We start from the raw sequence: 131,313 nt of genomic DNA on the forward strand, positions 1-131,313 counted from the left end.
TCTTGTATCAATGGCAATGTCGTGTATGGTTCTACGAGTCAAACGAATAACTGATAGAGTGATGAAGCCAAGAGACGAAGGTATTGAAGCATGCACTTTAGACATGGACTTGTGTTGCAGCTCACATTGGTTCGGTGTCTTCTCTTCTCCTTACACGGCTCGAGCAGGAATGCTGTATTGTATTATCTGTTCTCCACATGCACCATTTTCAGCAAGTTTCTTTTTTTTGTGGCTCTGCTAAGTGCCCTGAATGCACCGGGTTGTTATCCATCATCGGGTCCCAGGGTGATTTCAGAGTGTATGTGTGTGTCTGAATGCACTGCCACTGGGGTGCATGTGTATTTGTGTGTCCTTATTTGTAGAGGTGTGAAAGAGAGACAGGGAAAAGAGCAGGATGAGAAGGAGGATGAGCAGGAGGATGAGCAGGAGGATGAGCAGGAGGAGGAGGAGGAGGCGGAGGCTTGTTCTAATGCCCTGGAGATGATTCAGAGTTTAGACCCCCGAACAGCACGGAAAGCCCTCCTCGTTTTCCCCCACAAGACCCGTCGGTGTCTTGTGGTGAGTTAAAGACAAAATAGGATCTGCGTGAGATCACTTCAGGGGAAATGAAACAATCAAATGGTTTGGTATTAAATCAAGTTACGGCTGTCGATCTGTGCTCTGGTACTTAAAAGGCATGATGCAAATGGTTGTGTGGACATAAATCAGATCTTTGTGGCATATGCATATTTTCTAATTTATCGCTCATGAATATTTACAGTTCTAAAGTACATTTATAGTTCTTAATTGTTTCACTGTGCAATGACATAATTGCATTAGTTGATGCTAATACAAAGATGGGAGAGATGTATTTAGTCCAAATGTAGAAAGGGAGGCAAAATCAACAAGAGTGTACATACAATTTGGAGTATGATATTAAATATGCAACAAAAAACAAGTGTATTACTGGACATCCTTTGGATTTTTCATTGGATTATTTCATAATTGTGCCATATATATGGGTTTTTGTTAAGTCTTGCCAGCTGGTATTTGCTGTGGAACAATTTAGTGATGATTGGCTTCCCACACATATCAAACTACTCCTTAAATGCACAAAGAGGTGGAGCAATTCGCCAACAAAGGTGAAAAGCAAAAAAACCAGCACGATGTAAAATATTCAAAGATTTGCTTTGCAAGTGTTTTGTACGGAGATACATGCATTAATATGTATCTTTTTGACCTCAAGGTGCTCTGGTGGTGCTTTTTTCTTTCTTCTTTTTTTTACTTTAAATCTCAGAGCACCTTTAAATCAGTAAAACCAAGAGAAAGCATGGGATAAAGAGACTGATAATAACACAAAAGGGTTAGCTAAATACTTGTTCTTGGCAATGTTCTTTGACGTTACAAATCTTGCATATATGAGATGGTGGAACTTAGTTTTCTGAACATGCTTGTGTCCTTGTGGTGTGGACATGACGGGAGGTTCTGTGTGCACGAGGCAAAGAGGACAACAAAGAGCACAAAGAGTCAGCCACCCCTCTGCTGGACGTCTGCATGTGTTTGTGTGATGGAGACAGACACATATGGACAATACATTTACCATAGCCCTTTATAAAAATGCTAGCACACACACGGCTGTAAAAACATCAATAATCCTATTTCCTACATCAAGTCCCCCTCTGAACATAGAGGACCAGGTATATATTTCCCCAGTCAATGCCAACATATGGGTTTAGAAGACTGACTTTAAACGAGTAATGTCTCAGCCACAGACTACCTTGGGGAAATGACTTGCTCGTTTTCAGTTGCAACAGGTAAAATATGCTTTTTGGAGTCAGACTGTCAAGGAAACTAGCAGAGAAAGAAAGGCCACATTTAACACGACAGGTTGACTAAAGCAAAGCTGCAATAGAGCACAGAAGCTGACGCGTGTACCTTCAAGACGAAAGGGGAAAAGAACAGAAAGAGGCTACTGGCACTGGCTGTCACTGACTTTCTCCGCCCCGGATGACAGGTGTTTCGCATTACTGTGTGGGTGAAGGCAAACCACATCTCCCAGCTGGCTGTGCATTTATACACTGGACTTTGAATGAATTCCATATTGGCCCCAAGGTCGTGGATCCTATTCATGCACACTGAAGGCAGAGGTAACTTTCCATTCAAGGGGAAAATGAAATAAAACCACCACACTCACAGCATGAGGAGTAGACAGGTGCCTCGCTCGTATGTTTCACCCAATAGACACTCAAAATGTTGCAGCACTAAGGGCGCTTCATACTTCAGAGAGAGAGAGGTGGAGAGAGTTTTGTTTGAGGAAAGCGAGTGTTCACCACACTTGTCTTTTCTTGGCTCGGTTCTATTTGGTGTTTTTTGTGTTATCTTCTTATCTATTCAGTTTCAATTCAATTCAGTTTATTTGTATAGCCCAATTTCACAAATTACAAATTTGTCTCGGAGTGCTTTACAATCTGTACACATAGACATCCCTGCCCCAAAACCTCACATCGGACCAGGAAAAACTCCCAAATAACCCTTCAGGGGGAAAAAAAGGGAAGAAACCTGGAGGAGAGCAACAGAGGAGGATCCCTCTCCTAGGATGGACAGATGCAATAGATGTAATGTGTACAGAAGGACAGATTTAGAGTTAAATACATTCAATGAATATGACAGAGTGTATGAATAGTTCATAGTAGGCATATTCCACGATGGAGACCTCCACGATCCATCAGGCAGATGGCGGTGGGGAGGAGGAGTGGCGGAGTCTCAACAGGACAGTGGCGTAGTCATGAGCAGGAATTCCACGACCCAGACGATCCATCAGGCAGATCTATGCCGTCTCATAGGGTCCGATGACCCCATGAGACGTAAAGTCAAAAGGACTTCCGGGAGAAAGCAGAGTTAGTAACGTGTGATTGAGAGATGAAAATTCATCCTTAAGGAGAGAAAAAAGAGGAGATAGGTACTCAGTGCATCCTAAACGTCCCCGGCAGCTATAAGCCTATAGCAGCATATCAAGGGGCTGGACCAGGGCAAACCTGATTCAGCCCTAACTATAAGCTCTGTCAAAGAGGAAGGTCTTAAGTCTACTCTTAAACGAGGTGACTGTGTCTGCCTCCCGGACTGAAATTGGAAGCTGGTTCCATAAAAGAGGAGCTTGATAACTAAAGGCTCTGGCTCCCATTCTACTTTTTAAGACTCTAGGAACTACAAGTAGTCCCGCATTTAGTGAGCGTAGCTCTCTAGTGGGGCAATATGGTACGACAAGCTCCTTAAGATATGATGGAGCATCACCAATCAAGGCTTTGTAGTGTAAGGTATTCTCAAAACTGGGGCACTGCGCAGATGGTGGCATGGATTAAGTTATCAATAATATTGTCTATTATAATATCTTTCTATATGTATTAATTTAAACCATAAGACCTCTGCAGATGTTTTGTAGGTTAAGAGAAGAATTTTAAAGTGATTCTTGATTTTACTGGGAGCCAGTGCAGAGCAGCTAGTGCAGGAGTGATGTGATCTCTTTTCTTAGTTTTAGTGAGAACACGAGCTGCAGCATTCTGGATCAACTGGAGGGACCTAAGAGATTTATTAGAGCAGCCTGCTAATAAGGAGTTGCAGTAATCCAGTCTCAAGTAACGAACGCTGAACCAATTTTTCTGCATCTTTTGAGACAAGATGTGCCTGATTTTTGAAATATTACGTAGATGAAAGAATGCAGTCCTTGAGATTTGCTTTACGTGGGAGTTAAAGGACAAGTCCCGATCAAAGATAACGCCAAGATTCTTTACAGTGGTGTTGGATGCCAGGGCAATGCCGTCTACAGAATCCACATCACCAGATAATTGATCTCTGAGGTGCTCAGGGCCGATTAAAATTACTTCGGTTTTGTCTGAGTTTAACATCAAGAAGTTGCAGGTCATCCATGTTTTATGTCTTTAAGACATGCTTGAATTTTACAGAGTTGGTTGCTCTCCTCTGGTTTTATCGATAAATATAGTTGAGTGTCATCTGCATAACAATGAAAGTTTATGGAGTGTTTCCTGATAATATTGCCCAAAGGAAGCATGTATAAGGTAAATAAAATTGGTCCAAGCACAGAACCTTGTGGAACTCCGTGATTAACGTTGGTGGTTATCGAGGCGTCATCGTTTACAAATACAAACTGAGATCGATCTGATAAATAGGATTTAAACCAAATTAGTGCCGTGCCTGAAATGCCAATCGACTGCTCCAGTCTCTGTAACAGGATGTCATGGTCAATGGTGTCGAATGCAACACTAAGGTCTAACAAGACCAGGACAGAGAGGAGTCCTTTATCTGCTGCCATTAAGAGGTCATTTGTAATTTTCACCAGTGCCGTCTCGGTGCTGTGGTGTTTTCTAAATCCTGATTGAAATTTCTCAAATAAACTATTATGATGTAGAAAGTCGCACAACTGATTTGCACCACTTTCTCAAGGATCTTGGAGAGGAAGGGAGGTTAGAGATCGGTCTGTAGTTAGCCAATACCTCTGGATCCAGAGTGGGCTTCTTCAGGAGAGGTTTAATAACAGCCACCTTGAAGGAGTGTGGTACGTGGCCTGTTAGCAGAGACACATTGATAATATCTAATAGAGAGCCGCCAATTAAAGGCAAAACGTCTTTAAGCAGCCTCGTCGGGATGGGGTCCAAGAGACAGGTAGACGTGTTCAAGTAGAAACCGTTGAAAATAATTGGTCACGGTTGATAGGAGAAAATCCTCCAAATATACACCAGGGCATACAGCGGTTTCCAAGGCCATTCCACTTGAGAACAGATTGGCACTGGTTATGGGCAAGAGATTATTAATCTTGTCCCTAATAGTTAAAATCTTTTCATTAAAGAAGTTCATAAAGTCATTACCACTAAGGTTTATAGGAATGCTCGGCCCACAGAGCTGTGACTCTCTGTCAGCCTGGCTACAGTGCTGAAGAGAAACCTGGGGTTGTTTTATTTTTTCTATTATTGATGAGTAATAGGCTGCTCTGGCATTACGGAGGGCCTTCTTATATGTTTTAAGACTATCTCGCCAAACTAAGCGGGATTCTTCGAGATTAGTTGAACGCCATATGCGTTCAAGCTCGTGACGCTTGCTTCAGTTTGCGGGTCTGAGGGTTATACCATGGAGCAAACCTCCTCTTCCTCACTGTCTTCTTCTTCAGAGGGGCTATCGAGTCCAGTGTCATTCTCAGAGAGCCTATGGCACTGTCAACAAGATGATCAATCTGGGACGGACTAAAGTTAGACCAGGAGTCCTCTGTTATATTGAGACGTGGTATCGAATCAAATACAGAAGGAATCGCTTTAAATTTAGCTACAGCACTATCAGTTAGACATCTAGTGTAAAAACTTTTGACTAACGGAGTACACTCCGGTAGTATAAATTCAAAAGTTATGAGGTTGTGGTCTGACAGAAGAGGATTCTGTGGGAAGACGTTCAAATGCTCAATGTCAACGCCATAAGTAAGAACAAGATCAAGCGTGTGGCCAAAGCTGTGAGTGGGTTTCTGTACTCTCTGACAGAAGCCAATCGAGTCCAACAAGGAGATGAATGCAGCACTAAGGCAATCATTATCAACATCCACATGGATATTAAAATCTCCAACAATAATAACTTTATCGGTTTTAAGAACCAAACTTGATATAAATTCTGAGAATTCAGATATAAACTCTGAATATGGACCTGGTGGCGGTACAGAATCACAAATCGAATTGGCTGTAGTGTTTTCCAGGTTGGATGTGAAAGACTAAGAACAAGGCTTTCAAATGAGGTGTAGTGTAATTTTGGTTGAGGATTAATTAATAGGCTCGATTCAAAGATGGCTGCTACTCCACCTCCTCGACCGGTGCCTCGAGGAATGTGAGTATTAATATGACTTGGAGGAGTCGATTCATTCAGGCAGACATATTCTTCATGGCTCAGCCAGGTTTCAGTTAGGCAACATAAATCAATGTGATTATCTGATATTAAATCATTCAGTAACACAGCTTTAGATGACAGAGATCGAATATTTAGGAGACCACATTTAATAGACCTATTTTGTTGCACTGCTGAAATAATTGTGTTAACTTGTATAAGGTTATTGTGTACGACTCCTCTTCTGCTTACTTTTGATTTATTTAATTGAAGTGGCCGTGGGACAGACACAGTCTCTACTCTAAAGTCAAGGGTGGGTAACTGCTTGAATGGAAGAGCAGAGAAGGGTGTTAAACTACAACTCTGCTCCCGGTTCCTGATCTGAACCCTGGGTTGTCATAGATTAAGTCCGGTGATCAACTTGGTCATATTCGCAGAAATGAGACGCTCCGTCCAACGTGGGATGAATGCCGCTCTCCTCATCAGATCAGGTTTTCCCAGAAAGTCTTCCAGTTGTCTACGAGCCCACATTATTCGCTGGGCACCACCTCGACAGCCAGCGGTTGAAAGACGACATTCGGCTATACAATTCGTCTGTCTGCAAATTTGGGAGAGGGCCAGAGAAAATTACGGTGTCCGACAACGTCTTGGCATAAGCACACACCGATTCCACATTAATTTTAGTGAGTTCCGAGCGGCGGGCTCGGCGTCATTACCACCGGCGTGTATTACAATCTGACTGTATCTCCGCTTATCCTTAGCCAGCAGCTTCAAACAAGACTCCACGCCGCCCGCTCTGGTCCCCGGGAGGCACACGACTCTGGTCCGTGGCTTCGCTATTTTCACGTTCCTGACTATAGAGCTCCCGATAACCAGGGTGTGTTCCTCAGCGGGTGTGTCGCTGAGCAGGAAAACTGGTTCAAACGTGAAGTGGTTGGTGCACAGCGGGCTTCTGTGTAGACTTACGACTCCTGCGAACAGTTACCCAACCATCCGGCTGCACGGTTACCGCTGGGGCACAGCTAACAGCTGACTGTAGCTCCGCGCCGACTACGGGAGAGGGCGGGCTAACTAGCATAGCTGTCTGAGCTTCGATAGCGCGGAGCCGTGCATCTAACCCACTTAGACCTGCCTCCAACCTAGCAAATAAACTACACTTGTTGCATGTATCGTTATCATTAAGGGAGGCAGGGGGATAACAGGTTGCCTTCTCAAAACAAACAGGGTGTTATTGTTTTTTGTGCTTATTTCCAACACACCATTTATACCCAATCCACTCTGTCATGGAGGGAGGATTGTTCTGTTCTTGCTCTACAAAGCACCATTTATTCCCCTCACATGCAATAAAATAGTAAATGCTCCACAGGTTCGACTATAGAAAATAAATTGTTCCGTTATGAAATCTAAACTAAGGCAAAGCAAAGGCTTGCTTTTACAACCGAGCGCCTCAGTTACTCACGCTGCTCAAACCGCGGTATACAGTCAGGTCGGTTTTTGGTAATAGCATCACATAAATGATTAACAAGTAATGACATCGATGGTCTAGACCGCTCATCAATTCACCCCCACATCGAAAAGAAATCATGAACAATTGAGTTGTGGAAACTGCTTTGTTGTTCTGGCAGGGAATGACTTTTCTGGGAAACACAAATCTGCAGTAAGCATTATATAATATTCACATACAACAATTTGAGTGCTTGGCTGTGAATACAAACATACCAGATTTACAGCAGCTATAGGAGTTAATTGACCCACAAGGAGTGCTGTGCACTGCAGCTACACACATATATCCTTCACATATTCACATAAACAGACTCTTAATAATGAAAAACTGATGCATGCACACACACACACACACACAGTGCACATTGAACTATTGCTGCCCTTCACTATTAAAGACAAACACAGCTCCTCTGCAGTGGAAACAAAGACATGGAAAGAAGGGCACTTTATTTCAGATATTAGAGCACACACACACACACACACACACACATTAGGTGTTGAGGTAATGCAGATCCATGTCTGATTAATCCATTGTGTGTCAGAGGTGTGAAGCACACAGGCTGGTCTTACTCAGCAAAACTCCCAAGACTTCTCCCCCCATCAGTCACACTTATCCTCTGGGAACCTCCCTCCCCCATTCACCTTTTGGCAGGATTTATTATCGATGCTTTTCCTCTCCCGGAGAGAATCCACTGTGACGTAGCGAAGTGCTACATTGTATCAAGTTGGTCACCGCTTTGACTAAAACTAATGTGAATAAGTCTTTGTTTGAACCCAAATCTGTTTCTTTCCTTTCAGGTGTGTCTCTCCAATGCTCTTGGCCCCTGAGGCCTGAGGAGAAGTGAGCCAAGCCCAGGTCCCCATGGGACGCCCTGTTACCCAGCATGCACTACTGCTGCAGTGCATGCTGGTCCTGTGGCCTGCAGGCGTGGCCAGTAGGAGAGGGCCAGTGCTGCTGCCTGAATCTCCCTGTCACAAGACAGATCACCCGCTCATCCCACACTCAGGTACACATGCACACACACCAGGGTGACGCCATAGTTATGTGAACTGTATGTATTCAAACTGTTCTCATGTTTTCGTTAAGCTTTCTCCCTACTTTCATTTCTACCTGCCATTCCTTCACTGCAACCTTCATCACATTGTCTCCTCCATTGAAATGTTGTGTCTTTACCTTCACATGGTTTGGATTTGTCGACCATATCAGGAACATTTCAGTTCATCAGAATATGTTACTGTTGTTAAGAGACAAAAACAAAAACGCTGTAAGCTAATTGATAATCAAATAAAGAAAAAGTGGAGTAACTTAACACTTTTATTAGGTGTCTACTGTAGTTGGCATTTAGCTGTTTGAGAGTTTACGTCATTTCTCCAATGGCTGCTAACAAGATACAGTATGTACTGAAATGTTGGGGATGCATGTAACTGATGACTTTCAGCCAAATGTGTAAGTGTAAATTACTCACTTACTCAAAGTAAGTCTGTATTTAACATCTATCGAAAGCAAGGACACCTCTATGTTCTGAACCACGCTCACATTCAGCTGACGGTCACCAGGTAACACGGCCACTTGGTAAACCGAAACATTGGCAGCTGATAAACATGTCGACGAGCACTGGACTGATTCAAACTGCTGATCAACTTTGAGTCTTTGTCATGAAATGTGACGTTCTTTACAAGACCACAGATAAAGTCGCACATAGTGACTTGTACTTGTAATTTTTTGCTGGTGCAACGTTAAACGCTAGTTTGCTCCGACAAATAAATATATATAAACTCTTTTTTTTTTTAAAGGGCTCATTTTTACAATATCTAAAATTCCCCTCTTTCCTTCCCCCGCCCCGGATGGCACATTCAACTGCCCCAAAAAATAGAAAAGTAAGATGTATTCATATAAATCGGTTTACAAACCGGAGACTGTGTTTTCAAAACACTTTAGGTCAGCTTACTAATCCAACTAACTACATCTGATGCCTCCTTTTCCTCTCTGCTCCTTCCCTTGAGACACAAAGCAGACACAACCTTCCTTGTATGCCTTTACTACAGTTTGTAGGTACAGCATATTCCACATCAGATTGCATCATCCTCTCCCTTCATCTTACATACTGAATAACTGCTCTGTAATGAAATGATGTGAGCCTTAGTCAAAAGAAAGCATCAAAAGCAATCAATGCAGTTTGTGTGCCATGTGCGAAGCTGCAGAATGTCATTGAGTTGTTTTCAGGCCAGCGATGTCCCAGTCAGATAATCACAATTCTGTCTCAATTGAAAGGGACTCGGACACCAAGGTCACTATGTGTGTGTGTGTGTGTCCAAAGACCCACATGCATGCCTTATATTCAGCACAGACACAAGGTCTCTTCCTCGTCAACTCTTCCTCTCTCTGTCTTTCTTCCCTGTCTTTGTCAGCTCTGTTGTTAGCTGCTCTCAGTTGTTAGCTGAGGTGGCACTCTTTCCTCTGCGCCAATTGAGCGCAATGATGATGAGTAACTGCCCAGCTAACATAACACGTTCCTGCTTTGTGCTTTCTGCATGAGTGGCATCACACACGGCAGCCAGTGGGTCAGCCATGGTCAACGCGTTTGTGTTCAGTAATGTACAAGAATGGCCCATTAAGCTCCGGTGGCCTGATGCTTTGGTTGAGATATCGGAGCATTAATGAAAAGGGTTGGCATTTCATTTAGTAATCAGACATGGTTCACTGAGACAAAGCCGACTGCACAGCATAAGAGAGTTAGGAGGATTATGTCTGTGTGTCAGTGTCGAGATGATCAGCTGTGGTGATGCAGTCGTTTCCTATTGCAGAAATGCGCTGAGGCTTTATTGGAGACATACAACATCCTGCAATGGTAAATATAGTACCGTAAAAGCTAGTCAGTTTACCACAAAGCTTCTTTTTCCGATAAGGCTACTGGGGAAACCGGAGGCAGTCAACTCAGTCGCCTGCATTCAAACTGTTAAAAAGTGGAATTATTATTAAAATAATTAAATTGCAGGCAGACACATGCGTAGTGTCCATGTCCATTTCATTGGCTTGTTGATGGTGTTGACCCATAAAAGTTCAGCCAAAGTTTCTGAGCTCACAACCTTGTTGCCTCGTCTACACATAAGCTTTGTTGCCCAAGTTTTAAAGCTCAAAAGCTCTGCAGTCTTTACATGTGTAGTTTTTTTTCTTCAGTTTTTATGAAGGGACAAAGAACAAGAAGTTTCCCTTTAATGCTGGTTTTATCTTTATTCTTTCTTCACTTACATTACAATCTTATTTATGTTCACCTTGAGTGAAAGATCAGCACTTTTTGCAGAGCAGCTACTTATTTCCATGGTCTCATGAAGATATCCCTTCATCTTCGCCTGTTCAGTTATATTTATGCTCAGTTTTTTTAATGACTTTCATTTCATAATCTGATAATAGTCTTTGTGCGGGTCAAACACATCTCGTTGTTTTGAGTCGTACATTATGCACACAGCCAAATTACAGCCTTTGATTCATTTCAGAATATACACATACGCAAACACATACGCACACATTTATATGACGTATACACATAAACAAACCGTGTGAGGGCAGAGAAACCTCTCGTTAAACCTATTATCTTTCTCCTTCGAGTATTATTGTGCTCCATGTAATGTAGTATAATCCCAGGTTGTTGAGAATGTGTAGAGCGAGTCTGCCATGGCTCCTCTTCAGTCAAGTTGGGCGGACTACAAACACATTAGAAATGCCCCTGTGGCTCACAACAGCACAACAGGCCTACTCTGCTCAGGCAAACCTTTTCTTTTGGACATACATTTTGAGATTTGGCTTGAGTCTCATAGCTAGGATGTACAGTTTAATAAATAAATAATAATATCCCTTTTTGGTACATACATTGCTTTATTGGTTGAAGTGAAATTACTTGCTGGTGAGAGTGGAATCAATCTTCTCATCATATTCTCGCCAGGAAATTTCTTTGAAATAAAATGTTTTTTCTGACAGTTGGTGGTACAAAAAAAGCAATTTGACAACATCATGTTGGACCCACACATTTTCACAATTTTCCTGTCTAATCAACTGCAGTCACATCAATCTATTCTGGCCTTTGTTCGAAAAAACTGTCTTTTTATATTGAAGGTTGAATTGACAGTACAGTAGGTTATGGAGATAATAAAGTAATATTCTGCTTTCATTGTGTAGCTCTTGGGTTGGGTCTGCAGCTAATTCCTTGTTGTTTTTTCACCTTGCTGCTAAACCAAAAAAAACATTAAATAATATATCTAAATGTATGTCCAATATACTTTTTGCGGTCGTGACCAGAGAAGCCAAGGTCGAGGATCGACTGAGTGTTCCAGTGACAGCATGTCTTTCTCTCTGTGTGATTATGGCCTGACTGTGGAAGGGCGTGCCTCAAATGGGTTTGACCCCACTGGGACTGGTGGTTTTCTGACTTGGAGCAACACTCGGCTGCCAGACCTGCTACTGTGGAGTGGATGCTATAGTCTAAAAAACACTTTCTGCTTTGTGTGGCGGTTTTAGAAATGGAGGCTTTCAGAAAGAAAACTCAGCAGCTCCGTTCAGAAAGTTTATACAAAATGTACATTCGCTACGCCTTAGTGAAAACAGATCTGAATATAGCTTCCACAGAGACTCAATGTAAATGTATGTCATTTATAGGATTATTTTCACAGGAGTGTTGAAAGACTATCCCTGTACTCTGGGTTAAGAATTTTTGCGACGGTCCTCTTCCCAAACATTTTCTGGTGTTGTTGTAGCTCGAGGCCCCTGAGATACATATGCTTTTTTAATAAAGTCTTGTATTTAACAAGTGCTCCTCGCTGAAGGCTTGAAGGCTTTTAAAGGTGATAAACTGTGATGTAAACAATGTGAACAGGCCAAGCTGAGGGCCACGTCTCTGAGGAGTGCAACTGGCAGACTTGTTTTACAGCCACAGACTGGGCTCAGCTTTTATCATCCCTGAACACATCGTTATAGAGAGGGGAATGAAAGCAGGAAAATAAACAAATGGCCTCATAGCATTCATAAACACAACAGGGTGACAACTAGTTTCAGAGATCTTTTAATTGGTCATTCGGTGGAGATTCTTTTAAATTGAAAGCCTTCCCAAGTCTTTGGAGTTCAAATTCCCAAAAATGAAGTCTGCTTTATTTTGATCAAAGGTCAGCTATGTTCTAGCCATGTTGTATTTCAATAGATGACAGGCTGTCAATGGCATAAAGAAGGGCCTGTCCATATTTTCTTTCATTTACCCGCTGCAATAAAAGTCCTGCATGTCATTTCCCTAAATATATTTTTTCATCCCCTTTTTTATTTTTTAAGTGGGCCTGAAGAGATTTGGTCATCTTGTTAAAAGACTGTCTCTTCTCCCACGCCCCCTAGAACCAAACGACTCTTAAATACACATTAAGATTAAAATATTTTACTGCACACTTATTTGTGGCTTCACGGTGGTTTGTTTTGCATGATTCACTCGCTGTCCCGGGGCCACAGCACCGCCACAGTAATATGCGTTTTTAGGACTTCTAGCTGTAACATGTGCTTGTTTTTCTTGCTTGAAATAACATGAAAATAGAACAACCTTCGAGGACAGAGCAGAAGGCTTACCTTGGCTTTTGCTTTGATTTGACCAAACTGAGCAGGTGTTTGTTTTTTGTTGTCAGCGCAATTCCTCAAATCAAACTGACAAAATAGTTGCCTTTCTTCTGCCGCCCATCACCACACCGCTGCATTTAGAGGGAATTGGATCTTCATGTATGTGAGCGCTCGCTGCCACACTCTATTTACACCAGACAAACCATTCATGATTCAGAATTGATTCCACATGTTGCCATTGTTGCTGGCCTGGCAGTACTGAAGAGCACTGACTTTGAGCTCCGGCAGATTGAAGACTGGCGTACTCACTGATGCTGGGCCTAAATATTTATACATCCTGTCATTGTGTCTTTGTGTCAACCGCTCCATATCAGAGCGGGAGATGACAAACGGGATGTGAGGGATGGGCTGTTCTATTTTGAGGAGGGATACAGGGGTTAAGGGCGTAAGATCGAGAAAAGGGGGAATGGGGTGTGTTTGTTGGTCTTGTGTTGGCTCACAGCCATGGCTGCTGTCTGAATTCTCATCCCAGTCTTTGTGTGTGAGTCTGCACACGTGAGTGCGATTACGCATTTGACTCATCCGAAGCCAATCCTCTGATTCTGGTTGCTGCTGCACAACAAGCGTGGCTGTGATGTGATTACATTATCACATGCATTTAGAGTGGAGCGGATATGAAGCCATGTAACATGCAAAGCAGGCCTGAAATCTAGGAAGTGAGATTGAAAGTGGGATTTGTTTGTTAGTGATAATTAATAGCTGGGGATCATCCTACTGTTTTGTGTTCTATTGGATTAACAACAAGGTTTTTTTCTATGGGATCATAAAAACCTCCTTGGGTGCACCTACAATTGCTATTATAGCCCATCCAAAAACAAATAAATATCACGAGTTAAATCAGAGTTCATTTAAGTGTGCTAAGTCTCTGTGGTGAAGCTAACCACCAGATTATTATATCCACATGTAGTAAACGCAAACAATAAACTGCCTAACCCCCACGAGCTTAACTTTGTTGCTGTGTATATTTAGTTCAACAGCTTTGGGGGGCCCAACCATGCTGGTTATGAATGTTTATATGAATGGCCCTTGGCATCATCACTAAAGGCCATAATTCCTTTGAGTGCTGTTATGTTCAATTAGAACCGTTTGCCCTTTTTCCAAAATACAAAAATATCCTCTCTTCTCTTCTGCATCTGTCTCACACACATCCAAGCACACACTCTCACACACTCCATCACCTCGTTAGCGAGCCTCCCGTGGTGAGTCAGGGAGATTTATGGGGAGAAGCTGGGTTCGTCAAGCGGCGTCTTCCCCCGGGTGGTGTCACTGCTACATTTGTATGCCAGGAAGCCTCTCGATGGCGTGAAAAACAAGCTCAGTGGAGGCCAAGCATTGGCACATCCAAAACTTTGTGTCTCCCTCCAGAATAAACAGAGCAGCAGCCATTAACCAAAATCTAATCTCCGGGGAGAAGTTGCTTGAGATCTCCAGGATATTTATTTCACCTCTGCTGATTTAAATGTATTAGCGCTATAAAACTATAGCAGTCAGACGCGGGATGTTTTTTCCGCTTGCAGGACCCTTGCCCTCGTCACTGGAGACTTGAAAGAGAACATGGGAACATGTCTTTGCATACAGTGGCGCTGTCTCGCAGCAGATGATGTTGTTTTGTTAGGAGACTTGGAGTTTGGTCCCAGTACGTGAGCTGGAGGAGGCAGATGTTCGTTTGGGAGTTCTTGTTCTGTTTGTCTTCGTTCTGAATCACCAAGAAATCCCACGTTTGTCACCGAAAACCTGAAAGTACTTGCTTTTGATGCAGTCAAGGGACAGCGTGCTTTCATTTGAAATGCTGTCTGACAGGTGTGCCTGAACAAGCACATAATGTGTTGCACGGAGGACATTCAAGTTGTCCCTCTGTACCGGCCTTGACAGAGAGCTCCCTAGTAAATTTAAAAAAGTCCCGTTGAAATGTTTTCCCTGGAAATAATTCACAAATGAATGATTTTACAGTAAATCACTGTTGCAACCACAGCTAAAACTTTTGCAGGAGTTCTGACCCCTTACTCAAAACTACGAGTTTCTAGCTATTGGGGGTAAATATTCGATACGTGGTGATTTTTAAAAGTGTAACCCACTTCCCAAATACATTATTATGACTGCAGATATATTATGTGGCGAGTAATGGGGATAACACGTCACTAAAATGATTGATTGACCCTTGACTGACTGAACCTATCAGGTAACCAGGCGGTAGACATGCCGGCTTCATCATTCGGCAACTATACAGGGCCTGCGATTCGATTGGTCAGGGGTTAATGGGCTGGGCGCCATGAGAACAGATGTGTTGTGGATAAGATGTCACTGTCTGTCTGGGATCTCTCTCTCTCTCTCTTTCTTTATGTGTACATGTATTCACCATACCAAGGTCAATTTCCATAAAACGTTCGCTCATCCACAGTATACATTTACATGAAAGCGGTCACTCAACAGTAGTGATGGTTTACAAAAATCATTGGTCTGCCCACTGAGTCACAAGAAGCTAGATTTCAGTATTTTAAACATATGCACTTATGAATGGAGGTTTCAGATGTCAGGTTTGTTTTTGTGAGCCTGAGAAGCAATAATGTAAGAGTGCTTTGATCCGTGGAAAATAGTTTTTTTAATGCATGGATTTTTTTTACCAGTGACAGCCCTAAGAATTGTTGTTATTTAGTCAATCTCCTCTACCTTTTCTTTAGTAGTAGAGCCCATATGTGCATCATGGCTGATTCTTATTCTGTTTTTAAAAAATGTTTTCTCTCTGCCGTGTTTATAACAGAAATATAATGATTATGTAATTTAAGTCTTAATTGTGCAAAAGGAAACCCAACAATTGTCCAGAGGACTTTGCAATAAGACTATTAAAAGGGATGGAGACATGTTTTATTACTTTCATGAATATGTTGGACCCCACTGGTTGGAAGCCATATTCAGATAGTTTTCCACCCCAATGGAAATTACTCTATCAAGTATTTAAATCATTAAAAAATGCATTAAAAATCATATCGAATAAATGAACATTACTGTCAGCAAAATGTATTTAAAGTATTGAAAGTAAATGTACTCGTTATGCTGGCCCTGTACGTGCATTACTATTATTTATTGGATTATTAGATTGTCACTGATACAATAATGTATAACCAGCATTTTAGAATTGTAATTGGTGGACTTGTCCTCTATAAACTTTTAGGAAGTGTAAACTATAATAATGTATTGTATTTCGGTTATTTATGTTTTGTTTTGTATGTACAATTTGAAAAACTGATAACTAAAATGATTGAATAAATGTGGAAGAATTACAGTAAGTAGCACTGTGATAAAGGTTTTGACATCATTGACATATACTGTATGCAGCAGGTACACAGATACCCAACACCATCCATCCATATATATATATATATATATATAAATAAAATCAGCCCCACCTCTTCAGACCGTAACTGCCGACTTTACACAACATTACTGCCCTATAACTAAAACTGAATGTAATGCACGATACAGGTGTTTACATGTCAAACGCTGCACGACATCACACGTTGCGAGGAAAGGTAGAACAATCAGAACAAGGGCAGTCGTGGAAAGACTCGCTGCTACTATAAACTCGGCTCAAGGATCCAACTCTTTGAGAGCAAAGTTACAGCAGCTCTTTGCACGCAGCTCATTCATCGTTACAGCTGTCATCGGCAGTCGTGAAGTCTCTGCTCTGATTGACTCACTTTTTGTGTCCTGTGGTGTGGTTGGCAGAGATGGAGCCGTGGATCTTCAGGTTCAAGGCAGAGGGCACGGTGGATTACTCACAGCTGATTTTCGACCCTGGCCAGAACGAACTGATCGTCGGTGCCAGGTAACCCATATCTTCTTCTTTTTGTCCCTCCGTCTTACATCCCCTCCCGTCTTATTCTTTTGTTCTGTGTTGTTTTATTGTCTTTTCTTCGTCAATAATCAGTTTCTCTTGACGTCTTCAAAAAACTGAGTAAAAGTCTGTTTTCTTTGTCATACCTAGTCAAGTGTGTATGTGTATGTGTGTGTGTGTGTGTGTGTGTGTGTGTGTGTGTGTGTGTGTGTGTGTGTGTGTGTGTGTGTGTGTGTGTGTGTGTGTGTGTGTGTGTGTGTGTGTGTGTGTGTGTGTGTGCGTGCGTGTGCGTGCGTGTGCGTGTGTGTGAGTCTCTGGCTGATACTAGATGAAGTGCGCTCTGCACTTTTCTTAATGGCTTAGTTGTCAATAGAAAGAAACACTCACCACAACGTGAACAAGAGACAACAAGGGAGCCAGCAGGACGGTGAGCAGCAACACAAACAGAATCAAAGCGAGCCCAGGGAATTCACTAATGCAGTCCAGCAACTAAGATGGAAAATTGTAATCAGGGAGAGTGGGTACGTGTAGACGGATGAAGAGCAAAGGTCGAGGAGGCGAGTGCACCCTCACCGAAACTGCTGACAAAATTGTGATAATATAATATGAAACACGTTTTTTTTTTTATTGCTGCCAATCTTTTCTTCTTTGGTCCAATTCACCATTTATTTCAACATGTGGTATTTGGAGCAATCAAAAAAATCTAATTGGAGATTCAGTTCTATTCTCAGTGCCAACTTAACAACCAACCGTGTAAGGCGTTGTGGCTGTATGGATGGCTGCAGGCTGTGTTAGCAGTTTGAGTGATAATGGAAGGAAAGAGGGATCGATGCAAATATCAATAGAGTAAAACAGAGGGCCGATGCCCCACTGAGACCTGGCTGATAGCCACTCTGCAGGGGATTGTTAGAGCTCGGTTAAATTGTTATATTTGTGTGCATGAAAATGCTTTAAGATATGGAATTAGTTATCTATTTTATGAAAAAACTATTCTTGCTCTTTAAAGATAATTGATGAAATAAAAACACATTATGGGTTGTTGTTGATGCTCTTCTAAAATCTCTGACTGCAAAATAGTTTTCGAAGCAATGCAAATAAAACATTGTTCATGTTGATCTCCAAAAAGGTTTTTTGCAATGAATTGCACGAAACTTACCAATTGTTAAAGACAATTTTTTTTGCCGGCTTGGATCGAGAAAACAGAAGTCTCAAAGGGGGAAGGAAATCACACTCAATAATGCTTTTAGTCCAAATTGTCAGCTTTCATGTGATCTCTTTCTGGTAATGTTGTATAATGGTTTTGGTCGACAGCCCAAGACATCATTAGTCAGTATACGGAATATGCCTCTTGATAGGGCATTCATTAAACCTAATGTGTCTTGAAAAGTTGTAAATGAAACGGTTTTGTATGTGCCCTGCGAATGCAAAAGGCTTCAGGGAGAGCCGGATAGGCATTTATTAGTGAGGTTTCACTGCCTGCTTTGATGTTGTTTCTCATACATACCAAGCTCCAGTCAAACATTCTGTCAAACTTTTTAGCACTCCTTCAGCCGGTCTTTGTTCCCCTCTTAATTATGTAGAGGTCCATTGTTTGCTGCAGTGGTTGAATCCAGCCATCCACGGCATCCGGTCCCGATGAGAAGCCTGATTAAAACTGCTGCATCTGATGCTTCTAAAGGTTCCCCTATAAGTTTGCTTTGTTTACTGGTGGCGTAAGAAGCTGTACACGTTTAAACAGGAACTGTACCAATGTTACACATGCATTGTGCTTACAGGTCTTGATTTGCGTTCCTGCATATGTGAAAGTTGTATTGTGGGTAATGTAGGCGCCAGGTTTAGACACACACAAAATAATGTGTGGAATAAAACAGACAATATATCTGGTTCTGCCGCACCAAGTTTGATACTTTTTCAAACTGTCCCTCGTGACTTTGAAAAGGTTATAGGAGTGCAATGCTAAATCAGTGGAAAAACCTCTTTTCAGTGTATCGACATCCTGTGAACCGTTTTCACCCCCGACTTGCTGTTTGAGCAGTTTTAGTCTGGGTGTAAATCCCTTCGCACTGGTGGCACCATGGGAAGGGGGTGAATGAAGGAAGATCACAGATACAAACTGTACAGAGCTTTGGCCTTACAGCAGAGATGCTGTAACATTATACACACAACCTGGTTTATCTGAAGACATATACAGGACTGTCTCAGAAAATTAGAATATTGTGATAAAGTTCTTTATTTTCTGTAATGCAATTAAAAAAACAAAAATGTCATGCATTCTGGATTCATTACAAATCAACTGAAATATTGCAAGCCTTTTATTCTTTTAATATTGCTGATTATGGCTTACAGCTTAAGAAAACTCTAAAATCCTATCTCATAAAATTTTAATATTTCCTCAGACCAAGTAAAAAAAAAGATTTATAACAGCTGAGTGTTTGTCAAGGCTCAGGAAACCCTTGCAGGTGTTTCGAGTTAATTAGACAATTCAAGTGATTTGTTTAATACCCTACTAGTATACTTTTTCATGATATTCTAATATTTAGAGATAGGATATTTGAGTTTTCTTAAGCTGTAAGCCATAATCAGCAATAAATCAGAATAAAAGGCTTGCAATATTTCAGTTGATTTGTAATGAATCCAGAATGCATGACATTTTTGTTTTTTTTATTGCATTACAGAAAATAAAGAACTTCATCACAATATTCTAATTTTCTGAGACAGTCCTGTATATGTATACTGCATTTATATTCATTTTGTTCTTTTTTTTTTACAGAAATCACCTCTTCAGGCTCAATCTGGAAGACCTTACACTGATCCAGGTGAGTGCTAATTCTCTCCCCCTCTGTCTCTCTGTTTCTCTATCTGACTCACCACATCTTCTGAGTGAGGATCACTGTCTGTTCTTGTGCAGTCACGCAGGCATCCAGAGCACTGCGTGCCGCCAACAAGCGCCGCCTCCCACAACTTTAAAGCTGTTACAGTAAAATGGTTTAGCATTTCACATGTCACAACAACTCTCCATCCAGTGGAGTGACAGCGGGTTCGGGCTACAGCGCTGTGGGTTGATACACAGACTGAAGGAAAGTGTGATGATATGAAGTGGAGACATAAGTACCATGCGTGTTTAATCCAGTTTCCAACCAAATAAGACACACACTCTGCAGCTGTACTTTCCCACATGTTCTCGGGCATTAAGATCTTGTGCAATATCTTTAGTACAATTCAACCATTTTGGTTAAACTATCCTTCTGATGAATCATAGGGTCTGAAACATTAGATATAATTGAAAGAATGCCAATTGCAGTGCCTATGTTGACGTGTTTTATAATGTGCATCAAAGAAAGGCTTAAATAGAAATATGCTTAAGGTAGCAATTATTCTTTTTTTACCCGCTTCTCTCACATTTTTTTCTGCATCCTCACATTTTTCTTCCTTTTACTTCACAAGTACGAGCCCATAGCCCCCCTGTGGCGCCAAGCATTTTGTGACCCACTGAGTTACCATACAAACTTAAGGGCTTATTGCTCAATAGTTGCAACCAGGCTTCTTTGATGCTTTGACATCTCGTGATGTTTGCCATTTACACCCTGGAAAGCCAGAGAAGAGGATGTGGAGAGGAGAGAAGGAGTATAGCTGGACGGAACAAAGGAAGGCTGGTGATATAAAGGGAAAATGAGAAAAAATGGTCAGACGAAATAAGAGGCAAGACGGAATTTTTCGTTGAGGAAGGAGTGCAGGTTCAACACAAAGGAATCAGGGAGCAGGGAGACGGCACACAGACAGAGAGGAGCAACCCCTGATCATTCATGCGGTCTTTTGTGGCCACTCAATGGGACACAAATGCTTTTTAAACATGCTCTGTGACGTCCACGCACCCAATCGTCCCTCCTTCCTTCTTTCATCCTGCGCTCGGCTGGCGCTGCAGAATCAGAGAGGAGATTCAACTGACCCAATCAACCCCTCATCTCCAAGACATCTTCTCTTAAAAGAATAGGACCTGGTAAACCCTGCCAAGCCCTGGCGACAATTTAAGATGACCTGTGCCCCCGTGCCTGCTTTGCATTTGATTGGACCAGGGCTGCAGAGTCAAGGGGAAGGCTGAAGTGCTATTCTTCTATTCACCTCCCTCTGAATCCTTTTCTCACCTTCCTTCTTTTTCACCATGGCATAAAGCAGGAGATTAATTGCACAGACATGTGTTTTTTCTCCGTGGCTGGCTTGTTGGATATGAAAGACTTGAATTAATTTCCCCTTTGGCACCCGTTGCTCCATTCGCATTATATGCATCGCTGATTGATCAAATATATTTGCCAGAGACTGTGGTGCTGAGCGTCAGAGCGAACAAAGAAACTTTGGCAGCCCAGCACTGTTCAAAAGAGTTGCATGAGGTTCTTTTTTTTCTTCCTTTCCTGCAGAAGGAAAACAAGCTAAAAGCTACACCTACGCTTTTCCTTGTGATTTCACCCCGTCCCCATGCATCAGCCATGTCAGGAAATGCCCAGTGGCGGTGATTTGTTCTTGCACGGCTGGCAGCGTAAAGAGGGAGGCTGTGTTTGGTTTGACAGAGCACAAGGCCTCGAGCCACAGTAAAACAAGCAGCCTTTAATACGCTAAAGTAGGGGATATAATTACCATATGATCGATGACGGGCTGATCTCATCTTGCATGTGCATGCATAAAACATTAATGAAAGCAACAGCCACGGCCTTCTGCTACATGAAGGCAACATGAATCCCACCCACATTTCTTGACCTTGGTTGCAGTATGATGAGTTGTTTTCACGCATTGTGCGAGAAAGACAATAAACACTGAATACTTGGCTCACCACAGTGTTATGGGGGGTTTACAGTGTCGTGACATTTAGGGTGGTTGCTAAACACTGCTGGTCAAAGCCGCTCTATTGCACATATCGAGTTGAGACTCAGAGATCGATAGAGCCTGAGCCCAGCAACCATAATCTCCTCAGTAAATGCCCTCCGGCTTGGAGGTAATACAAAATTGAACAGGAACATCAGACATAGGATAGTGGGGAGCTTTGTTAAAAGAGTTGATGTGAAGCCATCTGATAACTTTTACGCTTTCATTGATCAATTGTAAGGCTATGCCTCAAATGTCTTTCTCCAGTGAATCCTGAAAGTGGGAAGGGTTAGTCACCCATAAACGAGGTCAGACACTTTGAGAATCACAAAGAGAACATTGTCCACATCACATGAACTTGCAAGCATGTATTCAAACTGAATGGCAATCAGTTTGAAGTAGTAATAGTGCAAACTTCTAAGCATAAGCAAGCCCTCTTGGCCTTGATTGGAGTTGTATAGGTTACGGTACTTATAAGCTAGATAGCTCCAGCCTTAACCCTTTCGGTCAGCCACATGTATCGTTCATCTTTTTTTTATTTCTGGTGGTTGTATATTTTGCTGATCGAAATAAATAAACTCATTCATTCAATATCTGGCACTTAAAGTTTATTTTCTGCAGTGTCTCAACAGCGTGAATCGGCCTTCCTCTCCCTGTCAACCTCTACCTTCATCCCCACTGATCTGGAAAAAACTGTCAAAAACAAAAGCTCCCCTTTAAAAAAAAGAATACTAGACCTTCTCTCTGCAGCGTGCACAGTGCGCAACACTTTTAGAGCAAACTCAGCCAAAGGATAAGCAATAAAAACAGCAACCACAAAGCACAATATCCTTCCTTCATCTACAGGTGAATCCCACCTTAGAATTCACATCTGTTCGGTATTGTCCTTCTTCCCCTTCTGTCCGTCATTCAGCTCCCTGTCCTTTGCGGGCAGGAGAATCCTCACTGTCATTGTCATTATTAACCTCCCCTTGCCGCCTGCAGAGAAGGGTCAAACACAGATGGATTGGACCTTCTGCATTTGCATTGTGTTCAATTTTGCCATCGTGCTGCCAGAGCTGATGAATGGCCAAACTGGCTCGATGCACCACTCAGCGATGTGTTTCTATCGGCACGTTTTTCCCCAAATAATGTCCCTTTGACGTTGTTGAATACCCTAATGCTATGATCCTCTTTACCTGCTTTTAGCTCCATCTTTACCCCTTTACACCTGGTATTACAACAGGCTGCACACATTCATGCTGGTCCTGGAAGCCAAGGTATCTCATTTGCAGGCACAATGGGAGTGTGTTGACTTCACAATATCTGCAGCCAAAGTGCTAATGTAAAAAGACATTAAATGAAGAAGATGTAAGAATCCTATAATAGCGCGCTGTTTCAATGCTTAATCGAAACAGGATGCAGAAACTAAGGCCGAGTTTCAACAGAAACACTGTGGCACAGCATTAGTCAATAAGCACTAGGATGAAGAGGATCAGTGCCATTGTTCACTATTCAATACAGCACCAGAGGAGAAAAGTAGGTATTCAGACTCTCTCGGTTCTCACAACAACTCTTTCCATAATAGTTCTGCCTGGCAACAGTAACTGTGTGGTGTTTAGATTTTGCCTCCATTTTTCTTCACTTCCTCTCGTATAGTGTCGTTACGACGAGAAGGGGACGTAAGGCTCCCTCCAGTCACACGTGTTGTATTTCATGGGCCTGCCTCTTTACTTGGTGAGTTTCTGTTAGCTACTGATGAGCAGGGCTTATTGTTTGTTGTCCTCCATAGCTCTGGAAGCATTGCATATTCAATTTCTAGAGCCAGTACCATTCCCATTTACATACATAGAGTGAAATGCATTGGAGACACACAAACCAGCACATTCAGTGATACCATGCAGATGTTTAGGCATAATAAGAGGCCGAGCAGGAGGTCATTATAACTCAGACTTATCTCTTCATGGTGTTATGATGATATGTGTCGTGAAGAAGACCTTCACACTTGCTGAGACACGACATCAAGACCAATTTCATGTGTAAATCTTTCAGCAGCTTACATCAGCAGACATCAGTGTGAATCGTATAGTGAATAATATTGTGCCAGCACATCCAAAGGCAATATCAGCTATTCATAAGTCTGATTAGATTTCCCCGGCAGGATTTGTCCAGCTCTCACTCTCAACTTGCTGTCCCCTGATAATGAGGCACACAGCCAGTTGTTTCAGAGAGCTAGACAGCTGTCAGCAGCGAGTGTGTTCACCGGACCCTCTTTAAGCAAAATGTATTCAGTATCATGTCTGGAAACAGTGCCGTTTTGAAATTCAGCTCCTCACTCCCTCCTCTGTCTCACTGACTACTTAACTCTACCCACACTGTCTCCCTTGTTCTGGCTGACTCTGAAGTTGGACTCTGTTTTTTCTTTGTTATTTTTTGTTGTCTGTTTTCCGTTATTTTCCTTTTTTCTGTCCTCCCCTCTTCCTGCGTCTTTCTCCCTCCCTGCCCACTCTCTCCCTCGGTATCTGTCCTGAACGCACCTCGACCACAATCGCTTCTCAGTGTGAGCGCTGACAAGAGCACAATGGTTCATCTCTGAGGATTACAGGGGACAGAAAAGAGGGCGGACACACGCGACATAACAGAATATTTTTGCATCATCCCTTTCTGCTTTCTGCTCCCAACTGTGCCTAATTATCTCTTTGACTGTAAACCTTTTGTTAATAAACAAGTAGTCACCAAGTGATTACTGAGGTATGACAACACATTCTCACTTCCTACTTCTCGAATGCCAATGCTTGGTCAGTGGCCTAAACTTCAAACTATGACGAACCATGACTGATGATGTCAATTGTGCCCAAATCGTTCCCTTTTACAAACTGAGTGAGCAAGTACAATGTTATCATCCCCAATAAAATGAATGAAAATGGATAGTTTTAATAAACTATAATTATCCTCGAACAGCTGCATAGCTCTTGTTTTTCCTCAATATCCGATGGTTGCTCGTCTCCAGAGATGATTACAGTGCCATGATGGATATTTCATTCTCTTTTGGGCCAATTTGCCACCATGCTGAATTTACTAAATTTAATCCTGGTCCTTTCTCATTCTTTCATCTTCTTTGTTTCCCCTCTAAGTCTCCATTTCAGTTTCTTATAGGTGACAAAGGCACAGAAACCCGTCTTTGTAGTACAGCTTCCTTTGATAGAGCTTATAATTATTATTTAATGAGACTGGATTTCTGCTCAAGACATATTCATCTTAGGAGCACAGTGGCTGAACAAAGGCATGTTAATGAGATTTTAATGTGTTTTATGGCACTGGCAACTCTTGTTCTTCATTCCAGACCATTTGAAACAGTGAGATAGGGTGGCTTTAGTGGTCAATGACGCGGGCATAACCCCTACTTACAGACTTACGGACGTCACCATTTTCAGCAATCATAAAGTTGATTTAGTTGAGACGACATGAAAAATGTAAATCACATTTCCTGTCATATTGTGCACCTATTTAAAAAATATATATTTCTTTGTATTTCTGTATGAAAATAAAATCAAGCTACTGCCAATCAATTTCAACAAATGATATCATAACATCCATCCGTCAATCAATCTGCAACTTTGAGCGACAAGGGAAGTGTGTGTGGTATTAGAGTCGTCTGTAGCACTGTGTTGACCTACAGGGGCGAAGCTAGACCACTAATCAGAAGATCTGCAGTTCCATCCCCGGCTCCTCCAGTCCACATGTTGGTGTCACCTTGGACAAGATACTGAACCCCAAATTATTCCCGTTGGCGGAGCCATCAGTGTGTGATTCAGCAATGGATTAGATGAGTGGTTTGTCAGCTTGTATATAGCCTATGCCGTCAGTGTGTAAATGTGTGTGTGATTGAGTAAAGCCTTTTAAGTGGTGAAAAGACCAGAAAGGCGCTATTAAATGAAAGCACATTTACCATTTAAATGCTAACCCCGCCGCCCACTTTTTACCAGGCCAAACAGATGCGAAGGATTTGATTTGAATCTGTACACTGCTCAAATATTCTGTTTCACAGGTTTCTCGGGTTTCTCAGTACAGTAGCAGAAGAAACTCTACTCTCCATTCCACTGGGATGAGAAGATGTAATACTGTATATTACCCGCTTTAAACTATTTCAGCTGATGATAAATCACATAATCGCCCGGTAATGATAAAAGCAACCACTTTACCCCCATTAATGTAATCTCAAATTGTAATTTCGCATTGTATTATGATTGATTTTGACCCTGAACATAAGTGAGTAAGACTCCGGGCCATTAACAGGTACCCCCCCCCCCCCCCGCCCCCCACCCCTTGTGAAAGCACTTTTCAGCCCCTACATTCAATTCCACTGGGACATGCTGCTGCGTGTGCAGGCCGTGCTGCGTGTGCTGCTGTGTGTGGTTTGTGTCTGTGTTGGCTGCACGGCCCCAGAATAGCCAGCTTTGGCCTGGAATGCGAACCGACACACGCATCCACCCACAGAGAAGAGTGAGAGAGAAGCCAGCTCACATTAATACTCCATATCTTATCCTCCCTGAATAGTGCCCCTCAACCTGAGCTCTCTTCTTTCTCTGAGGTCCCTCCTGTTACTGCCTATGTGTGCATTTATTATGTGTCAGTGTGTACATGTGGGTCGGGTGGCTCTACTCCTCCCAAAGGCCAGTGAGGCGGAAAGCAAAAGCCTTGTCATAAAACACATGAAACTGAAAGCCTTCTCAAAGAGGAAATTAAAGAAGATTTCGTCAGTGCAGAGGGGGGCTCAGATTTAGTTTTTCCTCTTTTCCTGGAATAAAACAGTCCTGACACCAAAGTGAAATCTAATATTTTCTTTCAGTTTGCGATATTTACGATATTCCCACTGGGAGGGACTTCCCGAGCCTCTGGCCACCAGCCAGGTTATTACTGCAGGAAACTCTGGTAAATGTGGCCAAGAAAGAAGTTGAATATTTTTACTTTTGAAGACTTTTCGTGACTTGGTGTTAAGTGTTATTGCAGTGGACAATTTTCGGTTCAGTATTCCTCTGTCAGCCAGTCGGAGCCGGTGACAGTGACGGCTAATTCTACCTGTCACGAGCGTGAGTGTCTTAGTGGCCCGGTGCGGTCCCGGGGCCAACACTCATTTCATGAATAGAGAACCTTTGTCAATGAGAAAGCCCCCCTAGAGGTCACGCTGAAATTAAACGGTAGAAATTGGAGCACACTGCTGTCCTCACCCCGGGGGAGACGAGTCGAGGTTTTATTTTATTTTTCTCCTCACTCCTGTAGCAATATGTAAAAGGCAGCCCGCTGTTTCTTCCTCCCATGTAAATCACGTTGACATCCTACTCCAGGGAGCTCACATGTTATGCCTTAAAGATGCCTCTTTTCCCCTCACACATAAATCAAATCTATAGCATTCAGCTCTGCGCAAACTTGTCACTCGTTTCTTGAGGTCTCTTGGTATGCACTCTAATTAGATTCTGTGTCTGTAGTTAACCTGGCTTATAAACGTGCGTATACTATAGTTGTGTATGAGCATCTATATGTCGGATTGAGAGTACAGTGAAGCAGTACTGTCACATTAAAAAGTGAAAGAATAATCAGAACCCAGATATCAAATTCTGCAAGTTGAGAGACATATTTGTTTTACTTTGGTTCCCCGAGTGGTTTTTAAAGTGGTTCATGGTGACATGGCACCAAATGTTTCTGATATGTGCTTCTTCTGTCTGGTTTATTGGGAGCCTTATGCCTTTCTTTCTCCCCGCAGGAGGCTGAGTGGCACTGCGACGAGTTCACCAAGGGAGCCTGCTTCAGCCGTGGAAAGTCTGAGGTGAGTTAAAGTGAAGACTGAGCTTTTCAGACATCACACTGTTATAATACCTTATTGGACACTTGTCAGCATGTTGAGAAAAACAAGTAAAAAAGAAAGTGTCTGTAAAACTTCATGAATTTGTTTCAGGGTTACATGTTTGCAGCTAAGTGAATCTATTGGTTTGAGTGAAGACAATTAAAGGTGTATTCAAGCGATTTAGTATTTAATTACGTTTGTTGGTGCGTGAAGGACCAAAAGCCTAGATCCCACTCTTCCAATAATGCGACTCAATAACATCGCATTGGTTTTGTTGCTCACGCTATGTCTAACAATGTGGCGAACAAACTTCAAAATCCACACTGGTCGTAGTGCGAGAGTCTACAACCATGTTAGCGGCTCTGCAAGGCTGCACTTGAGCTAAGGGCTCACATCAGCAAGTTATTATCGACAAAAATAATGAATGAATGCTCTCTGGCAGTAGAACTGGATGCCCCTGATGTCAAACTGTCCCACCAGTGAATCAATGCTCCATAACAGCTACACAAAATAGATCTTAAGGATAGAAATCCCAGATCCCCCGTCTTTTATAACGGCAATGTTGATCAAATCGGCTCCAAAGAGCACATCAAATAGCTCAATACAATGTTAAAAATGTCAAGTTGTGATGAAACATATTGAAGACTGAAAGCAATGTGGAGCTCTTTATTTAGCTTTAAAAATATAGACTCTCTGGGAATCCCTGCTTTGTATGAGAGAAAGTAAAAAGCATTCCACAACACCACCACGCTCCAATGTGTGTTTTTGTATGTGGTTAGCTGGCAAACTCCTGTCTACCAAACAGCTGGTTTAGAGCTGAACTTGACTTGTAGGTGAACTGCCCAGCCCTGATCTTTGTATGTGTGTGCACCGCTGTGTATTTATCCTCCTGTGGACGCTAGTTCGGGACCCATAATAGGCATGCAGGGGCTGGCCAGCATAAGATATCTGTTGTGAATTACAGGCCGAAGTTACCTCAGTCCTTGAGAGTCCCCGCTGTTTCCGAGAGTCAAATTGTTTTGCCCACTGTTCCCCTCGTAGGAGCAGGCCCTGTGATGTACATTAAGAATAGCATTGAAAGACTTCTTTCTCCGGCAGTTGACAGGGCCGCCGATGGTTTATTACCTAGCTCAGCGGGCAGCAATATACCATCGCTTAAGCTATTATACAGATACCATGCCCGTGCTTTGGATGAATTTACAAGTGATTGTTTTTTTTTCCTTCCTAATGCACGCATCCGCTCTTCTGTGGTGTATTTGATTTATTTCAACCGGGAGAAGAAAGGAGACTTAAATTGACTTGACAGGACTTGATTGCAGACTCTGTTTTGTTTTATAATGCGAGAGTCGAGAACAACAGCCTCTGTATAACAATACAGACGTGGAACATTTGTCAAAAAGTTTTTGTAAACAAGTCAAGACTGTTAAACTGGGAAAATATTATGTATGCCGTTATGTACCGCAGAAACAAACTGCAAGAGAAGAATTTCATTATGCAGACCCCTCACAACTCACCCGTACTCCTGCATCAGTTTGTACACATTTTACACAAGCAAGCGGTGCACAATGAACTGCACAATCGGCACAGATGTATCGGCATGCCTCACAGGTTTTACTACACGCAATGTGTTGAAGAGCACACCCATGAACACGGACACACATACTTAGGCTGGGCTTAGCACCATGAAAAAGTGGTTTCATGAGCCAACCTTCGTCTTGATCGGGGGAAATAAAAGGCCTTCCCCTCGTGTCTCTCATCTCTCAAACGGGTGCCCTCTACCTTTAAAGCAAACCCTTGAGAGAAGGGGAGGAGGGGGAAGTGGTGTTGCCCTGGGCACCTTCGAGTGGCTCAGACACGAGCAGATTTACAGGGTTTTAAATTTCTATGAGGGTCCCAACCCAGACGTGGCCCCTTCCAGACGGAGCAGACCCAATGAGTCTATTACCTTGTCCGGGGACAAAAAAAACAACGCTCTCTGACACGAATACTAACTGATGTTGTTTTGCTGAAGGAAACCCACGGTAAACCTGCGTCAAAGCCCCACGGCGATGTTGCAAGTTCACGACGTTCTGCAGCGATCAATCAACCAGTTGTTTATTCACCACGTCTGCAACGCTTTATTTGTCGCGTGCTTTGATACATACACTGAGTGGTTTGCTCAAAACCGAGGAGGAGGAAGAGGAGGAGCAAGCCAAGAAAAGAGTGGTGAACTACTTCACCATAATTTAGAGAAAACTAATTTGAAATGATTAATTCAGAGAGCCTTCGCAACATGCTTTAAAGAAGAGTATAAGAGCCGACACCTTCTTTTACCTTTTTGTCCAGTCAACAAAGACGAGGCCATTTTCTAAACTAATCCTGAGTGCTCCTCTCTCACGCCTGCTACATTTATCTGTCCTCTACCTCAATCAGACCCCTCTCCAGATCTGCTGCCTGTTGATTTAAGATGTGACGTGGCTCAGCCGTGTGGGCATTAGCCTTGATTTGACTCGGTCAAGCTCGGCCACGTTTTCGAGTCGCCCTCCCGCAGTCTCAGGTGTTTGCCTCATGTTTTGGCGTAAAGTGTCATTTTGTTTCTCTGCCTAATGCTGCTGCTTGTCAATGGAGGGATAATGATGCTGCTGCCCTTTGCTGCTGTGTTTCCACAGGAGGAGTGCCAGAACTACATCAGGGTGCTGCTGGTAAACGGGAACAGGCTGTTCACCTGTGGAACCAACGCCTTCACCCCCATCTGCACCAACCGAACGGTACGAACAACAGCAGTGTTTCTCTTTCTAGCTTTTTTGTGTCTTCTTTTTTCTATTTCCACCATGCAAATGATAATTATTCCTTATCAAACGACGGCTTCTTATTGTACTTGTATTACTGTGTTGTTCTTTTATTTCTTTTTGATGTCAACGTATATAGTTAAGTTGGAATTTGGCATGTCTTGTCTTTCCTCTGCATAATTTTAGTTTTTCCAACAATCAGGCGAGTCATCAAACAGTGCTAGACTATGTCAACATATTCTTCTGCTTACAAATGAAAAAGCTAATTCATGAGCAATATTCAAAGGACTCAAATGTTTTAACAATCCTTGGTAGTTGTTCTGGTGGAGCTGTTATAGCCAATGACTTATTGTATATCTAATGTTAGCTAATGTCTGCTCGACAGATAATCCTGTAGAGTGTACTTCATTTTACTGACTTGATTACTTACGTCTTCTCGTGCTCGTGTTATACAAACATTCACCACTCTTGTCACTTTGTGTGGCCTCAATGGTTTCCATTTAGCAACATTGGAATTTGAAGGAACGTGGAGAAATTTTAAGATAATAGAATTGGAGAAATGTTTTGTCATAAATAACTATCATAACACGGGGGTAAGTGACAGTGCTGCGGTCAAACTAAATAGAAGTGAAAAAGGAACAAGCGGACTCGCTCACAAGGCTAATCAAAAACCTTTCTGACTCATACGGCTGTTCGTGAATCGTGACTCTCGTTTGCACTTAACTGTCCCTCTAGACTCTCCCACCATAATTGCAGTGCATTATGGAAGTTGACAGCTGCCATAGTTGCTCAGTTTCCTTTATTTTTCTTCTATTTTAAGCGGAGTTGTTTGTGAGTCACACCTAATACCTCAGGAACACATCTTGATAAGTCATTATCCTTCAATAACAGGGATATTTCAACCTGGTTGAGCTTGATAACTTTGCTAATATAAATTGAAGTGTGCTTGATCAAACTGACAATGTCAGATAGAAAAGGCCAAGGTTGATCAGCAAATTTAATCAAGATGTGATGGGATTACACTCTTGAGATCAGAGGATTTAATGTTGTGGGGCTGTTCCCACTTCCTCTCTTATGCTGTCAGGTAGACTAATTATGAGATTAATCCTATTTAGCTTGGTTATTTAAGAAGTCCTGTTTCCTCAAAATTGTCAAACATCATAATCAGAATATTTCCTTAAACTCATCACTCCCGATAATACATCTTGGTCTCATCGATGCTGCTTTCTCTTTTTCATGAGTCATTGGCGGTAATTAGCTTCTTTTTTTTAATCAAATCATTTTGTCTTTTCTTCTTCTGTCTAATTCTTGGAAGATGCCATGTTATTCATCCTCTCTCTATCTCATAAAGTAGTAATACAAGTGTGTTTTTTTCATCTACTATGGTTAATGACAACTGCCCAGAGAAGTTACGTGGACATAATAATCCTCATAAAATGATTACAAGATAAAATGTCAGACTATTGTTTTCCTGAGAACATCAATACCTATATCTTCTGTGGGATTAGGAGACTGTAGTTTACCGTTATGATGACATTGTTTTGGTCCAAAAGCACCGCACCCAAAGGTCATGGGCTCATAATCACTGTTTACCGCTGTGAAAATACATATAGTTGAAATGTCATGACATTATTACAGTAGTATTTCATCGGGGGCTGTCATATTTACCCACTGAGCATTGTTAATGTGAAACACAGGTCGAGCATAGCAATGTCAATGGAATCACGCTCAGACAGATTTACTATCAGCTGTGATGGATGGACAGATGAGGAGTAGAATATTTTATTAGTTTGATAAGTGCTGTGTGGTTAAAGATTGAACAGCTGTTTATTCCTCTGACTTTTAGCCAATGCTGCCACTGATGATGGGGATGATGAGAATAGCCGCCTGGAGGATGTCTTTTAATAAAAACAGCTCAAAGAGCACATTTCTGGCATTTTAGCTTCTTGTTATTTAACCCTTGTGTTGCCTTCGGGTCATTTTGACCCGATTCAATATTTAACCCTCCTGTCGCCTTCGGGTCAATTTGATCCGATTCAATGTTTAATGTCGGTGTTCTTTCGGGAGTCAACAAACAAACATAAAGTACCTCACACTTAAACTTGGAAAACTCTATTAATTCTAATAATTTTCTGGAGATTTTAATAGCTGGGGTCATATTGACCTCAAGGGTAAAATATGTTAGTAAATATAAAGGTAACAGGAGGGTTAAACATTGAATCGGGTCATATTGACCCGAAGGCGACAGGAGGGTGAAACATTGAATCGGGTCAAATTGACCCGAAGGCAACACAAGGGTTAATGAGTAGTTTGGGTCAATGGACTCTTTGGTTTCATATATAGATTCATATTATTATATTGCCAATTCAATTATCAAATGAATACAACTTTCTTCTTTTCAGAGGACACAGATGTGTGGGAAATGTTTTGAATGAGCAGAAATCTTAATCTCTAAACACCAGGGGTTTAAACATGAATTTAAATGAATTCATGGATGTGAATATCATTAAAAATGATTACTTCCCCAAACAAAGGACACAAAATAAGAGGGAAGAGTCAATCACGTCTACATATTTGTTGACTCAGCAGAGATTGAAATGGAGAGAAGTTGATCTTCAGGAGAATAAATATTTGAAAGCAATACAGAACGCCTCAATGCCATACTGCAGGTACTTGTCGTCTGCCGTCTGGATTTTATGTTTTCTTTTTTCAGAAATAGAGACATTTCCATCATAAATTGGTGCATAAAAATCCCCACAATGCAGGCAATAAAGTGTCTGGCAGTGATACTATTTTAATGTATAATTACGTCAGTATGACAAAATAGTTACATACAGCGACTGCATTAATCGTTTATTTAAAGTTCAGGGTTCATTTAACCCTTTCATTCTGTTCACAATCACTGAACAGAAAGCTGGAAGGATGTGTCCGTTGCATCAATGGTGGAATATCAACGATAATCCTGTTGCAGCAGCTCAGATGAAAAAATGTCCTGTCATCGTGGTTCGTTAAAAAGTCTCTCAGCAACCACAATGGCCTCTCAGTAGCACCTCACATCGCACCTGACTGGCTCCCACCGGAAGCTGTGAGGTGTCTCCTTCTAAAAACGTCTCTATTAGAGGGACTCAAAGTCACTTCAGTGTTCTACTCACACAGCTGCCGGGTGCAGTATAGAGACGCCGTTCACTCCACTCCCTCAAAATGCAACGGAAGCGCTGCAGTCTTTCTATTCATCGCTCCTCTAAATGATCCAATTGACCTCAAAGGAGATTTTCCGACCCACAGGATGACCCTGTCAATACCGGACTTTCATCTCAGGCTGGCAGAGCTCAGACACTGCCGTTCTGTTTCGTTGTGGTTTGGTTGGAGCAGAGGCGGCAGGAGTTAACAGAACCCGTGATCTAAATCGACCGGCTCCAGGAAATTGGCTGAAGAAGTCTCCGCCCGACACAAATGTGTCGAATGGCACCTGGCTCCCTGTGTAGAAGTGTTGTCTACCAAAGAAGAGATTGAGCTGTGAACCTTTCACTGAGTTTCTCTGCAACCATGGAGAAGTCAAAAATGCGGATCTCTGATTGATAGAAAAGTAATTGCTAATGGAATAACTTTAATTATCATTTGTGGATTTTAAAACCTGAGATGAGTGCAATCTTTTCACTCTTTTGCCCTTAGAACTTAGATGAACTTGGATAGAAGCGCAAACCATGAGCTAATTCTCATGTATATGGTGTTTACTTTTGCACCATAAAATATAATTATAGCTTGGATTAAAAAAATGTATTACTTCTTTTTGGTATTCAAGGCTGAGGCACGGAGCTATGGCCTGTTTTTGTAGGAACCAGTGCAGTGTGTCAGGGCAAAGCCAAGGTCATGCAGTAAAGTATTTTTAAAAAGCGAGGAGTTGTATTTGGCCTTATATTCAAAGGCAGAATGCCAGGCAAGGCATCTCACATCAAGCCACTTTTAGACTCCTAGAGAAGTGGTTCAATAATGTTATATACAGACACACAGCTGGTTGCCCTGTAGTGACACCTGCCACACCAAGAAAACACTGCAGCCAGCCAGCCAAGAGTCACTTGAGTGAAGAGGCCTGTTTTAATAATTGTGTTGCTTTCTTGACAGGCTGCTACTTAACATTGGACGTAAGGCAGCTGCTCCTTTTGTGTGTTTTCTGCTGCTAATGATTCTAAATGTGTTCTCTGATTATGCTGCTCCGGGAGGCTTTGCTCATATATATAAATATTGTTGTGTTTGTTTCACATAGATATAAAGTAAACAAAACATCTAATGAGGAGTGTGTTTTTAGTTAACGGCATTATTTGCATATTGCCAGGAACCAACAACATTCCCAGACCTCTCCAGTTTGTATTTTCATTTTCCACTTTGATACTCTGTCCTATAATTTTATGTCTGTTTTTTTTCTGCAATGATCCATTTTTTTTAAAAGAAGGAGAAAATAGATCATACTGTCTTTGTTTATTTACTCAAAGGATACTCCTTTTACAAACAAAATCATTTCCGAGTCATCGACTGTATCAATGACTCTTTCCTGTGGAAACACTTTCTCTCCCGAGCTCAGCCTCTTCTTCATCTGTGTTGCAGCTGACAAATTTGACAGAGATCCACGATCAGATCAGCGGGATGGCTCGGTGTCCTTACAACCCCCTCCACAATTCCACTGCCCTCATCACCTCCAACGGGGAGCTTTACGCTGCCACGGCCATGGACTTCTCTGGGCGAGATCCCGCCATCTACCGCAGCCTGGGCGGCCTGCCACCTCTGCGCACGGCCCAATACAACTCCAAGTGGCTGAACGGTATGGGGGCTGCCAACGCGTCGGGTCCAGACGTAGATAGAGATGTTACTGTTTATGTAGATGTATGTCAACATCGTTAAAAAAAGATGGGCATTTTATATCGTAAGAAACAATGAAGGAGAAAATTGCTTTCCCCCTGTCAGCTATTGAACATCGGCCCTGCAGCGTGTGGAGATTCAGTGTTTGGCTCAAGGATACTTGAGTGATGCTTATCTAACACACAGGAATCTGTCTCTCTTGGTTGAAGGATTGTATTCCTCCTCAGTCTTTTATCGGTCAAAACAAACATTTCTTAAGTTACGAAGCAACTGGAAAATCTTCATATATTTATCTTACCCTTTATTCGAAGAGCATGAAATTGTGAAATCGAGAGAAATCAATGTATTTTTCCCTGAAAGTTCAACACACTTCAAGCACAAACCTCCTCGGTGCAGTTTGGAGAACTTCAGGCAGCTTAAGGTGTCCGGCCCACAGAGGAGCGGGTCAATCAGTATCTTGTCAGCAAGAGATTTTTATCTGATTCACATTCAAGCTAAATTTTAAAAAATAATGTAAAAGCCACCACATACATTGCTTTGCAGCAACCTTCTGGGAAAAGGCGAATTGATTTTTTCTCTCCCTGTGCACTGCCCTCCAAAGGTGCATAGAAGAGGAGGCTTGAAATGAGGAGGGGGAGGGGGAGACCACACTTTCATTTAAGGGTGAATTAAATCACTGTCAGCACGAATAAAGTATGCGGTTTAGATCCAATAATGTCATACATAAAAATGAACGCCTTAGCTGTGACTGTCGTGGAGGTTGCGTGTCTCAGATAGGGTGAAAGCTATTACACCCCCTGTTTTGGTCATTTCTCATCCTAACCTTTAAGTTTAGGGAGTGAAAAATTAGTTTTCTTATTACAGCACAAAGCCATTAATAACGTGGCCTGTAGTTATTAATGCTGATCACCTGCTGTTGTGTGGGCCTCACAAACCCCGCAAGTCAATCAGTCATATCACATACGCATTCGCTCTCCCACTCACTTTCCCTCCCACCACCTTATACTGTTCTTTCGCTATTCCTCCTTCCTCTCTCTGCCCTGCATCTTTCTTTCAAAGCTCCCGTAATTTTTTTCTCCTTCCATGTCTTCTTTCTCCCACTCATTTTTCTCGTCTCTTGCCACCTTCAACAGAACCGAACTTCGTATCCTCCTACGATATCGCCAACTTCACCTACTTCTTCTTCCGGGAAAATGCAGTGGAGCATGACTGTGGCCGGACGGTGTTTTCCCGCGCAGGACGCGTATGCAAGAACGACATCGGTGGCCGCTTCCTCCTGGAGGACACGTGGACCACCTTCATGAAGGCCAGGCTGAACTGCTCCCGACCTGGCGAAATACCTTTCAACTACAACGAGTTGCAAGGAACTTTTTACCTGCCGGAGCTAGAGCTGCTCTACGGTATTTTCACGACCAACGTGTGAGTAAAATTAAATTTGACAAAAGTACAATGGCCAAAGTTACCACAAACAACTTACTCTCTTCATACTGTACTGATAAATGTATGACAACAGCATTTATGGTCACAATTGAGTTAGCTGAATCTATAGCCCCTTTGTTGCTGTTGCTACACCTTCTCGCACAACACATTAAGTTTGCAATAATAAATGTGTCAAATGAACATTTGAATTGGTTTTTTTCAGACAACGATTGACAAAAGCGTTATTTTTCTTTCTAGTCAGCAACCGTCTATTTTACTGAATGAACACAGTAGCTTGTATTAGCTGTAGATGTCTAGCATAATAAACTGAGGTTAGCTCCAGCAGATTTTTTCAATTTGATGTTTTAAAACAGTATTGTAATTTACATCCAATTTATTTGAAATAAATCCATCTTTCAGAAATAATCAGTTTTAGTCCAACTTTTTCAAAGTTATGTTCCGCAGTCGGCCCAGTTCCTCTGTTATCTTTGACACTCTGCATTATTTGCATTGTGAAGCACAAACTAAAGTGAGATCCAGCTCGCAGCATGTTGATCTCAGATGAAAATGCCAATTTATATCATCATAATTTGCCTTCATTCTTTGTTCTTTTTAATGCACCCACAGAATAGCGTCATGTATAGTTCAGTGTTTTTCGCATCACATTGTCCATTTTGTAAACAAACATAGTTAAACTAGATTGGCTTGGCATGTGACTTTTTCTGTAGCACGCACACTGGGCATATAAAATGTAGTTATATGACGGTAAAGTTTACATGGCAAAATGCATCTTAAATTTAATTTCCAGTTCAAATATCCTCCTGTAAACACTCATTCCAATACCATCTGACGTTAAAATCCCCAAAAAAAAGCATCATCACTTTTTAGAGTGTACACTGTATCATACACATGGGGGATGTAGGAGATGGGATTCATCCATGGATGGAAAGTATTATTTTCTATTTTTCGCAAACACCCTTTTTCTTTTTTTGTCTCTCCATATTTTCTTTTTTTACTTTCCCATACTCACACACAGACATACCATGATTACCGTAAACGCTGAGTAATCTATTCTTTATGGTTAATGGCTTCATATTGCTGAAAAATAAGTCTTTTGAAGGGTATTGGAAAAATGTCCCCCTGCAGGCACAGAGTCTAATGAACAGCCGCATGGGATTATAATTCACATCGCCTAAATCTCTGTTTAAATTGGGAGTTACTTCTCCCATTCTGTACTCTCTTTTCGGAGAGCAGAGACCGGTACTTGTTTAAACTGACAGCTTAAAAAGTCAAAGCTGTATTTCAGGCCCTATATCTGTACAGTTAATCAGACAGTCTGAACAACTTAATTATGTCCTGTGGCTGGATTTATAATCCAATAATGACGATCACTTACGCCGGCGTCTGAGACCGCCTGTCCGGTGTTTGATTTGTATTGTTGGTAAAGAGCAATACAAACACATAGAGGTCAGATTCACAAATACTGCACTGGCAACATCTGCTCAGGGTTGTGCTATGGTGTCCTTTTTTTAAATATCTGTAATCTAATACTTCCCTCTCTGTTTCTCCCTCACTCATCCATCATTCCCTCTTTCCTCTCACCCCCTTTCGTTGGGTCTCTGTTCCCTTTTTTTCCTTTCCTGTTCCTGACATTCAGAAACAGTATTGCAGCATCTGCGGTGTGTGCCTTCAATCTCAGTGCCGTATCACGGGTTTTCAACGGGCCCTTCAAGTACCAAGAGAACTCACGGTCAGCGTGGCTGCCCTACCCCAACCCCAACCCGGACTTTCAGGTAACAAAGCTACACAAAAGAACCCTGTTTGTTATTTATAACAGCAGAAAGACTACCACATGTTGGTATAAGAGATATTTCAGTCTGGACCCACATTTTTAACAGAGCAACAGCCCCAGATTGGCATCACAACAGGGCAAAGGCAGTTTGTGAAGCGTGAGCTAAAGTTCAGAGCTAATCCTTAACGATCGTTTGTTCATGCTTGAGGGAATTTAAACCCAACACACTGCGAAACAAGCCAAAAAGTGTGTGTGGCTTGGTCCATGCCTCAGGAAATGTATGCATGTGGTGTGAATGTGTGTACATCCTGATGAGCCTGCCTCAGAACCCCAGCAAGCTCTTCCCTCATTAATTTCCTCTCTCATTGAATCATCCCTCTCTCCACTCACGGACAAACACATTACGACCGCTCGTTAAAAATCCAGTGATTTTTACAATGGCACAATCATTCCTTTAAGGTGTTTCATAGCCTCGTTCTGTGAACTGCAGTCCCTTTCTATAAATACACTGTCCTTGTTTTGCACAAGTGGCACTTCATGTTTATACTCTGTTCTAAAACTCGGAGGAGCAACCAAGCAGTGACCGGGCACCTCATCCCCATTTCAGGCACAGCTCTATACCGATGATACCGAAGGAATGTTTTATTTGCCAAAGTGCCCCTCAGTTGCAGCGGGCCCAGGATATAGTGATGGAGCTAATCCATGGAGCTCTCCATCAGGGATTGCATTTCCTCTGAGGTCGGGCTACCAAAGTGTGACACACGCCTCACTTCCACACGCTTCCCATCGCGGACCCTCGATCATGTTTCCGTCAAGCCAGCAGCTGCATGAGCGTTCACGATGGCTGCTATCGAGAAGTCACACACGCACGTTATCTATAATGACATGCTGCTGCAGAATGAAATGTTCATCCAGAAAAAAGTGTTGGCGGTGGCAGTTCACAGAAAAGCACATACCCATCTAAATTAGAAGGCGTCTCACTGCCGTCATGCGTTCATATCATGTCTGAAATTCACTCATTGTGGAGAAAACTAATTTCTTCTATCTGGTCACATATTTATTCTGCTCAGAATACTGGCGGTACATCACCTAGAGGTTTATATACTGTATGCCGTAGGCTTATATGGAGCCGTTTTCCTCAAGGGTAAACCTGGATCAGTTCTTCCGCTCCATCCGCATCTCTCCATTTAAGCTCGGGCACAATAGCTGCTCCTCACCGCTGGACCGGTGCACACTTTATCTAGGTTTCAGTGACATCTTCATCAAGCATTTGTCAATGTTGGAGGATTAGATTTACGAGCGTAGGATTTATGGCCTGCCCATTTGTCGTCTCCCCCCCCCCCCCAGTCCTTTGTGCATACACGTCTACAATCATGCAAGATACACCTCAGGGAGACCAAGACCTATAAAAAGCCGTCGACCACGTCTACCGTACACAAATACGCCCACAAAAATATGGGGTGGTTGATTGCTGCCAAATAGGGATAATTATCACTGTGAACTCATCACTCAACACACACACACACACACACACAGACATGCACACAGACACCGGTCATTGATTGAGAGCTTAATTCCCCATCTGTCTGCGGAAAAGATCCCCCCCCCATTTATTTGTGGATTGATCCCGCCGGGTTCAGTCAGCCTCTGAGTCATGTTCGTTGCGCGTTAGGAGCTAACACTGTCTCTGTGTTCTATAGGTTTTCTGTCATATTGTAATTGCTTACTGTACAAACACATTCATTGTCGAGTCCGCGTGTACAAAGATATGGATGTCCACTCAGTGTTGATGGTGAATGTAGTCAAATGATGCGATACATTCTTCAGGGTGCTATGTTGACTGATTACTCCTGCTCGCGGTACCAGGATGCATCGCACGCAAGCGTCCGTCCAACGTCGCCTCTACGCGCGAGGAGCTGCTTAATGTGTCCACTGTAGTGCCGAGAGACGGGAGTCGGAGGCGGAGTATCCAGCACAAAGCTTTAATGAACACAATACCAAAAGACGTTCATTCGTCAAGTCAAAACCGGACTAAACTGGACGGTCGTTCCGTCCGCTAAACGGGTCCGTGCTAAACACTCCCCCCACCCATAGTTCCGTGGGTGAATTATGTTATCCACCACACAAGCCCCCCCAGAATTCACCCATAGTCAAAGTCCTCGTGACGGAAAGGGGCGACGACCCGACCCGTCTCGGCGGATGACAGGGGCCGAGGGAGAGGAAGCAGCAGGCACGTCGTCGCCGTCCGCTACCCGGAGGTCGGGGGTCAACAAGGTCGCTGGAGTCTCAACGGCAGTGCGGGGCGCGCGCAGGCGGACGTCCCCGGCGTGGGGTTGCGCCACCTCCACGGTCTGGAAATGTCCACGTTAGCCAGCTTAACCCTATCAGGAAACGGTCTCAGGCCTACCCCGACGTCCACCACCAGGCACTTGTCTCCATGGCTCAAAACCCTGAGCGGGCCGTCGTAAGGAGGCGTAGGGGACCACGGTGGGCGTCGTGGCGAATGAAAACACCCCTGTCAGCTATTGAACATCGGCCCTGCAGCGTGTGGAGATTCAGTGTTTGGCTCAAGGATACTTGGTGATGCTTATCTAACACACAGGAATCTGTCTCTCTTGGTTGAAGGATTGTATTCCTCCTCAGTCTTTTTATCGGTCAAAACAAACATTTCTTAAGTTGCAGAAGCAACTGGAAAATCTTCATATATTTATCTTACCCTTTATTCGAAGAGCATGAAATTGTGAAATCGAGAGAAATCAATGTATTTTTCCCTGAAAGTTCAACACACTTCAAGCACAAACCTCCTCGGTGCAGTTTGGAGAACTTCAGGCAGCTTAGGTGTCCGCCCACAGAGGAGCGGGTCAATCAGTATCTTGTCAGCAAGAGATTTTATCTGATTCACATTCAAGCTAAATTTTAAAAATAATGTAAAGCCACCACATACATTGCTTTGCAGCAACCTTCTGGGAAAAGGCGAATTGATTTTTCTCTCCTGTGCACTGCCCTCCAAAGGTGCATAGAAGAGAGGCTTGAAATGAGGAGGGAGGGAGACCACACTTTCATTTAAGGGTGAATTAAATCACTGTCAGCACGAATAAAGTATGCGGTTTAGATCCAATAATGTCATACATAAAAATGAACGCCTTAGCTGTGACTGTCGTGGAGGTTGCGTGTCTCAGATAGGGTGAAAGCTATTACACCCCCTGTTTTGGTCATTTCTCATCCTAACCTTTAAGTTTAGGGAGTGAAAAATTAGTTTTCTTATTACAGCACAAAGCCATTAATAACGTGGCCTGTAGTTATTAATGCTGATCACCTGCTGTTGTGTGGGCCTCACAAACCCATAAGTCAATCAGTCATATCACATACGCATTCGCTCTCCCACTCACTTTCCCTCCCACCACCTTATACTGTTCTTTTCGCTATTCCTCCTTCCTCTCTCTGCCCTGCATCTTTCTTTCAAAGCTCCCGTAATTTTTTCTCCTTCCATGTCTTCTTTCTCCCTCATTTTTCTCGTCTCTTGCCACCTTCAACAGAACCGAACTTATCCTCCTACGATATCGCCAACTTCACCTACTTCTTCTTCCGGGAAAATGCAGTGGAGCATGACTGTGGCGGACGGTGTTTTCCCGCGCAGGGCCAGCGTATGCAAGAACGACATCGGTGGCGCTTCCTCCTGGAGGACACGTGGACCACCTTCATGAAGGCCAGGCTGAACTGCTCCCGACCTGGCGAAATACCTTTCAACTACAACGAGTTGCAAGGAACTTTTTACCTGCCGGAGCTAGAGCTGCTCTACGGTATTTTCACGACCAACGTGTGAGTAAAATTAAATTTGACAAAAGTACAATGGCCAAAGTTACCACAAACAACTTACTCTCTTCATACTGTACTGATAAATGTATGACAACAGCATTTATGGTCACAATTGAGTTAGCTGAATCTATAGCCCCTTTGTTGCTGTTGCTACACCTTCTCGCACAACACATTAAGTTTGCAATAATAAATGTGTCAAATGAACATTTGAATTGTTTTTTTTCAGACAACGATTGACAAAAGCGTTATTTTTCTTTCTAGTCAGCAACCGTCTATTTTACTGAATGAACACAGTAGCTTGTATTAGCTGTAGATGTCTAGCATAATAAACTGAGGTTAGCTCCAGCGGATTTTTTCAATTTGATGTTTTAAAACAGTATTGTAATTTACATACAATTTATTTGAAATAAATCCATCCTTCAGAAATAATCAGTTTTAGTCCAACTTTTTCAAAGTTATGTTCCGCAGTCGGCCCAGTTCCTCTGTTATCTTTGACACTCTGCATTATTTGCATTGTGAAGCACAAACTAAAGTGAGATCCAGCTCGCAGCATGTTGATCTCAGATGAAAATGCCAATTTATATCATCATAATTTGCCTTCATTCTTTGTTCTTTTTAATGCACCCACAGAATAGCGTCATGTATAGTTCAGTGTTTTTCGCATCACATTGTCCATTTTGTAAACAAACATAGTTAAACTAGATTGGCTTGGCATGTGACTTTTTCTGTAGCACGCACACTGGGCATATAAAATGTAGTTATATGACGGTAAAGTTTACATGGCAAAATGCATCTTAAATTTAATTTCCAGTTCAAATATCATTCCAATACCATCTGACGTTAAAACCCCCCCCCCCCCCCCAAAAAAAAGCATCATCACTTTTTAGAGTGTACACTGTATCATACACATGGGGGATGTAAGAGATGGGATTCATCCATGGATGGAAAGTATTATTTTCTATTTTTCGCAAATACACTTTTTCTTTTTTTGTCTCTCCATATTTTCTTTTTTTACTTTCCCATACTCACACACAGACATACCATGATTACCGTAAACGCTGAGTAATCTATTCTTTATGGTTAATGGCTTCATATTGCTGAAAAATAAGTCTTTTGAAGGGTATTGGAAAAATGTCCCCCTGCAAGCACAGAGTCTAATGAACAGCCGCATGGGATTATAATTCACATCGCCTAAATCTCTGTTTAAATTGGGAGTTACTTCTCCCATTCTGTACTCTCTTTTCGGAGAGCAGAGACCGGTACTTGTTTAAACTGACAGCTTAAAAAGTCAAAGCTGTATTTCAGGCCCTATATCTGTACAGTTAATCAGACAGTCTGAACAACTTAATTATGTCCTGTGGCTGGATTTATAATCCAATAATGACGATCACTTACGCCGGCGTCTGAGACCGCCTGTCCGGTGTTTGATTTGTATTGTTGGTAAAGAGCAATACAAACACATAGAGGTCAGATTCACAAATACTGCACTGGCAACATCTGCTCAGGGTTGTGCTATGGTGTCCTTTTTTTAAATATCTGTAATCTAATACTTCCCTCTCTGTTTCTCCCTCACTCATCCATCATTCCTCTTTCCTCTCACCCCCTTTCGTTGGGTCTCTGTTCCTTTTTCCTTTCCTGTTCCTGACATTCAGAAACTGTATTGCAGCATCTGGGGTGTGTGCCTTCAATCTCAGTGCCGTATCACGGGTTTTCAACGGCCCTTCAAGTACCAAGAGAACTCACGGTCAGCGTGGCTGCCCTACCCCAACCCCAACCCGGACTTTCAGGTAACAAAGCTACACAAAAGAACCCTGTTTGTTATTTATAACAGCAGAAAGACTACCACATGTTGGTATAAGAGATATTTCAGTCTGGACCCACATTTTTAACAGAGCAACAGCCCCAGATTGGCATCACAACAGGGCAAAGGCAGTTTGTGAAGCGTGAGCTAAAGTTCAGAGCTAATCCTTAACGATCGTTTGTTCATGCTTGAGGGAATTTAAACCCAACACACTGCGAAACAAGCCAAAAAGTGTGTGTGGCTTGGTCCATGCCTCAGGAAATGTATGCATGTGGTGTGAATGTGTGTACACCCTGATGAGCCTGCCTCAGAACCCCAGCAAGCTCTTCCCTCATTAATTTCCTCTCTCATTGAATCATCCCTCTCTCCACTCACGGACAAACACATTACGACCGCTCGTTAAAATCCAGTGATTTTTACAATGGCACAATCATTCCTTTAAGGTGTTTCATAGCCTCGTTCTGTGAACTGCAGTCCCTTTCTATAAATACACTGTCCTTGTTTTGCACAAGTGGCACTTCATGTTTATACTCTGTTCTAAAACTCGGAGGAGCAACCAAGCAGTGACCGGGCACCTCATCCCCATTTCAGGCACAGCTCTATACCGATGATACGAAGGAATGTTTTATTTGCCAAAGTGCCCTCAGTTGCAGCGGGCCCAGGATATAGTGATGGAGCTAATCCATGGAGCTCTCCATCAGGGATTGCATTTCCTCTGAGGTCGGGCTACCAAAGTGTGACACACGCCTCACTTCCACACGCTTCCCATCGCGGACCCTCGATCATGTTTCCGTCAAGCCAGCAGCTGCATGAGCGTTCACGATGGCTGCTATCGAGAAGTCACACACGCACGTTATCTATAATGACATGCTGCTGCCGAATGAAATGTTCATCCAGAAAAAAGTGTTGGCGGTGGCAGTTCACAGAAAAGCACATACCCATCTAAATTAGAAGGCGTCTCACTGCCGTCATGCATTCATATATCTACATGTCTGAAATTCACTCATTGTGGAGAAAACTAATTTCTTCTATCTGGTCACATATTTATTCTGCTCAGAATACTGGAGGTACATCACCTAGAGGTTTATATACTGTATGCCGTGAAACTTATATGGAGCCGTTTTCCTCAAGGGTAAACCTGGATCAGTTCTTCCGCTCCATCCGCATCTCTCCATTTAAGCTCGGGCACAATAGCTGCTCCTCACCGCTGGACCGGTGCACACTTTATCTAGGTTTCAGTGACATCTTCATCAAGCATTTGTCAATGTTGGAGGATTAGATTCTGACGTAGGATTTATGGCCTGCCCATTTGTCGTCTCCCCAGTCCTTTGTGCATACCCGTCTACAATCATGCAAGATACACCTCAGGGAGACCAAGACCTATAAAAAGCCGTCGACCACGTCTACCGTACACAAATACGCCCACAAAAATATGGGGTGGTTGATTGCTGCCAAATAGGGATAATTATCACTGTGAACTCATCACTCAACACACACACACACACAGACATGCACACAGACACCGGTCATTGATTGAGAGCTTAATTCCCCATCTGTCTGCGGAAAAGATCCCCCCCCATTTATTTGTGGATTGATCCCGCCGGGTTCAGTCAGCCTCTGAGTCATGTTCGTTGCGCGTTAGGAGCTAACACTGTCTCTGTGTTCTATAGGTTTTCTGTCATATTGTAATTGCTTACTGTACAAACACATTCATTGTCGAGCTCCGCGTGTAAAAAGATATGGATGTCCACTCAGTGTTGATGGTGAATGTAGTCAAATGATGCGATACATTCTTCAGGGTGCTATGTTGACTGATTACTCCTGCTCGCGGTACCAGGATGCATCGCACGCAAGCGTCCGTCCAACGTCGCCTCTACGCGCGAGGAGCTGCTTAATGTGTCCACTAACTTTAAACTCTACTGGACATCAACTTCATGTCACCGCTAAACTGAAACTCTTCTCTGCTCTGATCACTCTTTCTTGTCCGCTCACAACGCATTACTTTCTCTCTCTCTCTCTCTCTCGCTCCACCACACACCTGAGTCCCTACACACACACATACACACACACACACACTACACTACTGGCTCTGCTCTTGTCCAAATGAGCTGCGTTACTCGAACGAAAACCAGTCGGTGTCCATGTCTTCCCCGCTGCCGCCTCAGCCTCTCTGCGCTGCAGTTCTTTGTCCGTGTACTCTGGCTTGAATAAAGGTGCTTGTCAAATGTATTCTCGTCCATAACCTCCTCTGCACGCATATTGAATCGAACAAGCTAGTTCTGTTTGTTTAGCGGCATAAAGCTCATAGACCTCGGCTACACTGACAAATCCAAGCTGAAACAGCAGCCGGTAATTATTTCTTGCATCAAGCTCCTGTGTCGTCATACGCCGACGCTGGATGCATGAACCGAACGGAACAACAGATTGTGCAGCTGCGAACTCAGCTTTCTGGGTCAATACAGCGTACAGCGAGGAATCTATTGATTAAATAAACACATTTTACCATTAACACTGAAATGCACATAAAAGGTGCCACATTTCCCCTGTAAAGTTCAAGTCAGAGCCAAATGCTGTTGAAAGATTTTGTTGCATTAGATATCTTAAGTGATGCAAACCAGAGGTCAGTTTTTTGTGCTTTCTTTCGGCTTAATAGGATCATTTGGAGCCGAAACTGATAGACGGTGATGGAATATTTAATGACCTAGGATGGATTTTCAACAAAAGCCTATTTGGCAAAAACATGCCGTAATACAACCACATTTTTCAGAGGCACTTATCACCCTGGCAGAGCACAGGGCGCTTATGATGAGCACGACAGCTGAGTGTTGTCTGGGCCCTCAGCCAAACGATGGTTCTGTCCCTCAACTTGACCGGACCTAGGAAATCATTACATCCATCTGTCCGTACATTCACAGATGTCATAGACCTTCACTGGTCACATGCAAGGACAAACCACAGAAGGAAACCTGATACATATGTTATTATATAGCTCTCACCACACACACACACCACACATTTTTGGACAGAGAGAAAGAGGCACACAAGCAGCACATACACTCAGTGTTGCATGTCCATGTCCTTCAGGGCTTTAATTTCCCAGCTCCTGATGTGGCGAGGGCGCTGATCCGTTGCCTATCCCGGGGAATCCCGCTATGATTCTCATCCGTCAGCCCACGAAAGGCCAGGGATTGATCTGTATAAAGTGTCCATGCTGTTTCTACCGTAGCTAGTCAGCAGGAACTAATCGCCACCCAAGGTCCAGTCTCAGCTTAGTACAACGAGGCTGCGTCTCCAGGGTAGCCTGGAGAACATATGCACAGTGAATTTTCTAATCTATGTTCAAAACCAAAACTGTACCAGTCATTTGGGTCAGCGTAATTGTCGTGTGTGGCTTATTTTAGTTCTCTCTTCTTTGTATCGTGGAGTAGGCCTATTCTTTGTGAATGGGGCCACAACCCTCCTGACCCCAGCCAGGGAACTTTCCCCGAGAAGGACATGCATGGTTAGCTTAAATATTGAATCGGGTCAAAATGACCCGAAGGCAACACAAGGGTTAAGTGATCAGGCTCAGCTGGACTGGCTTTGTGCCTCTTTAGTGCCGTTCTGCTTAAAAAATAAAAAAGGTAAACTGTATGTATCTTGCAGTTAGATTTTAGCATCCTATTTGTGCACGTAGGTCATGATAATACAGGTATATGCTGTTTAATCCTGGTTGAAGCAATATAAGAAAATGACAAAGATGCCTTCATATTTTGTTAAAAAATGAACACAATCTATTGTTAAAACACATTTATAAACCTCCCGTATCACTAAAATAAACCCTCAATGTTGGAGTCAGTCATATTTCCCTTTTCTAACTCCCATTTGGAGACAGTTCCCTTTATTGATGTCCTTTTAATAAATGCCATACATATTAGATATTTCACATTTTAACAGCGTGATGCGGTCTGACTCAGGCTTCAGAAGAACAACTCTACTGAGACACAACACTTACAGTCAACTGTACCTGAAAAGCAAATGAATTTGTTACAATGAAATCTCCCTATTTATATGAGATACTTCGGTCTTCTCCCGGTTTATGTTTGTAGTATTACGAATAACAATAATGAAGCTTCGAAGATACAACATTTTTATATTATCTTATTTTTGGGGTAAAAAACAAACAATGCTAATGGTCCCAACGAAACTCTACAGCATTATATATGCATATGAGGAAATATCTAATAAAAGAGCTAACTACCTGCTCAGACAAACAAATGTTCAGTCGTCTTCCACCAGCTGTGGTTTATTGACTACAAAGCCTTGAGGTTGTGAGGACAGCAAACCATCCCAACGAGGCTGCAATCCACTTTAAAGCCTTGTTCATTTAATCATTCAATCATTCTTTTCGCATCTCTGGTGGTACTTCTGTAGAAGAAAATGAAGCAAATTAACATGTTTTTTCATCCCAAAGAGCTCGGAGCTTGTATTCATGTCGTCAGGCCATCATTTCCTGCTCTGTCTTCCCCACCTTCACAGTGTGGCACCATTGACTCTGGCTCCTATGTGAACCTGACTGAAAGAAACCTGCAGGACGCACAGAAGTTTCTGCTGATGCACGAGGTGGTCCAACCCGTGGTTCCCGTGCCCTACTTCATGGAGGACAACGTGCGCTTCACTCATGTTGCGGTGGATGTGGTGCAGGGGAAAGACATGCTGTTTCATATCATATACTTGGCTACGGGTGAGTTATTGGCAATATGTGTATGCATTGTGTTTGACTTCCGAGACTTTGAGTCTTTATCCTGGAAACATTAATGTCTCTTTTTTTATTCATTTGCATATTTATTGGGTGCTTGCTTTTTCGTATTTCTTCATAATCTTGTGTCAATCCCCTTCTCGATATGCATGATGGTGTCCTACATAACCACATACTTTCCCTATTTGGTTATCTCACGATTCAGATTCGTGTATTCCTGTCTTTATTTCCCAGGTTTGATGTTGGGGGGACGTGGTGGGGGAGTAAGGGTGCTGATGTCATGTATTTCAGGGCACACATCAGGATCAGGGGATGTTAGTGGAGCAGTAAGAGTTTCTGCTCCTTGTTCATTCCCTCCTATCCTCTTTTGAAGGCCGTTTCAGGCCGCTCCGCTCAATAACGCTCAGCGCTCAACCCAGATTTCAACCCGCTCCACTCAAATTGCTCACCGCTTGCTTCTCAGCTTCCTTTTGAAATGACTTTGTGAACTCCATTGTCGAGCTTGCGACAGACGATTTATGTCAAAAGGTAGTGTGGGTGTGCTGCCAGCTTGTTCATTCCCATGCTCTGATCAGGTTTCAGACCTACACCGTCTGGGAGCAGCACATTAGCATGGATTAGCATTTTAGTCGTGTTGAACTCTTAATAAGTAACATTAAAACACACCTTTCTAAATTGAATCCTGATCTTTACTTATATCGTCATGAATATTGATTGCTTTGTTTAAAAAATCTAAAATACCTTTTCTGTGGTTTTAAGCCATTTGAAGTTCAGGCATTGCAAATAAGAAAAACCTGTCCGAATAATAAACCAATAGACCTGTACTTCTAAGGAGGCTTCAAAGCATTGTCTTCTGACCAAAGTTCTATCACTCTTTCCTTCCACATGTCCTGCATATGCACTGACAAAACACACAAATCATGGATTGGTTATCTCACTCCACACAATCCCTCACTAAGATACTGTGGCTACCATGTGTGTACCAGGTGTAAAAAGAAAACAGACGGGTAATTAATAACACACGTGTACAGCTCTCACCCTTTCTCGTTTTCCCTGTCTGCGTGGCACCACCTGCTTATCAGTTGAATGCTTGATCACGCCGGTTTGACAATATGTGGTGTGAGGCTTGGCAACGTGCTGAAAACAGTATCAGCTAGACACCAGATAGACATCCACGTTTGGTATCCTTGCTGTATTATGATGTAACACCCAGTATGGATTATGTTTGGATGTACTGGACAGAATTTGAACCTAGTGACCCACTTCACTGTGCTAATTTACAATAGCACCAGAGGGAAATGTCAACATGATCTTCCTGTTGTTAGTCAGTGTTATTCTAGGATATCACACACACTCTCACATGCTCACGCACGCACGCACGCACACACACACACACACATGCACACACACACACACACGCACACACACACACACACACACACGCACACACACACACACACATGTACAACCTGTTCCAGTTCACTGGCTCTATGCTTGGCATATCCCTAAAAAGCTCCCCTCTCATTGTTTGCATGGTGCTGTGATAAATGTAGCGTCGGACCAGAGCTGCCCACACTGCAGGTTCCCCAGACACTAACCAGACGCTCATGAAAACAACTGAAATCCTGCCAAGTCCATTGGTTAGCGCGCATACTGTACCTAATCACATACTATTATTAACGCGGAAAAGCACCCTGCTGATTGGAGCCATTGTGGAAAACCTAATCGCTCCAACTGTGGGACCAAAGATGTCAAGGTGTATGGTTATTTTAATCAAACATGTGGTTTTCAGCAAATTTACTTCACCTCATTATTCAGCCCTCGTTAGTAATTGCAGCCCTCCAGCAACATTTTCTCTTCCAGTTAACATGGACAGATTTAAATTACAGCCAAAGATTTCCTTGACTTTCTGGCTTCCAACCAATTGTGAAGCTCTAAGTTGTTGAAAGTAAATGCCTTGGGGGGGAGGGGGGGGGGGTATCACTCATTGAAAAAGTAATTGCATCAACCCATGAAGGATTAGAAAGGGAGAAATTATAAGATACGGAAAGCATATATGTTGTTGCAGAAGCACAAAGACAGGTGCAAATTATTTGAGAAGAATGTAGAGAATACACCTTGTATACACAGTATGATTGTAGGTATTATAATAATGTGATGCAACAACTATGTTGTTACACAGGCATCCACAGTATTGAGTGAGCATCAACGTAGTTTATACTTAGACAATGCTACTACATAACTCTCCAGAAGTCCTCACAGTGAATCTTCGGGGTTTTCACATTGTCCCTCTGTGAATAAAACCTGCTGATTTCCTGAATGTGGCTCACCAGCGACTAAGATTATCGGGCCAGCTAAGAAGCTGGCAAAGCCGCACTAGAGACCATACTGATATCCACCCTCCTTTAAATTAGCAAACAGATCACATTTCTGATTGTCAAAATAGTAACACTTAAAATGGTAATCATATTCCTTTAACATATCACTAAGTAATGTGAAACTGTCCCACACTGCTTCAGGCTTAACTTTTACATTCCTTACTTTGAAATTAAGTATATGCATTCACCGTTCTTTCCCTGGCATTACTCTGCATGTAATTACCTTTTTTTCACCCAGAGGATCGCACGTACAAGAGATTATGTTTGTTTATGCTCTGCCACAAGAAATTGCCCCCAACATGATCTCACGGGACCTACCTTACATAAAATATGGGTCAGGACGCATTCGCAAAGGCATGGGTTTCCACACTTTTCAAGGTGCTTTCACCCCTGGAATATCCCTTCAAAGAAAAGCCAGAAATTATGAATTCATGTGCAATACTGTACAAGTTTCCTGGTTGCATACAGACCAGTATTTTGACGGCATAACCCAGCTTGACAAGCCAGCCTCCACCTGTCCTGTTCCAGAACCTCTCTGTTGGGATGATTGCTGTGTGCTTTACATTGAGTTCACATTGGCTTGTGTGCAGTTTTGCTGATCCACGATATTTTTGTTGTTGTTTTTACCATATCTAACTCTCTGTTCTTCTTACCCTGCCTCTCCGTTTCTCTCCGCCACTTGACCTTTTCTTCTACAGATAAACAACCGTCTTCCTCCGTGTGACCAAATTATTTCCCCCACCCCCTCTTTCTCTTCCAGATTACGGTACTATCAGGAAAGTGCTTTCCCCTCTCAACCTGTCTACGGGGAGCTGCCTGTTGGAGGAGATCGAGTTGTTCCCGCCCAGGAAGAGACAGCCGATCCGAAGCCTGCTGATCCTGCATAGCCGCAGTGAGCTCTATGTGGGTGTAAGAGACCAGGTCATCAAGATCCCGCTTAAGAGATGCAGCTACCACAAAAGCAGAGAGTGAGTACATGCACAGCCCAGCATCATTCATCTCAATGGAAACAAATGTGCAAACGTGAACACGACAAAGTTTTCTTTTTATTATTCCTTTCATTTCTCTTTATCTGAGAGGGCCAGGCCTTTGTGTTGGGTCAGGGGCCTTTGTTGGTATTTAAAACCCTGTATATCACTTTTTGTCTGAGCCACTGGAGGTGCCCACGGCTGCTCTCCATCCGTCTGTCTCACTGTTTTCCACCCGTCATCATCAAACTGTGCGCTTTCTGTCTCCCGTGCCCAGTTCTATTGCAGCTCTGTGTGTTTAGCAGATATATTGACTTGCTGTCTGTCTGGAAGATGCTCCATCAAGGCATAAATATTTGTGAAGAAAAACCCGAGGCAGAGGCCAGAGTGTCGAGACGTAGCACAAGATTGGAATCCCATCCATCATCGCGCGCAGAAGAGGAATCACACCTGCATTCCTTATCTCTGGCACAAAGAGCTGTTATTGGAATATACAGAAGAGTTAGGCTTCATATTACAGCTACAGCTCTGTGATACATGACGTAGCCATTACGGCACTGCATGCCTTTTCCCAGACTTCCCTTTTTTCCTTTTTAAGAGAGTGTGAAAGAGTTTAGGAAAGCCAAAAAACAAGCAAAACGAATACAAGAAATCAAACCATGCAAACAGACGGGCAGGTACAATACTGCAGGGAGGTACTGGCTTCATCGCTGATATGCCTGTGAGGTATACCTGCTTGATAAAAAATAAAGCTGCTGTTTGGCCATGTGTGCTGTGTGGCTCACTGAAGGGTGGTGTACAATCTGCCAGGCCCTTAAGGCCCCCTGAAAGACAGGCATCGTCTTGTTTTCTCTCCCTTTCATTTTGTGCTGCTGTCGTCACCCCTGATATCCTTGTTGTTACAGATACAGTCCATAATGCTCTGCTTTTCGTTAGCCACCCAGACACTCTGCGTTTATCAATCGGCGTTCTTGTGTATAGCCTACTTGTGTTCTCGTGGATTCGTGAAACGTCATCAGTCGCAGCCCGAGTACATGTTCCAATTCAAAGTCCGCTTCTCGCCAAAGCACGGTCAGAATGCCCGGATGTGACTTGATCCTCCCATTTTCCGGAGGATGCGTCAGAGGAGACTTGTGCGTACTCTGGCCAGCCGATATCCCAGAATGTATTTCACAATCGCACCAGCAACCGGAAACAATAGCGGAGGGGAAAATAAACAACTGACAGTTGACTTTTCTAAATAGCCTACTACTGTTGTTGAGTCACGGAATGTAATTTTAGGATGTTTTCAGGCGAGAAGTTAGTAGTTTAAAAATCAAATCTGTGGTCGGTTTGTTCTGGTTACGCCTAATAAAGATCTGCGCCGTAGATTTGAAGTTCTGCTCGCGGGACCAGTAAACTCCGCAGCGCCGGGCGGTCAGCGCGCTGTGTGGCCGCCGAGAGCAGCCTGATCTCGGCAGGACTTTTTTAAATGCTCTACTGGCCCTGATGTCTCTATAGCGGTTAAACATAAGATATACTAATTGGATTTTGGAGGATCTAACGAGCACAAAGAGTTTATTATTTATTCACAGATAATCTTAAATCAGTTTGACTTCATAATTTAATATTTTAATTCAACTTTAACATTGAACTATAGCGGTGTCTTTTTACTTGTTTGAAATTACATATAATTACATATAACTATATATATATATATTTATATACAGGACTGTCTCAGAAAATTAGAATATTGTGATGAAGTTCTTTATTTTCTGTAATGCAATTTAAAAAACAAAAATGTCATGCATTCTGGATTCATTACAAATCAACTGAAATATTGCAAGCCTTTTATTCTTTTAATATTGCTGATTATGGCTTACAGCTTAAGAAAACTCAAATATCCTATCTCTAAATATTAGAATATCATGAAAAAGTATACTAGTAGGGTATTAAACAAATCACTTGAATTGTCTAATTAACTCGAAACACCTGCAAGGGTTTCCTGAGCCTTGACAAACACTCAGCTGTTATAAATCTTTTTTTACTTGGTCTGAGGAAATATTAAAATTTTATGAGATAGGATTTTAGAGTTTTCTTAAGCTGTAAGCCATAATCAGCAATATTAAAAGAATAAAAGGCTTGCAATATTTCAGTTGATTTGTAATGAATCCAGAATGCATGACATTTTTGTTTTTTTAATTGCATTACAGAAAATAAAGAACTTTATCACAATATTCTAATTTTCTGAGACAGTCCTGTATATAACTTATATATATGCACATATTTATACAGTATATACACTATATATTTTCAAACACAATATATATATACAGTACATATATATATGTGTGTATGTATATATATATACATATCCACACACACAATTAAAAATAAAATAATTATATTTAAAGGATAATGAAAAAGGCAGGGTTGTCATATTTTGTTTGACTGTATAAAATAATTTACAGTTAATAATTGGAGTAAACTCTTGAGCAAGAACAGCTGATGTGGTGACGTCATCCAGTCAGCCGCTGTTCCAATTGCAGAAAGACCGTCCTCTGTCCTCCCGTCCTTTGGAGTCTGGACTCCCAAGTCCAAACTCCAAAAGTACACAAGTACAGACTTGTGTACTCAGCGTACTTGGAATTGAGAAACGGCCACTATGTCAGCTTCAGTGTGTGCAAGCAAGCTGTATGCCTTTCTGCATTTTCACATGGATGGATGCATATGCTCTTGTACCCTTGCACTCGCGTTTGTGTCTTTGCTTAGTTCACTGTTATGAAGCCCACAGACAACTTGAGTTACAGATCACTAGGGGCATGTCGAAGTTTGTGGTGCAGAGATATGTCATTGTGCCATCACCTCAGACTCACATTTGCATGAAAAGAGTAACATCAGGCTTTTTATTGGACTCAGTCAACCACCTGAAGCAGATGCGGCAAAGACAGAACCCGCTATCTTTGCTACAGTATCCTCGCAGGGAATCTTTGTGGAGCTGATAAGGCATTTGAGTCAGAAATGTATGTGTGTGTATGCAGGCTCAAAACTATAATCCTCGCACTTGTCTGAAGATTACCTGATAAATTAGTCAGCATATTGTGTTTAGATATGAATTTAGGATGCTGATCCAATGTACGCATTGTAGAGCAGTGCAAGACGGTTATTAACATTTGTATCCTGCCTTTCTGATCTCTCTCCTCTCTGTCACTCCGTCACCCTCATTTTCTGCACCTCTACAGGTCTCTCTTCATTCCTGTTTCTCCTATCTTTTGCCACTCTCTTTCAGTCTATTTTTACCATCCATCATTTATTCCTCCACTTTATCTTCCAGCTTTCTCAATAATCTCCCTGCTTTGTCTCAACCTGATGTTAGATATCATATCCTGCACAATGCAGAGCTATCTGTTTTCACATGACCGGTTAACGAAAGCCCGTTAAAAGTTAAATGTGTTATCCTTCCAGAGCCTGCGTGGGAGCCAGGGACCCGTACTGTGGTTGGGACCTGTTGTTGAAGAAGTGCACCACGCTGGAGGAAAGCGTCAGGATGAGCCAATGGGAGCAGAGCATCACAAAATGCCCCGTGAGTGTCACTCAGCGGCTTTCCGACCCGTTCACACACCTCATCGCAGTTCACTTGCTTGTTACTCACTTTCTTTGCTGTCTCCACTGTGAAACTTTAAAGTTGGTAGACTACTCAATTATCCTTACTCGGCCTTCACGGTCACTCTCCCCTCCACATGGATTTAATACTCCCATTCATCGTTGCTCCTCTCTTTTGAAAGCTGTGCCTACTCTGTATTCTTACCATACTTTCACTAACAGGCAGCATTCCCTAAAACCAGCTGGTGAAACATATCTTCGCTAAAGAAAGGGCATCTTGGGACTGAACCACTTGACTTCAAGGGAGACAAAGTGTACCCCGCTAGTGATCCACAGCACAGCCTCAATCATTCACCTCTGACTGCTTGTTCATTAGAAAAACAGATTTTCCATTTATTTTAACATGCACCACATTTTGGAGCGGTATTAGGGGCCGGGCAGCTCTGCTCTTTTTCAGACATTTTCAAGCCAGTCACAGCGGAGAGTGCTGTGGGGCCATCGTGTCCTTTTATGTGGCTTCTTGTTCAGAAGAACATCTGGCAGTCAAGCCACTGAGCAGCACCCGGTGGCATCTGTCAGCAGAGCTCTGGCAGAAACACTGCATTCTCATATGCATTCAGAGATATACTGCAAATGGACAAAAAATAATTGGGTGTGCATATGCACATAGACAGACACACACACACATATTATAATTTTGCAAAGTCACGACTGGTTACAGCTATAAAAAAAATGAAGATTATGTGAGAGGCTTAGGCTCCCTCAGCCAAGTATTTCTGGAGTCATTACTCCATCAAACATAGTCATACTTTCATGTCAGCTATAAAGAGCGGAAACAGGAGGGAAAAATTAGGAAATCTTCGTACCAGCACTTTTAAAGCTCACTTATCAGCTTTCTGGCAACTGCTCTTTCCATAAAACTTGTCATTTTCACACTTACAGTTTTAAGCACACCACATATAAACAATGTGTTAATTGAGCTCGAGAGGGTTTGGTAGATGTTTCCCAGTCTGGATGCTTAGCTGACTGTTTTTAAACTATTATTTTGAATGCAGGCTTTGATTACAGCTAAAGTCCATGTTTCCAGCAGCAGTGTAGCCATCAATCCTTTAGATTTTATGTGTTTTCACATGGCCATATACCACTGCCCACACTAGTTATGGAATATGTATTTGCCCACTTAAACCTTGGTCTAAGCAGATCCAATCCAATCCATTTAGAGTGAGCATGAATTAACTTTGCCGGTAATCACTTTATATTCTGACAGAGATGAATGATTTACAATTGGGCTTGTGAAGCCAGACCAGAATGGGGAAATGATTTCTGCTTGCAACATTTCCATGCCAAGATGTGAAATCTGAAAAACGCGAAGCTGTCTTGCATCAGAGTTAGTGTTTCACTCCCTGTGAGTCAATTAACAGTTTTGAAAACGGCTCCACCGGCTGAATGTCTGCTCTGTTTTTTTCTCCTGCAAAGTGGAATTGTTGAGGTGTTGGCCAGGTTTTTCACACACGTTGTGTAGGCAGACAGGAGATATGTTTTACCAACTTATTCACAAACGCCATCTGGCATCACAGATTCACGATATGGAAACCAGAAATGAGTTTCTCCGTAGTTTTCGGGAAGGAACAAGTCTCAAGTGCTTTTCTGTATGTTTCCACTGAAGTAAAATTGAAATGTGTACCAAATATATTTTCAGAAGGAACTCACTCAAAGTCATTTCAACTAAGCCCCACTCTACAAAACATTATCACAGTATTCTTTAGAATAAGAAAAGACAGAAACTGTTACAATTTCCACCTAGGAAAAACAAAGTATTCTTTTTGACTTTTTTTTTTATTGCACCATAAAACTTTTCATCGCCCTTTAGAATTGATCTAGCACAATTTAATTTCTGTTTTGGCACTGTCGTGAAATTGTTTACACATGTTATTTTCAGTCGATATACTTTTAGGACAAAAAAATACAGACATCATCACATTTATCATCTTGGCTGTTCATGATTGGTAAAATATGTTGTCTGTCTTTTTCTAGTTGTTTGCTTTTTCATGCAGCCCATCGATGCAAATGTTGCCTGTCTTATCCAAGCATCATCCATTTATGCACACGGCAGAGTACAATTACCAAAAAGAGAGTTATTTCTGCTTCTGCCAAAACAGCTGATGATCATGCTCTCTTTTCCCACTGTATGAAATTGTTCTTTGCATTTGTAAATTACCCTGAAATGTAGCAGCGACATGGCTCATATCATCTGCAGTCTCACACCGCTGCATTTTTGTATTTAGCTCGTGGGCCTAGGACATCACTCGTAATTCATAGCTCCTGTAATATCTGAGCCTTCCTGTTTCATTCCGTTTTGCTTCATATACTGTATCTATTTCTGCTGCCACTTTTATTTCCTCATAATTTTTTCCTTTGAACGTGGCCATGCACAGCATTCATTTGCCTCTCTTGAGCTGTTTTGGAATATCATCGTATCCTGCGCCAATTTTCATATTGACTCCTCATGTTTCCAGCACATCTTCTCCATATAACTGCATACATGTGCTGCAGTTAATGTAATGCAGTTCTTTTTAAATATATTTGAGGAAAATTGATTTCTGTGCTCGCCGTGGGCTGCGTCTCCCAGAGCAATACATTCCTGAGAGCATCAGTCTAATGCAATGACCAGTTTATCAGAAAAGCCATTACTCTCAACAGTTTTATTTGTGTCCCTTTTCAATGCTAACAGATCCGTAACGTGACTGTTGATGGAGGCTTTGGTGCCTGGTCAGGCTGGTCCATATGTAGTCATAATGATGGCGGCAACGTGGACTCCTGTCTTTGTCGGACACGAGCCTGTGATAGCCCCGCCCCTCATTGTGGAGGCCAGCATTGCTATGGCATCAGTGTCGAGGTCGCAAACTGCTCCAGGTACGTTCTTTGTTGATACACATCTATAAAGCCTCCGTTTGTTTTACTTTATTGCTGCTGCCTTGCACCAAACATATCCTTGCATGAAAGATAGAATGTGTGCGGTGTTGATGACTGAAGCACCTGAGGATTATCTTCATTATTAATAATTTATCAATTGTTTTTTTTAACACTAAATTCATCTTTGAGTCGAATTAATTTTTTTTAAGTAGTAACTAGAGCTCAAATGAAATAGTCAAAAATATATAATCTGACTAGCAGTGAAAGAAAAACAAAAAGAAAAGATATTTTATATATATATATATATATATACACAGAAACAGAAAAGTACAGCTGTATGAAATCCGTAGCACAGATTTGCTCTGTATGTTGTATGTCCCTGTTGATATCTTCCTGCCGTAGTCTTGTTTTTCCAGCGGCCATCACCACTGCATCCGTAGCTAAAGTAGCTGAGACTGATGTTGCTCTGTGCGTCTCCATAGAAACGGCGCGTGGACTCCTTGGACCTCCTGGTCTCCCTGCAGCACCAGCTGTAGCATCGGCTTCCAGGTCCGTCAACGCTCCTGCAGCAACCCGTCCCCTCGCCACGGAGGACGAGTGTGTGTGGGCCAGAACCGTGAGGAGAGGTATAGCACACACACACACACACACACACACACACACACACACAGGTTTATACATTCAGTCACACGTATTAATTAAAGCAAATAAATGCTGTAAAAAAGACAGCTATTAGCCATCAGTTAGGAAGCATGATTTCCACTGCGTCTCTTTTTTTCTCAATTCTGTCCAACTTTGTGACAGCCCCTTTTGGAATGAGTGGGATAGGCCTGGGCTCGGGTAATTATCTGGCTTTCACACACAGGCAGAGTCTACGTGTTGAAGCTTTGGATGCTTTGCGGCAGATATAATCGCCTTTTTGAATGTGAAGTAGCGCAAAGAGACATCCAAATCATCCCAGGTAGATCGGGTCAAGCAATGAGTATTCTAAAAGTGGAAGTTTTGTTCTTCTCTCAATTTGTTCTGGATCTCAAACTTTATTTCAGTATTGTCCAAATCAAAGAAATGACTGAGGAAAGCTGTGACAGCTTCCATGGTCTTCAAAAATGTGATACAGTGGCTATATTACAATATTTCAATTCCATCTTCATAGAGACTATCTGTTCTTAATGAACAGAGGCATTTCACTTCTGTATCTATGAAGCCTCTGTGTGTCCAAGTTAGGCATCCTGCTGATGTTTTTCAACCAGCTCCTGCAGTTAGCCATACATGGAGGTGGAAAACGTGAAAATAGATACAGTTCAGAGGGTACGGGAAAGCAAAAAATTGAAATACAGCGTTACCGATTGTTGCCACGGCAACAGAAAGAGCATTGTGATGGACAATTAATTGGATATGGCCTTCAAGGATGAACCTTATATTACATCCTTTTTTTGCTCATTTCTTTGCACTTTGTCATTTCCTCTATTCCTCCTCTAACCTCCCTTTTCTCACTCACTGATGCTCCTGGCGGAGCAGTCCTTGAGAAGAGGACCGCTCCGCAAGAGCCTCTGAGGAAAATAAATGGAATATCTGGCACAGCCCCGTTACTCACAAGCCACAACAGAAAAACCGCTGGCTGGCACTACAGACCACAGGAAGCCAGAAGCAGGTTTTGCCCTCCCTCTTTTATTTTCGATCTTTAATCTCCTTTGTTTCATCTCCCCTTCCTGCTTTCAGTACTTGCTCTGATCAGCTCTTTAAAACACCTTCAGCCAGTTAGGGGCCAACTGTGAGGGCTGGAAAGGGATCTTTGAGGAGTCTCTGTGTGTTTTAGTGTTTGTGTGTGTGTAGGGGGAGGGGGGGGGGGGTTCAGCGAGAGACAAAGGGATGGATGTTAATGCAGAGCGATCAATAAATGGTGTTAACAGATGAATTATGCTTTGTCAGTTTAAGTCTGCCTGTGGGTGGAAAGGATAAGACAGGGACACTCTACATTGTTTGTGTATGTGTTCAATGTGAGCATATACAGGTGTATCAGACATGTACATCACCAATGCTTGCAGAGGAAATCTTCTCATTGAATGTTCAATCTGAGTAATGGTGTCCAAAAACTTCCACATCTGTTGTTTATAGTTGCCCATGTGTGAAAAAGCTCTTTTGTACTAACTTATCTAACTAATCGGTAAAGTCTTGAAAAAGGACTGACACTTATCAGCTTTAGCGTGCCGAACAAGACTTTTAATGCTGTGAAGTACTTTTATTTTATGGAGCACAGGCCCCCTTTCAGAAGTGTGAGGCGTCTGCAATAAGCCTCACTGCTCACTCTGTTCTTCCCATGTTGCCTCGAGTACCCAGTTTGGATTAATGCGCAATACTTATGTTCAAGCAAGCATGCATATGGTGTGTGCTGATAATTACACATATTTACAAAAATATTAGGGCTGTGAAACGATTAAAAATGTTAATCGGATTAATCACAGGTTTTTGTGGATTAATCATGATTAATCACATATTACCGATATTCTCGGTATATTTTGTGAGAACATAGAGATTTATGACAAAAGATGGATATATACATTTATACATTCTTCTATACAATGGTGCTGCAACTCAGCAGTTATTTAGCAGTTTTCTTCCATATGGAACATTAATACATCTTCATCCTAAACAGAATGTTTCACCCTCCTGTTACCTTTCGGGTCAATTTGACCCCATTCAATGTTTAATGTCGGTGTTCTTTGGGGTCAATTTGACCCCAGGCTATTTTCACTGTGTCAAACATATCAGAAATATCAACTTTTATTTATTTAAAGGGCTATTTAGGTAGTCAACAAACAAACATAAAGTACCTCACACTTAAACTTGGGAAGCAATATTAATTCTAATAATTTTCTGGAGGTTTTAATTGCTGGGGTCAAATTGACCCCGAGGGTAAAATATGTTAAGTAAATGTAAAGGTAACAGGAGGGTTAAACAGAGCATTTTCTCTTGTTTGTCAACCATTAACTCCACCATGATACAATCGAAAGGTGGACAGATTGACAAGTGACTTTTTTTTGCTCGGTCCCGATGCGCGCACGGAGTTCTGTGGCGCGAGACGGAGATCGATAAGTGTTAACGCAACGAAGAGACAGAAATGACATGCTGCTGTGGAATACGATCAATAACAGACGTTTAGTTTGATAAAAGAACAAAGACCTGCTATAGAGAACATGTCAGGGGCGGGCCAATTTTTTTAATGTCATGTGATCTACCATACTACGCCGCGATCGACTGGCAGGTCGCGATCGACGTGTTGAGACCCTGATCTACAGGAAGTACAAGTCGTAACAAGGTTTCCGGAGGTGAACCTGCGGAAGGATCATTACCGATGAACAGACCGTCTGCATGAGAGCGGACAGAGTTCAGATTGAAGTGGTGTATTGGAAGCTCATTTTGCAAGTGACTTTTTTTTCGTCCCGACGACCAACAACAGACGCATTGGAAGCTCATTCTGCGCATGCGTTAAATGCGTTAAAAAAAAAAAAACTAGTTAAACCTGTAATTGAATTAACTGAGTTAACGCGTTATTTTTCACAGCACTAAAAAATATATATGTAACCTCTTTTCTCACCTCTTCTTTTTTAGCCACCGGTCTTCCCATAAGTTTAACCCTGATTGTTTGCAGCAAGCAGAGCCTTTAAAGACAACGCAAATATTCTGAAACCGGCTGTGCACAACAGTGCTATGGGCTTAAACCTGGCTGCTTAATGCCTGCATTTATGAACCGTCTGTTTATATTTCCCTCAGCACACAAGGACAACGTCCACACTGCTTACTCAGCCTATAGCGAGTAATTAGGAGCGTTTTATTCTGATCAGTGTGTGTTTTAGAGTTAATAGTAAAGGGGGAGATGGAGATGGACTAAAGCTAGGACTTGTCTAAAACTGCTTGATCATAGCAGTTTTTGTCCTGTAGTGCAGCTCTGCATATAAGCCTGTTTGCATGAATGTCTGTGCGTGAGTGTGTATGTGTGTGTATGTGTGTGTGTGTGCATGCGTGTGTGTTTTTGCAAGATTGTAATCCCCCACTCCTGACTCTTCTTTCTCTATCATCCCACTACGAGCGTGCAGATTAGTAAAGTGGAGAAAGAACACACAGCTCTGAGGATCTTTACAACCAGGAGTGTACAGAATGTAGCTTTTGATTTGCCGTGAATGAAAGCAGAGTATTTGGGAATAGTAAAATATAAATTCCCAGTCTGAGCCTCTCGAGAAGAATATAAAGTTAAAGCTGCGCACAAGAAGACTCAGTTTTCCTCAAAAGGCACTCGTGCCAAAACACAACAAAATAGCAATAAAAACAATTTTATAGTACGCATAAAAGTTCTCAAATAAATGATATGGCTTTAATAAGGCTGGAAATTTACTGTCGTTATTGTATAATGAGGACGGAGTAATTAAGTATTTTAGATTTTGCTGTAATAGTGTCTTGTAAAGACAATGTCATTAGGTGTGATGCATGCATCTTTCTGGCTTTTTTATTAGGCTGTAGCAATAAATTATGCAGAATGCATATGTACATTTATTGAGATCTGAGATTGAATTTTAGATGTACTTTTCTGCAACAGTCGCCATTACACCGTGCACAGAAATCTTCCCACAGACTTGTCTCTGGTGGCATGATTCAGATATTCTGGTTCTCAGTGCACCGTGTTCTCTCGAGTCCATGGCCACATCAAAGCTTTTTGTTGGCTTGGTTTGAAGGTTTTTTTTACCAGTAAAGCCTATTATAAGCTATTTTGATTCAATTCAGTGGAAAGGTTTCAAAAGTGTGGTGACGTCTCTAGTGTCCTTCACATATCATTGTAGTGCCCTGTCAGATAAAGTAGCTTTTCCATTTTCCACAGACCACTCAAAAGCACCAGTCATACATTATATAATCCAGTCCTATGTTGCCAGTATAAGTTAAACTCTCTTGTCAAAGCTTGCTGACTACCTCATATATATTTTGGCATGTCAATCTTGTAACTACAAATGACAATCCACTAACTGAATTAAAGATGCACTGATCATTATTTAAAATTACTGTATCAATGGAGTTCCCGATGTATCTTAATGTCACAAGCTGATCCCATGTGATCTTTGCTCTTGCTGCCCAGGTACTGTAATGAACACCTGCCCTGCCCACCGCATGTCTACTGGTCGGCCTGGTCGGCATGGGAACGCTGCACCGTGCCCTGCGGCGGAGGTGTCCAGTCACGACGCAGAACCTGTGAGAACGGCAACGACTGCCCCGGGTGTGGTCAGGTATGTCAGCGCTCACACGCTCCATCTTTAAACCCGTCCTTGTCTCTGTCTGTTCATTGTTCAGGAGCTCAGCCTGAACCGTTTGATGCGAACACTCGGTGGTGATGAAATTGGAACATCTTACACGACCAAATCCCCTGGCTATATTTATACAGTGGCAGCCGCCATACGATTTATTACCAAGGCGTATTTAAGACCACACACACAGTAATCATTCCACATATGAATGGGCTTATTTTCCTGCCACAAAGATTTCTCCGAAGCACGGATGATGCAAGTGTTATTTCTGGTGCTATTACACACACACAAACACATTCCCTCATCCACAGTCCTGATAAAAACAAGCAGGAATGAACATTAGCTGTAGCCCCTCCCTGGATTGAAGAATATAGGTCATGGTCTTGAGGATACATGCCCCTTGAAGTGTGTTTTTGTTTTTGCCTTTTTGTTTGTTTGTTTGTTTGTGGGATTTCTCCTGTTTAGTTTTGGATGGTTAATGGAACCACACTGCTCCTGGTTTAGAATTAAGATTAAAGATCAGGATTACGCTCATTGACAATTAAAAGGATGACTTTTTTTTCTGCAAATTGCACCCCGAAAAAATATTAAATCACGTTCAGCCAAAAAGAAGACAGCCCAGGTGTTGTGTAATGGCCTGTTGTGAAGCTAAATAACATAATGCCAGCATTATGAAACATCCCACACAAGTGGACTCAAAACTCAAGAGCATATAGTATTTGATAATTACCCATGACACATTAGTAGCTGTAGAAAACCCAAATGAAAATACCATATATTGTAAGGCTCACACACATAAACACAGTTTGCCATTAGATGGAATCTGTCTTATCTCTGACATTGCACATTATCTTCACAGGGGTATCCTGGGAATGCAATAGGGAGCAACTCAGTTCAGAAAAGGGAAGTGATGACGAGCACAAGGAACTCTCAGTATCTCCTCATGCTGTCGCCAAAAGGGAAAGTCTTTCTTTGTCTTTCTGGAGTTGTGGGTTTGATGTGCGAAGTTGAGCTCAGGCTCACTCAACAGGAGATATTTGAGGTTGTTTTCAATGGTGTCAAGGGCAGAGGAGAGTTACATTCACTTAGTTTCCCCTCTTTGTTTTGTTTTGCTACCTCATTGACTCCCTGTCTTCAGCCTTTGCAACATGGACTTAATTGGGGCCGTCTCACCACCGGAGTTGTAATTATACAGATTGCAGAGACACTTTCTATTTTCCTGGGAGATCTTTATTTGGACAACTTGGCTAACTTGTATTATATCTGCATATTTACTCAGATCTTTATTCAGAACACTTGCTACCTTTCATTTCCAACTCTATTAAGGTGCTTAAATGGCACGGCTGTCGATTGCTTCAATGCACTTTAAAGAAGTAAAGGTCAAGTATTCAAGACAGGAAACAGTTTTTGCACCTTTCCAAAAAAGTTGTTTTGAAGATAACAAATTTCGCACTTGAAGATCAAGTAGGAGGGAATACATTCTTTTGATTTCTTCAAGGACCCACTTTTCTTCAAGTGAAAAATGTGATGGAGTTTTTTGTTCTTTTTCGCCATCTGTCTCTGTTCTCTTCCCCCGGACAGATCCATGTTTAATTAAACAGAAGGAGACCACGCGCATGCAAGCACACACACACACACACACACACACACACAACACAACACAACACACACAGGTTGCAGCTTCTGTCATCAACAGCTACTTTTTTTCAGACCGACCTCCTACTGAGACCTGAAAAGATAAACACTGTGTATTTCTTGGACGCTGTAGTGCAAAGGTACGTTTGTGCATTAATGTTTAGCTGTCAGGATTGATATCGCCGCAGCAGCCGCCACCTGTGATCAGCTCCCGGAGTTTGCCAGACATCAATAGACAGCAATGAGCGAACATCTGCTTGATGTTTTACAGGGATGGCATGCAGAGAATTAGCAAGAAACACTTTTGTAACTTATTTTTGAAAAGTATCAAAGATGAACCAAAGTTGGTGATGACAGTCTGGTCAACACTCCCACATGGTGCGAAGTGAATCGCTTAGGACAGGGGTGGCCAACCAGTCAGAGACTAAGAGCCAAATTTTTTACTGTGTCACCGCAAAGAGCCACATCATACACATATGTGTGCTTGTGCCTTACGCACACCTCTGATCAGCCAGATTTGTTGTAAATGTCACACACCAACATGATAATGACAGAAATGGACTCCTACAGTACTAAGACAACAGGTCTGTCATGTTCAACAATGAACATTGTGTACACTGTCTCACGCACACACACAACACACATTATCTCAGTTCAACCAAGTCCACAAACAAAAATAGAATAATTTACAATAGCGTTTTCTTTACTATGCATGTTGCATAGTGGGACTTATGGGATTCCTTGCCTTGAACAATCCTCTTCAAATCTGGCTTAATTCCGTTGTTGCCAAGCAATTCCTTCACATGGTGTCAATCAGAACAGGTGTCCGAAAATCGAACGGTGCACTTGCAGGGGCTGGAGTAATCAAACGCCCACCAATAAACCACTTTAGCCAAGAGAGTGTTCGACATTCGGATGCGGTTCTCCAACGCTGCTCTTACACCGTGTCCGCTGAATTGAGGCGGCTGGCGAAAGCGTCACCGTAAACTACTTTAGCCATAGTGCGGGACATCCAGCTGCCCATAATGCGGCGTTCATGGCGTAAGTGCAGTGTTTGATTTTCGGACACTTTCATTCGCGTAACCCACCGTAGAACGGCCCGCTCGACATTCGGATGTGGTCTTTCCGCGTTTGGCCCACGAGTTTGAGACCCGTGCCCTACTGGGAAACTTTGCGTTTTTTTCATCTCACGCATGCGCGTTTGAAAAATACCGTATTGAACTCAAGAAGCGAACACGCATACAAAAAACACAAACTTAGATATGAACGTAAGAGCCGCATGACACCAGGCAAAGAGCCGCATGAGGCTCGCGAGCCGCGTGTTGGCCACCCCTGGCTTAGGAGAAGAAGAAATTATTCGGTTGTTACTTTTTTCGTTTTAATATTGATCCCTGAAGCAAAATTGTCTCTGCCGCTCCACAGGGAGCTCTCAGTGCACAGTCTCACAGAGTAGCTCAAGTGAAGCTAGTCGGGATTCAGCTCAAGGACACTTTCATTTAAACAAAAATGTTTACGCGACCCTACAAAAAACAAAATGTTGCTCCACACATGATTAAAAGAGCAAACTCTCTCACTGATATATTTCCTTGAAACCTTCGGTAAGTTTGACCTGAGTGTCATTGACTTAAGCCCCAGCAGTCTTATCATCGTGGAAATATTAAATCCTGAGGGTGCCTCATTTTGCTGATGCAAAAGGCCACATGTCTGCAACTTCATCAGTCTGAGCCCTGCTCCTCGCAGCGCTGCTCCGTCTCTCTCGTTTCACTGTATCTGCATTACAGGTTTGTATCCCCAGAGGAGCAGGCGCAATCTGGGCTGCAAATAAACAAGCACAGCTTTGGTGGCCCGGCTGAGAAGCACTGCACCACGAGTGCTTCTCCTGAAATATCTGAAAAAATATTGTGTTGATCAAAACATTAAGTCATTATTGTTGAGAGGTTCTGTATTCTTAAATAGAGAACAACATTGTAGTTGATTAACTGTAGTGTTGCAAAAGGAATGTAATTCATATGAACCCTTTTGGTGATGATCACGCCACGTGAGGCCGAGAAAATGAATTATTCAAGAGCATTAATGAAAAAAAGAGAGAAAGATGTCTGTTTACTTTTATTTTTGATGGTGCTACATTCAGCTTAGTTACCAGCCAAGAGGACTCAGTTGTTCACCTCTAGGAGTAGAAATGAGCAGAGAGAAACTTCCACGGACTTCTTCAAACTACATAATGCATCACAGTAAATGTTTTTCCGCACTTTTGCCGATAAATATATTCAGCATTTCCACTAGTTTCTGTTGAAATGTAGTCCACACATAACATAAAAATATAGGTTATAGTGTATAACCTATATTTGTGAAGGTTATACCTTTAAAGACTTGTAGAACCACTAATTCCACAGCTATAACTTTTCGGTGCTGTTAACAACTCCTGCAGTAATAAACTTCAACTTTGGGGTTCACTAAAAGTCACGTGGCTCTCCTCCACTAAATCAATATTACTCTCATAAACCTCTATTAAATCCTCATGTTTTGTACTCTTATTCCAACAAAGGACCAACAGGGAATGATTTTCGAACTTCATTGAATTAAGCTAAACTCATTCTCGAAACCCGTCAGCTATCTTTCTGATGATGGATAAGCCTCTGGGGGCAAGGGGCTATAATTCTGTCGCTCCAGTGGCCAAGACTTAGTTTTTCTTGTGATTGCGTAACTTGAGATACGAGGCGAGGTGGAGTTCAGAGAAAATGCGTATGAACAGGTTATTTCACAAGTAGTTTTCAAGCTCATTTTAAGCCAAAAATAAATCTGAGTAATCATCTGACAATATTCCAAGATCAATGCATCCATCCTTTGCTCTCCATGAGGACCGTTAACCTGCAAACCACCAAAGCCAGTTTGAACATGATTGGTCAAAATCGTGTCCCGTTGTCTGCAGATATGAATGCAAAATCAGTTATAGATATCAAGTTGAACTCTGCCATCACAGTATTGGCGGTGGCGCTTGAAACTGCAACACATAAATCAGTTGCTGTGTCATTGATATGTTGCGAGATGACATTCACATCACTCACATACTTAATGTAATAATAGGAGAGGAAAGAAGACTTGCTTCAGCGGTCTTTAAGAAGATGTCATTCACCGTGGTATTTCTTACTTTATACGTCAAATATTTCTCACAACGAAGGATCAAAAAGGATATCAAAAAATATATCAAATATGGGCCATGCAGAACTGGCGATGCACAGAGCTGCTTAATGACACCACGAGCTGTTTTATTGACCTGCCAGTCGTGCAGCCAGACTGCAAAATGAAAGTAAAGTATCCCGTGTTTGTGTCGGCACTGGCAGACTGACGTGTGAACTGTGTGTGATGTTTAGTGTTCGTCATTGTGTGTGTGTGGGTGTGTGTGTGTGTGTGCATGCGTGTGTGCATTGGTGTGTAGCCAGGAGACCTGCTCCTGGCCGACAGCAGGCTTCATTATCGAGTCAGACTGGTGGGGAGAGGAGAGAGAACTCCGAGTTTGACAAAGTGTGCTTTGGTCGGCGCTGCTAATTGAAGTGATGTCTCATGGAGACTTGAGGACTATTAGGCCTCCATTTCTGTGGACTCGACCGCACTAGATAAAGATGTAGGCGCTGGAGAGGATTAGTCATTTTCATATCACACATCTGGACCATTCACTTCAATGTTAGGGCGCAAATGTGAATATGTAGGCATACACCAACACACATATTTTCCTCCCTCTCCCTCTCTCTCTCTCTCTCTCTCTCTCATATACACACTCGCAGCTCTCTCAGTCCAATAACATGTATAATGAGTTTAATGATGGTAGGAGGCTGGAGAGACACGATTCCGTATTATTCAGCGCCCACCGCTGGCTGGACACAACAGAGAGCCTTTTATACCTAAACACACACACTTTCTTCTCTCCACATGCACAGACACAGACACACACACACACACATACAGAAGTAAATATATACAGTACATTGGATTTCACCCTCCACTCCACATTCATACATGTCCCAATAAAAATAAGGAGCGGCTGAGGACTTATACTTCCACAGCACTCGAGACACTATTATGACACACACACACACACGCACCCTCTCACTCGCTCCATTTCTTTTGTGCCCTTCTTCTCAACTTGTATCCCCTGTGCCTATAACACCTATAAAATAACAGAAAAGTCTGCGCATTGGAGACAGAATAAGATAGGAGCTGTCTGAATCCATAAAGTTCAAACATGCATCCGCGTCACACACACACACACACAAACAAACACACACACACACGCACACAAATCTGTGCCAAAGTACCAGTAAAGTCAAACTTCCACTCAATAGTCTACTTCCACACAGCCTTGCAGATGAACACACAAACAGCCGACCCACCACCGCGGTACTGACCAACCAGGCAGCTTGTTTGTGTGAGGCAGTGTGTGAGTCAAAATCAGGTGACTAATTTAATCCAATTTTGTGATCCACTTGTCACATTCGACTGCACTTTTGGTTAATAGCCCTAAAATTGGAATATGAGTGTGGCTGAAGAGTACAGGAAATATTTCCAATGTTTTGTCGTATCCTTATAGTTTGAATTACTTTGTTTTAATAGCTCACAAAATCAAATGGAAAGACTGCGATGAAACATTTAAATAGATCATTTTCATCAGCTTCTTTTTGTCGAACAGTGAATCAAAGTTGAATTACAGTGTACTTCCTTTGTTTTGTTCAGAAGCACATTTACATAGCCGGTCTGTAATATATGCCTAAAATGACCTATTCACTGCTCCGGCTCAGTGAATGTCATTTTAATGGAGTTATTTTATTTGCTTGTGGGTTTGTGTGTGTGTTGGGTTTATGGGTTTTTATGGGCAGGGCAATACTGCTGTTTATTTCACATTCTCGGCTCCATTGTTAATACATTATTCAAAGCGTAGTATAAAAATTGCCACTAAAAAAGCAAGAGGACTGTTTTTGTTTTTGTTATTATGCCAGATTTTGTATTCACGTGCACACCCGCTCTATAAAAAAAAAGGCTCTTTTATTGCAGAAAAAGATAATAAGCTGTCCGGTGTCCTTCAACATTTGTTATTGGATGACATCATCCACAGCAGGGGTCTTCAATGTTTTTTTATATCATGGACGCCCAGATTGTACCGCAGCAGTTCTGGGGACCGCCATCGTCTTCATGGCATCATATCATATTCTTACCATCCTCGTTTATTAGCTGTGTTAGCAATCTACTATTACAACCGCCACTCTTACTAGTACTACTCTTACTACGACTACTAATACTACTACTACTTCTTCTACTTCTCCTTCCTCTTCTCATTATTATCATTGTTCAACTCACATTGAATTTTCTAAATCCTCAGCAAACGTCTCTTATCGAAAACAAAGCCTTCAGCAAATGCCTATTCCCTTCCACATACAGTATATAAGTTATAATACCTGATAAATTGTACGTTGTATTATATATACAAATAGCCAATGGGGACTCCACATTTGAAAACTAAGATTTGACTTAAATAATATATTTTCACAGATCTTTGTGACATAAACACTGACCCCCCCTGGCTGTAAAAGCATACATATATACTTTAGCTGTACTTGATGTGGATACCTTCTGAGACCTTGAATGAGCTCTAGTTTTAAACCCACTAATTAGCTCCTTAGTCCTCTGGATCAACACTAATCCTCACAGAGTGCAGGAAGAAACGCTTACCAGACAAGACTCATTAAATATTTACTATGTTTGGCCACCATCAACAACTCACACAACAAACACCGACAGATTGTCTGCCCTTTTCCTCACATTCCCGCCACGTGTTGCTTTTCTATTCTGTGTGTGCAGAGCAGCTGGCGAGACGCTGAGGTTGACTCTTTTGCTTCCTTTTTGTCATTGGCTGATAATCCCAGATTGTGGGCTGGTCTGTGATGCGTGAGGATGTTAAATATTAATTTTTGGAGATGATTACTGCGCTAGATGGAGAGAGGCAGGAAGCGCGTTGGAGGTGACACCCTCATTCATCACGGGGCCCAAACAGAATCTAAATCCTTCCTGTGGTTTTAACCTTGGTACCCTGGGGAAGTGAGGCACGGGGAGCGAGGGAGAGAGAGATGGGGGACAGAAATACAGGGTGGATAGGGAGGCAGGAGAGATGAAGCAGAGGCAAAGAGGGAAAAAGAAGCAAGGAGAGAGAGAGAGAAAGAGCAGTATGAACAGTGTGTTGGAAGAAAGACATATGAAGATAGATAGATGGATGGAAAGTAAGACCAAGAGAGAGCATTAAAGAGTCTGCAAGATGGTGAAAGATAGAGCTGCATACTGTATAATGTATAGAGGTCCTCTCCTCCGCCCGACCTGACAGGCTGACGGATTGCAGAAAGAAACTCTTATCTTATTTTGTCAAGGTCCGGCAGTCACTCAAGGCCTATTCAGCATAAATAAACAAGCAGTGAGGGAAATGGCAGCCACCTCACCTTCTCTTCTGTGCTGTCATTTTCTCCAGACGTATCACTACCTCCAGCCCGTTATTTATTTAGCCGGGCACAAAAGGGGCCTATTACCCACCTTTTATCATCCTGAATCCTATCATCAAATATAGCATCACAGAAGTACAGGATTATTTTAACCACTAGTCTGAATAAAAGTTGTTTGAGAAAGGCAAGATATATACTTATGGTTTTCCTGAATGAGACTCACATATCAGACTGTTGGTGCGTCAGCGCTGCGTTTTTCATTTGTATCGCCCGGCTATCAAAGCCAGATGCAGAGAATATTTGCCATTATTGCCTTCATTTTGCTTCTTCTCTATCAACTTCTCCAGCACCGCTCCTCCTCTTTCCCGTCGGTTATGAATTAACTTGATGAATTAACTTTTCTGCCTGGCTTGTTTGCCTCTTGCCATGTTCAGCAAGTGGCCTGAAGAGTGTATCCTTAGTAAGTGCATGCAGGCAGAATGACAGGTGTGTTGGTGCCAGGCAAACACTGCTTGGTTGGTTTGTGAGGGTATTTTGAGGGATGAGCCGAACTGGATCTGGCAGCATACAATAGAGTAAACCAGCCAGAACTGGAATCAAGAGGCTTTTAAGGATGACTGATGAGGAACGCTTTGAAATGGCTGTTTATTTCCTCGTAAAAAAAGCTGTTTCATTTCCCATTAGTCACTGCTGAGAATTTCAAAAGCCATTGTCCTGTCCATTATAATGCTTGGGAAATACACCACATATTTCTATCTGAGCTTGTCATGTTTAATTATTGCTTTAATGATTTGCGATCATCTCTTCATGCGGGGAACGTGTCAAATTCACCTGCCCGTATACTTGCTACTTGCGTACACTTGAATAAGTCTATGTTCAATGCAGCTGAAAGTTTCCCATCTCTGTTTGCAGGAGTACCAGTGGCAACACCCTGCCATGCCCTGACCTGAAGAAGACCACACCCTGGACTCCTGGACGCCCGTGACCATCTCGGACAACGGCGGGCACTATGAGCAACGTTTCCGCTACACTTGCAAGGCTCGCATCCCAGATCCCAGCCTGCTAGAAGTGGGCAGGCAGAGGATCGAGATGCGCTACTGCTCCAGCGACGGATCCACGGATGCTCCACCAACGGTGAGTGCAGAGTGGAGGAGACTGGTGGTCTCTTTCCAGCTGTCTCAGCCTCGGGATGCTTCTGTTATCTCACTCAACTGGCTTCCTGTGTCTCCGCAGGCTAGTCATTGGCCAACTCGCTAAAAGCCATTTTCTTCCTGCTGCCTGTGTCTGTTATTCATTAGATCTTCCTTCATCAGTCTGAGCCCTGCTCCTCGCAGCGCTGCTCCGTCTCTCTCGTTTCACTGTATCTGCATTACAGGTTTGTATCCCCAGAGGAGCAGGCGCAATCTGGGCTGCAAATAAACAAGCACAGCTTTGGTGGCCCGGCTGAGAAGCACTGCACCACGAGTGCTTCTCCTGAAATATCTGAAAAAATATTGTGTTGATCAAAACATTAAGTCATTATTGTTGAGAGGTTCTGTATTCTTAAATAGAGAACAACATTGTAGTTGATTAACTGTAGTGTTGCAAAAGGAATGTAATTCATATGAACCCTTTTGGTGATGATCACGCCACGTGAGGCCGAGAAAATGAATTATTCAAGAGCATTAATGAAAAAAAGAGAGAAAGATGTCTGTTTACTTTTATTTTTGATGGTGCTACATTCAGCTTAGTTACCAGCCAAGAGGACTCAGTTGTTCACCTCTAGGAGTAGAAATGAGCAGAGAGAAACTTCCACGGACTTCTTCAAACTACATAATGCATCACAGTAAATGTTTTTCCGCACTTTTGCCGATAAATATATTCAGCATTTCCACTAGTTTCTGTTGAAATGTAGTCCACATAACATAAAAATATAGGTTATAGTGTATAACCTATATTTGTGAAGGTTATACCTTTAAAGACTTGTAGAACCACTAATTCCACAGCTATAACTTTTCGGTGCTGTTAACAACTCCTGCAGTAATAAACTTCAACTTTGGGGTTCACTAAAAGTCACGTGGCTCTCCTCCACTAAATCAATATTACTCTCATAAACCTCTATTAAATCCTCATGTTTTGTACTCTTATTCCAACAAAGGACCAACAGGGAATGATTTTCGAACTTCATTGAATTAAGCTAAACTCATTCTCGAAACCCGTCAGCTATCTTTCTGATGATGGATAAGCCTCTGGGGGCAAGGGGCTATAATTCTGTCGCTCCAGTGGCCAAGACTTAGTTTTTCTTGTGATTGCGTAACTTGAGATACGAGGCGAGGTGGAGTTCAGAGAAAATGCGTATGAACAGGTTATTTCACAAGTAGTTTTCAAGCTCATTTTAAGCCAAAAATAAATCTGAGTAATCATCTGACAATATTCCAAGATCAATGCATCCATCCTTTGCTCTCCATGAGGACCGTTAACCTGCAAACCACCAAAGCCAGTTTGAACATGATTGGTCAAAATCGTGTCCCGTTGTCTGCAGATATGAATGCAAAATCAGTTATAGATATCAAGTTGAACTCTGCCATCACAGTATTGGCGGTGGCGCTTGAAACTGCAACACATAAATCAGTTGCTGTGTCATTGATATGTTGCGAGATGACATTCACATCACTCACATACTTAATGTAATAATAGGAGAGGAAAGAAGACTTGCTTCAGCGGTCTTTAAGAAGATGTCATTCACCGTGGTATTTCTTACGCTATGCGTCAAATATTTCTCACAACGAAGGATCAAAAAGGATATCAAAAAATATATCAAATATGGGCCATGCAGAACTGGCGATGCACAGAGCTGCTTAATGACACCACGAGCTGTTTTATTGACCTGCCAGTCGTGCAGCCAGACTGCAAAATGAAAGTAAAGTATCCCGTGTTTGTGTCGGCACTGGCAGACTGACGTGTGAACTGTGTGTGATGTTTAGTGTTCGTCATTGTGTGTGTGTGGGTGTGTGTGTGTGTGTGCATGCGTGTGTGCATTGGTGTGTAGCCAGGAGACCTGCTCCTGGCCGACAGCAGGCTTCATTATCGAGTCAGACTGGTGGGGAGAGGAGAGAGAACTCCGAGTTTGACAAAGTGTGCTTTGGTCGGCGCTGCTAATTGAAGTGATGTCTCATGGAGACTTGAGGACTATTAGGCCTCCATTTCTGTGGACTCGACCGCACTAGATAAAGATGTAGGCGCTGGAGAGGATTAGTCATTTTCATATCACACATCTGGACCATTCACTTCAATGTTAGGGCGCAAATGTGAATATGTAGGCATACACCAACACACATATTTTCCTCCCTCTCCCTCTCTCTCTCTCTCTCTCTCTCTCATATACACACTCGCAGCTCTCTCAGTCCAATAACATGTATAATGAGTTTAATGATGGTAGGAGGCTGGAGAGACACGATTCCGTATTATTCAGCGCCCACCGCTGGCTGGACACAACAGAGAGCCTTTTATACCTAAACACACACACTTTCTTCTCTCCACATGCACAGACACAGACACACACACACACACACACATACAGAAGTAAATATATACAGTACATTGGATTTCACCCTCCACTCCACATTCATACATGTCCCAATAAAAATAAGGAGCGGCTGAGGACTTATACTTCCACAGCACTCGAGACACTATTATGACACACACACACACACGCACCCTCTCACTCGCTCCATTTCTTTTGTGCCCTTCTTCTCAACTTGTATCCCCTGTGCCTATAACACCTATAAAATAACAGAAAAGTCTGCGCATTGGAGACAGAATAAGATAGGAGCTGTCTGAATCCATAAAGTTCGAAACATGCATCCGCGTCACACACACACACACACAAACAAACACACACACACACGCACACAAATCTGTGCCAAAGTACCAGTAAAGTCAAACTTCCACTCAATAGTCTACTTCCACACAGCCTTGCAGATGAACACACAAACAGCCGACCCACCACCGCGGTACTGACCAACCAGGCAGCTTGTTTGTGTGAGGCAGTGTGTGAGTCAAAATCAGGTGACTAATTTAATCCAATTTTGTGATCCACTTGTCACATTCGACTGCACTTTTGGTTAATAGCCCTAAAATTGGAATATGAGTGTGGCTGAAGAGTACAGGAAATATTTCCAATGTTTTGTCGTATCCTTATAGTTTGAATTACTTTGTTTTAATAGCTCACAAAATCAAATGGAAAGACTGCGATGAAACATTTAAATAGATCATTTTCATCAGCTTCTTTTGTCGAACAGTGAATCAAAGTTGAATTACAGTGTACTTCCTTTGTTTTGTTCAGAAGCACATTTACATAGCGGTCTGTAATATATGCCTAAAATGACCTATTCACTGCTCCGGCTCAGTGAATGTCATTTAATGGAGTTATTTTATTTGCTTGTGGGTTTGTGTGTGTGTTGGGTTTATGGGTTTTTATGGGCAGGGCAATACTGCTGTTTATTTCACATCCTCGGCTCCATTGTTAATACATTATTCAAAGCGTAGTATAAAAATTGCCACTAAAAAAGCAAGAGGACTGTTTTTGTTTTTGTTATTATGCCAGATTTTGTATTCACGTGCACACCCGCTCTATAAAAAAAAAGGCTCTTTTATTGCAGAAAAAGATAATAAGCTGTCCGGTGTCCTTCAACATTTGTTATTGGATGACATCATCCACAGCAGGGGTCTTCAATGTTTTTTTATATCATGGACGCCCAGATTGTACCGCAGCAGTTCTGGGGACCGCCATCGTCTTCATGGCATCATATCATATTCTTACCATCCTCGTTTATTAGCTGTGTTAGCAATCTACTATTACAACCGCCACTCTTACTAGTACTACTCTTACTACGACTACTAATATTACTACTACTTCTTCTACTTCTCCTTCCTCTTCTCATTATTATCATTGTTCAACTCACATTGAATTTTCTAAATCCTCAGCAAACGTCTCTTATCGAAAACAAAGCCTTCAGCAAATGCCTATTCCCTTCCACATACAGTATATAAGTTATAATACCTGATAAATTGTACGTTGTATTATATATACAAATAGCCAATGGGGACTCCACATTTGAAAACTAAGATTTGACTTAAATAATATATTTTCACAGATCTTTGTGACATAAACACTGACCCCCCCTGGCTGTAAAAGCATACATATATACTTTAGCTGTACTTGATGTGGATACCTTCTGAGACCTTGAATGAGCTCTAGTTTTAAACCCACTAATTAGCTCCTTAGTCCTCTGGATCAACACTAATCCTCACAGAGTGCAGGAAGAAACGCTTACCAGACAAGACTCATTAAATATTTACTATGTTTGGCCACCATCAACAACTCACACAACAAACACCGACAGATTGTCTGCCCTTTTCCTCACATTCCCGCCACGTGTTGCTTTTCTTTTCTGTGTGTGCCGCAGGCAGCAGCGAGACGCTGAGGTTGACTCTTTTGCTTCCTTTTTGTCATTGGCTGATAATCCCAGATTGTGGGCTGGTCTGTGATGCGTGAGGATGTTAAATATTAATTTTTGGAGATGATTACTGCGCTAGATGGAGAGAGGCAGGAAGCGCGTTGGAGGTGACACCCTCATTCATCACGGGGCCCAAACAGAATCTAAATCCTTCCTGTGGTTTTAACCTTGGTACCCTGGGGAAGTGAGGCACGGGGAGCGAGGGAGAGAGAGATGGGGGACAGAAATACAGGGTGGATAGGGAGAGACGGAGAGATGAAGCAGAGGCAAAGAGGGAAAAAGAAGCAAGGAGAAAGAGAGAGAGAGAAAGAGCAGTATGAACAGTGTGTTGGAAGAAAGACATATGAAGATAGATAGATGGATGGAAAGTAAGACCAAGAGAGAGCATTAAAGAGTCTGCAAGATGGTGAAAGATAGAGCTGCATACTGTATAATGTATAGAGGTCCTCTCCTCCGCCCGACCTGACAGGCTGACGGATTGCAGAAAGAAACTCTTATCTTATTTTGTCAAGGTCCGGCAGTCACTCAAGGCCTATTCAGCATAAATAAACAAGCAGTCAGGGAAATGGCAGCCACCTCACCTTCTCTTCTGTGCTGTCATTTTCTCCAGACGTATCACTACCTCCAGCCCGTTATTTATTTAGCCGGGCACAAAAGGGGCCTATTACCCACCTTTTATCATCCTGAATCCTATCATCAAATATAGCATCACAGAAGTACAGGATTATTTTAACCACTAGTCTGAATAAAAGTTGTTTGAGAAAGGCAAGATATATACTTATGGTTTTCCTGAATGAGACTCACATATCAGACTGTTGGTGCGTCAGCGCTGCGTTTTTCATTAGTATCGCCCGGCTATCAAAGCCAGATGCAGAGAATATTTGCCATTATTGCCTTCATTTTGCTTCTTCTCTATCAACTTCTCCAGCACCGCTCCTCCTCTTTCCCGTCGGTTATGAATTAACTTGATGAATTAACTTTTCTGCCTGGCTTGTTTGCCTCTTGCCATGTTCAGCAAGTGGCCTGAAGAGTGTATCCTTAGTAAGTGCATGCAGGCAGAATGACAGGTGTGTTGGTGCCAGGCAAACACTGCTTGGTTGGTTTGTGAGGGGTATTTTGAGGGATGAGCCGAACTGGATCTGGCAGCATACAATAGAGTAAACCAGCCAGAACTGGAATCAAGAGGCTTTTAAGGATGACTGATGAGGAACGCTTTGAAATGGCTGTTTATTTCCTCGTAAAAAAAGCTGTTTCATTTCCCATTAGTCACTGCTGAGAATTTCAAAAGCCATTGTCCTGTCCATTATAATGCTTGGGAAATACACCACATATTTCTATCTGAGCTTGTCATGTTTAATTATTGCTTTAATGATTTGCGATCATCTCTTCATGCGGGGAACGTGTCAAATTCACCTGCCCGTATACTTGCTACTTGCGTGCCACGGAATAAGTCTATGTTCAATGCAGCTGAAAGTTTCCCATCTCTGTTTGCAGGAGTACCAGTCGTGCAACACCCTGCCATGCCCTGACCTGAAGAAGACCACACCCTGGACTCCCTGGACGCCCGTGAACATCTCGGACAACGGCGGGCACTATGAGCAACGTTTCCGCTACACTTGCAAGGCTCGCATCCCAGATCCCAGCCTGCTAGAAGTGGGCAGGCAGAGGATCGAGATGCGCTACTGCTCCAGCGACGGATCCACCGGATGCTCCACCAACGGTGAGTGCAGAGTGGAGGAGACTGGTGGTCTCTTTCCAGCTGTCTCAGCCTCGGGATGCTTCTGTTATCTCACTCCAACTGGCTTCCTGTGTCTCCGCAGGCTAGTCATTGGCCAACTCGCCAAAAGCCATTTTCTTCCTGCTGCCTGTGTCTGTTATTCATTAGATCTTTCTTCCTTTCCTTTTCAAACTCTTCCCCTCTCTGTCCTGCAAAAGTTGAATGAGTGCTATCTTAATCAGCCCTCGCTTTCTTCCTCGACTTTATCAGAGGATCAAAGCATCAATGAACCAATCCACAAAGCCGATCAGCAGTTTACAAGTCATTTTAGCTCCTTTTTACACTCACACACGCTAAGACACAACACACACCGATGCATGTACAAAGTTACATTTGAGTTAACACATGCTGTTTATCCCTCAACCCATCGCTGTGCACCACAGAGTCTAAGTCAGCCACACCGCTTGTGAATTAAAACCCTGTAAACGTTTGTACAAGCGGGCTGCAAATTGACAAGTTGTTTATGTTGCTTGTTGGAAGGATCCATATGAGAGGGAAGAGAGGCAGGGTGGCATCCCACCACAGCAAAGAGGCTTCAAATGCATCTGTTGAAGTTTATTTACAGCGCTTTGCCTCAGAGGGATAAGCAGACTTTTATTTTACGGCTAAAAAATTAGTACTTAGCTGCGATGTGCCAGCCTCCCATAACTATGTCTCTGGGTGGTCTGTTGCCACACCACTCTCATGCCACATGCTGCCGTAATTACAGAGGATACTGTAGCCCTAATGTAGAATATCAATGGGATGTCCTCTCTTTTGATCTATCTATTCTTCCTCATTTCTGATTATTAATCAGTGTCTTTCCTCCAGCGGTGTCGCTGGGACAAGTTGTTCTCTTCACATTTAGAATCCAAAGCGTACATGTTCCTGAAGGGTTTTAAATGAGCGCTGGCAGGAACAGAGCAAACCTGACTGCACACGCAAAGCTGTGAGAGGACTGACAGCCACACATCCAAGAGATTATTAGTGAACAAAGACTTGAGCGTCTAATAGGTCTCTTTTGTTTGTGATTATCGGGAAGAAATAACCGACACAATGTGTTTCATTAGAGGTTGTCACCAGAAGGCTGACATCAGATTAGCTAATGTTAATTACACCAATTGAAAAACATAGGCGGAAGGTTCAGCCATCACTGTTGGCTGTGAGTCAGGCGGTGTGGAAGGATGTAAGTAACATACAGGCAGCAGCAGGCAGATGGTCATGTATGAGCCGCGCAGTACAGGCGTGAAATCCTTTCAACCACCGTTGGACAAACAAGGTTGGTTGTTTTCACGGATCTGCCATCAGGAAACATGGAGGACACCGTTAACTCATCTTATTCAGGTGCAAATGAAGTACTCAAAGTGGTATTCAGACACTTTATTTTGGTTGGGAGGTTATAATTTATCTGTTAACAGATACAACACTTCATTATACACTCAGTGCCAAAGTCACGATGTTATGGTACTTCATATTCCACCCACGTGTGTTGGCATTTTATCGACATAACATCACTGCAGGCATTAATGCAAAGCATGGCCTTGTGAATAAAAAGGTGATTGTATACGAAATCCAAAATGTATTCACTTTTTCTAAATGAAATGTTCACATTACAACTGGTTCACCCAGAGTCATGGTTCTTCTTTTCATGACATCTTCCACCGTGTAAATTCTGAGGGAAGAAGAATGTGAATCAATGTCATATTCTTCACAAACAAAACTGTCACTCTTGTTGCACAATCGTGTACAGCACAAGTACAAAGACCTATCGGGGTGGATGTGGCCTCTGTGGGCTCCTCTCTTATCCCACCTTAATTGTTCATTTAAAGACCTCAAAATGATTTACTTCTCTGAGGAGTTTTAGGCCATAACTGTTGAAAAAAGAGAGTGAACTCCTGTGATCCACTTCCTCATTTCAACCAGTATCAAAGCACTGGTGTGTGTGTGTGTGTGTGTGTGTGTGTGTGTGTGTGTGTGTGTGTGTGTGTGTGTGTGTGTGTGTGTGTGTGTGTGTGTGTGTGTGTGTGTGTGTGTGTGTGTGTGTGTGGTAACGTGCATGTGTTCCTGTTTTGTGTGTGTTTAGATATTTGGATCTGTTTGTGTGTGTGTGCATCCTCGTAGGTGTGTGACATGAGAGTTGTGTTCAATGTGTCATCCTCCCACAATCCACCTCTCATAGATGCATCGGTTGTCTGAGCCTCAGGAACAGGAATTTTACTTTATGGAAAGCGAGAGGCCATCACAGGATAATTACCGCCACAGAGGTGGTGTGTATTGATGTCCATAACCTGGGGCAGAGGACGACAATATCCCTCCGAGATGATGAAAACCCGAGAGGGATGGTCTTTCATCCGATAAAGATTTACTATTTGCATCAGGCGGCTTAGTTTCGATGAGAGCTGCACACAGAACATGGGCTTTTTCTGCGAGAGCCGTCATAAAACAATGTGAGCAGTGGAGCCTATTAAATTACTCATTACATATTACTTATGGAAAACTATAGTAATGAATTTCATTACTCATTAATTTTATTACTCAGCCCAGCTTTGTGACAGGTGCCTTTAAACTAAGTCCTCGACACCCAGATGTCACATATTCTGTATTTATGTGAAGATAAAGAAAGAAAGACATTTTGGGTTTAACAACTTTCAGACAACGTTTGAGTTACAGCTGCCATTAGCTCCTCACATGGCGCTGATTGCTCCGAGTCCTGGCTTACCGGACGCATTACTTGAAGCCTGACCAGATGGATCTTCCTGTGATATGTAATCTGGCGTGATTTTGCAAGAATCCCACAGCAGTCAATCCATTGTACACACGGCGCAGAAATTAAACTCTCATTAAGACGGCAAACAAGTTGATTTCCTACATTTTTTAAGAAATGAGGATCACAGGGATTTGCAACTGTAAAACTGTATTTCAGTACGTAATCCCTTACCAGACTCATTCCTGATAAAAATTAATCTGCTATTGTAAAAAACATGTGTATCTGCCAACACTACATGCATCTCTGCATGAATTCCAACGTCATAACAAAACATAATAAATCAGTGAAGTAAAACTTGTGAAGATTTCGTATGCAAGAAGGAGACTTTTTTAAACTGTAGCGAACGTCTGAAGCAATCAGGAATAGAGACTTCACCCTCTCCCTCCAGACAATGCTTTCCTTTTGGTTTTGAAGCAGATGCATGAACTTTAAAAGACAATTTCTCTGTCTCGCCACTCGCCAGCGCAGAGGTCTAGCTCAATAAAAAGCCCCCTCTGCCGTCTTGTCTGAAATATTCTCTATCTCTCCCTGCGTAGGCAGAATGTCACCATGTTTGTGGCTTGGAGCATCAAAGCGATCAGATGTACCTGACATTTGACGGATTGGGTTGTAGTCTCTGTTATTGACAAACACCTGGAAGTTTTATCTGTGAAGCACAGATATGGGGAAATAATCCCCCTGTCAATGGAGAGAGGAAATTGATGTTTGAGATATGTTCACAACTTTCTCGATCTCCGCCCACGATCTCTTTTTCTTTTTGTCTCAATGTTTTCCGTATTGAGATCTCTATCCATCTTAATTATGAGAGATAAATTATGAATATAGGATTTAACCAAGCATTGACAGTGAGCTTTTACATACCATACTGACTTGTTTCATATCAGTGATCATAGCTTAATGATGGCGATGAGTTAATTACTTAATATCTGTAATGATTTAAAGACCTCTCTTATCTTGTACACCCAGGGATTAGTCTTATTAGTCTTGGAGCATTTGGAGCCAATTTTCCTTTCTCTCACTTTTCACATGCCTGAATGAAAAAACAACATTTGATCACTAATATTATTGCCTTGATTGATTTTTTAAGGTCCATGAAGCAAAGTTCTGCAGGCTATTTATAAAAGATGGGTTTACTTTGTTCTGTCAATGTTGTGACTCTTCCACTTAATGATACAGTATTAATAAACACAATTGATATTACTAGCTGGCTTCGAGAAGACTTTTTTTTTCCTTCACCATATTTGTTTATATTGTTATTCTTCTCAAAGAGACCTCTGCGGAAGAAATGTTAATGGTGCAGTGCCCGTTGAGGATGTGAGGCTCATGGAGCTTTCTGGAGCGGGCCGAGTGCTTCTCCCTGCAAAGTGTTGCTGAGAGCGTTGTCAAGAACCGATCATTGCTGGTTGACGCCATCGAACAATGGAGTGAAGGAGAGTTTGGCTGTAAATGTAGTAAATCCATCATCCAGCCGCAAGACTGAACTGCAGTTAATGAGCCGCGGCCTGTAAACGCCGGCTGTGGACGACATGCTCAACTCAGTTAAGGTTTTATTTATTAGATTATTAATATTGAATGTTTCAAAATTGCGCAAACGTCGACACTGCACGTCCTTGTGTCCACAGCAATACAGGCGGCAAGTGTGAAGATTGGATAAACAGTTTATGAGATGTGTGAAGGACACACGTATATGGAGACCGGCAGAAATTGCTTTATAGTAAAGCTCTTTGTTCTTGTTTTTTTGAAAGAGACAAAAAGTTACTCCCCCAAATCTTTGAATACAGAGTATAAAAGTTCAGTCAGCTGATCTCATGATGCAGCAGCAGTAATATGAAGTTTGCATGTCACAAAGACAGAAGCAGACAGAGAAAAGAAAGCCCTGAAAAGATGAAAGAGATTTCTGCTGAAGACTGAGAGTTTTGTAATTTTGCCGGCTTGTGTTGGTGAGTGATGGCTTCATCTTTTTCCCAGGGAGAAACAGTGGAGTGTCAGCAGCTTGATGTGTTTCACTTCAGCTGATCTGGTATCAAGGCCAGAGCCTTCTCATGGTCGACAGATTAGTTTCTCCTGCCCGGATGTCATGAGCAGACACTGAGTAGACACAGCACAGTGCTGAGGGACGCCTCTGACGGATGACAGCCATTCCAGTATCCTTATTGTCTTTCCGTGTCTCTTTCCGCTCTCGGTCCCGACAGTCTGGCCTCTCTTCTCACTGAGTATCAAGGAAGGAGCAGAACTAACTGTTATAATATGTAAACCTGCAGTTGAGGTCCCTGAGGTATGTGTTTTAATACAGAGATGTTATACAGAAATGTCTTGCAATTAATTTGCATGACAATATATTATTTTAAATGGTTGTCTTGTCATGAATACTTTCACATAAAATGCTAATATTACACTGGCGAAAAAAGTGACTTTTTTTTCAGGCCCCAAGTTGATTGTTCTGTGCCTTCACAACACGAATAAATGCATCAACCAGTTAGGCTGCGTTGTGCGGGACAGTTTAGTTGCGCCTCTATTTGAAGTTATTTATGAAAACCTTATTACTCCTTTCAACCTTGACAAAGGCAGTGTTTACGAGATTCCACTTCTTTTATTCTTTCCCAATAAAAGCTCAGAGCATATCATATTCACAGGGGAGATTTACGTACTTTCGTGTTATTTAGTTGTCACGGCCTCAGTGTGTTTAGGCCTCTATAAAAATACATATATATAATCCTTGCTGAACTGGCCATTCTATGGAATGTGTAATGGTGTGGCTTAATTAGGATAATATCAAATAAGATGATCCTTTATTAGTCCGCCAGTAAAACAGTAAACAGTCTATGGTAGCTGAATAATATATACAATGATATATATATATATATATATATATATATACGCAGGCAGAATAAATATTGTGCATGTATGTGCAGTTACACTTAGATTATAAGGCAATAAATGAAATGCAGTTAGGTCATTCAATGTTGCTCTTTTCTCCTTTTGTCTTTCCCTGTCAACTAATTGATCGTCCCCACCTGGTGAATCAGTCTTTATGATATTGAAAGGCTTAGTTGTAATACTATTGCATCTTTTATAATATTATAGTTGTTGGTGCGAGGATCTCTTCCTATATGATTATGATCTCTCTTTATCGGTTATGCTTCAGTTAAGATCGTAACTGGACATCTTCAGATAGAGTTCACAACCGTATCGCAATTATCCTTAACACCAAGTTTGCAGAGTGCCATTGGAGTGCCGATGAAATTAGTCCTCAATGGGGCTCTCAAAGAGTAGCACAGTTTTTAGTGACAGTGATATCGAGTCAACAAATTAGCAAACCAGCATAGGAGATGTGAAATCATAACTGCCAGACAGAATCTTCTTTGTTGGCTTGAAGCTACTCCTTGCTGAACATGCCTGCATGAGATCACACTCTGAGCTCTTCAAAGCATCATAACGGCAGGTTTTGAGAGATTAGAAACACCAAATGATGTCTTTGCCTGTCTTCCCTTTCACTTTTCACTATTGCTTTTGTTGACCAATCATACTCCTTGCTGCCTCAGAGAGGAGAGGAGTGCTGTGATACTCAAAATTGCCAGGGAGAAGGAAAGGGCTGTTTCTTTGATGGAAATAACACAAGTGTGTGATGTTTGTAGGCAGGTTGTTGAAATTGTCTCATTCTTTTGAAAGAACATACAATTAAGACAAACATGCACTTGAAGTCTACCGCCACAACCAGCAGTACCAGCTGGACCTTTGTATTACGTGTGATTGTTGTGGCAAGAGGGATACATGAATACAAAACGGTCTTACATTTTCCCATAATCTTACTTACTTTTTCTGCTTTGTTTACTTGAATGAACAACAGCCAATGTATACAGAATACTTTTGTACAAATTGGTATAAATTAGTTTTATCAAACCACAATTTTGAGAGACATACCATAAAGTGTTCGGCTTATTCCCCTCTTTCAACCAGTTTATGGGTCACAAAACTGACTTGAAACCTGCATGTAGAAGGGAATCCATCACAGTCAGCATGTAGTTGCCTTATGCTCTGGTCAAAGTTGTGTTATTGGAGCAGTGGGGACCATTTTAAACACTATCCTTGTTGACGCATTTAAGAGTAAATTGTCAGAAGCTGAAAATTCGATCATGCAATGTTGAATTCCGTTGTCAGAAAATCCGACTCACCCAATAAACAGCATCCATAGATGATGTGAAAACAATAACATGGGATTAGTTTGTTGCGTTGAAAGGTTGCTGTTTGGCAGCTGACTCGATACAACTTTAGATGTCAGTCGGCAGTGATGGAGAACGTCTGTGAGTTGAAGTTATTACCCTAGAATTGCAACCCTGGACTGAAGTGTAATCTACTGCAAATCCTCTTCATAACAGTAAACCCTGCCAACACGACAACGTAAATAAATTTCGTTCATGCGAACAGTGGGTCAAATATTGTATGTTCTTCTGACCCCAAACATTACAGACAGACAGTGAATTAAACCCCTTCGGTCCAATATATCTCTGCAATTAAACCTGTAAGTAGGGAAAGATGCTTCTGCAGAGGGCACTAAAGGTGCAAGCTGGGCCCATAACTCTCTGGGCTCCTATCAGGTTAGCATTTGTTTCCTTGTTCCTGGTTATTTCTGCGTTCATTTTTCTGTGCATGTGCACTGATCCCTCTATTTACAGGGTGGGGTTTTAATTGCACCCTTACAACGTTTAAATGAGCTCTTCCATGAGAATATCCCATATAGAGTGTCATGGTCGACCATCACTTGGCAGACCTGAGGACAGCTCAGAGAGCACTGTCACATGGTGCCAATGTGAGAGAGCAGAGAGCAGGCCGTAGTTTGTTTTAGAAGATATGTAAAAACACAAATATTTGCATGGAGACATCTCTGATCTGATAAGGAAGGTAGAGGAGGAGGAGGAAGGAAGGAAGAGTAATAGGGAGTAAATGTGCAGTTTCTTCTCCCTGTTACTCTGATGTCGATAAAACTGTGTCCACACATGACAGCATCTCTTCACTGTTGAAGGTTAGCGAGTTCCGTCTCGAAGTGGAGTTGTGTCTTCGACTTGCAGATGTCATCTCGTCTCCACATCTGCCTCTATCTATCTTTTTGACACTTCCTTTCTTCTCACACCTTTTGCTGTTTGAGTGCTTTTCCAGTTGTCTTTTGTGTACATTAGATTGCACATAATTGCATTTACAATGTGTGTGGCCTCACAGCGTCCCCATTCCTCTATTTTCCTTACATGCATACGTTGATTACCTTCGCATTGAAAATGCGGAAGGTTATGTTTTGATCGCCGTGTATTTATTTATTTATTTATTTGTATGCATGTTATTCGCTTAAGTAAAAAAGTATTAAACCGAATCGCATGAAATTTGGTGGGATGATTGGTTATTATCCGGGGACCATTTGATTAGATTTTGGGATCGATCGGGTCAAAGGTCAAGGTCAAGGTCATGGATAGGTCAACATCTTCATTTTACCATAGCACGTTCAATTTGTATCCAATTGGCATGCAACTAATGCCAAAATGTTCATAATTCAATGCCCAATCTTGTGATATGCGAAGGTATGCGCTCTACCGAGTGCCCATTCTAGTTGTCTATCTTTCACACACACACACACACACACAGCATTTTATATGTTTGTTGACAGTGTATTGTTCCTTTGAGCAAGGTGTGAGGTTAAGCGAAGAAAGGGAGGAGGGAACGATTTTGAATGGCGTGGTGTCTTTGCGGCAGAGACGACTGGATGCTGCGCTGTGTCCTCCTTAGCTTTGGCTCGGCCAAGCCCGTCAGGAAATAGGGGATTAGCTCTCGCCGGCTGTGTGTGGTTCTCCTGCCGATCGATAGATCCAGTCGCTGTCTATTTGAAAGGGAGGGCACCATGCTGTTTGTTTTTGACGACGGGAGAGCAGTCCCTGTGAAGAAGCATTAACACCAGAGCAGTTTCAGGCCAAAGCTTGAGCAAGCAATGTGGCCAAATTACTGCGTGTACTGTCGGCACTAGTGGAAGTAAGTGTGTTTATGTGTGCATGTATTGGAATATGCATGGAAGTGTGTATATTGAATGTGTTAGTTTTCATGCGAGGTAGGCACTCCATTGCCGTGAAAGCAGTCCTGTCTCTCGGGCTACAGAGGGCTGGATAAAGACATCGGGTCAGAGTAGCAGGGGGAGCTTTCCGTGCCATTGTCTGCTCAGAATCGATAAAGAGCGGGAGCCTCGACGGGCCTGTCAACGCTCACGCCAGCTTGATGCCAGGGAGCGTCCGCCAGTGACCCAGCAAGGTCGCCCGTAGTTATGAAGAGGTCGAGGATTTGGGCTGGGTAAACACACGGTCCTCTCCGTGAGAATACAAAGCAGCCATGCCACGCTAACTGTCAGTGAAAAGAACAGGCTGACAAAACAACGAGGCCAGGTTGGAGCACAGAAAGGGGGGCGAGAGACAAAAAGCGAGAGAAGGTTAATAGGAAAGATAGATTGAGGGGCAGAGAGACTGTGTGCATAATAGATGTGCCAGGGATGTGACAAAAAAATATATCAGAGATTATAAGAATGAGACAAAATGGAAGGTTGCTGTGGCATGGTCAAGTGGTTCTCTCAGGATCCAGATGTGATTCTCTTGTCTGCCTCAACAACACAAAACTGTTCTTCCCTCTTTTCTTTGAAGGCAAATATATATATATACAGGACTGTCTCAGAAAATTAGAATATTGTGATGAAGTTCTTTATTTTCTGTAATGCAATTCAAAAAACAAAAATGTCATGCATTCTGGATTCATTACAAATCAACTGAAATATTGCAAGCCTTTTATTCTTTTAATATTGCTGATTATGGCTTACAGCTTAAGAAAACTCAAATATCCTATCTCTAAATATTAGAATATCATGAAAAAGTATACTAGTAGGGTATTAAACAAATCACTTGAATTGTCTAATTAACTCGAAACACCTGCAAGGGTTTCCTGAGCCTTGACAAACACTCAGCTGTTATAAATCTTTTTTTACTTGGTCTGAGGAAATATTAAAATTTTATGAGATAGGATTTTAGAGTTTTCTTAAGCTGTAAGCCATAATCAGCAATATTAAAAGAATAAAAGGCTTGCAATATTTCAGTTGATTTGTAATGAATCCAGAATGCATGACATTTTTGTTTTTTTAATTGCATTACAGAAAATAAAGAACTTTATCACAATATTCTAATTTTCTGAGACAGTCCTGTATATTCATAGAAATAGCAGAATGAGACGGAGTGTATATTGGCAGGAAGCAGAAGCAGCACATACAAAAGAAAAGACCTCCACTGCCATCAAAGACGCGTGGATCAAAGTCCAGTGTGTTGAATGAGTGACTCATCAGAGGAGTGCTTGGACAATGACTGTAATTTCCTTGAAGGTGATTGTCATTCACTCAAACAGATTAGTTCACTCTCTGCATTTAAAATGGCCAAAAGCGTTCTCTCCGTCTGCTCATTCTGTTGATTAATGCATGCAGTAATTATAGTGTAATAGTAATGACGGTTTCATATTTCATTAGGAATCCTCTATTCAACTCATTCCAGATGAGTGTACACAGATTAGTCGACTGATTTTGTTTGATGAGGGGGAGCGTTGGTGTGTTCACGGGACACACCAACGCTCCCACTGTATCCATCTTTAGAGACTGACAAGAATTGAATGATGGATAAACGCCTGCACAGCTGATTTCTGACACCATCGATGTGGTATCTGTCTATTTGTCGATGTACTAGTGTTAGCGATCGTCTCCATTCTGATTCAATGCTACTACCAGTGCAATATTTAATATAAAATATAGCTACGTCCAACAGTTACTTCTTTTTTATAAGTTCTTGTGCTTACGTCAATGAGTTGAAAGCTTACCTTTTCACCATCAACACTAAGATGTGGTCTACAAACATGCTCGCAGCTCTGTGAGGCTGTACTTAGTCACAGTATGCTCAATGCTAACATCAACATGATAACATGCTCACAGTGCCTATGCCAATATGTTGATCTTTGGCATGTTTGATCTTTTCTATGCTTAACATCATGCCAACAGTTGCTATTCAGTATAGCTTAGGTTTAATGCAGAATGTCATTTTACAGGTAAAGAACTTAATAATAAACCAAAGCTTTGGACAAATTGGTGGCGCTTGATGAAAAGTTAAGGTTAAAGTTATGACAGTTTTGGCTACAGGTTGAGGAGGCCTCATGTGGTTCATCATCTCTGATGTCCCTCCTGTGCTTCCCCACAACTATTCCATCATATGTGCATTCAGACAGTGTTGTTGTGAAAAACTGTCTTAAAATCTGGACACAATTTAAACAACAATTTACTTTGCAATCTATACCTGGTCTGGCTCCTGTTTACTCTAACCCCCTGTTCACTCCACCCATTATGGATAATGCTTTCTTAATCTGGAGAGACACAGGAATCTTATCCTTTAACCATCTTTACATTGATGGTAAATGTGCTTCTTTTGGCCAGTTAGCACAGCCTTATAACTTGCCTTCAACACACTTTTTCAGGTATTTGCAGATAAGAGATTTTGTCCGCAACCGCTTTCCCAAATTTCCCACCATACCGTCTCCCACGCTTATTGACACCTTCCTCAAAATGAACCCTTACCGGAAAGGTACCATATCAAGGATTTACTATACTCTTCTTACGCACCAATCCTCAACCTCTGATGCCTTGTGTGCCGCATGGTCGGCTGATCTTAATATAGAGATAGACCCTGAGGGGTGGGAGAAAGCTTTGAAATGGGTCCACTCATCCTCTGTCTGTGCCCGGCATGGAATCTTACAATGCAAAGTAGTGCACAGGGTTCATTGGGCCAAGAGTAAACTGGCTCGTATATTCCCAGGTACTGACTCACGCTGTGACCGGTGCCATTTAGGACCGGCCAGTCTTGGCCACATGTTCTGGGATTGTCCTGTACTTGCGCCGTTCTGGAAGGGTGTCGTTGACACTCTCTCAGACGTCACTTCTACCAATATCTGTCCCTCACCATTAGTTGCCCTGTCTGGTGTCCTACCTTCTGGGAACTCACTCCCATCTTACTTCTGTGAACTTGTGGCCTTTCTGTCACTCTTAGCGAGGCGTCTTATCCTGCTACATTGGAAGAACTCCCGCCCCCCCTCCCACTTTCAATGGCTTAGAGATGCCCTTCGTTTTATGTCACTCGAAAAAATTAAGTACTCTTTACGAGGCACTTCCACTAAGTTCTGTAAGGTCTGGGAACCCTTCTTAGAGCACGTCAGGTCTACCCAACTAGATATCGCCACCATCGATTGATTCGCCCCAACAACGCACCAGTGCCCTGTTTTAGCAGCTTTATTGGGAGCACATATTCGCAGCATGCAGCACTTTTTGTTTTTGTTTCATTTATTTTCAGTTTTTGATGTTGTTGTTTTTTGTTTTATTTATTGTTATGTATATGTTCTTTTTTTTCTTCTTTTTTTTTTTTTCCTTATGTATAGTCTTTACATTGCTCAATTAATGCAAGTGGATATGCGTGTGTGTGCGTGTGTGTGTGTGTGTGTGTGTGTGTGTGTGTGTGTGTGTGTGTGTGTGTGTGTGTGTGTGTGTGTGTGTGTGTGTGTGTGTGTGTGTGTGTGTGTGTGTGTGTGTGTGTGTGTGTGTGTGTGTGTGTGTGTGTGTGTGTGTGGATGTGAGTAGATGTGAGTAAGAGAGTTTAAGGTCAGAGAAGGTGGCCACAATATTATCTGTCGCTACAAGCATTTCACAGCCAGTTGTTGATGCTGGGTTTTGGTTGCTTTTATAATTTTCTTTACTGTTTGTGTATCAAATTGCCTTGTTGTATATTGTTTTGGGAAAGGGAGGGGAGGGGGGCTGTAATGTGTATACTCACCATTTGGCTATGTGATATGTTATCCTTTCACTCCTTATTTGTGAGGTCTATTGTACTTTTAGTCTTGTTTTGTAATTTCTACAAATAAATCATATATTAAAAAAAGTTATGACAGTTAATCCTGAAGGAATCCATTTTATGGTTGTCAAAACTACAAAGGTGAACCTGACGTGATAGGAAAAGTAATTAACCATCATCCACTTGGGACCATGAATGTGCAAAGTTAAAGCCAATCCATCCAATAGCTTCTGAAACATTCAAGTCTGGATTAAAGTTGTTTAAAGACTGATCAATCATTCGAGCTTTGCCACTCCTATGGCAAATAAAAATGATCAATACATCTTTTTTCTTCGTGTTTTTGTTTCTATTTGGCTTTCTAGCTGAAAAACATCAGTACAATTTCAACTATGATTTGATATTAACCCTTGTGTTGCCTTAGGGTCATTTTGACCCGATTCAATGTTTCACCCTCCTGTTACCTTTATATTTACTAACATATTTTACCCTTTGGGTTCAATTTGACGCCAGCAATTAAAACCTCCAGAAAATTATTATAATTAATATTGTTTTCCAAGTTTAAGTGTGAGGCACTTTATGTTTGTTTGTTGACTACCGAAAGAACACCGACATTAAACATTGAATGGGGTCAAATTAATCCTAAAGCGGGGGGAGGGTGTAATATTGATTCGGGTCAAAATGACCCTAAGGCAACACAAGGGTTAAGAGCATCTATGAGCCTCTACGCTCCATGCACAATATGTTCCACCAGGTGATTTTTAATTAAATCTCTTGAATCGCTTTGCAGCATACGACTGAGCATCCACACAAAACATGTCGTGGGCTCTGCTCTTTTCAAACAAATCAAGCCTACGCTTTTTGAGTAGCTCTAAAAGCTTTAGAGTAACTGTTTTCATGAGCTGCTATTGACTTTCTGTCCTCTTCTTTTTTTTCAAAACAAATGTGAAGAGTGAGGCCGGGAATAAGTCAAGTATCATCCGCTTTCTTGCCAAAAACAGCAAGATTTCATCTGAAGTGATGTCTCAATGCGGAGAAAAGCTAGCAACAGCACAGGCGTGACATCCAGTAGAAAGTGTTTTGACAAAAGTCTAATTATTTTTGTCTTGTCCCCAATCCATCCCCATCAGGAGAGGTGCTTCGCCTTGGCAGGACCTCCGGCCACACGGTGAGCGGTGGCTGGACGTCCTGGAGTTCCTGGTCCCAGTGCAACAGAGACTGCAGCCGGGGGATCCGAAGCCGGAAGAGGACTTGCAGTAACCCGGAACCTAAGTACGGAGGTCAGACCTGCTTGGGACAAGCACAGGAGTATCAGGAGTGTAACATCACTCCTTGTCCAGGTAACCAATGCACACGTTTACACATTACAAGCCAGTTTGACTTATACTGTACACAATCATCAAACGGAGGACACGGAGATGAGAACATTTACCAAACCAGAAGTCATTCACACCCTCTTTGTCACTCGCACGTTGATAAATACATTCTACTGCATCATACTCAAACTATGCTGTTCCATAATTAATGGGTAAAGGGTAACACTGACAAAATTACTTAACATTTTTTGGAACCACAAAAGAAATCAGCTTCAGATAGTAGGTGTTACAAAGACCCCAATTTACACTAGGAATCGAAGAGACTATTCCTGTGGTGATCCCGTATGTAATTACATTGCAGGGTAATTATGCTGCCAGCTATGGGAGGCCTTGTTCTGTTGTGAAAAGCCCTTAGACAATGCATTTTCCACACTCCTCGAGCAAAAGGCTGAGAGAGGAAGGTTTCCAATTAAAAGAATACTCCGTCTGTAAAGGGAAGTAAGCTGTCTAAATGGAAATCCAGTGCTTAGTTTGGCATTAAGCACACCTGCTATCATGCACAGGCACCAAGCAGACAAGCAGGAATGTTGTCTTGGGTGATTATTAATCAATCCTTCTGGAGTAGAGCTTAGGTGTCTCACAAAAAGCTTGGATCTGCGCGTCATCTTCAGCAGCCGCGATTTATCTTCATAGCTGCTGCCACGGCGGTACCAAGCGGAAAAGCCAAGAGAGTTCACAGCCATCGATAATATTTTAACAGACGGTTAATTCCTTGAAAGTGCACGCCATTCAGCCCCCAACAGTTTGAGCGCGGATGCTAACAGAGTGAAGGTGTTATCAGCTGTGAGCTCAGATGAAGGCGTTGGATCTAAGAGCATCAGAATTGCTTTGTTCAGGAAGACTCTGCCTGTGTGGTTAACACTAATGTTCCCCTATAATGAAGAGTGAATGTGCTTTGATTTCCCTGCCCTGTATCACTATGCTAATACATGTAGTACACCTATTCTGGGATGTTGACTGTAATAATACCATCTCTACAGAATCAGAATCAGTTTTTTTTATTGGCCAAGTAGTTTGCACAACAAGGAATTTGTCTTGGTAAAGTGTCTCTGTGCTTACACAAAATGTACATTACAACACAGAACAAACTAAACAAATAGTGCAGAACAGAACAAACAGTGCAACGGTCTAAGAAGTAAAGTGACTTAAGTATATACAAGAAGAAGTGGAGAGTGCGAGAAGAGAAGGGATAAATATATATGCTACAGTGGGTTATTGTTTAGTACTGAGACGGCGAGGGGGAAGAAACTGTTTTTGTGTCTCGAGGTTTTCGCGAGCAGTGATCTGTAGCGTCTACCAGAGGGGAGGAGTTTGAATAGTTTGTGTCCGGGGTGGGAGGGGTCTGCAGTGATTTTTCCTGCCCGTTTCCTGACTCTGGAGGTGTACAGGTCTTGGATGGTGGTGATGATCAACTCTGCAATCCTGTCTCCCAAAGGAATTGACTTAACTCAACCTGAGTAGTTATGAATACTAATGCACACTCAATTAGCACCCCTGTGAAAGTGAGATATTACTTTGAGGCAAGCTGACCGTGCTGGTGGACTAATTGTAATCCTCCTTCCTGGCTAATCCAGTGTTTTTTAAAATGTGTGAAGGACAAGGTGTTATGCCGCCATCCATCTGTTTTGGAAACAAATGAATCCGTGTTTTTCTTGCGTCTGCGCCCGAGATGAGACGATCCGTCATCGAGGGCCAGGAATCGACTTATTGTGTCGCTTTGTGATAGAGAAATTAAACTCAGAGGAGAAAAAGTATCGGCAACTTCAATTACCTGCACTGTGCTGCCAGCCATCATCAGGTCTTTAAAAGCGATTCTCAAGTGGTTCCGAAAAGGTAATATTTCTCTGCCACGATGAACTAAGGTTTTTATTGACATGATTGGCAAAAGATATTTCCCTCTGTTGTGATTCACTGCCAAAGATTTCCCCCACATTTTATTGCTCTTGTTCCCCCCTCTCTTTTAATTGTCTCCCTCTTTTCTTCTATTAATTTCTTTTTTCATGCTGATGCTGTTGTGAATTTTCAGGCTATTGCCACTTGGCGTTTGCCACTTGGCACTACATGCAACGAACAACAACAACAAAGACAGATTGTGATGCTCCGTTTATCTTTATTAATCAGAGGAGAGATTGTTGAGTTTGGGAGGGGGAGGGGGGGCGGGGTTTCTGGCGTTTGCTGTAACAGCTGGATGAAGCACACTTCCTGTCATTTGAAAACACTCACACACACATCTCCAAATTGCTTCATATTCCTGCGTCACGCATCGCTGTTTGAAATGACTTGGAATGACTTCCAATCACTTGATGTTCAGAGGAAAATTGTCTTTTCAAATGACCTGGAAACCAAATCCCAGAAAACACGAAAGCACATATTTTGTGGAGTATTCTCCCAGAAAACAAGAAACTGTGAACTGTAGTGACTGTACACGCAACAATAACATAAGAAACATTTGTTATAATCATTCCGTTTTTTTAGCATTAACATAAACAATACGACACTCGTATCCTCCGTTTAGTGGATGGCAGCTGGTCATGCTGGTCTTCATGGTCCAAGTGCTCTGTGACGTGTGGAGGGGGACACTACATGAGGACGCGCACCTGCAGCAACCCTCCGGCAGCTTATGGAGGGGACATCTGCCTAGGCCTGCACACTGAAGAGGCGCTGTGCAACACCCAATCCTGTCCAGGTACACACAAACAAACACACACCTCAGTGATAAGGAGCTTAGGCCCGTGACTCGGCCACCAATCCATCACAGGGTCATTGCTTATTTTCTTTAAACTAATGCGTGACTAAAATGCAGCTGAGGGGTCACGTCATTCATCCAAACACGCTCGCACATATGGACACATACTCTTCACAGGCTGTAAGATCTACTGTCAATGCCCTTCCTAGAGAGCTGGTCCAGCTGGTCGGAGTGGTCCCACTGTGACTCCAACGGGGCCCAGATGCGCGTGCGTCACTGTGATGTCCTGTTTCCCACTGGTAACCAGTGCTCGGGAAACAACAGCGAGAACAGGCCATGTTCCCCCGACTCCAATTTGATACCAGGTGATCTCTCACGCACACACACACACACACACCTCTGGAATGTCTTGGCCACTCATGCATGACTTCATACACAACTTTGAGCACACACACATTCATTCTCCATCACCGACCACCATATGCCCTCAGCGGTAATTCAGTTCATTTCCATGAATCCTGTGATAATGAAATACGTTAGTGATCCCTCTCAGGGACTCGTATCAAGGTTAGAGGTTGGGTTCAGCAGCAGGGCAGCATTTTTGAGCCAAGTAGGGAAAGTGTCTCTTGCTCAAGGACTCCCGAGTGCAGCAGGTGATTACATGGGGGCGTGAACCCTGGTGTTACACTTAAGGGCAGTCTCTCTACTCATTCCAACAACCCTGCTGCTATATTAGTTTCATTACGAGCCGAGGAGTCTTGTCGGGCCATGTAAAAAGCACTTACACCAGCAGTTTTACTTTTTTTAATGTTGGATGGAAAGGGGGAAATTGCTCCTGTGAGGTGTTTTCTGTACCTGGTTTTTCAAGCGTTTTTATTTTTTCTATACTATTCTCCTACATCCAATATGTGTGTGTGCTAATAATGCAGCCTTTTTCCGAATGAGCCCTAGTAGAGATAAATAGACAGTGTGCCGCACAGCGTTTCTGTTCTTTTTTTGTTAACAATGTAAGTCCAGTAACTGTGTAAGATCCTTGTTGTTATAACTGGTAAGATGAAATCAACTTTATTGATTCCACCCAGTGAAATTTACTTTTCTCTCACCCCTTCCACCCTTATTATTGCTTTAGGTCTGCTTTAGGTCCGTTGGCACAGCGGAAGCGCTGTGCCAACGGCTGCTTGTTTCAGTAGTGGCGCTTTGCTTTTATTTTATTGTCTTTTTTTTTGCACTTTTCCTCTCTTTTTCTTTTTCTTTTCTTTCACGTTTGTCTTAGTTACGGTCGGACACTGGACCATAACTACTTTTTTCGATAATTCTACTGTGGCTTTTGTTCACTTTGTCGTGAGTATCGGTGAGCACAGCAAAACAATGACGGGGACCGTCGTCTACTCGCGTGCTCAGCTGATCGCGCTGTGCAGGCCGAAGCTTCTGCCTGGAGACAGACCTGTGATCCCGCTGGAGCTACGGAGGAGGGCTCGCGGTTGCAGATCGGGTGTCAAGCGGAGGGCTAAAACGAGGAGATACAAACCCTCGGTACCGTCGATCATAACGGGGAACGTGAGGTCTTTGGCGAATAAGACGGATGAGCTCGGCGCTGGTAATGACCGAGAGGATCTTCCGTGAGAGCAGTCTCTTGTGTTTCACTGAGACGTGGCTGCACGCGGACTATCCGGATCACAGCGCGTCTTTGCCCGGCTTCAGGACTGTTCGGGCTGACAGAGACGCTACACAGAGCGGTAAGAAGAGGGGGGGCGGGATCGCTGTTTATGTGAATGAACGGTGGTGCCACCCGGACCATGTGTGCGTGAAGGAGCGCTTCTGTAGCCCGAACATTGAACTGTTGGCCGTGGGGATGCGCCCGTACTATTTGCCGAGAGAGTTCACGTCCGCCATTGTGGTTGTCGTGTACGTGCCGCCATCAGCTGACGCTGAGGAAGCTGTGGACACCATCCACTCCACTGTGTCTGCTCTGCTGAATCATCAGCCTGGAGCATTCATGGCTATCACTGGTGACTTTAACCACACCACATTGGAAAAAGCTCTGCCAACCTTCCATCAATACATAGACTGCCCAACAAGGAACAATAAAACTCTGGACTTGCTGTATGCTAATACTAAGGACGCATACAGCGCCACTGCCCTTCCCCCCCTCGGCAGGTCTGATCATGACCTGGTCCGGCTGACACCCAGGTATGTTCCGCTGGTGAAGAGGCTGCCGGTGACCACCAGGACTGTGAGGAGGTGGTCTCTGGAGGCTAACGACGCTCTACAGGACTGCTTGAGTCAACGGACTGGGATGTGCTGTGTGGACCGCACGGGAGGACATCAACAGTATGACCGACTGCATCACGGAATACATCAAGTTCTGTGAACACACCACCATCCCATCACGGACTGTGCGCTGCTTCCCCAACAACAAGCCCTGGATCACCAGGGACCTGAAGGCGCTTCTTAACATTAAGAAAGCTGCTTTCAGGTCTGGAGACAGGGATGAGCTGAGGAAAGCCCAGCGCAACCTAAAGGTGAAGCTCAGGGAGGGCAAGGACTCCTACAGGAGGAAGCTGGAGGCCAAACTCCAGCTGAACAACACAAGGGAGGTGTGGTCTGGCATGAAGCAGATAACTGGCTTCAAGGTGGGAGGTAGACAGCCAGGGGCTCCTGGAGAGGGCCAACGAGCTGAACTGTTTTTCAATAGGTTCAGTTCACAGCCCTCCCCGTCTCCTCCACATCACACCTCCCAAACACCTCCTCCCTCTGTCCCCTGCTGAGCTGCACATCCACCGAGCCCTCAATAACAATGGGCTCCTCCACCCTCCCCCCTCTCTCTGTGACGACTGACCAGGTGAGAAGACAGCTGGAGAAACTACACCAGCGCAGAGCTGAAGGTCCTGATGGCATCAGCCCCAGGGTCCTAAAGACCTGCGCCACCCAGCTGTCTGGTGTCCTGCAGCGCCTCTTCAACCTCAGCCTGAGGCTGGGGGAAGTCCCGGTGCTGTGGAAGACGTCGTGCCTGGTCCCTGTCCCCAAGAAGTCAACACCATCTGGCCTCAACGACTACCGTCCGGTCGCCCTCACCTCCCATGTGATGAAGGTGCTGGAGAGGCTGGTCTTGGCCCACCTCCGGCCGCAGGTGAAATCGTCGCTGGACCCTCTGCAATTTGCTTACCAGCCTCATGTGGGAGTGGACGACGCCATCATCTACCTGCTGCAACGAGCTCAGTCGCACCTGGATGGAACCGGTGTCTCTGTGAGAGTCACTTTCTTTGACTTCTCCAGTGCATTTAACACCATCCAGCCACTGCTGCTGAGTGAGAAGCTGCGGGTGGCCGGTGTGGACGCGTCCACCATCTCCTGGATCACTGACTACCTCACAGGCAGACCACAGTTTGTCAGAATGGGCCGTGTGCTGTCTGGAACGGTGGTCAGTGATGTTTGAGCCCCACAGGGAACTGTTCTGTCTCCCTTCCTCTTCACCCTGTACACCAGTGACTTCCAGTACAACACGGAGTCATGCCATCTGCAGAAGTACTCTGATGATTCTGCAGTGGTCGGGTGTATTAGGGATGGACGGGAGGAGGAGTACAGGGCAGTGGTGAGTGACTTTGTAAAGTGGGCCGATGAGAACCACCTGCGGCTGAACGTGGCCAAGACCAGAGAGATGGTGGTGGACTTCAGGAGGAAGGCGACAGCTCCTACACCTCTGAGTGTCCTGGGAGTGGACGTGGACATGGTGGAGGAGTACAAGTACCTGGGCGTCTCCATCGACAGCCGACTGAACTGGAAGGCCAACATCAACGCTGTGTACAAGAAGGGGATGAGTCGACTCTTTTTCCTGAGAAAGCTTCGATCCTTCAACGTGTGCAGCAAGATGCTGGAGTTATTCTACCAGTCGGTTGTGGCCAGTGTGCTGCACTTTGCCATTGTCTGCTGGGGAGCAGCATCGGAGCCGGTGACACCAGCCGTCTTAACAAACTGGTTAGGAAGGCTGGCTCCATCATCGGCTGCCAGCTGGAGCACCTGGAACAGGTGGTGGAGAGGAGGACGTTGAAGAAACTGGTGTCCATATTGGACAACCCGGACCACCCTCTCCACCACCTCCTACAGGGACAGAGGAGTACTTTCTCCAGACGTCTCCTCACGCTCCGCTGCCACAAGGAGAGATACAGGAGAACATTCCTGCCGACGGCTATGAGGCTCTACAACAGTTCACCTCTTGCCAGATCACCCTAACCCTTCTTATATTTTGTGTTTTGGTTTTTTATTTTATTCTTGTGTGTTGCTGCTACTGACTCGACAAATTTCCCCTTGGGGATTAATAAAGTATATATCTATCTATCTATCTATCTATCTATACACTTGAAACATAAAATCAGTTATAGCTGATAACATTTACTTGTATTGTGTTTTTTTAAAACAGACATTAGCTGCTAATGTGATGTTGATGAGAATATAAAACTCTGATACAGAGATCAGCCTGTTTGACCCATGGCCCACATGAAAGACTTTTTGTATGTAACATTTTGATCAATTTCTTGAAAATATAATAAATCTTGCAAAAGACCTAGAAAGTATGGAAGCCCATCCTGCCACTGGGAGAAAAACATGTGGATCCTGTAAGCCATAATTATGACTTACTATCTCATGATTATGACTTAGTATATCATAATTAGGACTTAGCATCTCATTATTATGAGATACTATCTCATAATTTCGATTTACTATCTCAAAATTGTGAAATACTATCATAATTATGAATGACAGAATCCTGATTTTTTTTTTTTACAGTGGCAAAAATGGGCTTAATGAGGAATAATAAAAGACCATTCCCTGATCTGTTTCCCCAGAAAAGTACAAATAAAACCTGCCTTCACTGTCTGTTGTGTGTCTAGTTACAGTTGTCAAAGTCAATCAATGCCCAGGGGACGGGTGTAACAAACAGTTAGTTGAACAGTTGTTTAAATATCTTTCTGAAAGACTGAGAATACAGAAAGTCCCTCGAAAACGTAAAAATACACAACATACACACACATATCTCACACAAATCATTAGTATTAATATATTTTTAGAGAGGCAGCTTCTTATTGACAGCCAGTAATGCGAGACCGCCCAGAGCATTGATCTGTGCAGCACAGAGGTCATTACAACGTCTTCCTTTAACAAAGGATACTTATGGTATTAACATTTATTTTTGGCTAGTGTTCTGGAGTTTTTAAACTTAAGGAATCATTCATAGTGGCTTTAGAATAAACATTTGATTGAAACACAAATGTGTAACCTTCCTGTATTAATTAGCAGGGATATAATAATCCTGAAAACCATTCAGAGGTCTGTATAGAATCACCCATTTACTTTTAGATCTTATAATCCATCCCTTTTAATGGGAAAGGTAGTCCATTAAGGTTCATTAGATTCGTCTTATACTTAATTTCCTTTAATGAGAGCTGATACTTTTCATGAAACAGCTCCAGGTGCCACAGCCGTGATTAGCTTGTGGGGTATTTACGATAATCTGTTCCATATTGAGTACAGCTTTCATTTCTACACTCAACCTTCAAAGGTGCAATGTGTCATGCTAACAGGGATGTGTAATGTACATTGTTTTTTAACCTTAATTTAGTTTCTTTTTGCTCTTTCTTTGCCTTCGTCAGAAGTCTCAATTGCACGCTCCAGCCAGGAGGAGAGGCGCTGCGGAGGTAATTGATATATATGTGTGTGCATGTGTGTGTGTTCGTGCATGTGTGTGTGTGTGCGTGTGTGTGTGTGTGCGCGCATGCGAGAAAGATAGATAGCTTTCCAATCCTGCCTAACACACATAGATCCAGCTGTAAACACACCCAATATACATTCAAGACAAATCTGTTCATATCTGGAGGAAGTCAATGATACCTCTTATGTCTTAAATATAATTTACTTTTGTTTTTAAGTGAAGCACAAAAACATATATCAGTTATTATATTAACATTTTACTGGCAAAATGATTGCTTAATTGTTTAATATATCACTCTAAATATTTACGTATTTCATATATATATATATATAACCTTCAAATAAGTAATATTTTCTTTTTTTCATTTTTGGCTGGCAAGACACTTTTGTAAATTACACAACTAGAAGTAAAACAGAATGATTAAACTATAAACCACGTTACTGTAAATAGCTTTGCATAGCTGATATGTAAAACATCTTAATGAAAGTCGCATGTGAATGGCAGATACAAGCAGCGCCATGCGCACACATCTTTCATCTCTTACCCACAGTCTGGACAATAACACAGAAAGAGAAGGAGACTAATAGAAATGTCTTTATTTTATTGCAGAGCACTCCATCATTACCATATGAATTGCAGCTTCAATCACACATTAGACTTATGTGAACTGATATAGAGAATTACCTCCATTCCACTTCTCCCCCTCCCTGCCTTCTTCCAGACTTTAACCTCTTCCACATGATCGCCGTGGGGCTCAGCAGCTCCATCCTCGGCTGCCTGGTCACCCTGCTGGTCTACTCGTACTGCCAGCGGTACCAGCAGCAGTCTCACGACGCCACCGTCATCCACCCCATCTCAGCCGCACCGCTCAACACCAGCATCACCAACCACATCAACAAGCTGGACAAATACGACTCAGTGGAAGCCATCAAGGTCTGTGGATAGGTTTGCATGGGGGGGGGGGGGGTCAATGCAGGTCAGACTTGTGGTCCAGTTGTGTAGAGGCATAGCAGCAGTTTGTAACATTTCCTTCCCGTTTGACCGAATCAATTGATCCCGCACTCCCACTCCCCGCCGTTGAGCAGCGGTCCGCCTCTTCCTCCAGCGTCAGTTGTGATGAAATACACTTCTTACTGCATGACTCTCGTTGTCCCGCCACCTGCCGTCGTGCACCGACACTCTCTAGTTGTGTAACAGACCGACAGTTGTGCGTGTATCTTCTCCCCGTGTGCTCCTCCGCTGTGTGTCTCAGTGTGTGACTTTGTTCTGTGTCAGTGGTCATACACTGCTTTCTCATAACATACTAATGCAATTACTAATCGGTGCGTGGGAATGTAATCAGCGAAGATGCTATGCATCTGCACATTTCCCTGCTTGGGGGGTTGTGTGTAATTATTGCATCCAAAATTGCAAACAGTTGGCTGCACCACATCCAGTGAGGGAGCTCCAGCTACTCTCCTGGTACAAACAGCCTCCTATCCACTGATGCATCAGGCTTTTAGTTGCAGACTGTGCTGGTGATTAGTGCTTGTCCACAGCTACTCCATGCCACAGCTGGGCTGTTTTCAAAGATTCCTCATTATATGTACTATGGAGACTTTTCAATAACTTCTAAACCCTATGCATTGTTTACCATGAAAAGAAGCTTCAGAAGAAATTAATCTGGTTGCATGATGTAATACCAATAATATAATTTGCTTCCATATATCTTTTTTGTGGGCACTAGCAGGCCACTTCAAGACTAAATAATCTTAAATATGCTATGTTTAGTAATTCTTACTCAGTCTCGCCTCAGGACTCGAGACCAGCAGACAATGTCCACACATAAAATTCTCCTCTATAACGTCTTGCCATGACATTTCTCATGGTACACTGTTTTTAACCTACACACATATAAAGTCAACATGTCAATAAAAGAGGTGAATGGGAGGATTTTATTCATATGGCAAAGAGGATCTTTGATATCAATTTGAGGGTTGTCCATGGCTTACATGTTCCACATGTTAGCTCAAGTCTTTCATGGCAGTGTGGGACTCGCCCAGTCTTGATCTTGGTCTTGTCTCTTGGTCTCAGTTTCGGAGGTTTAGGCGACGGCACCGATCGGCAGTCAGCTGAAAGACGAACACTTGCCGCTCCGTTAGAGGAGACAAACACATGCTCTTGTGTTTTTGGTTTTGGACAGGCGAGTTAAAAAAACACAACCTCTGAGCTTTTTCACTTTGCTACAGCCTAATGTGCACTGCTTCAAAATGAAGGGAAATACAAAGCTTTACAGACCCGTTGTTCAAGGAAAGGGTTTAGCACACAGCCAATTGGTATTCTTCAATACACAGAAACGCAGCGTGGTATTATAACTTGTTATTATTGCAGTGCTGATAAATCAGGAATTTCTGGCAGGTTTTCTATTTGTTTGCGTTTGATATCCTGTCAGAGGTAGTCTTTAAAATCCGACATACAATATAAACTAAGTGAATACCTGGATCTCTGTTTGCAAAATGTACTTGTTATCCTTTGGCTCGGAGCAAACGTCTGAATATAATTGCAGAGTAAAGGTGTGAGGAGCGTTCATCTGTCATGCAATTAGTCAGACGCATAGAGCATAATTCAGTTTGTCCAATTGCAGATCGAGGTGGATATGAATATAGACAGACCATGTTGAAATACAAACGACCTGCATGAAAAATTATCACTGTCTAATTTTCCAAAAGAACATTCTGCTTCCAACCCTCACTCACTGAGCTTAACGGGTTGGTTGTTGAAGTGAATATTTAATCAGTAAGTGTGCAAAACTGAATACAAGCATTTATTGGTAAGAATGATGAACACCTGATGCCAAATTTGAGAGTTTTTGGCTCAAGTCCTAATGTTTATGAGTCATTACCTTTGTTATGTATTTCCAGCTGTCTAGATTATAATCACACACCTAAGTCTCCATGTAGCTGCAGTTTTATGTCCAGCTACCTGGTGACTGTTTCGGCTCAGACAGAATATGGCCTCAGGGTTTCTTTGAGGATGATTCTTGCCCATTCCTCTCCTTGCAGCCAGATGTTTCGGTTCTCTTGCCATTGGACGACCCAGCCATGCACCCGCCTCTCTCTGCTAACATGGGGGTGTCAATGCGCGGCCTGGAGATTTTCTACTAACCTCTACAACAACACGCCTCTCGGTTCCCCCCAACAACTCTTTGACCCCAACCACCACTACTTCCTCTTCCCCACTGTGCCCTGCCTTTCTACTTCCTGTGGCACTTCCTGTGTTTGGCAGGTTGGAGTACAGACTGTAGTTTCTCTTTCACTGCTCAGACCCCATCATCCCTCCATCACCCCCCTCCCTCCCGGCTTGTGAGAAGGCAGTGTATCCCTCCTTTTTTTCTCTCTCTCTTTTTTTAACAAGTGCCTCCATTTGCATGTTTTTTTCATGTTCGTCTTGTTTTGTCCTCTGTTTTTACTTGATTATTGATATTTGAAACCCATTGTTGTGCTGTTTATTACGCTCCTCTGTTACCTCTCTATCACTAATGCCACTCTTGTTTACTGCAGCAAAAAAACTCAAATGTAATCATTCTTCACCCAATTAAAAAGGTTTACGGAAGAAAGACAATAGCTCATGCTAATAAATATTGGAGCACAGCTGTTTAAAATCAGCATGGGGCCACCTGCAGAGACGCATAACCGTCGCCGACGCTGCAGTGGTGTTGATTACATTCCCTTTGTGCGCAAATCACATAATGAGAAAGAAGCAAAAATATTTAATTTTTTTTGTCCAGCACACTTCCCTATCAGTGTCAGTTGGAAACATCCATCAACAGCAAATGCAGCATCATCAAGTGTTCAATTACACTGCCCCAAAGGACTCCCAACACACACACTCTCCAACTGACTGCATATGAACGGATCCATTTGCCAAATTGTCGATACTGTATTGAGCACCAGATCAGAAGCTCATTCCATGTTTACTCTGTCACGTGGGGACAGGGAAGATGCCCCCATAGCTCTTCCTTATTGTTGAACAGGAAAGAGACTCACCCTTGATAAATGTTCATGGCTTAGATTGTCCTAGAGCGCCAACAATTGGATGGCTATAAAAACTGCTGATGCTGAGTATTAGAGATGACAGAGGTGGACATACGGACATGCATCAAAAATAATTTAGCCCTGTGGTGGCTTATCATTTTTTCAGCCTGTTTGCAAATGCATTGACCTTGCTCTGTGAAATGTATGTTTCATTCACTGAGCGGCCTCCCATTGATTTGTGTTGCTCCTTTTTTTTCTTTTTTGGGCTAGATGGACTTGCTTTTACCATCTGGGCTAAATAATCCCTTGATCCATACTGACTCTCCTCCGTTTCCTTTTTTTACCCACAGGCCTTCAACAAAAACAATCTGATTCTGGAGGAAAGAAATAAGTACTTCAACCCACAGCTTGCCGGGAAGACCTATACAAATGCATACTTCACTGACCTCAACACCTATGATGACTATTAGGCCTCTATTTGGCAGTTCAGACTCCATACCATAGCTTGGACACCAACCCGATCATCCATTTTGACTGTATTCTTCTTTTTGTGCTTTGTATTGAGATTCGTGACACCATGCCGGTGATAGTCCCTCTCATACTCTATGGCAGCTGGTTTGTAATGAAAACACAGACACGCAGTGTTGCCAACAGAGTGAAACGCCCACTTTCTCTCAGGTGCCTTGGGGTACACTCGGAAAGTTCCATGTTTGTGGGCAAACTTGCCTCTCACTGAGAAACTGACAACTGGAATTCCCAAAGTGGACAAAAAAGGGAACACTATAACTCATCTCAAAGAGACTGGGAAATGTAATCCCCTTCTAACTTTCCTGTGATGCCTCTGAAACAGACCTGTATTTGTAATGATGGGAAATAACCACAAAACCGCTTTGCATGAATTCATCTGAAGTGTTTTCTCTGATGTTCTGTTTCATTTTTTGCATGGTTGCTCGCATTCCAGGGTTTGGGGACTCGCAGGCTGCGTTTTTTTGCTGGTCTTTGATTCAGGACTGCTTTTGTAAGTCATAAAAAAAAATACTGTGGTAATGCCTGATGGCTATTTTGACTTTTACTGCTGCAGCGATCTCCAGATGGATCAATATCCACCCCAAGTCCTTAAATCAGGATGTATATATTTGGAGTCTGTGGTCAAGTTTGTCCACTTTCTTTCTGTTACAAGCTTTAGCAGCTAACAGTGATTAGTGTACCTTTTATTTTGATTTGTCTTTTCTTATTTTTTTGTTATTTTCAGCTTTTAAAAGGTACATGTGTTTTTTGTACAGAATGTTATGTTTGAAGCCTATGTCCGTAGTTTTTCTAAATACATTTATTCAATGTCTCAAGTGTTTAAAGAACAAAACATTTCCTTTTGAAAATAAAGAAAAAGTTGATGTGCATTCTGACAAGTAGTAGTATTCATATCAGCCTCAAGTTCAGTCTTTGTCACCGTACTTTTTATATTTTTTGTAAAACAAAAAATAATGTTTTTGAATTTTGATAGTGTTTGCTATTCCTTTGGCTTCTGAGTTAAATACGTAATTTGTGAGAGCAGGATGTTAATGGCATTTACTGTAAAGATGGAGGCCCAGCAAAGACGTCTCTCCTGAACCCCAACTGGAGTGCCACCCATGTACTATGAGAAGAAATCTATTCATCAAGTTGAGGTATTTCTGTTCAGAGTGTACAACCACATATAAGGTTGTTCAATAGTCAACTAACTATTTTTTGAGTTTGCTTGTGTTACTGTGCATAAATTAAAATCAGCTTCGTACACAACAGACTTGTCAAAGTGTGAATTATACAGATTCATTTTTACAATATCTCATTTGTAGAGCTTTGATGCCCTCAATCTTGTAAAGTTTGACTTTCTCTGCACCTCTTGTGAATGACCTGAAGATGGCTTGAACCGGGGTAAAAGCATGTACAAGTGTGGGACACTTCTGTCCTGTGTTCAAGTATGGCCACTTTCTGACAACTCTGAAGACTTTGATGTACCTCGAAAGAAGTACTGTTCTACCACAGTACGGTGAGCATGAACCACCACTTCATAAATCACTGAAAACAGGAGTAGAAGAGTCCCGACACCCGACTTTTAAATGAGACGTCAGCACAGCCCTGCAGTGACAAATTGCATCAGCAGCAGAAGGAGGATACCTGAAGGGTACAAATCACACAAGGCAGCAGGGTAAAGGTGGAGGGGGCAATGTCTGAAGACCAAACTCTAATCTGCATGATGGCGTGTAACACCACACACAGTGCTGTTCTCCGTCAACCTTCAACTTGACGTCCCATCTGTGTGCTGAAGGTAATGGAGGAGGTGTTATTCATCACCCCGCCGTTTGGTCAGTTGGAGGGGAGGGAGGGAGGGAGGGGGCTGATGCAGCCTAATGTACATCGGAGCGCCGTCTGACTCCATTGATTCAATCTCTCGACCTTGAGGTCACTCTTAATACCTGAGAGCAATGCAGACGCACAGATGGCACACACGCACCTACTGTATGGGGGCTGCAGGACAGTGTGCACATGCAGGGCTCAACAATCCGGTTTGTCCCAAGTAAAGTAATATACAGAAGTTCAGCACATTGTTTTTTTCTGGAGCTGCTGATAAATGTTTGTTGCTTCCCATCAATGAGACACGGTGTCCTAGTTCTGATTAATTTACTTAAATAAAGATGCAATGTGACAATTAACTTTAGTCTTTGTTGTTATTTGATAACCGCTCATGAATAAATCAATTGGTGTACTAACAAGTATAAAATGTGCCTTTTTTTATCATGTTGAATCACGTGTGTCAAAGGTTGGAAAGTGTTGTGAGGAGCTGCACAAATTGACATTTCTCCCTCAGGTTATCCCTAAAAAGAATTTACCTACCAAACCTTTATTGATGAATAATCGCTGAATGCACTTATAATGTATAGTTCCTGCACACACACACACAAACACACACTCACAAATCTACAGCCAGCAGAGTGAAGCTCCTGCAGCACCATACTAGCAACATGAGCTATGCAGCTCGTAGTCAGACACATGCGACATTCCTCTTTGACAGCAGAGCCGGGGACAATAAATTACCTTCCCAAAGTAGCATTTTGGGACGGCTAAAGGTCACAGCTAAAGGTCATAAGAGCAGGGCTCGAGAATCTGACTGAATGCTTGCATGAGTCGAAATAAATCTAAGTGTCATTTGATGTGACTCGCAGTATGAGATGGCCTACCATCATCTTATTCTTTTATATATGTGTATGTTGACGGGGTCCAGACATTCATGATGTATCAGACTGACTGGCAACTCTAATGTTTCATCTATTCTTTGCTTTATGACTAAATGCCTGCAAAACTACTTTGGAATTATATTTAGTACGGTGAGTGGCATTGTTTACATCATTATCTCTTTTAGAGTTAAGCATAAGCAAAATAAATGACTACAATCTAAATCTATCATTAAAGGTGCTGTATAGAATATGCATCTGTTCACCGGCCCAGTCCCAACAGGTAAACACTGTCAGCTCGACACTCTGCTAGCACTTTGTGTAACACCCTGTTAATTTTGTGTCTGTCTCCCCAAGGATTGATCATTCCCTGGCTGCACCTGCCCTCAGCCTCTTCTGATTGTTTCATTCCCGTCACCTGCCCTCAGCCTCTCCTGATTGTTTCATTCCCATCACCTGCCCTAGCCACGCCCGTCTCCCTGATCCCGATGTCCCACACCTGTGTTTCCCCGCCTTATATATTCTCCCAGTCTTTGCCTTGTTGTCAGATTGTTGTGTGTTTTGTCCCATGTGTCGATTCACTCATGACCAGTCTGTTTTGAAGTAAAACATTTGTTTCTCAAACCTGGAGTCGGACAGTTCTTCTGAACCTGAGCTTACTCGTGTGAACCTGTGATACTTTGGACGTTTTTAGCACAGTTAGCTGCAATCCTCGACTTAGTATGCCTCCGTGTTGTGAGCCGTTGAGAAGCAGTAGAAATACGCCACATCTCATATTGAACACCTTTATATGGACATTGCTTTCATCTGTTAGTCAAATATATTTTTTAGCTTTAGGCTAAAAATGTAAATTCAGTTGATGGCAAAATGTTGGTCATGGATTTACAAGAACAAAGAAAATATAAAAAAGTATATACAAAGATCAGTTGCACTAATCTAAATATATTTGTATTACTATGTCCAAATGTAATCTAGCATATGACCTAAAATGTATCTAAAATAATGACAAATAAACATCTCATTGAGAGTATCAAAGCTACAGGCATTTTCTAATTACTTGTTTGACTTATACCCTTGTGATGTGATTTGAATAGGAAATGGATTTGCTATAAATAGCTTTCTCCAAATGAGCCAGGTTTCTCTGCGCATGTAACCATCCTGCTCATGCAGCATTCAGCTCTGTTAATTAGCAGCCTGTATACAGAAGCCAGTGAGTGGCAAACAAGGTGAATGAGTGAGATTGTTCCTGTCAGGCAGGTAACAGAGCGTGAACCTCCCATTAAACACGTATTTTTCCTCTGGAGACCTGATTTTCTCTCACACTGTTCTTTAGCTGCCCTTTCAGCACCTCCTGAGCAGATCTGACGCACCGTCGGCATGGTAATATTAGCAGGAATAACCATGCAAACGCCCCAAAGATTATGTACCCCGACTACAAATGCATCGGCTGTTGGTTAATCCCGGCAACATTTTCTAAAAAAAGAGAGAGAATCGGAAGAACTAATAGCTGATTGTGGGACCCCAAGCAGGCAGCGCAGTGAACTTTGGTAAATGCTTTCAGGGGTAAAACCCCAGTGATTAATGTATGCTGTTGCTTTATGTTTGTATGAGCTTGGAGAAGTGATGGGAGTAGATATAAACAACCCCAAGGAAGACTGAAGACTGCTCAACAATTTATGAGCTGTCATGAAATGTTGTGTTTTTTTGCAAGAGGAAAATATCAGTTATTACCGACGCCTGCTATGCAGTGGAATCCTTGAACAACGGGGTTTAGAGTTAGTATGCACAAGGCCTTTAAATGCGACACTCTTCATAGCATTGCACCCCGGTGCGATCTATCAAATCCCTCTGTATTTGTTTCCACCTAAAGCCAAGATGATTTGCCATTTAATTTGTTGTTACTTTGAGGCTGTAAATAGAGCGACTCAGACAGAAGATCCTTTACCCATCCCCCAGAGCATTAGATCATCCTCTTAAGAATATCTTTCTCCGTAAATTGTATGTTTTGAAGCAAACATTCCTGAATGCAGCTTCAGTCCAGATTAATATTGCTGTGTATTCAAAGCAAACAGATGAGAGAGATTTTTCAAAGCAGCTCTAATCTCCATAATGTCCTGGCTGCATGCTTAAAGATAAATATTTTTCCATTTCAGTGACATTTTCTAGGAAAATGTGTTTTTACTGCTCATATTTGAAATCTATACTTTCATTCGCATCTGTATGAATTCAAAGTTTCCACATAGCGCAGCAGTCCTAGTTACTTGAACAAACTCTGCTTTCTCTTCATCCCAGACAGAAGTACAACTTTCAGCTGTGCTCAGACCGATATGTGTGGGAAGATAGGAAGCTGCTGTGCTGCCAATTCCATCATGCAGACTGAAGGATGAATGTCACCGTGGGCACTAATGCCAGTTAAGAGATGCCACCATAGATTCCACCCCAAGACATTTGGAATCCCAGGTGCCTGTCTCGCCAATCCAGGTCTCAGCTGCAGGAAGCCAAGAGCTCTCATGGATGCCAAGAGCCTCGCAACACCAGCCAAGCCACACTGAAGCTTATCAGCTCCACCACAACCCTTTATGGGCCCATTCACCTCTATCAAAGCTGTTATTTAGGTAACGAGCCAAGATGGCGGATATCGCTGCGCTCCAATTAACCACGATGTCTCCTCCAGCTTCCCCTGCCAGCTTCCCCACAAGTCCTGATTCTCCTCAGCGTGGCCAGCTGCTCTGGCGCTGCTCAGCTTCCTCAGTATCGGGACAGACGGAGACCTTTCAGAACAGAAAGGCTCTGTCAGGGCGAGATTCACTCACTGGGGCTATTGATGACAGCTATGGTGTATTTCAAAGTGCAAAGTCAGTGGCTAATACTAGTGTCCCAACTCCCAAGTCAGAGCTGTACCCCATTGTTTTAAATAAGATGTTAATTTAAATAATTATAGAAGTTTAAAAACATAGCTATAATTATTATGTATTTTGAATCCCTAAATATTTTCATTGCCTTCTACACACAAGTGTCTCCTCCAGACATTAAACAATTTAAATAATTAAGTAAATATATAATATGTTATAAAAACACTACAATACCAGTCAAAAGTCATGTTCAAAATGTAACCGAGGTAAAAGTATATAAGTAGTAGCGGCAAAATGTACTTAACGATACAGTGACCATATTAAAGCCACTCAAGTGTTTATGTGATTATGTTGATCATCAGTAAGGCTGTACCCAGCGGGAAGCTGCACACACACCACATCTCATTGAAGAGTTAATGCATTGGACAGGACAAACGACCTCGCTTCCTGGCTATTGCAGTGGAGCAAAAGTAAAGTAATTCTGAAGACGTAAAGTTCCCTGGCTGGTGCCATGAACTTGTCTGAATAAGTAGATAAGTAAAAAGAGATAACTATGTATTCATAAAGCACTGTGAAACTTAGGAATGTGAACAGTGGGCTGGGATCTGTTTGTTACTTGTACTCAATGTAGGATTTGATAAGCATTGCCAATGTTGGTAAATATTTTTGTTGTACTTCAATGTATTGTAGGTGTTGAACTATCCCACTCGACTATTTAAACAAAAGAAATGTAAATATATATTATTTGTGTCTATGTTTAAGTTAAATCTCCATATTTTTCAAATCACAGAATGAATATTGAAATTGTGTGATATATCAAAAGCCCCCGAGGTTTGAAAAGGTTGAGCGAAATGTTTTTGGTCCAAATTCTCTAACTTTTTTTCAAGACAGCAACTCAAACTAAAATTATCTTAGACTTAGAGGCTGCAGGTGGATTCTGGGTAGGCAGCCGTGTAGCACCAAGTAGTGGTGAGCAGTACAGACATTGATGTGTCAAATCGGTGCAGTTCCCCTTCAAGTACATTTCCATTTTCAAAGTGCAAATTGGATTTATGTTGCAATGAGAAAAGTAAGTCATGTCATAGTAGCAGAGGTCTCAAGCTGTCAGCCTAAATTAGCTTCTTCAGTGGCTTCAACTCAATAGATCGCATGAGTGCACCCACTTCAAGAATGACAGCATGTACTGTAAAATTGGTAGATTATAATGGTGTGTGTGTGTGTGTGTGTGTGTGTGTGTGTGTGTGTGTGTGTGTGTGTGTGTGTGTGTGTGTGTGTGTGTGTGTGTGTGTGTGTGTGCTGTTGATGGACATTATTGTCCCATAATGCAAAGCACAATGTAGTAGCGACTCACCTTTTGAAAAAAAAATTGATTGGGGATCAATAGTTATGAATGCTCAAAAACAACTGGAACTTTCACCGGATATATCTAGACTAAGTATAATAAGTCAAATGGAAGAAAACAATTTATTATGCTAGTATTTTTTAATAGGTAGTCATGATGTATTCATTCATTTTAAGGACAAGGCTAGTTGTAAATGGTGCTACGTCATTTTTATGTGTGAAATACTTTGTATGTTTCAGAAAACCTTTGCAATCAATTAGTAATATGTGAGTACTATAAAAAAATATGTTATCAATATTATATCTGAAACGACCTGACTGATCATTCAGACATAAGCCACACTATAATATGTGTTAAATAATAAGCTGCTAATATACATTCAACACATCTGTTAAAAACAAACTTCAACTCCAAAATCCAATCAAAATATATTTATTCCTAAAAATAACAGAACATTTGAATCAATATTTGAAAGAATAAACAGTGATAGAAGTCATAATAGATTCCTTTAAACCAAACTTCAAACAAGCCAAAATATTGACTCTGTGGAAACTTTTACAATTAAAGGAATTTTATTTGAAAGTAGAGCTGACAGTTATGAAAGATAAAATATGCCCATATGCCTGTGAATCATCGTAGATATTATTTCTGCGCCCATAGAATCAGGATCCCATTTATTTTAATCCTGAGAATAGGGAGCCATTTCTGTTGTGAATTATCTGTTTGTTGGAGAGTGCTTGTGATGTACCCGCTTTCCATCACTCTTCCTTATATAAGTTTACTTTTGCTAGTCATACATCAGAAAAAAAACACATGATTATAATATATAATACCTTATCAAAGATTAAACCAGTGTGTTAATCACCTTTTGGCTCGCTGTGTCTCATCCTCTCTGTCACTTTATATTTGTCTCTGCATTGTTCACAGTTCTACTCGAGATATTTCCTTATGCAATTTAAATTAAAATAAATGTTATCTAATTCAGTTGCCGGAAGCAACAACTTTACTCCTTTCATCCTTTGTCGGTGACTCATTGTCTCTCACTCTGGTATCCAGGCTCCTCAGCTCCACTCTCTGCTCCACCACCACCCAGTGAGCATTTCTACATTGAAAAGAAGTTTAAAAAACGACGATGGTCATCGGTGAAAGGAAGTTTAATCGAAATTAAATCAAAAGTGAACGTTTTTCCACCGACTATTTGAAGACGTTGATTAAACCCTCATATTTAGACCCAAATGTGTTGTAGCTGATGCAAAAAATATTTAATAAAATGTCATTTTAAAGAGTTTGACATTTTGCTTGTTATTAGCTTTATTTTATAAAGTTAGATATGATTATTTGTACCTTTGGGCACTTTCTGTAATTACTTTTTCCATTAGTTTATTTGCACTGGTTAAAAAAGCTTTTTCACATGTTTCATAAAAGGACGTGGACGATCTTGTAGTCTTTTTTAGAAAGTACTTTTTCTGTGACTAAAACCATGACAGATCACTGTGACAGGAGAGATTTAAACAGAAGACATGACATGTATCATGTTGATAGACCAAGTCCTCTGATTGTGGAGGCTTGACATACTAAGTGAAGATTTTGAGACGCACATCGACAGAAACGGATGGTCGGGGAAAGGATATGTAATATAATGTGAAGAGTGGGTTGTAAATATTCTCAGACTGACCGTGAATGTATTTTACATCCTTTACTTTATTACCTGGGTAACAAACTGACATGTTTACCGTTATTTGCAGTTTCCCATGTGGTAAAGCCATCACATCTGGCACATTTGACGGCTACAAATAGTGAAAAAGTGTTTTCAAATGATATTTAAGCCAGGTCTCTGTCTTGGTTTGTGGGAGCATGAAGCAGTTTAGCTGACATCTCATTAGAAAGAGAGTACAGGTCAGGGTGAAAAACATTGCACTCATCACCTGCTGGATGACAAATGAAGCCCTTCATATGCCTCAGGAAGGGCGGAGATGAGAGAGAAAAGAAAGTTAGTGAACGAGAGAAGTCGACGAGGAGAGGTGATGGTGGAGATGGATACAGGCAAGAGAGAAAACAAGACGGAGGGAGTTCCTCCTATTATTGCCTCTTCTGGTGCTGAAATATCTTTCATTTTTACACATTATGAAGTTTTTGTTTTGCTGCCATTTAAAAAAATACAACAAAGGACTAAAAGGTATGGTTTGTCGAGTTGATTAATGAAAGCCCTCAACGTAGGCAGTGAAACACTTAAGGGATTCAAGCTAAGAAAATTGATTACCTCAAACAAGAAAACAATGGAGGATGAGAAAGTGTAATGACTGGGCACCTCTTTTATTTCACGATCATTACAAGGTCCAGGAAAGCAGTCACCGTGTTCCTAACAACTCTGGTATTAATGGCTCATGTAAGTGAGAGTAAAACATCCCTATGAAGAAAAGAACACTTCCTCAACTACCGGCATCATACATCGAAATGAAACATTAATATCACAAAGATGGGAGTTCAGTTCTGTTTTGATTAAAATGAAGCCTCAGCCTATTCCCTTTTCAAACCTCGGATAACCTTGCCATCACATTGAAAAAAGCACATGTGGCTGTAAAGACAAACCAGCCACAAAAGCTGTTTACAGGATTAATCAGTGTTAATTTGTGCCCTATTTAAAGAATTTCGTGTAACCCATCCTTATCTACCTCTTTTCAACTAACAATTAGAATCAGGCTTAACTGCTACAGATTAAACCAACTTTTCATTTCACCACCCTATTAGAGTTATCCTCTTTGCTAATGGGGCTTGTGATGAGCTATTGATTTTCAGCAAGGTGTCTCAGGAAGTGAGAGAGAACCAACTATCGGGAAAACCAGGGCTTCTTAAAGTTTTGAATAATGATTTCCAATTTAGCATTATTATTGAGGGGCAGTGAAGGAAAGTGAAAACATAAAACAAAAACTCTTGCCCTTCTCCGTTGCACATTAAATTACAGAGTGGTCCATTCATAGCGCTGACATTGGATCTATCATTGATGACAACCTTATTCCTATATATATATATATATCCAAGAGCTTTCCACAAATAGCTAGGAAGGGTTTGGTATTGAAAATGAAGTAATGAAATGGACTGGGGACGATTAAAATGTAAGGTATACATTTCATATAACAGTATATGTTATGCATACAGTTTAAATACACGGTCATCCACTTCGTCATTTTAACCTATTTGACATTTGTGTGAAATTGTCATAATCAGCATATATTCTTGAGTTATGTCCAAACCTTTGTATCGTGAGTATTACAATACTACAGTAATTCACCGTGACCTACGACCTCCAACATCTAACCAGATCATCCTTGAGTCCTGGACCTGTTTGCCAAATGTGAAGAAATTTGGAGTTCCTGAGATTCCACAAGAATGGGCCGGACTTGAGATCACAGTGACCTTGACCTTTGACCACCAGCATTGAATCAGCTCATCCTTGAGTCCATGTGGATGTGTGTGTCACCTTTGAAGAAATTCCCTCCAAGCGTTCATAAGATATCGCGTTGCCACATATGCCTTTAAGAATAAGCTAAGTAGTGAGCTAGATAGCCATAAATGCTAACATTTGCAGCTTACTTTAGCGCACCACCAGATGCCTTCCCATTTAATTTAACAATGTACGTCCCCGGCTGTGAGCGGCTGTTCATGTGAAAATAACACAAGGCCAATGCAACACCAATCTGGCCATTAAATTAAAAGGTCACAATGTGAATAGCTTAACTTTTTTAATGAATGTTAATCAATCATTAACCTGTTTAACTTAAATGCTAGTTTGTCAACATGCCCTTTCCTTCCTGCAAACAAAGGGTGATTCATTTTTACCTCTAACCACCTTGAAGAAGAAAAGATTTAAGAAAATGTCAGCAAGGAACAGTTTCTTGGTAAAACTCCTCCTCATCTCGGTGATATCAGTTATTAATGCTGAGGATTTCAATTTTCTGAACAGTATCTGATACATTAGGAGCAAGACTGAGTGATGACAGTAATTAGGATATTGTCCTTCCTCATCTCAACCCCTGCTCTTCAACCTTCTCCAGACCCTTGAGGACGTTATCCTTTTCTGTCTCAGGGCGGTTCCGAATGAAATATTAAGAACCTCTATCAGGAGGTTGTGATTATGAATAAGCTTTAGCCTTGTATGAATCATCCTGGAAAAGAAAACATGTGCGTGTTTTTTATATTCACATATATAGTTTACAGCAAATATGCTTTTTATCTACCAAGAGATGCGAAAATGAGAATCAATTATCCGGAACAGTCAGCCTGAATCTCATTTATTAATTTCACTTCCAGCATGACCAGACTCCCCACAGATAATTCATAGATACGGAGATACCCAGGATCCAATCGACTTCAAGTGGTTCAAACACAGCTCTACTATATTTCTTACAGTTTTTCCTTCTATTCATTGTGTGTCTCGCCTGCTGCATGGTAAGATTTGCAAGGCAGAAGAATTTGATCCCTCCCAGAACAAATTGAGACGTACTGTAGTTGCAGCGCTCAGCAGAAGGGCTACCCAGCAGCTCGGAGAAGCCATGTTGTGCTGACTAAACTTGAGCGCTCACCTCGCGTACCTACACAATGGACCTTCGTTCCCTTGAGCTGAAGAGAAACCCCAAACGTGTGCATGTGGCTTCCGTGGGTGTGGTTTGTGCTTTGCGGTTTACAGAGTTCATCAAATTGCAGCGGATAAAAGTGCGAGCACACATTTTGTAGATGCACTACATCGGGGGACTATATGCAAACATTAAGAAGCCCATACCACAATGCTGAACCAGCGGAGAGGTGTGAGAGTGGGTAGAGAAAAAGCAGCGTCTCTCTCAGACGGTGAGAGCAACGGACAGGATGATTCTAGATTTTAGACACATAAACACCTCTGAGAGCCAGGCATGGGCCTCTGAGTTCATAGGATTGATGTAGTGGAGCCCGAGCTCCCACTCACTCTCTCTCTTGCACGGACACCCTGCCTCTCTCCATCTCTTTTTCTCTCCTCCCTTCCCCACTCACCTTTTCTCATGATTAGATTGGCTGTCTTTGTTGTGGACCCAGCAGCTCAGGGCTCCAGAACCACTGTGAAGAGGAATTGCCTTTAACTGAGATGAGGCTGCTGCCGGCTCCTGTTTTAAGCTCGGGGTATTCAGCGTACCGCCTGCATGCCTCATCCTTTGCCAGGTGAGGTAGATCACTTCTATCAGGTGGACTTTGCTCGCCTTTATTTGTATTGCATGCCCTTTTTTAAATCCACTATCGATACTTCAGTCAGAGCCACAGAGTTTGGGTGATCCACCCTGGATCAGCCACTGGGCTGTCATTGAGAATTTAAATTCATGGTGAATTCAAAATGTTCTTTTTTTTCACCCCCTGGCTTATTTTTCTTGGGAGTCATACCAATTTGTCCTTTTTGTCTCCTTTCTGTGATTGTGGTGTGAAATCTGAGATGCAGACAAGGGAGGACAAATAAATGAGGAGCGGGGAGGATGGGGCGGGGTAGTCTGTGTTTCTATCGGTGTCACTGTCTGGCCTGTCACGAAATGCCGACCAAATGAGGACAGATCAGGGGGCCGAGCGTAAGCCAACCTGAGCCCCCATTACCAAGCACGGAAGACGGATGGCACTGCTCGTTCTGAGAGAAAGAAGAGGAACACACACATATAAGCATTAATACATAGCCTCACATTTCCACCCATGTCCACAGGCCTCAAGGACACAGTCATATACAGAAACACACATATACAGTATTATATACAACGGCACAGAGATGAGAATAAATAGATGTCGGTAAGTGGATAAAGTATCACAATCCTGAGGGAGGACATGTATACTCAATTCATACTGACAGTGTGCATTCAGATAAAAACTCTCCGTCGAGGATGCACTTCCAAAGATATCAGGCAACAAATAAAAGCCCAGCCACTGACTCACCGACTAAGACACACATACTTAACACAGCAAATGTCTCACTGTTCAAAGAAGCTGACTATGCTAATCTGCAGATGGCAAATCATCAGCCAGTACAATACCAAATCATGATGAATAATAAAATATATAGATTTCAAATACATGTATTTGACTGTCAGAACACAAGATAACTCCAATAGTTTGCTTGTCTTGTTGTCTTTCATCAGACCCGGTGTTGTCTTTGAAAGTATTCACATACAAAATGCAACAACGGATTTCCTCCCAGAGTTCTCTAACGACTGCAAAGTGTAACTTTATGGTGCATGACTAAAGCAATTCTTCTTATTAATGTTTCTGGTCAATGGATTCTATCAAAAGAAGAAGAGATGATCAGAGGAGCAGAAGCAGCTGAACGAGGGAGATTTATGGAGCAACCATGGCGGTAGTAGGCCCATAATAAACGGCCCGACAGCAATCAAGCCTTTTACAATGGCTGAGCATCAGGCAGTTCTCACACTGTAATACAACACTAATATCACCCCTGCTGTGGGGAAAGGTCGGGGGGGTTTCAACTTATTCAGTGCCTTATTCAGAGCACTTACACCAACTGCTGTGTGTGTAGTTTTTAATGGACGTTTAATATTTGCACACAAAGCCTTATATTTAAACTCAAGCCAGTGAGGTGCTGTTCTTTACTAAATGGTTACATATTGTTTTTTGTTTATACATGCAAATTATTACTCAGTGAGATATGAAGCTTGTCAAGTTCCTTTTCAACTCCTGCCCAACTTGAAATGCCCTGTTACATTTACCCCAAAGGACACTCGAGACAACTCATTTCAAACTCAGCTCAATATTTATTTTTATTTTTGTCTTATTTGTTGGCAGGTTGAAGCATCAGTAGGTTGAAAACCTTCAAAACAAAAAAAGCAAAAGTTATACAAAAATGTAAATAAACTTTCAACAATTTCAATCTAACAAAATTAATTCAAACAAGAAAGCACATCACTACAAACGTGTTGTTATAGTACCAGTGGCTTCTTTGGATGGATTGGTTGCTCTCTCTCTCCATCTGCTCAAATGTTTCTCAATAGATTTTCTGATAGTTCTTCCACTTCCAGTTGTTCCCACTTAAAGCAATTACCTGCCTGCACTGACCTGCTGGTGGTGCATTCTGGGACTTGAAGTCTTTCAGCCAAAGTCATGTGAGCTGATCAAATGAGTAACTGAAATAAAACTTGACCAATGGCAAAATTAGAGAATTCCACCATTTTGACTCAACACCTCCCACTTTGGTTTTTGAAACCCAGGGAGGTCACAGCATACTTTCAAGCCTCACATACGGTACCAGCTCCTCAAGGATTTCTATGGCGAAGGTTGCCATATCTGTTCTCCATTACTCTGAATATATCCTTAGCAGTGTAGTGGGTTGACAGTATGAGGACCTTTGAAATATTGTTCTCCACACTATCCAGGAGCTGAATTTGTTTTACTTCAGCTGATCCAGATGGCTCTCCTTGCCTTTGTAGGCTCTCCCAGTCTTTACTCCATCTGTGATATTGTCTTTTGCAGCCTTTGAAAATGGGCAGCGTGGTTGGCTTGAGCTTCACGATTGGCTTTGCTGGTGTGGACAGTGCTCTCTACCTTCCACTTCCTGAAGCTTGCAGGCATTTTCTGCTCCCTAGATTGCCATATTGAGTATATTCCTGCTATTCCTTTGACCACAGGTTTGTCTGGACAGTACTTTTTAATTGTCAATTCTCAATGTCACCCTCTTTCTGTTTTTCAAGCACTTCTTCTTCTTCTTCTTTTGGCTTTTCCATCTCAGCCAGCAGTCCAAACCTGTAGTCATCATTGGCATCAAGCTGTTGTCTAAAACATTCTGATAATTTAGTGCACTCCTCCTGTAGTGATTCAAATATGATTATTGTGGAATCTGGCTGTTGACATGGAAATTATGAAACATAACCTCCTAACTAACCTTGATCTAGTGGATATTAGGATTTGATTTCATTAACCCTGTGGTGGGAAAAATGTTTCAAATGATGTGCTTCCACAACATATATACATAGGGTGTATTAAACTTTTACATTATGTTATATTAGGCTTAAATTACATCTACAAAGATGATTGAGAGGGCACACACAGCTCTCTCCCTCAGACATGGGTCAACAACGCCAGACATAGATACACACAGCGGCCTTGTGCTGCTCCAGTCTGAACCGGTAGAGAGGAGACTGCAGAGCGAGGACCAGGAGGCTCAGACACAATAACGATAAGCGAAGTAACGAGGGGGGAGACGTCAGCAAGAAACCTCCACATTCCTTAAAGTAACCAGCTTGGACTGGGACAGGGGTCACACTGAGTGACGAGAACTAATATGTCATGAGGGAGTGGACGGAGGCGGCACCTGCATTGAGTGTGAGGTATAAATAATATGTCAATGTGTGTGTTCGGGGCTTGGGAAAGACAGATGTGGAGGGAGGTCGTTGTCTTTAATACCCAGACCAGGTTTATTTGTGAAACTGTTGGTTACAAATAAATCTACGTGAATTGAACTCTGATCCAAACTCTCTGTGTCCTGTGGGTGTTTGATTACTGAGGTCCAGAGGGTGAGTATCCTATGGCGTCTCACCAGCAGTCAGATAGGAGAGAGATACAAGTTTATATGCATCAGGTTAAGAGATTAATCAGAATGGACCAAAAAGGAAGAAATCCAGCCACAACAACCCATATTCCATCGTGAAGATTAAGGCCATGATATGTGACTGAGCCCCTATTACAGTAAGCAAATGTAAAGAGACAAAGCAGGTGAATACTTCCATAACTTCACATGTTGAAGTGATGTGAATGGGGCTGTTTTTTTTGTGCTTTTCCAAATACACAAGGGCAAAATTGTGAATAATGGATTATACTGTGTTTGTCTGTTCCAATGTAACATGTGTTTCTAACTAGCTCATACAGTAGTAACCCACGTTCAATTCTACGTTTAAAAATAAAAAAATGTATGCAACAGTAAACCTGACAACAATTTTCTGATGAGATTATACCCATGATTTTAAAAAACAGTGAGCTATGTTTTGCTATTATCTCTGTTATGGTCAGGCAAGCTATATTAAAACCACAGAGATAAACCATAGACGTGCACACTGTAATGCAGATCTCCGCCAGGTGTGTCTGCATCGCGCACAGCTGTATTGTGTGATTCAATGAATACAACCCACAACTGCTAATCTCCCATCTAGACACCAATGAGGAGTTCGGAGAGGCCCCCAGCTACGTTATCACTAGTTAAGAACAGTGAGTGAAGAGTCAGCAGGCGAAACAGTCTCAAACAGGCAATATAAGTTGTTTGAGAACGCGTCAGTCACCGTAACCACAAGACGTCCTTGAGCATGCGATCATAACTGGGCACCAAATAATATAATGCAGTTTGCTGCAGGAGAATGCAAGATCAGCCGTTTACAGTCTCTCACTCATTCACGGATGTACTCACGCACGCAAAACGATCACACAATCCTAATGTCAGGGATTATTTTTAAAGTCAGCGAAATGTAAGATATTTTAAGCAACCAGAGCAGGCTTTATTAGTATGAGCAATTAGTAAGGGTGATTATGCACGCGAGTTGTTTTGTTCTTCCACCTTTGATGAGAGTGTATTAGGGCGGGATAGCCAAACCAGAGATAGCAATAAAGTAAGAGGGAGTTGAAGTGTGTGTGAAAGCTTTGCAACCCTAGTTATTTCCATCCTTCTCCCAGGAGGCTTGGTTGCTATTTTAATGTATCCCTAATCAAACTGGGAACAGCTAACATGATCTGATTTGGCCTCTCACACAGGGATGCTCCAATCAAGTTACACAAGCAACAGGATTTGGAGGTCAGAGGACGCATACTTCCTCTGTTGTTGAGATTGTCCTCTGAGATAGTATCACACACTGTGACATGTCCTTCCCAGAGACTCCCCATGTGTCTCGCATGGGGCAGTGTCACCACGCATAATTAGGCAACTCTACACTCGAATACACTGGAGGTATTCTGGCAGTGGTGTCCGCCCTCTGGTTTGCTAGCGGCCGGAGAGTGGAAGGCTATTGCCGACTGCATAATAACTGACTTAAGAGGAGCCTGTAAACTAAATTTGATGTATTATTCACACCATGGCGAAAAAGGTGTCCAACGGTACCGGTGTGTCGTGATATGCGGTGACACCTCACATCTGCTAGCTAATGAGTCTGACTGCAACAGGGACATCTCATCAAGGGCATCAGTCGTTGGCCCACTGCGGGGTAAAAGAGAACTACATCACCTTAGGGCCAAGCTTCTGCTGCAATAAAGAACAACAAGCAGCTGCAGAGCACCAGGAGAGCACTTACATCAACCCATTAGGAGGCTGAGACGCTGCACGGGTGAGGAAATAAACACAGTGTACGGAGAAAAGTGGAGTACAAGATGGAATTAAAAGTAAACTGAAAGAGACGCACGGAAGGGGAGGAGGAAGCAATGACGAACACAAGCCAATATCGGAAAAACAAGGAGAAGAAGACGATTTGGCCAAACATTCCCCGCCATGTTGATTGACCTACTCCCACTAATATAAAGTTTTAAAAGCAGCCATACTTTCGAGAAATGATTCTGGCAAGGACACATAGAGAGGGCTTAGTAATAATTCTTACCAAGCAGGACTATTATCATATGAAATGATGCAACCTTGGTGAGATGAGTGGAGAAATGTCATTAGAGTGTCTGGAATCTGTGCACCTGTCTGGTAGATTACGTTGACCTGAGGTTAATTTGGTACCTCAGTGCCCTCTAGAGGTCACTATCATATTTAGGCTGTTTAATAACCTTTACGTCCACATTTCTACAATATTAATTACATGGTCCATATATGGAAAGATAGATCTTGGCACCATATGTTTCTCAACCCACCTCGTCGACTGCAATTTAAAGTCTTGTCAGCATCGTTTAAAGTGTTTTATATTTCTTTATGACATTTAATATTCAAAAGTCAAATTTAAAGTTTTAAAAAGAAAACAACTTGCTTCATTCAATTCAATTCAGTGTATTTTATATGAACGCGTGAACTAGTTTTTCTGTTATGATTTTTGAAATGTTATGTAGATGAAAATATGCTCGTTTGATTAACAACACAAGCTAATTGAATTTGAATATTGCTCCAGAGTGATGGGTGCAGAGAAGCAGATGACATTAAAAATACAAAACATCCAGCATGTGAATTAACCAAAATTGCTTCCAACTTCATTAGACAAATGTTTGTTCATGTAACCATCAATCTAGTTAAAAAGCTGATTGAGAAAGTTGATTGTCAGGGCCTTTAAGTTTTTTTGTTTTTTTTCATTTTCTCGAAAATGGTTTGCTATGTAGGTCAAGTAAGAAATCAGTGCGGCAAGAGCAGCAGTGCATTCTGGCACCAAGATTTACTAGTGGTGGAGAAACTGTTATTTGTGATGCACTTGTCCTTGTGTGATTGCTGTAAGTGCAAAAGGTTGATCTTTGAAAAAGCACCTGGTGTTCACCACTGATGCCTTTTTGACAATCTGACTTTCAGTGTCCTATATTGTGCGCATCTGACCTCTGAAGATCAATACGCAGCACAGGAAAAACTAGAGCCCAGAAATGCTCAATGTCTTTGCAAGGTTAGCCTTACATTCAGAATCATGTGATGGTGGCTATTCCTTCAAGTTCAGAGAGCTCAGAGTATTGTTCAAGGTGCGGTTTTTATGAGTAGTCCTGTGCATCAAAGCGTACTTTGCCTTTTATAAAGTGTTCTGGAAAACAAACACCCACTTCACTCAACTCTCAAAACATGAAGCACAGAGGGAGTGAAAGTAAAGCGAGCACCTCATTTATCAAACCCCAGTTGGCCACCAGTGGGTGGGCATCACTGTCAAAAGGCCAATTAACAAGAAGCCCATTGTGAGCACCACAGAGCAGCACAGGAGAGACTAACCATTAGCAGAAATTCATCATTAAAAAATAATGGGTCCAGAACAGGAAATGCGTCCTCGGCTTCAGATCCTGTCAGACCTGAAAGGCTATTTCTAACTGGAGAAAAGGATGGTGTTTCTCTCTTATCCTTCTGCTGATTTACCAAAAACATCTCAACTACAATAACACCATTCAGAAATGAGTCAGAGCAGCTGCATATGCTCAGCGGGAAGCTGGAGCTGAGGCGTGTCCACCATTGCTCCTTGTCTCCAACTAATAAGTCAATTGTAAAGAAAGATCTCCGAGCACAGATATGAACACAGGCAGGAGGAGCATGGAGATTCCCAAACAATGCCGCAGAGAATATCGGAAGAGAATGGCGATGGCCTGTGATTGATTGATTGATATTGATTGATTGATTGATTGATTGATTTGATTGATTGATTGATTGATTGATGAAGGCCTTTTAGTGTTTTGACAAAGACAAGAAGATATGTGGTGTGTGTAGTCTGGTAATGTTACCTCAGGCTCTATGAACTGAATGTGCTTTCAGATAAATCAGACAAATTATTCAGATGAATCTGTCTGGGAAAATAGCTTATTTCAAACTTGAGGGGAATTATTTCACAAATCATCCTGGAACCTAATTGATGGGTTCAGATTCAAAGGTGATGAAATTGCTTAAAATATTTATTCAAATACTCATAATTCATCCAAGTAAATGTCAACCACCTGACCCAACAGCCCTTCACAGAAGGACACCGATCAATGTCTTCTCTAACATTCTGTTCTCTCTGCTCTCACCTTCACTCACTCGCTTCTATTTAAATTCACTTTGAAAATGAGCTGTTCAGTGAGTGCCTGGGTGTGGGTGTGTATGTATTGCTGTGACTGGGCTTCGATGGCACTCCAGGTCGAGGTTGCATGTTTTGTCCTGTCGGCTGATGAAGAGGCTTTGCAGTGTTTAATGGCTCTGTGAGCCACCGGTTCCACAGCGGCTATTCAACCAGTGGCACAGACGCCCCATTCTCCTCTGAGGAGACCCACTCCTGAACCAGCAGATCCTACAAACACTATTACCTCGACTGTATTAGCCAACACACACAGCTTGAAATTCACCAGACACCCGCCAATTCACGTGAGAGCATTGCACACTCAATGCTCTATGTCTCTCTTTTTTATCTTTGTCTCCTTCTCCTTTGCTCTCTTGTTGTGCCTTCTCCTCTTTCTGTCTCTGCAGTGTTGCTTTGCACACTCTCTCTCTCTCTCTCTCTCTCTCTCTCTCAAATAAACTGCCAAGGTTGGGCACAGAGATCAGCTGTCAATCAACCTGGGAGGTAGGGTAGCACGGGTGCAGTGTATCGGGTAGATGATGAGGTTTGTACATAAATGTGCACATGTGGGGCCTAAACAAATTAATAAGGCGGTGGTGCTTGTAGGGGTGACCTTGCTACCCAGCAGCAACAACTAAGTGACTCTGAAGTAAAAAAATATAAACTTTTTTTTTAAAGCAACATGATGAGACGAAAAGTGCATGAGTTCAGAAATTTGGGGCGGATGTCAGAGAAAAAAAAGAGAAAAAAGTATGCTAGGAGAAAGCTGTATTTCTGGAAACTTTTAAGGGATAACTTTAATATCTAAAGACAATAGCGCTACAAATAAATTCTCCCAACATACAAACGAAGATATGACTTATTATAAAAACATTCATTGCACTCATTCCACTGTGAAAATCTATCAAACCCAACGCAACGATACGCTAAAAAATCAAAAAGCAGCGCTTGTGTTTCCTAGAGGGCTTTCCGGGCATGAGCCCTGAGTATAAAATAGTTGTTTAGACCTCCAACCCTTAATTATCGGTTTGGCTGCACTGCAGTACTGTTCATTGTTTTGCCCGCACTCTCTTTTAGTTGAAAGGAAGTTCATAGGTTCGGAAATATACATACAGTACATTCATTTTCATGATGTACTGTATGTATATTTCCGATGCGATAGAGTTTAAATTGAAGTCGAGTGCTCAAGAGGTGCAAATTAGTCTCTCTCTCTCTCACGGATACACAGCTCCACCTCATTACTGTTTGTTTGTCTTTATTGCATTCAAGCCCCGATGGGATATGGACAACATGTAAGGCAAGAGGGGAAGAAAGCTCTTTATCTTCTCTCTCTCCTTCACACACGCACATCATAAACCAACGCGGACACACACACACACACCCACAGACAAAGAGAAATCAGCCTTCATGGGGCGTTGCAGTGGATATCAGTGTTAACACAAGTAATTGCCTTCCTGCTCGGGAGCTTGTGAGTGTTAATCCAGCTTGACAAAGTTTGCTCTTGAGTGCGTGACTCGGAGTGTTTTATCTGCACTTTTGGTTCAGCTTCTGCCAGGACTACATCAATGGCGGCTGCAGCACTTGTTTTACAGTTGATAGGACTATGGAGGGCAACTCACTCTAAAAATAAAGTGGATTTGTCTTCCTCTTTGGGAACAGAGAAATAAGAAGTTACAAAACTGCTAATATTGAGAGAAAACCTCCCGGTAGTGTGTGAGATAATCAGGTAGTATAATGAAGCTTTCTAAAACCCCAAATCTCATCAAATAAATACGTTATCACATGCTGGTATTAATATGCCCACAACAGCTGCATGGCTTCTTATCTTTTATCCTTATGATAAGATCAAACATTTTCTCATTTCCTTTGTTTTACATTTCACGCATCGGAGACAAGGTGATGTCACCCGAAGGTGTGAGTTTCCATGTTAAGCAGCCTGTTACTGACAGGAAATATGTCAATCATTATGAAAAATGTTTAATGAGATTTTTCCCGGATATCATCCGGTGTGTTGAAACTTGACCATCAGCTCTACATTTTTGATGACAATATTAAATATTTAAGTTATGAATAAAGACTGAGTTGACAAAGCAATTAGATATTGACTGACCTTTTCAGAGTGTTTGGTATTCTGTATCCGTCACTTAAGATTCATTTTACTGCCCTACTGGGTGGTGAGAACAGGATACGGTGGTAAAAGCGCCACAGATCTATTCCAATCAATCAACGCCTAAGGAGTCCGGGGGACAATCTCAAAGTTTTCATGTGTTCTGCAAAGCTTATGCAACATCGCACAGTGATATGAGATGGAGCTGCGCTACATATGAAAAGTAATAGTAGGAACATTTCTGCACTGCTGAAGTGAAAAGGATGGCTCCCGGTGATTTTGATCCAAAACACTCTGAACATAAATTTTAATGCACCGAGAGTCTGGGGCGAAAATGCCAGGCTCATTATTTCACATGTCTGCATCATGCCGTACTCCCAAACACAATCACGATGGTGTGAATTTCATCACATTACAGATTTGTACTGAAAAGGTTGCAGCTCCAGGAATGCTGTAATGGTACATCCAAGAATAAAAAAATACAATGTACTGTGATAAAATAGCAATAAAACACTGCTATATATTGTCTGCTATCTGAAATATAACTCTCACTGATTTACTGCAGTCTTCTTTTAACCCTTGTGTTGCCTTAGGGTCAATTTGACCCGAATCAATATTACACCCTCGTGTCGCCTTAGGATTAATTTGACCCCATTCAATGTTTAATGTCGGTGTTCTTTCGGTAGTCAACGAACAAACATAAAGTGCCTCACATTTAAACTTGAAAAACAATATTAATTCTAATAATTTTCTGGAGGTTTTAATTGCTGGCGTCAAATTGAACTCAAAGGGTAAAATATGTTAGTAAATATAAAGGTAACAGGAGGGTGAAACATTGAATCGGGTCAAAATGACCCTAAGGCGACAGGAGGGTTAAAGACTCGAAAATGAGCATAGAAAGCATTTTTTCCCTCTGGGAAATTACATATCCTCTTTGTTTGTATTTTAGCATCATTATTTTCACCATATATGTAATAGACAAACCTTGTCTCAATCAAAAGTGAACCATGTTCATCTCAGTCAATGCTATTGAGAGGCTTTCTAACCATGGACTGGTGTGCTTGCACACATGGGAAGCAACTAGATTGGCAGCTTTCCAATTTTCTGTTCTATAACAATAACAGTAAAGTCCCATCATCTCCTCCGCCCTCTAGATAAAGAGCTGAAGAGGAAAACACAGCAAAACCAGAGGGGTGTCTGAGGGTCATTACACACTGGCTTGTTCCATAGTGAGAGGACTAATACAACAATACTTCACCTGGGCTTGAGATGGGATCAGTTAGAAAAGGGAGCAGGGGGCAGACTTATTACCACTGAAATGAAGTAGACACAGGCAGGCCTGCGCCAAAGCTGAAGTTCCTTACACTAAGTGCCACCTCACACCACATTCATACTGCAGCATCGACTGTGATACACCAACACAATATAAACCTGTGAAATGCCCAATAGGAAAGTCCCCACTAGCAGCCTAACAAGACAATGCATGCATTTTTCCCAGTGAGGTGGAGGATAAAAAGTAACTGTCCTGAACCAAAAGTCTTTGGAGTCCATCTCTAAGCAGGCAGTTGTGATGATGAAGGTTGCTCAGCCTCATGGCTGATGTTATAAGTGGCATAGCGATATGGACAAAAGCTCGGGCGATGTGCGGTTGATGGGTTGTAAGACTCTCCACAGAGGGCCTCAAGGACCACAAGGAGTTCCAACTGAGGGGCGGTTGCATGTGTCCCTGATTCTTACCACTTGAACCCTGGCAAGAAGAATTTCAGGAGGGGTTGACTGAAGACTCCTTGTTCTCCAAAACCCAAAGAGAGATGGCTTGAGGCAAATGCATTTTTTGGCAACACTTCTCATAACGCTGTAGAACATCAATGTCACACATCTTCCTACATTGGCAAAGCATCTTAAAAAAGAAAAATCTTACAGACCTTAGCACCATGGTGGGAAACGGGGGGAAAGGGGCACTAACTGGAGACTTGTGAATGGAGACTTGTGGCAGAACGTGAGGCATGATGTGAACCTGAGGCATTGATGTTACCATGTTGTTTTTTTACTGTAAATAAGACATTTTTGCATTATTAGATGCTGTTTATAAATGCAAACAAATAAGGTATTTGGTTGGATTTATTAAATTGATGATTTTAATGTATACCTGCTTAAATCATGTTGTCGAGCCCTCCTCCTCTGTCCCTACCATACAGACATGCACCCTCCCACACACATGCCATGGCATGTGAAGGTAGAAAGGCCAGTGATACCCGAGGCTAATTAGGGACTTGCCTCATTAGTCACTTAGTCTCCATCTCTGGCCCCAGCAATTATCTCCCTCAAGACCACACCAAGGTTGAACCTCCCTGTCTTCATCTCCCTCTTGCATACCCCCCCCCCCTTACACACACTGTCCTGCTTTATCTGAAACAGTATACAATACTAGCAGTGCATACCGATTTGGCCAAAACAAAAGCAAAATCCACAGTATGCCCAAAATATCTTGATATTGTACCAATTCCGAAAACACGTCCTGTAAGCATTGGAACAGTCTACCTTGCCAACTGTATCCCACAATGCAAAGCGGTTGTTGTTTTTTACAATTTGTGAATGCAATTTAATTTCCCGCTGGGAGCTGGCTTGGAGTGTTCCTCGGCTGGAGCTCTCTCAAGAGATCGGTCCAGGAGACAAGATGCTTTTATTTCCCTGTTGTCAGACGGTTTGTTGGAATACCACAACACAAATGTCCATTAAAAAATAAACAGGAACTTGTGGTTATCTGCCTTTTCAGAGCTGAAAAGCTCCACAAGCACCTGCGGGCAGAGCTCGCTCACAGCTACAGAGCAGCAGGCAGCGAGGGGGAAAGAGCCGACTCTCGTCAATGGGTGTTTTAAAGTGACTTCACCTAATGCACTTACTAAAAGTGTAGGGATAGCATTCCACTGTTGTGTTGCAGATTTCATCAAGCAATGTTATATATTTTACAGTCTCCCCTTGTCGATGTCTTATTCCACCATGAGATGATAGAATACATTGTTTAAATTATGGGGGAGTTGAACCATATGGTAGCTTATAAGATAAATAAACATTGGTCATAACACAAAACAAAAAGTTGTACTTTCCATAATATTGCAATAGTGGTGAGTTAGTTTTGTGTCTAGTGCTTTAAAATCTTGTTGAAAGGCCAAAGCCAGGCACACTGCAAAATAATTTGATTCAACAGTTTCATATTGCATACTCTTTCATTTCAAAATTGTTTCTAGAAATCTTTGGGTGTAGATAAAAATACTCAGCACATTGCCAAAATATTAGCTGGGCAAAAAAAACGGTCATTAGATCTAATTGCAAACATGAAACCCTTATTAATATTTGTGTCTGTCTGGAAGAGAAGGTTGTTTGCCTCTTTTCCCCCATGACCAAAGTAAAGCTGAATTTTAAACTAGACTATTAAATAGGGCGCTGGAGTGGTCAATGTTTTAGGTAACTGAGTGGCAT

At 42.2% G+C, this 131,313-nt stretch overlaps 1 protein-coding gene across 1 annotated transcript; it reads left to right on the top strand.

The window, feature by feature from the left end:
- Positions 1-8,197: 8,197 nt before the first annotated feature.
- On the top strand, positions 8,198-107,407 carry sema5a (sema domain, seven thrombospondin repeats (type 1 and type 1-like), transmembrane domain (TM) and short cytoplasmic domain, (semaphorin) 5A). The gene is made up of 21 exons (XM_056433545.1): positions 8,198-8,363; positions 16,727-16,826; positions 19,606-19,651; positions 27,430-27,492; positions 30,159-30,257; positions 34,881-35,094; positions 36,266-36,551; positions 38,209-38,344; positions 48,479-48,683; positions 51,837-52,044; positions 55,489-55,606; positions 58,358-58,539; positions 59,022-59,165; positions 63,662-63,809; positions 78,934-79,159; positions 92,980-93,189; positions 95,741-95,911; positions 96,121-96,276; positions 101,560-101,604; positions 102,340-102,551; positions 105,982-107,407. Exons 1-21 carry the CDS (start codon positions 8,219-8,221, stop codon positions 106,099-106,101), a joined length of 3,234 nt encoding a protein of 1,077 aa, XP_056289520.1. The 5' UTR covers positions 8,198-8,218; the 3' UTR covers positions 106,102-107,407.
- Positions 107,408-131,313: the final 23,906 nt, after the last annotated feature.

This window comes from Pseudoliparis swirei, chromosome 16, assembly GCF_029220125.1.
Source record: "Pseudoliparis swirei isolate HS2019 ecotype Mariana Trench chromosome 16, NWPU_hadal_v1, whole genome shotgun sequence".
NCBI lineage: Eukaryota > Metazoa > Chordata > Actinopteri > Perciformes > Liparidae > Pseudoliparis > Pseudoliparis swirei.

What these genes read in the sequence shown, in the direction of transcription:
- sema5a (XM_056433545.1), top strand. Translation starts at nt 8,219, where the DNA reads ATGGGACGCCCTGTTACCCAGCATGCACTACTGCTGCAGTGCATGCTG. An exon ending in CAACACCCAATCCTGTCCAG is followed by an intron (nt 95,912 to 96,120) that starts GTACACACAAAC and finishes TGCCCTTCCTAG; the next exon opens with AGAGCTGGTCCAGCTGGTCG. An exon ending in ACTCAGTGGAAGCCATCAAG is followed by an intron (nt 102,552 to 105,981) that starts GTCTGTGGATAG and finishes TTTTACCCACAG; the next exon opens with GCCTTCAACAAAAACAATCT.